Source organism: Anolis sagrei, chromosome 3 (assembly GCF_037176765.1).
Source record: "Anolis sagrei isolate rAnoSag1 chromosome 3, rAnoSag1.mat, whole genome shotgun sequence".
NCBI lineage: Eukaryota > Metazoa > Chordata > Lepidosauria > Squamata > Dactyloidae > Anolis > Anolis sagrei.
Window position 1 is genome coordinate 36740246 of NC_090023.1, and position 144179 is coordinate 36884424.

General features: G+C 39.2%; 1 protein-coding gene and 1 long non-coding RNA gene across 2 annotated transcripts in view; one reads left to right on the forward strand and one right to left on the reverse strand.

Annotated features, from left to right (window-relative positions):
• LOC132770268 (zona pellucida sperm-binding protein 4-like) overlaps positions 1–2255 on the forward strand; it is a 16148-nt gene extending 13893 nt beyond the window's left edge. The window contains 2 exon segments of the mRNA XM_067466221.1: positions 1031–1109; positions 2092–2255. Of these exon segments, the coding sequence (XP_067322322.1) occupies positions 1031–1109; positions 2092–2255 (243 nt within the window).
• A 67511-nt stretch (positions 2256–69766) lies between these two features.
• On the reverse strand, positions 69767–118068 carry LOC137096616 (uncharacterized). The gene is made up of 3 exons (XR_010909546.1): positions 117969–118068; positions 81399–81587; positions 69767–70994 (listed from the first exon to the last, which is right to left on the reverse strand). It is a non-coding gene; the product is annotated as an uncharacterized lncRNA (long non-coding RNA).
• Positions 118069–144179: the final 26111 nt, after the last annotated feature.

Consider the following 144179-nt stretch of genomic DNA (forward strand, 5'->3'; position numbering starts at 1 on the left):
CAATTCTCTTTATGACATGTCCAGGCTGACAGTCTGTTTTGTGCTTGTCTGTTTTAAAAATCTGTTGGGAAAATTCATGTTGCTATTAGAGGCAGATTCATGAAAGAGGCTTTTGGTTTGCAAAGCAGGCTCTAGATTCAATGATGAGAGAGCCTAACCTAGCCATCTTGTTGTTATCCGTCTGTCAATAGGCAAGCATCTCTTCATTTTGGCAGTCTTTTGCACTTTAAGCTGGGTTGCTGCAAAACAGCGTGCATTCCAATTCTTTTTAACAGTAACACCACAGTTGAATTATGTGAATTTAATTATTTGAATGGGATAAATGATCCTAGAATATATTTTGGATATGACGAGCCTCTTCAGTCCTTGGAATATATGTACTGTCTATCATATTAGCTGTTGCATAAATACAACAGTACAGCATTTTTTCAATAGGAAGGCAAAAGATTAAGAAAGCTTTCTGAACTTCTGCATGTGATGAGCTGATACAATTGCAGATCCTGTTTAAGAGAAGGGAATAAAATTTTGGAAATGTTTAAGATGGGTCAGAAATGTAATCCGTGGAGTTTATATGGGACAAGAATAATCCCAGCTCATCCTGCATGTCAGTTGCTACCTTGAAGTCATCAAGAAAACAGGTCCTCTTCAGGTATGCTGATAAGAAAATGTATCTTAGTTTTATACCAAGCACTTACTATTTCATGAAGTAAAGATTGCCTCTGAGTAAACCTGTACTGCTTGCCCTGGAACAATTCTTACAGAAAGTCAGGTAATTATGTTTTCATGGGAATGAAATATTTTATGGTATTGTTCCTACAGACAAAAGACCTCTCAATTCAGAGACTCAAATTCCACAATAGGAAGGGAGGGTAACTTTGAGACTTTTTGGCCTAAATGCTTTGAACCTCTTAAAAATCATGTCCAACTGGAAGGGTTTCTAGCGGGTCAAGTTGATACATGAAGAACCACTGTTTTTGACTTGTAGTCTAACAGATAAAGCAATTACTTTGACTTCACTTTATTTTACCAGGTTTACTTCCACTGTAGTGCTGCTGCCTGTGTTTCAACAGTAATGGAGTCCTGCATGGCTCACTGTCCTAGGGTCGGAGGTAATAGTTTACTACTCACTATACAGGTGCTGTTTCCTTCTTCTTCAAAGCTGTTAATGATGGAATTTCTTGGTTGTGTTACTCTGCAGTAACTTGACTTCCAATAATCTTATTTAGTTTCTACCATAAGGAACTGCTAGTATTAAAACAGGGACAATGAAAGCACAATCAAACAGGCTATTGAAGAAAACAGTTTCTGAAGAACATAGGGACATAATCAACATATGCTAACTGCTTAGATTAACACCCTTTCTCCTTACTGCCTGAACCCAGGTGGTCCTGATAAATACTGTTTCCTTGAAATTCTCCCAGCCCAATATGCCTAACTGCCTAAGTAACTGTCAGGAACACAAAGTGCAAAGGAAACAACTAGCTCAAAGTCGAAAAAGTGTCCATCAGATACATTTCCGATACAATTCTACTTAAAAAGACAGTGTGGAAATGTTTGTGTTTATGTAAAATATTTATTTGCTATTGTTCAGGATAAATAGGCTTGTTCTATTAGTATGTATACATTAACTTGATTGCAGCTAGTGATCATTTGTTCCACCATGGCAATTGCTACTTAATTGAAAAAAAATTCATTTGAGATGATAATAGAATGTGGATAGGCATTCTGGAATGCTTTACTGTCTACCTCAAATTTGTTCTGACCTCAGTTGGCTATAGAACCATAGCATAATTTGAGGGCATTGTAGTCTAAGCCATATAAGATGTCTGAAATCAACTTGGTTTTAAACTCCCCAATCAAGAATCCATAACGCTCTAAGAATAATCTGTTCTGTGCTAACTTTCAAAGTGCCATCTATCAGATACACAATTTGATAAATTTACAATGAGTTGTAAAGTACCCTGTAGATATAAGGTAGTTCATGGACAGTCTCCATTAAACTTCATGAAAACACTCTTAACTTTTAACTCTAGTCAAAATTAACCCCAGAAATAAGTGGAAAAGTATATACTGACTTATCTTGTCCAGTAGCCAGAAGAGAATCTAAGAACCAGGTCTTACAAAACACCCCAAGGAGTTTAGTGACAGTGGAAGAACCTGTAGGCTTCAAGATGAGTAAAGAGAAAGGCAACATTGAACAGAAAAATAAGTGGGGAAGTGCTATAAGTTGGACTTTGAATGTCTATCAAGTCTAAAGGCACTGAGGCACATGGAAACACTGTCCCAGTCTTCCTTTGTGGGTAGGATAGCATGTAGGCTGTTTCACAGAAGATGGCTTTCTGTCCTAATATAGACATAATTTTGCAAGATGCTCAAACTGTTCAGAAACATGTCTGAATTCTGAACTACATATTTTTTTCTACTGCTATCCTTTGTGGTTACTTAGTATTGTAACCCTCTACTGAACATAAGAAAAAAATAAAGGACTAATATGATAGGCTGCTTAATCATCAGCAAAGAACCTATAATAAAGCACATGGGTCTGTGCATTCCCATCTGTAAACCTTCAAGAATAGCATATATTACTAGTTCTGCACAGGTAAGCTTCAAACTTGCTTGCAGCAGTCTTGAATTGTACCTCTGTTGGGCATCAAAGTTTGTATAGCTCCACCAATCTGTCTTCATTCTTTAAATGAAGTAGAGTTACAATGTATGCAACTTCTGATGAAGTAAACTGTATCTCTGAAAGCTATGTTACAAACCTTTTTCTTTAAATCTCAAAGATGAAACTACCATATTTTCTGGCATATAAGATTACTTTTCCAGTTAAAATATAGAGTCTGAGACTACCCCTCTTCCAACGCACACCAAATAAAAATTTAAAAAGCATCAGATTTGATTTCAATATGGTAATTTTCCTATTACTGTACCTCCTTCTCTGCCTCTCAGATCTCGCATCTGCAGGCTTCAGGAGACAGATCTGAGAGGCAGAGGAGGAGCTACGGTAATAGGATACAAGGGCGGGTCAGACAGGTAAAAGAGGTGTGCTTTTTTCTGGGCCCAGAGACACTCTATCTCTTTTTTCCATGGCCCGGATGCCCCAGATGCCTGTACCTTGCTTTGCTCTTCACTTACACCTTCCGGGTGAGGCGCCCCTTCACCTCACCATTGGGACTGCATTAAGTCCACGAATCCTGATGAACGGATTTTCTTCTACCTTCTACTTGTATAGCATCACCCTTAATGCTTTCATACAGTTGGTGCATATGGCAGGGATGCAGCTACTGCTATTTTTGAGCTCCCCCCACCATATGCAGCAACCACAGATTCTCCAATCAGGACTGGAAGTTTCAGCACCTGCTCTATAAGACGACTTCCGCGTATAAAGTTACTCCCGCGTATAAGAAACTCCCACACATAAAACGACCCCTGACTTTTGAGAAGTTTTTCTTGGGTTTAAAATAGTCTTATACACCAGAAAATACAGTACATCAATCCCTCTGTATAAATATGGAGCATTTTAGTAAAGGGCAAATATATATGGAAAGTTATATACAGTCCTTTCTCTGTATCCATGGATTCTGCACCTATGGATCAACCATCAGCTTGAAAATATTACCCTAAAAATAAAAATAAAAACACTTTCAAACAATATATAACGCATTGCTACATCATCGTAAACAACAAGACTTGAGCACCTTGGACTTTGGTATCCACAGGGGTCTTAGAATATGCCCCAGTGGATATTAAGGGCTTACTGTAGTTGGAGAAGGATGCAAGCTACTACATAAGAGTATTTGATATATAGGTGACTAGTTGAAGCAGTTGAATAAAATTTAATAACTTCTTTTGCAAGTTCCTATTAGGTTAGCCCACTCTTGTCAAAAGGAATGATAAAGAGTGCTTGTAGTTACAGCAGGAGTACTTTCTGTTACACTGGCATTAGAACAACAGGGCTAAGAACATACCAGAAAAGACCACAATTACAGCAGGACAGTGATCAGTAATAAAGAACCAGAACTGACAAGGGTAGTAAGTTCTGAAACTAAGTAATATAGTTTCCTAAATAGAAATAGTTGCTATTTCAAAAACAGTCCTGTCCTTTGTCAAAGTATAATCCTATATGTTGTTATGAAATCAGAGAAAACAATAAAGAACAATAATGCATACTAGAATTTGATGTAATGTCCACAAAAGTGACCAAAGTTGGCTCCAACAAAATAAAATTTCAAAAAGCTTGTGTGACAATATTTAATGAATACATATAGATAAAGTCCAAAAAACAATAACAAGCAATTATAGCAACCTGGAGACTATAAGATAAAAAGTATTTAGGAAAACGATTGAGTTGGGGGAAGAGACAGAAAACCAGCTGTCTCCTCTAATGAATGTATGAAGAATTAGCAGAATGACTGTACACATCCTGCCTGTGGAGTAGAAAAATACTGTTATTTGAAAGGAGAAAATTCATTGAATCAGAAACTTCAGTCATTTGCAATAAAGCAAGCAATGCCAATCATGAAATGACTGAACTCTTAAGCAGTTTTTCCCCCTCTACATATTGAAAACTGGAGAGATAGGAAGCAAAAATTAACTTTTTGTTGACTCACAATTTCCTTGTAGTACATTGATTGGAAAGTCTTAATAGAATGTTCCTTCTGATTAGAATATATATTTATCACTTTGTTCAATCTCACATCCTTCTCCACTGGAAACACTTTGAAAGAAAGATTTTTTTTAAAAAAAAAATCTGGCTGGGGGATTGGCTTTTTAGCATCTGAACTGTAATTTGTTCTGGTCTTTCAAAAAGAGGTCCACTTAACTTCAAGCAACACAACTTGATGCAGGATGAGGTTATACATTTCTAACTGACAATAGTACTGTGTTGATGAATGAAAGAATGTATAAGACACCTCAAAAGAAAAATGTTGCACCAGACTTGTGTTTCCTTGCTAAGAAAAAAGCTATTAATTTTAGATCTCATCTAGATGAGCAAAAAGTCTTGGTATTTAGTTGATCTGTATATAATTGAATTTATGAAACATATCCATACAATACACCTCTTCTTCTGGTATATTGTTTGTGACACCTGGATTGAAAACAGTACATGTAAAAGAGATTGAGGAAGAGTCTGAGTACATGAATCAACAGTGTGATGTGGCAGCTAAAAAAGCCAGTGTGATTCCAGAATGCACCAATAGGCGTATAAAATTGAGGGAAGTCATAGTCCCACTCTAGTCTGCTTGGTCAGATTCACCTGGAGTACTTTGTCCAATTTTGTGCATCACAATTCAAGAAGGATTGAATTATGTCCAGAGAATGGCAACCAAAATGATCAAAGGTCTGGAAGCCAAGGCGTATGAGAAACGGCTTCGGGAGCTGGGCATGTTGAGCTTGGAGAAAAGACTGAGAGGGGACATAATAGCCATATAGTTTTACAAGGTCTTTAGCCTTCTCTGACAAAGAGTACTGGTGCCCCACCAAGCTACAATTTCTAGGTTTCTATAGCAGTGAATCATGTGAAGATGTCTATTTCTTGGGAGGAGAGCAATGACCAATCTTGATAAAATAGTGAAAAGACATCACAATGGCAATGAAGATCTGCATAGTTAAAGCAACAGTATTCCCCGTAGTAACCTATGGATGTGAGAGCTGGACCATAAGGAAGGCTGAATGAAGGAAGATAGATGCTTTTGAACTGTGGTGTTGGAGGAAAGTTCTGAGAGTGCCTTGGACCGCAAGAAGATCCAGCCAGTCCATACTTCAGGAAATAAAGCTGGACTGCTCATTGGAGGGAAGGATAGTAGAGACAAAGATGAAATACTTTGGCCACATCATGAGAAGACAGGAAAGCTTAGAGAAGACAACTATGCTGGGGAAAATGGAAAGAAAAAGGAAGAGGGGCACACCAAGGGCAAGATGGATTTATTATTATTATTATTATTATTATTATTATTATTTAATTAAACTTTATTTATACCCCACTAGCATCTCCCGAAGGACTCGATGCGGCTTACAGAGGCCAAGGTCTCTGTAAGCCATATCCTTGAAGTGACTGGCTTGACTTTGACTAGTATCCTTGAAGTGACTGGCTTGACTTTGAAGGAGCTGGGAATGGCCACGGCCATCAGGGAGTTCTGGCGGGGGCTGGTCCATGAGGTTATGAAGAGTCGGAAGTAACTGCGGTGGTTCTTAGAGGGAGGTGTGTTTGGACAGGTAAGTTGGGCCAGGTCCATTCAGCGCTTCATAGGCCAAAGCCAGCACTTTGAATTGTGCTCGGTAGCAAACCAGCAGCCAGTGGAACTGGCGCAAGAGGGGGATTGTGTACTCCCTATATTTTGTGTTTTGTTTGTGCTGTTGCTACTTTGTAAGCCCATCGGGGATATGGGGTGGGATAAGTAAAGATGATGATGATGATGATGATGATGATGATGATGATGACGATGAGAAACATAAGATGAGTCCACAGCAGACAAAATCACTCCTCTGGCTGTTGTATTGGATCACACATCGGACACTTCCCAAGTGTCTAGGATTGTGATGTATTGACGAATAATATGTGCAGATTCCAGTAAGGTGTCCTTCTGCAGCTGGCAGATGGTAATTTTGTAAGTGCCGATTGTGTTTAAGTGCAGGCCAAGGACTTTAGGCACTGCACCCAGTATGCCGATCACCACTGGAACCTCCTTGACTGGCTTGTGCCGGAGTCTTTGCAGTTCGATCTTTAAATCCTCATATTGTGCCAGCTTTTCCAGTTGTTTCTCCTCAATCCTGCTGTCGCCTGGGATTCATTATTATTATTATTATTTGAAACACAACAGGATGAGTCTGCAGCAAACAAGGTCACTGGTATTGGATCACATGTTGGACACTTCCCAAGTGTTGTTGTTGTTGTTGTTATTATTATTACATTTTTAAAGTGTAACTCCAGTCTCTCTCTCTCTCTATATATATATATATATTGTTGCAGGACTTACACTTAATAATATGCCTGTTCCGACTTACAACAAATTCAACTTAAGAACAACCCTACAGATCCTATCCTGTTCCTAACTGCCTGGTGTCAGTGTTGACACCTACTGTGAAGCGAAACTGAATGATATGAGTCTGCACTGACCAAATAACTGAATTATATGGCTGTATAGAGGGGGGCGGAGCCCCCGGTGGCGCAGTGGGTTAAAGCACTGAGCTGCTGAGCTTGTTGATCGAAAGGTTGCAGGTTCGATTCCGGGGAGTGGCGTGAGCTTCCGCTGTCAGCCCTAGCTTCTGCCAACCTAGCAATTCGAAAACATGCAAATGTGAGTAGATCAATAGGTACCGCTCCGACAGGAAGGTAACGGCGCTCCATGCAGTCATGCCGGCCACATGACCTTGGAGGTGTCTACGGGCAACGCTGGCTCTTCGGCTTAGAAATGGAGATGAGCACCACACTCCAGAGTCAGACATGACTTTACCTTTACCTTTACCTTTTTATAGATGGGGCCAGAAGCCAGAGAGTGCAGTGCATTTATTTGGGCGCTTTTGTGAGTTTGTCAGTCTGAATCTGAATGAAATGGTCAGTGTAGTGGAGGAGGAGGAAGGGCTCCCTCTGTGGCCCTGTGAGCATGGAGGGAGACCGGCACCTCGCCCACCCCTGGCCCCCTCTTCCTCGTCCTCCTCCCCTCCTGGGGCTTCGTCCTGCCTTCGCCTTCCTTCCCTGTCGAAGGTCTGATCTTGTATTCACCCCCCCCCCCCCCCCGCTGTGCGCCTCCTCCTCCTCCCACGACAGAAGTTCCCTGGGCCAAGCGGGCCTCCGCCAAAGGGAGCACAGCTGGTCTTTGAAGCGAGAGGGAGAGCCAGGCGGTGGGGAGGAGGAGGAGGAGGAGGAGGAGGGAAGCCGGCGAGCGGGTTGGTTAGGAATAATGAGGCGAAAAAGTGACACAGGTTTTTATTACAAATAAGAGACAGCCGACTTCAAACAACAGCAGCGAGTCATTAAAAAAAAAGAAGAGGCAACAAAGTTAAATAAATGTCTAATTAGCAGGCACCAGGAAGGTGGGATTTACAGCGCCGCGGCTTCTGAAGGGAGAGTCCATAAATTCACAGCTGGGCTTTCCAGCTCGCCTCAGCAGGAGCACGCAAGGAAGGGAACGGGGTTTGGTGGAGGGTATCTCACCCCCCCCCCCCTACTCTAAAAGCAATGCAGTATTATTGGCACCCGTTTTAGCTGCCATGGATCAATGCCCTGGAATCATGGGAATTGTAGTTTGGGGAGGAGCTGGGCAGGTTTAGCCTGAAGAAGAGAAGGATGAGAGGAGATATGATAGCCAGAGGAAGCCACAGGGAGGAGGGAGCAAGTTTGTTTACTGCTTCCTTGGAGACTAGGACAAGGAACAATGGCTTCAAACTACAAGAGAGGAGATTCCATCTGAACATGAGGAAGAACTTCCTGACTGTGAGAGCTGTTCAGCAGTGGAACTCTCTGCCCCAGAGTGTGGTGGAGACTCCTTCTTTGGAAGCTTTTAAACAGAAGTTGGATGGCCATGGTGATTTGAATGCAATATTCCTGCTTCTTGGCAGAATGGGGTTGGACTGGATGGCCCATGAGGTCTCTCCCAACTCTTTGATTCTATGATTCTATGAGGCGTCAGCCCTCTTTGTCAGGGAAGGCTCAGGACCTTGTAAAAGCGAAACTCCCCGAATTCCATAGCATTGAGCCATGACAGTTAAAAGAGGGTGCCCACAAGGTGTTCATTCTAAGGTGATGCCCACTCAAGCCATGGTTCTCAACCTGTGGATCCTCAGATGTTGTGCTTTTCCACTCCCAGAAAATCCTAACAGCTGGTAAACTGGCTGGGATTTCTGGAACACCTGGTGACCCATTTATTATATTATTTCTGATATTTCTATCCCGTCACTTCTCAACCTCCAAATGGGGACTCAGGATGGCTTACATTTGGCAGCAATTCAATGCCACTACATATAACACAGCAATATAAACAATTAAAACAATAAGTAAAACATTCACTAAAATGGTTAAAAAACAGTATTAATAGTTGTAACATCATTCCAGTCACTTCCATATCCAATTCCATGTCCAAAATGCTATCTATGTCTGATGCCCAAAAGCTTGGTCCCAGAACCAAGACTTTCTTAATTTCTTCCTAAATGACCAGAGGGATGGAGCCAATTTTACCTCAGTGGATAGCGAGTTCCACAGGCAGGGGCCACAGCCAAGAAGGCCCCGTCTCTCGTCCCCACCAGATGTATTTGTGACACTGGTAGGAGTGAGAGCAGGGCCTCCCAGATGATCTTAAACTGCAAGGCGGGACATAGAGGGAGATGCGTTCGGACAAGTAAGCTGAGCCAGAACCATATAGGGCTTTATAGGTCAAAACCAGCACTTTGAATTGAGCTTGGAAGTGGACTGGCAGCCAGTGGAGCTGACACAAGGGGGTGGTATGCTCCCTGTATGTCGCTCCAGTTAGCAATTTGACCCACAGGTTGAGAACCAATGCACTAGAGAAAGCCCTTCCCTATTAAATTTAAACCAGAGGCAGGTGCATATAGTGCAGGCATGGGCAAACGTTGGCCCTCCAGGTGTTTTGGACTTCAACTCCCACAATTCCTAATAGCTGATAGCAACAGCTGATTGGAGAGCTTCTGTGAGCCACCCCAAGTCCCTTTGGGGAGATGGTGGCAGGGTACAAATAAAGATTATTAATATTATAGTCTGGTTCATCTTTGAGAGTGAAACAAGACTCTGCCCATCTTTAATTTTGTACTGAAACAGACATGATTTTATGTTAAAAGAAAAATGTCAAGGTGAGAATAAAGTATCTTTTAGGAGCTGTTCAAATATGAGGTAAGCCTTCATTGTCAGAGTCTCATTGCCCTTTAAATAAGTATGAAATCAGATATCAACTTTCATAGTTCCATCAGAATCAGAGAAAGAAGGAGTTGGTTCACACCTGCAGAGACACAGGCTCATACATGAATCCAAGAAGGATCCCAGTGCCTGTTTCATTAACACACACCTAAGTGCATTAATGAAATATTTTCTTTTCAGTTAAAAATAATGTAATTTGGTTAACTATTATTTAATCAGGCAGATGTCTACTTAATAAACTATAATGGTTAGTTGATGGGAGCTAATGGTTGGGAGTGGTATGAGTCCACTTTGACTTAGGTCTAATATTTAGACAATTTAACTCCCTGCCATGCAGGAACACAAAATTAAAGCATTTTCAACAGATGGTGATCAAGTTTCTGTTTCAAAAGCAGGAGATGCTTCTTTATACAATTTGACAGTGGAATACACTGGGAAGTTTTTCTGAATATTCAAGTGGAATCTCTTTCGCTGCAATTTGAATCCAATGCTCCATGTCCTAAGGCACTTCCACACAGCCATATAACCCAGAATATCAAGGCAGAAAATCCTACAGTATCTGCTTTGAACTGGGTCATCTGAGTCCACACTGCCATATATTTCAGTTCAAAGCAGATAATGTGGGATTTTATTCAGCGGCGTGGAAGGGGACCTAGTCTATAGAGCAGGAGAAAACAAACCTGTTCCATCTTCAATGTTCCAATATTTAAACATGACTATCATGTTTAAATCTTAGGCTAGGAGAAGAGAAGGTTGAACTCTTTTAGCCGCTCCTCATGGGACTTGGCTTCCAGACCTTTTATTATTTTGGGACAATTATTTCCTTCTATCTAGACACTATGCACCTATTGATGCAGCCTAGAATTCTGTCGTGGTGCACCACACTGTTGACTCATGTTCGGCTTGTAGTCTACTTAGACTCTTAGGATGGTTCTACACTGACAACTATACCAAGCTTGAATGGCATCTGAGATACCAAGTTGAGCCCACTTGGCATCCTCAAAGGAATTTCCTGAGTCATTTCAGTAGTAGAATACAGTTTGGCATGGCTAAGCAGGGGTACAACTGCCACCCCATTTCCCTTGAGTTGTCTCTGGCTATGGCAGTGAGGCAACCACCTACCTTTCCCTTAGGGGTCTTCTTTCCTTCTACCAGATTACATGACTACTGGAAGAGGCTGGGAAAAAGAGCTTTCAAGTCCCATATTTAATTTATGGCAACCCCATATATTTCATAGGGTGTTTTAAAGCAGTGAATACTCAGAGTTTATTTTTCAAATTCCTTATCTGACCTAATGTTAAAGAAGACCAGACCAGTTCCAAATTTCAAAGGACGCTAAAATCATTTTTCATGGCATTTCAGTCACACACTGCAAGCGTCCTGATTCTTTTACTGGGAAAGCTTGGCGCAGCATAGGGAGCTGGTTTTCCTTCTGTTGTAGCTCCCCTCTCCATATAGGCTGTTGGGAGAGGTGATTCTTTTTTGTTAACATTTAAGACTCACACTGATGATTTTGGGCCAGCTCCATCATCTTACAACAAATTATGGTTATTCCTAGACATCCAGCTTAGTGGTAATTTGCAGCCTTGACTGAACATCCCTTGATTTCTCAGTGCTATGGGATTGACAGTTGGACTTGTTAATGGATTTCAAATGAAAAAACATTGATTCTGAGGTGTAATGAAACTTATTTATGTGAGATCTTGGTTAAAACGCTGATGAATCACCTGACTGGATAAATTGCTGTGTGAGGTTGTAATGAGAAGAGGTGAGTTGAAGAAGCCCTTTTCTGATGCTGAGATAGCATCAATGATATATTTATTTATTATTTATGTATTTACTCTATTTTTACCCTGCACCTTATTAGTCCGAAGGCGACTCAGGTCGGCGAACAAGTTGGCACAATTCGATACCATATATAAAATACATACATTAACAAAAGTAAAAAAATCACAAAGCAATTAAAAGAATAAAAACAGCAAGCAATAACATTTTTAAAACTATGTCTTCATGTTCAGTCCTCATCCGTTCCATCGTCATAGCCATTCCTAGGTCATTTTCTATTCAAGTTTGTCTAAATTATACTTAGGTTCTAAAGGCTTGCTCGAAAAGTCAAGTTTTCAGTTTTTTTCAGAAAGTCAGGAGGGAGGGCACCGATCTAATTTCCCTAAGTGGGGAGTTCCATAGCTGAGGGGTCACCACAGAGAAGCCCCCCTCTCTCCTGACCTTTTGAAGCAGGCGGGATCAAGAGAAGGGCCTCCTCTGACGATCTCAAGTTCCTGGTAGGTTCATTGGGGGTGATGCATTCGAATAGATAAGCTGTATTTGATGTCTGTATATAGTTATACAGTCATCAAATTATTTGAAAACATATGAATACAGGAGAAGACTAACAACTTGAATAGTCCTTTGTTTATTGCAAAATGCCACAATTTCAGATGTTCATACAAAATCGAAAGTGTGAAGCATAATTAAGTTTTGAGAAAGATAATTACACATTTAAACAGAAAGTGAAATGTATAAAATGTCCCAGAAATGAAATGCTTTCTGTTTAAACAACAATGATTTGTGCAAAATCATTGTCACTGTCTTTTGTTTATAATAATGTGATTTGTCTTAGCAGCAACCCCACTGAAAGGGTCAAACATGATATTATGAGACAGAAGAATGTGAGAAGGAAATTATCTGAATCACTTCACAAGAGACAATAGAAATGAACATGAAAAACCCCAATAATCTGAATTAACCCCAATAATCTTTTTTGAGAAATTTGATATATCAAATACAGAAGCATCTAGTTGGCATGCCACATTTGCAGGTTTCACTAGGTCCTTCAGTGTGTTTCTATGCTGTATGTCCATCAGAGGTTGACCATAGATTTAGACAGGAGAATATAGAGATTCAAAGAGAGGTGTTTTCACAGGCTAAAAAGAGCTTTTTATTCATTTTTTTTTCATGGCCCTGCACCTCTAACCTTAGGAAATGTGGAGGGCTGATTTTAATGATTCATAGTGCATAAGGGGGACTAATGAAGGAAGCAAGTCTTTTCATAAATTCCATTTATTATTAGAGCTCAATGAACTAGGCAGGCACAGTTTTAAGATTAAATTGTAAAATTGTAGAAGTGCCAGTTTTCAATGTTGCATGATAAACACATTTTACAAGGCATTATAAAGCATCTTCCAGCATTAATACCTGTGTGTGTACAAAATTATTGATTGCCATTGCTGACTGCTGAAAGCATATTTTAAAAAGCATATTGATTGAGTATGTCCCTTTTAACACAACTCCATGTGGTGTTAAATATGGTTTACTTTTTCATCCTGTGAGCATTTGGGTTGGAAATTTGAGCGGGGAAACCAAACACAATCATTTTTATTTTGACGTATTTTGCTACAAAGTTTTATAAATATCTGATTGCAACAAACCAGACTCCCTCACTCCATTACTAAACTCCAGTCATAACCCATACCACCAAGATCCAGTGATGCTTATTAAATCACATCTTTCCTGTGTTAAGGGCTCAAGCTCATCCTGTTTGTTTCTTATGTTGTACACATTAATGTACATAGCATATATCTAAGGCCAAGGGTCATTTTCTTCAAACATTTCCATGTTATTTTTCTTCAGCCTGCAGTCTGATACTTGTATTATCTCTTAATTTTCCTCAATATAACAGAAGTGATTGTGCCTCCCTCAGAAACCCATTCTTCCTCAGAAACACATTCTACATATCGCATCCAGAGTTTTATCAATTTTATCAATTTTATTCCTAATACATTTGGCCCTCCCACTGTGTTCTATTTCTCTATGATGTTATTATGAAACTGTTTATTTTATTTTGTTATTGCATGTATTTATTTTAATGGTATTTTTGCCTCTTGTATTTTATTTTTCTGTACTGTAATTTTGGGCTTGGCCTCATGTTAGCCTCCCTGAGTTCCCTTTGGGGAGATTTATTTATCGTGTCAGTATCAACCGGACAATTGTATTACATTTTTAACAATTTTTTAACAAACAGACAAAACAGAGTTTGCAAGCTTGATAGCTGATTAAATGTCCTTTGACCAGTAGCTGGCCACTTGGAGTGCTTCTGGTGTTGCTGCAAGAAGGTCCTCCATTGTGCGTGTGGCGGGGCTCAAGTTGCATTGCAGCAGGTGGTCTGTGGTGTGCTCTTCTCCACACTTGCATGTTGTGGATTCCACTTTTTTAGCCCCATTTCTTGAGGTTGGCTCTGCATTTCGTGGTGCCAGAACGGTCTGTTCAGCGCCTTCAAAGTCACCCAATTTTCTGTGTGCCCAGGGGGGAGTCTCTCATTTGGTATCAGCCATTCTTTGAGGTTCTGAGTTTGAGCCTGCCACTTTTGGACTCTCGCTTGCTGAGGTGTTCCAGCGAGTGTCTCTGTAGATCTTAGAAAACTATTTCTTGATTTAAGTTGTTGACATGCTGGCTGATACCCAAACAAGGGATGAGCTGGAGATGTCTCTGCCTTGGTCCTTTCACTATTGGCTGCTACTTCCCGGTGGATGTCAAGTGGTGCAATACCGGCTAAACAGTGGGGAGATTTTGGCAGGGTATAAATAAAGATGTTGTTGTTGTTGTTGTTGATGATGATGATGATGATGATGATGATGATGATTATTTGGTAGAGATCAGTGACAGAGTACATGCTTGTAAAGGGTCCAGATTCTGTTTCTGGCAGGATTTTTTTAAAAAAAGAATAATATTTTCCTGCCAGAAGTATGAGCTGACCCGAATAAAGCCGAAGCACCTAATTTTATCACAAAAAACTGGGAAAACTTATTGAAACGAGTATAAGCCAAAGGTGGGAAAGGCAGAAGCTACTGGTAAATTCCAAAGTAAAAATAGTTACCAATAAAATTACATTAATTGAGGCATCAGTAGTTTTAATGCTTTTGAATATTTACATAAAAGATGACTGTCGAACTCTGATTAAACCATTATTCTAACCTTCCTCAATGTAAATGTATTTACGTGTCTTTCCAATAATAATAGACTAAAATACATAATGTAATAAAAATATTAATAGAGTAAAATAATAGAAATGTAATAATAACAGTAATAATAAAGAGTAAAATAATACATGAAATAATAATAAAGAGTAAAATAATAACTATAATAATAGAGTAAAATAATGTAAATGTAATACCAATAATAATATAGTAAAATAATAAATGTAATTAAAACAATAATAATTGGAATAAAATAATAAATGTAATAAAAGTAATACTAATAACAGAGTAAAATAATAAATAACCTTGACTTGAGTGTAAGCTGAGGGGAGCTTTATCAGCCTTAAAGGGGGGCTGAAAAACTAAGTATATACAGTAAATAGTGGAAAGAACTGCAAATTAGAAGGCTATCTTGTCTGAAAAAGACTAGAGAATAATTTGGATGAATATCTTTGTTTAGGTTCACTATCTTCAAAGACAGATGAGCTGTGAAATTGTCCAACTTCTGGTAGGTGAGAAATGACAAGCAGAAGAAGATTGAAACAGCAATAAAAAAAACCAAAACCAAAACAGAGTGTACTTCTCCAAAGTGTTTACAATTTGAGAAGTGCACACAGTTAAAGGTGAAGATGCAATGAACAGCTTTCCAGAATAGATTATTATATAAACAATTTGAAATGAGATACAAGAAATACATTCCTATTTACAGGAAACAGTATGGTAGAATATGGAGAAATGGAAAATGGGAAGGCAGGGTTGGACCTCCTTTTAGAAAGGGTGGCTGCTACAAGGCATGAGAGGACACAAACTTGTTGGTTGTTTGATTTGTTATTATTGGATTTTCAAAGCCAAAAAAGGGGAATAGATGCTTGTGAATTCTCTGTGTCACATGTAGAAATCTTCTGGTTCCTTTTAGATACAACATATCTTGATGTGAGTGAATAGAGGCTTTGCTTTGGGTAGCAAAATGGGAGATTATGTGGAAGATTACAATATAGACAATCCTAAATATTACTACTAATGTTAGGTTGGCAAAAGGAACAAGAAACTTAATAAAATATGAGAAGTCTGATACATTTGGTTTCTTGGGAAATTGTTAATTGTTGTAATCGTACATCAAATTTGCCAGTAACAAAAACATCAAGGGATTTAAAAGGGATGTCATGGATATGTACCAGTTGGATTCTGAATTTGAGGGCCCAGAGTGAATTTTAGAGGAAAAACTATAGCACTCTACTTCATTCAACTGATTTCTTTTGACTGATTTGTTTAGTACTGCCTATCTCAAAACGGAAATCAACAGACCAATGAACTTAGACCAAACAAGACCTTAATAAACAAACAATCATGTCCCTAAATAAATGATTGAATCAGTATATAATATTGCAAATAATGTTAATACCAATTGCTGCTTCAGATAACCAATACATTAAAATAAATAACAAAAAAATAGAATGGAATTACAGCAGCCCCTAACATGGATTGCACTCATAGAAAACCACTACCTGCAACTGTAACATGTTGAAATGAGATGCCAAAATAAGTCCATGCGTGATAATGATGTGTAGTGTAGTGGTCTGTGCGTTGAACTGAAACACTGGCATACTGAGACACTCCATCAAGAAATAGAATATTTCTATGAGTTTTCTTCACATTTCAGAATTTAATTCTCCATAAAAAATATGGTTCCTTTTAAAGAAAAGCAATATTTTTTAAAACAGTGTGTTTTGCACAAAAATGCATGGTTTTGTGTGCAAAAATTGTGCAAAAAAATCAAAGTGTTTTGCATATATACATACATATACATATGCAAAACACTTTGATCAAAAATGCAAAGAATCACAAAAACCTTTTGGAAAGACTCTTATATTAATACCTGGAAGGGATCAAAAACTTTAGGCTTACCAAGCCTTGAGTTTTGGACTCTGCCATTCAGCATTTTTTTTCTAACAGTTAAAGTGTACAGAGAAGCAGCTGGAACCATAGAAATAGGTTGCATAATAATGCTTTGAATCATAATTTTCTTTTGCCTTGAGGTTCAAAGATGAACTAATTTTAAATGGGATTCCTCCAGTGTGTAGAAGTTTGTTTTAGAGATTGAGATGAGCATACAATATTTCTGGTTGAATAAGAACATAGATTTACATGCACACGTAATTGATTTATGTATTATACACTAGGCTCCTCATATTTAGATGCCTGGTGCTGACTGTACCTTCACAAGGTTAGTTCACAGTTGAGTTGATATTACTTTATTTTTGTTACCTAGTTACTTATCATCTGATGACTCAATTCAGATGTCCTCTAACGAAGATCATTATGTTTGAGGTGACAACATATTATATGATGTATTCTGTCTGTGATGATTTATCTGTGATGACTTGCTTGGCACATGAGAGTCTTTAATGCTACCTTAAATGAATGAAGAATATACTTAAAAAAACCGAAGTATGAAAAATGGCTTTATCAGCGGAGTCTTCAAAATGGAGATCTAATGGGATATTTGCCTAGCAATGACTACTACTCATGATAGCTATGTGAAGCCTCCAAGGACAATGTGTTGCTGCTAAGTACTTGCTATGGATGCTTAAGAAAAGAGAGTTATGGCTTTCATTCATTTCCAGTGGACATATATCCATTGCCCACACTATGAAAGTGGAAACTAAACCAACTCTTTGGTTTGCATTTGTTTAAATAGCTTTTACTGGTCTTAGTCAAGTTCTTCAGATATTTAAACAGGGCTTCAAATTGTATGTCATGCAAAATCTTTAAAAAATCAAGTTTGTCGAAATTCTCTTCATATATACATGCTGATTACTTCAAGCAAATGTATTGATTTCACAAGAACAACTATGGTCACATGCTCCAATTTGTCAGTTGTTTTGGCTAATCAACAACTATGTTAACTTCCAGTTTTTCAGTACATGACATTTTGATAATGAAACCATTTCCTTTTGATTTCCTTCTGTGTTATACTCTAGTACAAAATTCTTAACCAAAAAGTATATAGAAAACTCTGGAGAAAATGATTTCCTATCTTGTTAGGACTTTGTCAGATGTCCTGGTAGCAGTTGGGTTGGGAGTGTGGGGACCTGTCACATCACGCACCACTCCACCGGTCCATTGCAACTTCCCCCTGCACATGAGGGGGGGGGGGGTGCCTTTTTTTCTCTTGGCGGTGACGATAGGTGTTTTCAGCTTCAGCCACAGAGCTGCCCCAGAAATAGTCCTTCGGGATGTGATGAGGGCTATTGGGCTCTGTAGCTGAACTTGTAAACTCCCACTGCCAAAGAAAGTTAAGTGTGAAGAGGTCCCTTAAAAGAGCAACAAAATCAACCACCATATGCACACCCCTGCTATGCTTATTATATGTTGAAACATGCTTTACCAAGGCACTGAATTAGTATATTTTAATGTTTGCAATATCTTGATTTGCAGTTCTCTCACAAAGCATGCAAAAGCCTTTCTTAGTATGTGAACTACTCTTTGCACATGGCACCCCTTTTCCAAGTTGCACTATTCAGATATAGACATCAGGGATTCAGTCGATGAGTTGAGTAAGCAAGGAAATAAATGACAAAAAGATACAGGGTTATCTGTTCTTTCAGAAATTATGAATCATGGACCATGACCCCGACACATGTATCAATGTCCCTTTATTTTCTCCTAATTCCCCAACATTTTTTTCCACTACCCCTGCCAGCTTTAGCTGATGTGCTATGGTTTCAGATCAGTACTTTGGTGCCTTCTGAGTCAAACCCTGGTATCCTCAATATTTGTTCCCAGCATGTAAGTAGTGCCTCATGCTGTTCCCCTCTGTGACCTCAATATCCAATTCCTGTTCCCCTTCGTTGCTTCACTTGCGGGAATAATACCTTCTGTGGTACAGATAATACCCTGCAACATCTCAGCAATACATGAAGTATCCCTGATCTCTTCCATCACAACACATACAGAGAAAGAGAGAGAAAGTTCTGTTGATAGAAGTGCTTTGTATAACTGGCACGTTCAATGAACACAAAAGCCCAAACATACTGTCTTTCCTCTGAATTATTCTGTTCGCTCCTTACCAGTTTTTGCTGAAGGGTTTTTTTTCCTCCTATAGACAGTTGAGATGTGATTGCTGCAGAAGTGTGAAATATATGTAGCAAGAGACATTGTTCTCAATACTTTTTATAGCTGAGTATAAACAAAAATATGCCCATCAACATCATTTCTTCCTTACCCCCTTCCAAACTTGATAGATGTTTACAGTCACTCCCTCATGTTTTGTTCAGTGATATGATGCTGCAGTAGGTTTCCTTATCGGTGGTCATCATTTTCAACATTTCAAAACATGATTAAACAGAGAGAGCAGAGGCAAACAATGCTGACTTAGGGGTTCATTCTGCAGCACTGGCACACACAACAGTTAATGCAAAGTAATTGATTTCTGCATTAATCAGTTTGATGACTATTGTACTAGGGTTTAAGATGAGGTCTCACTGCATTGCAGCCTAGTCCCCCTCCCACAGCCATAGGTTGTCAGGAGAGAAGAGTAGGATTAATGGCAATGAAAGTATATTGCGTACACAGTTCCAGACCCCATGTTTAAAACATGTCTTTCTCAATGTTTGTGGTTGTGGTAGTGATAATGGTGATGGTGATGGTGACTGATGACATAATTATTTACTTTTGTCCATGCTGTTTTCATTCTGTCGATAAGAATAATAGTACAAAACTAGCTGTGTATCTTCAGGTCTGACCTAAACTGCTTAATTCACTATATTTCAAGAAAGCTGGATGAGTCATATAGAAACATTTTAAAAAGAGATAAAGGTCTAGAACACCAGAAAAAACACTGCCACATTAAAGCTAGAAAAATGACTGGGTACAAGATAATGTTAATGGTCTTCAAAATATTCAACAGTAGCTATTACAGACACAGAAAACATATTTTTACCAATGTCTCAGGATTCATTCATCTGTCATCTACTCTGCTGGTTGATGTGATGCAACTTAAAGTCAAATATGTGGCAGATATTCTTAACAAATAACCCGCATAGATGAGGACAAGAGACCATAAGCTGGAAGGAGAGGCACTTTAACACTTTACACTGGCTCCTGATTAGAAGTGGCCTCCCAGAATCTATTTGTCATCTTGAAAAATCTCCCATTAACATTTTGATTTGGGCTATGGCATGGACAAGTGGTTAAAGCTACTTTCCTCTCACACCTTAGTCTCAGATCAGATTTGCCTCCTTCCATTTCTGGATTACAGAAACCTACATCTGTCTACAGTCTGACCTATCCCATACAGTGTTTGAGCAGAAGCTCTACTTTCCAGAGTATAGTCAGATGGACATCAAAAATTATCTGACTCCAGGATTCTGGGAAAAAAATAATAGTTCTGTAACAATTATCACTAAATTCCAATGAAAACAATGTACTGAGAATTAACTGTGACCAATTTTAGGCTTAGAGAAGACAATGATGTTTGGCAAAATGGAAGGAAAAAGGAAGAGGGACTGACCAAGGGCAATATGAATGGATGGTATCCTTGAAGTTACTGACTTGACTCTGAAGGAGCTGGGGGTGGTGACAGCCAATAAGGAGCTCTGGCGTGGGCTAGTCCATGAGGTCACGAAGAGTCAGAAGCAACTGAACGAATAAACAACAACAACAACTTTAGGTGGCTTTAATTTCAATGCTAAACATATTTACTCACTGATCCACTGAGCTCAATGGGAATCAATCCCTACTAATTAAGGAATTAGGACTGCAATTTCATTATCTCTTAGATGCCTGGTGCCCATAGTAGTTCTCCTACATCTTTCTTTCTTTCTTTCTTTCTTTCTTTCTTTCTTTCTTTCTTTCTTTCTTTCTGGTGTAAAATGTGTAAAATGTGTAAAGTGTAAAATGTTTATTTATTTTCTTCATTTATATACTGCTTTCTTCACCCCTTGGGGGACACAAATATTTTCCCTGATCTGGAAAGTTGGCTTCCATGTATTTACTTTGGAATAAAAGATAGTAAGAATAGTATTTTTATGCTACATCATTGATCTAATAAGTGGTCTGACCCAACTGTTTCTCTCTTTCCACATATCTATTGTAAATTTGAGAGTGTTAAAATATGGGGCTTAGGATAACCTGTTCTAAGCCCTGAGTAAAGCTCTGTAGCCAAAAATAATGTGAAGCTGCATTATATCAGTATGAGTATTTTCTTCTCCGTTTGTACAACTCTACCTACTTAGAACAAAAACATTAGGAAAGGAATATGTTGGCCAGTATCTGACATTATGTGAGTTGTGCTTATTTATACTGCAGCCAACTTGTTTAAGTATTGCCAGTTGTGCTGGAATGTGGTATATTGCCCTCAATTCTTTAGTGAAAGAGTACTGTAAAATGTAATAAAATATTTTACCACATAAGTTTTCTTTCGTTGCAGTTCAGAGATAACAGGCGATGGTATGTGTGTGTGAATCCTGCTAACAAGCATTTAAAAAACTTACTAGAGAAAATATTATAATACCTTCTGACAATTATTTGAAAGGCTGAGGTAAGATGAATACTTAAGTTATTCAAGAGTGGGCAACAAAAGGCAAATGGGATGAGTTGTTAGTTCATTTTGTATTACTTTTTGAGTGAGATTGTTCTGATGTGGTTCATTAAATGGAGCAACTAGCAAAAGATATCTGCTGCATCTGTAAAAGTTGGAACACACATCATTTGGTACAAAACGGGAATCAATATGTGGAGGAATTCTGTTATAAGGATCCATTAGAGCGATGTCTCACTTTTTGATCATTTGTAAAACAGATTATTGCTGTGCATGAAACAATGAGCTTTCTGAATCCAATATGGAAAGGGGGAGGGAATACCTTCCAAGGACACATAGCCCAGTTCGCTTAGCTTTTTAAGGCCAACCTGGTCACGTTCTAATTAGCACCGTCACAAGCTGTGACATTCTTCCATGCCGCTGGGTGTCACTTAAATAGGTGCTGTGAAATTTGCTTCCACCTTATCAAACTATCAAAAGAGCATTGCTTCCAGTTTCACTCACAGGACAACTAAGAAAGGTGCATGTGGATATTCTTTTTGAGTTTGTGTGTGTGCGTGTGTGTGATGTGATAATTTTTGAATTTGCGAGCCAACCATGCCTAGAAAAGGATGTACAATGGAAGAGATTTCCAATATACGATATCTCTGCGAGAGACAAGGTATATGAGTCATAGGTCATGAATTGCCAATTTCCTTAAAAGAGACACATACAGACTGTTTTGTAAAAGTATGAGAAGTTCTATTAAATCACTCCCATTCCTTTGGTGATTATGCCATAGATATCTGTGGTCTTTTTCTGAGGACATGACCTCAGGATCATGCTGCATCAGTCAGGTGTCTGTTTAACGTGCTTCCCTTGGACTGTGATGAGATATTAGAACAGAAAATATCATTTTTCTCGTCTCTGTATCTTTTTTAAAAATAACCTCTTGGTCTACATAGTTTCTAGACAATAAGCAATTGAAATAAAGATTAAATGATCACATAGAACAGAAAAAAAACACCTCTGCTCTAAATCATTTAAATGTGGCTGCTAAAGAAGTTTCAGTTCTTCACATTGTCTAATTTTAAACAGAGACATACAACATTGTATAATGGAACTTAAACGGAGACAGAAATTCACTTCGGATTGACCTGGTTGAAATTATTATGGTGAATTCTGAGTTCTTTCCTTCCTTCTGTTCACATCCATATTCTGCTTGATCCAAATTGCCTTCAAGACATGATTCAAATTTCTTGGTTTGGGCTGAACAAGCACCAAAGTAGTTGGGGCTCTCTAAAAATAATGTAAAACTATATCCTTTCAAGCTTTCCATTGTATGATGTGCCAAGAGAACCATTGTATTTTCTTGTAAGGTTGTTTGCTATGAGCTCTACAAATTGTTAGATTAGTAACCTTCATTTCAGCTAGCTTTTAGTAACTGGAATTTAGTGGGAAAATATTCAGTATATTATTATTGCCAACTTTTGAGTATGTTTTATGGAGTCCACCCACATCCAGAGAGCCCTGTGAACCTCATCAATGATGGATCTGGCCCAAATTTGACAAACATACCGATTACAACAATCTTAAAATAATGGGAGAGTGGGTTGAAGTGGAGGTTTGACCAAGGACAATGAAGATTGTAGTCCACCCACATTGGAAGAACCTTGCGAATCTCACAGACAATGGATCTTATTAAAACTTGGCACACATACAGTTTGTGACCAACTTTAAATTTGTTATTTTTTATTTGTTCAGTCACTTCTGCCTCTTTGTCACCTCATGGATCACCCCACTCCAGAGCTCCCTGTTGGCTGTGGCCACCCCCAGCTCCTTCAAAGTCAAGTCAGTTACAGTACTTCAAAGATACCATCCATCCAGCTTGCCCATAGTCTGCCCCTCTTCCCTTTTCCTTCCATTTTCCCCAGCATCATTGTAAACTTTAAAATACTGTCGGGTTTTCAGGGGGCTTGGCCAAGGATGATGGGAGTTGTAGTCAACCCAAATCTGAAAAGCTGTGCCAATACCACCAATGATGGACCAAACTTGGCACACATATGCATCATGACCAACTTAAAATACTGACAAGTTTTCAGGGAGGATTGAGGGAAGATGATGGTAGTTGTAGCCCGCCCACATCCAAAGACACATGTGTATCCTACATGCAGAAAACCATGGATTTAGATATTTTCTGATTCCATGAGAACTTCAGGGGATAAAAATGTCCACATTCATAACAGTTTTTTGCAGGTTTATTCCACAATATCCCAAAATATTCGCATGAGACAGATTTCTGTTCAGTAGCTAACGGGTCTTCTTTTCTGCCAACAAAAGTAAGTTTTTGGTGTTAAAAACATGCTACCATTATGGTTACCAACACAAAGTAACCTCGCCCTTCTTTTTGTGAGCATCACCAAACAGTAAATAGACAAACTACAATAAAAAACATTTTTTAAATAAAAATAATTTGTCTCACAAGATATTGTGAGACAACCTCCTATCTGAATAACACAAATGCTGCCAACATACATTAGATATTTGTTTATCGGACTGGTGAAAAAAAAAAGTCTCCCATCATGTTTTGTCCAATAGAGAAAAAAATAAAATGAAAGTTATCATCCACAATAGTCTAGTCAGATTTCCCAAGGTCATACCAGACTGCATACCAACATAAAACTCTCTATTCATGTGGGTTAAACCCTTGTGCCAGCAGGACTGAAGACAGACAGGTTAAAAATTTGAATTCAGGAAGAGTGTGGTAAGCTCCCTCTGTCAGCTCTAGTTCTCCATATGGGGACATGAGAGAACTCTTCCACAAAGATGGTAAAACATCAAAACATCCGGGCGTCCCTTGGGCAATGTCCTTGCAGACGGCCAATTCTCGCACACCAGAAACGACTTGCGGTTTTTCAAGTTGCTCCTGACAAGAAAAAAAAAACTACTAAAAAGTGGTCATTTACTTCTGAAATGTACTTGCTGTTCATTATTACTGATATGGTTCAGATTTATTTATTTATTTATTTGAAGAGCAATTCAGACTTTCTAGTTGCATTTCTTTGTTTAATCCTTTCTTTGTCCCTGGGCATTATTTAATGATATCTCTGTTTGATCTGCAAATTGAGAAATCAGTTATAATGAATAAAAAAAACAACAACATTGGAAACTTGGCATTATGCTAAATTTCCTTTGACCAGAAGCTTACCTGTGGTGTCACTGTAAGAAGATCCTCCATTGTGCATGTGGCAGGGCTCAGACTACATTGTAGTTGTCTGTGTTTGCTCTTCTCTACACTCACATGTCATGGACTCCACTTTATAGCCCAATTTCTTAAGATTGGCTCTGTATCTCGTGGTCCCAGAGTGCAGTCTATTCAGTGGCTTCCAAGTCGCCCAGTCTTCTGTGTTCCCAGGAGGGAGTTTCTCATCTGGTACCAGCCACTGATTGAGGTTCTGGCTTTTAACCTGCTTCTTTTGGACTCTCACTTGCTGAGGTGTTCTTGCAAGTATGCCTGTAGATCATAGGATGGTGTTTCTTGATTTAAGTCATGGGGATGCTGGCCGATATCTGAACAAAGAATGGGCCAGAGATGTCATTGCCTTGGTCCTTTCATTGCTGGCTGCTACTTCCTGGAGGATATCAGGTAGTGCAATACTGGCTGAACAGTATAATTTCTCCAGCTGTGAGATAATGTGGTATGTCTCATTAAGAGCCAAAACCACTGTTTTAACAAGATGAGATGTATTCCATACTGGGCATGCATACTCAGCCAGCAGAGTAGCAAAGCGCAAGGGCAGATGTCTTCACTGTATCTGGTTATGATCCTCAAGTTGTGCCCATCAGCTTTCATACAATATTATTTCTAGCACCCACTTTTTGCTAGATAGTCAAGCAGTGCTTCTTTTAAGTCAGAGCATGGTCCAGAGTGACCATGCTCTGCAATGCAATGCTCCGGTGGGATTCCTCCCCAGATAATCTTCAGAGCTCAAGATGCTTGTCTGTTCTTAAGATGAAAAGCACACGTCTGCATTTCAGATGAATTAGGAATCAGTTGGTTCTCCCTGTAATAGGCAATAAGAACACCTAAAGCTTCAGAGAGCTTCTGTTGAACCATTTCAAAGCCCCCTGCTAGAGCAGTGATAGTACGATCATCAACACAGACCAAACTCTGTGTCCCTTCTGGCAGTGGCTGATCATTTCTGTAAATCTTAAACATTGATGGAGCAAACATGCTCCCCTGAGGTAGGCTGTTCTTATTTTTTCACCATCTACGTCTCTGACCCTGGGACTCAACAAAAAAAAACCCTCCTGTTTTGTGATATTATATATATTTTTTCAGGAGGAGGTGATGATTTACAGTATCATAAGCTGCTGACAGGTATTTGAAGACAACTCCTGTAATCTGCTGTCTTTCAAAACCATCTTCTATGTGCAGAGTCAGGTCCATCATTTGTGATATGCAGCTTTTCCCTTTCCTGAAACCAGCTTGCTGTGGGATCATAAATGGGTCTATTTTTTTATCTGCAGTGAGCTGGCTGCAAATGTCTGTATACCACGTTATCCATTTCTGATGCTCACGTTATCTTTACTTTCTTTTGGTCCTTCCTGATCAGGATCAAATAAACATGTATTTGCTGTCATTCTCCTGTCCACACACACCAGATCTTTTGGTACCATACCTTGACCATAAAATGGCTTGGGGCACTTTGTATCCCAATACCTTGCACATTGAGGGATAAATAATAATAATACTCAGCAAAACTCAATAGATTTATTGAGGGAATGTTTTCCCCACTTTTTTGTCCATAGGACTAAAATGTATACATATCAGGTAGTTGATATTCTTTAAAACTGTGCTGATGACAATGTTATAAAATGCTACTTTGTTGTCTTTCTTCTCAGATAATTCCAAAACAATATATGCTTTGGGAATACCTCAAAGCCTTATGTTCTAGGATGGTGGTTAATACATTTTATAACTCTTTTCAGACAACACTCACAAGTGGCTTGCATGCTAATCTTAAAATAATAAACATGAATTGTATAATAGTAAATTGCATATTAAAACAGTCCACAAATGTGGGCTTTAAAAAGTTGGATTTGTCTTCATCATGGGTTGTGATGGATTGTGTAGTCCAATATGGAAAACAGTAGTAAGGAGAGGACACCACATTGGGAGTACTGAGAACTGGATGGTAGGTGACTTCTCGGCATCTGCTCCCTCTTTGTTTAACCAGTTTGAAGAAAGTGGAGAAATGTGTCTTTGTCATAAAAGCTAGATTTCATTTCTGAAATGGACATTGCCCAGACCTCAGGCTTGTGTATACTCAGAGACAATGTACATGTTAATCTGAAATGTTATGTTAGAATCAGGCACTAGACCACTTTATCAGGCAAAGGATATGGAAGTCAGTAATTTTGAATACACTCCCACATCAATACTTGACTTACTGTAGCAAACTAGCACAATGGAAAACTGGTTAGAACAATAACTTTCCTGACATGCTAATTTATTATACATGAGCATAAACAAAGCACAACACCCTCTCTTCCATATCATAGAACTATAGAGTTGGGAGGGGCCTTTGGACTATCAAGCTTTTTTAAAATACATACAGAGAAGGAGACCTCATTGCCTCTCTAGGAATCAATTTCATTATCTTCTATAGACAATTGTTACCTGTTTGTAGAAGCTGTGAAAAGATCTTCAAGGCTCTCGATCACTAGAGGCTATTGAACAACCTACCTACCAGGCCTGAATGAAGAATTGCTAAATCAGCTACAGGAATATCTCAGACTATTTCAAGAGAATCCATACAGCAACGAGACTATAGCAGTAGGCCAAAAAATTATCTGCAGCCATTACTAATGCTAAAGAAGACCACTGGATAGATATGCTTGAGAATCTTGATATGTCCAAGAGTAGCCATAGAGCAAGGTAATTGCTGAGACGCCTGGATTGTGACCCTCTGGTCAACTGTGGACATGCAAACATAATACAATACCAGATAGCACAACAGCTAATTCAGAATGGGAAAACTAACTATGGCAGAGTAAATATGAAAATCAACAGAGTGCCAGAACTTGTAATCCATCAGTTGTCATCTCCTCTAAACCCGAAAGAACTCAGATAAGCTATGAAGCGATGTAAAACTGGTAAAGCTCCTAGCCTAGATGACTTAATGATAGAGAAAATCAAACACTTGGGCCCCAAAGCTGAAAACTGGCTTTTGAAATTCTACAATCAATGCTTGACACATAAACAGATCCCAAAACTAAGATCATTGCCATTTTTAAACCTGGTAAAGACGTCTCCAATGCCAGGAACTATCAACCAAACTCTCTCTTATGCAATCAATATGAAGTATATGAGAGGATGCTATTAAATCAATTAGGACCTGTTATTGAACCCCAGCTTACTTCACAACATATAGGTTTCAGATCAAGGAAAAACTGTACAATGCAAATGGTACAGTATCCTGACAGAGTATATCGAGGAAGGGTATGAGAAAGGTTGCATTATGGGAATGGTTCTTGTGGTTCTTACGGCATCCTATGACTATGGTGCAACATAGAAAAATGCTACAGAAAGTCTACCATATTACCTGGGACTGTGATTTTATAAAAACTGTCCAGACCCTCCTACAAAACCACAACTTTTGTGTGGAGTTTCAAGGCAGAAAAAGTAGATGGATGAAGCAAAAGAATGGTTTACCCCAAGGCAATGTTCTTGCAGTGACTTTGTTTAACATCCTTTACTAACGATCAGCCACAGCTACCACTCACAAAGAGCTTTATGTGTGCTGATGACCTTGGCATAACAACACAAGTAAAAGACTTTGAAACAGTCAAAAAACAACTTACTAATGCCTTGAAAGATCTCTCCAGCTACTACAAAAAAGGCTAATCCTGCCAAGACGCAAGTGTATGCTTTCCATCTATGGAATAATGAAGCCAACAGGAAACTGAAAGTTACCTGGGAAGGCCAAGAGCTCAAACATTGTTTCCATCCTAAATATCTCGATGTCACCTTAGATTGAACACTAATATTTAGGAAACACTGTATGAGCACCAAACACAAAGTAGCTTCATGCAATAACATCCTGTGGAAACTTACTGGCAGCGTATGGGGTGCAGACCCAAAATTAACAGAAACATCAGCCCTGGCCTTGTCTTGCTCAACTGCTGAGTATGCCTGCCATGCATGGCACAAGTCTGTCCATGCAATGCAGGTGAACATAGCACTGAATGAAATATGCAGAAAAATCACAGGATGTCTTAAACCTACACCTGTTGATAAACTCTACAGATGTACAATGAGAAGTTGCTGCTGTGAGAGAAATAAGGGTAAACACTGTGAAAGCCATCCTCTGCATGGCTATCAGCCTCCTCCCAGTAGACTAAAATCAAGGGGCAAACCAAGAATGGACAACCTGAAAAGACTCAGAAATGGAGTGGGCAGATCAAAAGACAACCTGGCAAAATGGCACTACCTAAAACAATTATCCACCTTGTGCAACTGTGGAGCAGAACAAACAACTCAGTGTCTGTATGCTTGTCTACAATGCCCTGCCTCATGCATAGAGGAAGAATTGTTTAATGCTATAGACAATGTGGTCACTGTTGCCCATTTTTAGTTAAAAATTATTTAACCACTTATGTTCCCTTTATTTTTATGTTTTATACTTATTTATGCAATGCTTTTGAAATGAAATAAATAAATAAAGTTTCATTACCAAAACACTTCATTGTCAATTTTTTCTACTATTTCATAGAAATCTAATTTTCTGAAACTTTTTGGCAGCCCTTGAGAGTCACTCCTCAGTCTTCCCTTCCCCAAGCTCATGTAACTAACTCATGTAACTAGCTCATGTAACTTCTCCCCATATGTTTTGTTCTCAATGCATCTTATAATCCTCATTGCCCTACTCTAAACCCTGATCAATTTGTCAATATCCTTCTGAAAAGGAGCTGCCCACAATTTAACTCTGTATTTCAGGTGAGGTCTGAACAGCACTGAATAGGGTGATAATATTACTTCCCTCAACTTGGAAACAATGCTTTTTAATGCAGGGGAAAGTATTATTTTCCTTTTTCACTACTGCATAACATTGTGGGGTTATGTTCAATTTATGATCAGCAACATTCCAGAGGTCCTTTTCACATACTTACTTTCTTCTTTTTTGCATTTTTCAAAGAAATGGACATTATTTGCTCATCTCCAGTCCTCTGGCACCATAACTGTTCCCCATGATTTCCCAAAAACGATGGCTGGTGTCTGGGAACATACTGGCACAGTCCTTCTAAACATGAAGTGATACACTCTAGAAGTTGATCTTCTGCATCAAAGATAGCTGTCTTCCTTGGAAGATTTTCACACTGCTAAATTAACAAAGGATTCTCAGAGGTGAGGAGAAAGCACTCACCATATATTTTATTCTGTGTGATTATTATTTTGCAGTTGTGGTCAACTGTTAAGATTTAGTTGGATGAACAACATTTCACCAATATAATAAGAAATCACAGCAGGATGTAGTGACTGCTCTGGCTAATGCTCAGAAATCAGCTAAACTGATCAACCAATGACTTAGCAATGTAACAACAGCCCATTCCCATTTGAACATAAAATGTGCTAGTTTTGAGACAGAAAGGGTAAGAAATTACTTATTTGTGAGAGCTACTGACCTCCAGCAGTTCGAAAGATATTATTTGTTTGTAAGCTTTGTAAACTTTTACTGGGGTGAGATTTGCTGGTTCATTTCTCCACTTATACAGCATTATTTTTGAAACAGTTTGTTGCTTTAGCAACCTTGTCACATGGCTGGTGCCCTCTTAAGGGCAAAGCATGGCGCTCTCTTCTCAGCTTGCTTTTCCTTCTGCCCAGCAGGGCAATTACATAGAGGGAAGCAATGAGCATGTGTAGTGTGCGCGGCTTCCCCCATGAAGTTGGCAATATGGGAGGCTTCCCATGTTGCCAGATCCATACCAGCTTCATGGGGGGAAACCGTGCACACTACACATGCTCATTGCTTTCCTCCATGTGATTCTTCTGCTGGTCGGCGAAGTGAGGCGAGGGCTCCATGCCTCACCCTTTAGGAAGAGCACCACCGCTGGCCACCACTCAACATTTGACAAGGTCTTTAGTGATAAAAAAGTTATGCATTTGCTATGCCCTAGAAGTAATATAATGTCCTTGTAGTTATTTCAACTAAAATTAAATGTTTGGGGCCATTTTATTCTATGGACTTCATGTACTGTATACTCAGTACACATTGCCAGTCTTCTAAGTCCTTTGTAGGAAAGGCCAGGAGAGAGATGGTAGAATGATTGTGAAGATGGAGTTTCCTAAGCACAACATGTTAAACTTTTTGTTAAGTGTGCTGGAGCTCAATGAAAGTCCTCCATCCCACTCTCAAGACCATGTACATAGATGCCAGAACCAGCCATATTGCATTGAGTTATTCATTAAAATTGTCTCTTGAAGCTTGTTCTGAGTATTTCATAGTGCACATATTGTCAAGAAAAAATATTTCCTGTTGAGTTTCTTGACTATACTCTCCAGTTTTCTTCTATGTTTCCATTCATTTTTCCAATTCTAATTTCTTGTTCCATGGATGGCTTCTCCTTGCCACTTTCTTTTTCATTCATCTTCTCACTCTCCACCTAGAAGACTGCTGAGGGACAGGTGTCTCCTTCAGAGATCTAAACTGATTTTTTACTGAGTTCTGCGAAGTTCAAACAAAGGCAGCATGCAATCGTGCTGAAGGCTGTAGGTTATCTATCCTTGACTTATGGTCTTTTGGAAAATATTCAAACTGACTGTTAAGTGAAAGACAAATGCACAACAATAGTGCTGGTACTAATCATATTTTGCAGGAAAGGATATGAAACTGCAATACTAGGAAAACAACGCATGCACACACAAAGCAGGGTGGATTGATTTGAATTAAAAACTTTATTTAAATCGCAAGATAGAACATCTTAAATTAAACCATTGATTTTTAAATCAACTTCTCCATTTGTATTTTGGTTATTTTTTAAAAGTGCATTTTCATTGGCTGGTAGAGAGATTAAAATGTACTGATTTATTACTTAACTTAGCCCATATAATCAACTCTTTAATATATTCTTTCAATAATTTATATTATATCTGTAAACATGTGCTTGGGCCATTATATAGATTACTATAATTCCTTTTAATTCTTCATAATAGGTATTGCAAAATGACAAATGGGGATTAGATGGTAGGCCATGAATTCAGTATTCTTGTTTAATTAATTTTTGTTAGTCATGTCTCTCTCAGGCTTTTCTACTTCTCTTATTGTTAGTTCTGAGTCCATTCAGCATGATTGTAAGGCACAGGGATGCTTGTAAGTAGGGTTACCAGGTTAGGACAATCACAAACCTTGAGAATGCAGCACCAAAACCTAGGGTGTATACACACACACACACACACACACACATACACACACACACACACACACACACACACACATATATATATATACACACACACACACACATATATATATATACACACACACACACACACACTTTTCAGGATTGCACTCTCACCCTGGGGTTTCTCCCTACAGTCATGGGGATTCAAAGGTGATTAGGTCCTGAGACTTCTTGAGGTCAATCCCATTTATTTTGTTCTTTGGGAGCCACCGTCAAATACAGAAATATCACCTAGATTCTTCACTATGAATCTTTATCACAGTTAAGAGATGGTTAGTTACTGTTTATTTTTGCACCCTTTGGGTTGCATTTCAGTGAAAGAGTGCCTTTCATTGTGCGACCCAAGGTGCAAATGGCTTTGGTCCCATATATAAAGAAAGGCAGCAAGTAAATAAAATCAATACATCTAGGAATGGGTTGTTATTGCTTTTGGGTGGAGGGTGCGGGATGTATGTGTTAACAACTATCCTATTATTTTTCATAAATTTGTTGTGCAGAACTTGAAGTTTTAAAAGTGAAGTATAAATAACTATAGAAGATAGAAAACTGGTTGAAAAATGTCTTGAAGGAGTCACCTGGATTTAAAACACTACTGTTGGACAAATCTGTTGTGGTAATTTACAGTAACATTTTCTTAATTACTTTATTAAGAAATTAAGGAGCGGCTTAAAGAGCTGGGTATGTTTAGCCTGAGGAAGAGAAGGCTGAGAGGAGACATGATAGCCATGCATAAATATGTGAGAGGAAGCCACAGGGAGGAGGGAGCAAGCCTGTTTTCTGCTTCCCTGGAGACTAGGATGCGGAACAATGACTTCAAACTACAAGAAAGGAGTTCCTGGCTGTGAGAGCCATTCAGCAGTGGAACTCTCTGCCCCAGAGTGTGGTGGAAGCTCCTTCTTTGGAGGCTTTTAAACAGAGGCTGGATGGTCATCTGTCGGGGGTGCTTTGAATGCATTTTTCCTGCTTCTTGGCAGGGGGTTGGACTAGATAACCCACAAGGTCTCTTCCAACTCTATGATTCTATGATTTAGTATTTTAATAGGCTCTGCATCAACAAATATCTAGCATGAAGGAATAATATACAATTCTTTCTTCTGGGCACAGTTGTAACACTTCAATTTGTTTGGTAGTGGTGCTGAAGAAATTGGTTTGACTTCTTATTGATAAGAACTCTCCAAAATCCATAAATTTATCTGTAAATGGGATAGAAAGCAGTTGAGGTAAGTTTTTTTTTTTAAAAAAAAATCACTGGATGTGACAGATCTTTCCCCTTTTCAGTCCTTGTCAGTTCTAGCTAGATCTTATGTGGAAGACTTTGAAAAGACATATTTCTGCTCAAACCCAAGAGAGATGCTGCCAAGGAGATTATACTGCAGAGCCGGCTGTAGAATGGAGCTGAAAGAGATGATTGCTTCAAGTGGTAGATTGGAGGGACACTGATTTCAATAGACCCCTCCTTCTTACCTTCTGTTTTGACTGCATAGCAACATTTATTTTAATATTTTGATGTTTTTTAATGTTTATGTATTGTATATGAATCTGTGTCCTGGCATTGAATGTTTGCCGTGTATAAGCTGTGCTCCGCCCTGAGTCCCCTTCGGGGTGAGAAGGGCAGAATATAAATGTTTTAAATAAATAAATAAATTTATCTCAAATGTCATCGAACACACGTTGCTGATATCAAAATATTAAAAATTCAAAAAAAGAGTGACCCCTTTCTTGGCCAACCAAAATACAGAAAATGCATCAGGCTTGTGAAGTTTCATTGACTTCTTCTTCTGGTAAGGATGTTTAAAATTATATAAGAAAAGTGACAATTTTAGTCATAGGCCTACATTTTGTCCCAGATGTCCTGTGTTGATAGGGCAGGACCAACAACAACACCACCTTTATTTTTATATCCTGTCACCATCTCCCCAAAGGGATTCAGGGTGGCTTACATGGAAACAAGCCTGGTCAACATAGTTTAAAATGTAACACAGTAAAATTTATAAAGCAACATCATAAAACAACCATCAAACAAACAATCAATCAATAGCCTGACATTGTAATCAAATACTGAGCTTGGGCAGGCAGGGATGGTGCAATTCAGTTGCAAGGACAGGGCTGATGGATAAAGTGCAGGAGCCAAATGATAAGTTAGATCTAGAAGGGCAATGTGAATTAGAACACAATATCTATAATGCAGGGAACAGTGGTAAGTGCATGAGCAAGACATTGACTTATTGCGGGGGGGGGGGGGGGGGAGGCAAAGCGATCTCAAATGAAGTTACTTCTCTTTTGCTAATTGAAATGTTATTACCTGTCTTTGATTGCCCTTTGTTTCCAAATTCTGTATTATCTAGAAGGGGATCGCTCTTTGTTTGCATCCCTTTACATTATCTTAACTGACAACAGAAATTGTATCTGTGGCATAGCTGTGTACTGTGGAACAATGGGAATTGCCATGGCTCAATGCTATAGAAGAATAGCATGTAATCCAAATGGCTATTGAAGATGTAGTATATCTAACTATCTATCCATCTATATAGTTATCATCTGTCTATCATCTATCTACCTACCTATCATTCATAATTTGATGTCCTTTAATGGTACTCCATTTTTTCAAAAAGTCTTAGGCATGCTCTCATTTATTTTCTACCCCTTTATACTTAAAACTCTAATCCTAAACTCAACCCCAATCCTGTACTTCCATGAGTGTGTTTTCTTTCTTGTCTACTTTGCAAGTCTCTAACAGGACTCTTTCCTTTCTGCACATTCGATCAATGCCACCTCAGTGCTCTGATGTGGAGAGAAGCAGCTCCTTGTATTTGATTGTGAAACTTAAGTGCCACCCCGCCCTACATCTAATTGTATTATTTAATGAAGGAATAAAAAGGGTTAGAGACCTCCAAACATAATCTATTTATTATACTTTGGCCTTATTTGCTGACTTTTTATTTCCTCATCTATCATCTGAGAAACCTTTCAGATCCCAGCTACAAAACTAATTCTGATTTGTTCCCTGAAAGGCCATTGAGTGAGAACACTTTTTATTATAGAGGCTACTGGACACAGAAATATTTGGTAGTTATCTCGGATTCTCAAGCTTCCGTGCAGATTAATATGGCCTATGTCACCTACTTTCACCATCACTCCTACACATCTTTTCACCTGTGTATGGCAGAAGTGATGACTATATTACAAAGGCTATGGTGCACAGATCAATATAGAACATGAAGGAGGGAGCAACTTGTTTTCTGCTTCCCTGGAGACTAGGACGCGGAACAATGGCTTCAAACTACAAGAGAGGAGATTCCATCTGAACATGAGGAAGAACTTCCTGACTGTGAGAGCCATTCAGCAGTGGAACTCTCTGCCCCGGAGTGTGGTGGAGGCTCCTTCTTTGGAAGCTTTTAAACAGAGGCTGGATGGCTATCTGTCGGGGGTGATCTGAATGCAATATTCCTGCTTCTTGGCAGGGGGTTGGACTGGATGGCCCATGAGGTCTCTTCCAACTCTATGATTCTATGATTCTATGAACAAAAACAAGTATTCATCAAGAAATCTATAATGACAGAATCACTAGAAGTCACCAGGTTACCACTTTGTTCGTGTTCCATAAGAGTCAAACATAAATATTTTCTTCTATATTCTATATGATGCTGTTGCAATAACTGCACGAGAACCTAACTGCCACTCCCAAACTATTCTGTGGTTTGAATAAGCAGAGATCAGTATTACTTTTTGGGGGAGTAACAAATAACATTCAACTTCCATATTGCATCTCAATGTGTTTCCTCTGGAATTTTCAGTTTCCATAAAATAAACTAAGACTGTGTACTTTTTTTGTTAGTCATTGTAAGTTGGATCAAATTCATTAAATTCATACTTACTTAAATTCTGGCACGTGGGCATGGCCCACACCAAAAACTTAAGAATAGAAACTTACCCAGTACAGTTTTCTTTAAATTTTGTAAACCTCAGAAGGCTCCCAAAGTCAGTTTCATGTTCATTGCAAGCAAGCCAAGCCAAGCCAAAAAGGCTGCCATTCCTTTTTAAATTAATGCTCTCTTGCCATTAGGAGAGTGAAGCAGCAGGAAGATAGCAGAGTTCACTGGGAAAGAGACTGAGAAAGCACAGAATTCTGGGAAATGTAGTTTGGGAAAGCAAGAAACTCTATGCCAGAGAATTCAAAAGATCCTGTCCTAAACTACGATTCCCAGAATTCTGTTCAGCATCAGAAAACCCCAATCAGGATAGGGGGAGCTATTTTTTCTTCATAGCAGCAGCCAGCCAGAGTTCCACTAAATTGTTGAATATGTAAGGAGGGGGACTGACTGATACTTCAATACTAGTAAGTAAATCTGTGTTAGACTAAGAATAAATACCTAAATGGAAGTTCTTTTGGTCAATATGAGGGACATTCAGTGAAACAACTGCGTGGCTTTTTCTTTTTCTTTTTTCTTTTTTTAAAAATCCCTGTAATCAGTAGATGTATGAATATTTCAGAAAGTTGGGGGTAACAATCCTCTGTATTATTGTGCAATTGCATAGAAAATTCAAGAAGATAGCTCTTGTAGTTTCTTTTAAAAATGTTGTTGATAAAAATTTGAAAAAGTGAAATGTTACGAAACTTGATGAGCAAAAAGTGAGAAATGTTTTCTATTAGTGTAGCAAGTTTCACCCCAATGGCTGTAAAAATGAGGGGAAAATGAGCCCCTGAAGTTTCACCACTTGTGCAATTACTGTAGCAAAAGGTATTTAAATTTTGTTATTATCATTATAGTAATGAAATTTTCACTGACTATACTTAGAAACACTTTAGAAATGAAATGCCAATGCCCTCTAATTTGTAATGAGTTTTGAAACATTTTTTTTCATGGATTGCACAGCCCTGTAACAAACCATAGAATCATAAAGTTGGAAGAAACCAGAAGGGCAATCCAATCCAACCCCCTACCATACAGGATAATCCAAACAAAGTAGTCCCAAGAGATGCTCATACATCACCCCACCTCATTTGTCATGGAGGTGTCAGATGATATTGTCTTCTACCACCCACAACACCTTGTTATTTTTCCATTTCTTCAATATTTTCATCTGCTGCAGAAGAACTATTAAAAAGGAAATGCTGCAGCAGCTGCACAATGCCTTTTAATTCCTGATTTGACTGGGAGATATTTACTTGAGTTAGGGGCAGACCAGTCATAATTGGGCCACCAGTTCCTTCTGTCCCAGACATGCCCTGACAGCCCAGCAAGGAAGACATTTGGGTTGTTGTAGGTTTTTCAGGCTGTATGGCCATGTTTTAGAAGCATTCTCTCCTGATGTTTCGCCTGCATCTAAGGCATTTGCATTTGCTTTCAGAACACCTGATTTCAACCTGGTCATACCGTTTCTATTTGCAAAATTGGCTCCAATGTATTCCACAGAGATTACTCTCTAGTTGCTGGCACTTGCTCTATCATACGATAAAATGTACATGGTTACTATGAGGAGGAGGAGGAGACGAAGGTGGTTCTTGAATGGAAAAAGGGATCCAGATATTTTTAATGAGGTACTTCTGAGCTTTTGTATTTAATATTCCTGTGGTTTTGCTACCAGAGTGTGGCAGTAAATGTTTGTAGGGCTTCCTGCTCCATGTGCCAAAATAATGCATGTGCCAAAATAATGTATTATTAAATATAACAACAACAGCAACAACAACATCATCATCATCAACAACAACAACACTATCCACCTTGAACTGACTGGCCTCCATGTCTTGGATAATCCTTACAAGTCTCTGTGCCTAGAATTTCTGTTATGCTGGAGCTAGAGAATGGAATATAAAAGTTGAGAAATAAGTGACTTAAATGGTGGAAAAATAAGTATTATTTTCAAATCTGATGGCAAAATGTGTGATTCTCCTTCACACGTTTCAAAAGTGCTGCACCTTCACCAGCAAAGGCATCCCATTTCTGTCATTGTAGAACTGCCAGTTGGATCCTTGTCAGATTCTCAGTACTGAATAGCCTGCATCCCACACTCCATTATTACTGCTGATGCTAATCTCTGACCATTAAACACGGGTCAGAACCAGCAGATAATTGCTGCTCTGCTCTGCCATGCATGGTCCTTTGTGAGTAGTTAATGAATGTTCAGGAAAATAAAGCCGAATAGAGAAAAGAGGGGGTTGTGGCTTGCATACAACAAGATGGAACACTGATAGGAAATAGGGAAGGGTACAGTTCATAGATGGATAGAAAATAAAAAATGATAAAAGATGGCCCATATCATAATGCATTATTCCTATTAAGAATAATGCACCACAATAACATGTGGTTGTTGCTAACTGCTGTGCAAAATGAAAACTCACCAGGGAGTAATAATTACATTCTGCATTCTCTTAAGAGAGTTATTATAGGGAGAATGGCAACCACTACCATAAATCCAATTTCCATTTTCAACATTAAAAATTCTTTTATGGCAATTGCTGTTAGACTACCTTACAAGGAAACAGTTACATGTAGGTCTGTGCCTATGGATTTGTTGTTCTTTAGTGGACAGGCTCATCAAAAGGTGGAGGTTAACTCCATAGTATGGAATTGAAATGCTAAGTATCTCTCTTAGTTTCTGTGAGGGCACACATCACATTTTCATGCTAACTCATTGGAGTGCTGAAAAGGGCAATCTTCTGTTATTGCATATACTGTTATGTCAGTTAAAGAAGTACATGTGTTCTTTGACTTTATTTCATTACGGAAACTTTGGCATTAGAAGTGCAAATCACGTGAAAGAAAATGGTAGGTTCCTACACCACAAGAAGGAAGGGCAACATGTTTAAACACACTTTATATTCAAATTAACATTATACGCCTGAGAACTGAGACAACCAGGGCAGGGAAGCCTTGCATAAGTAAATAAAAACATTTTGAATCTTATATAAATTACTTGAAAGATTCTTCCAAAATGCATCCTATATTCTTCCCTTTTCAACAGCTTCTGCTTTTATTATGATTTCCATTTTAGTGGCAAAACCTAAATATCTATGATTTTTTTCCAAGGGTAACTAGTGAGGCAAGCTAATCTGCCTCCCTCTTTTCTTTTGTACTCATTACATGTACTTAGTAAGGGATTCTGGAAATTTATTTATTTTATTTCATTCACTTATACCCCGCCCTTCTCACCCCGGGGGGGACTCGGGCTGTTTACCTTGTCCTTTGTATGTAAGCACACACAGCTACAATAGGAACATCTAAAGTAGAATTCTGTTATTTTTCAGGTCAGGTTTTATTGCTTTGTTCATTGCATAAACACTGTTGCAACCCAAAATTGAAAATCTGTATTTCTCGTGCTATCAAAAAAAATAATAATAAATTTTTGCTAGAGAGAAAAGAGGAAAGTGAGAGTGGACTCCCATAAAAATGCTTTGTAAAAGGGAGCTTCTTCATCAGAAATATTCTGTAGTCACAAAATGACAGTTATGGCACAAACAAGGACATATGTTGAGATATATGCATTTTCCTCCCATTATCATCTAGCATTGATCAGAGACAAATATGTCTCTCAGTGTGAGTGGATGCACATTCTTCTGCACCTATAATACAGTATTGCAGTTGCCATCTGCTGAGAATTTTCCTCTTCTTTGTAACCAAAGAAGACAAATGCTGCAATATGTGCTTGGGTAGTGGCCAAGGTCTTCCATATCATCATTGTTGCAGTGAATCCATTATGTCCCTCACTAGACTTTATAGGAGCTATCCAAAGTGCTGAATCCTACTATCAAAATAAGATAACTTGGATAACTTCTTTAAAATCTAGAATAGATTCTGTGCAGCACAGTACACTTAAAAATAGCCACATAAGTGCAATTCTGTGATTGCATCTGATGATAGCATGTCATGATTTTATAGCTCTTCTGCTATTTTTATTGAAATGTTGGGTGGGGGTTGCACTTATAGTCTATGTGTGGGGCTCAAATATTTATTTTCAAGATTTGTTTGAAAAATCATCATTTAAATGTAATTGTGAGTTCCAACAGTAGATCTTTGAAATCAAGTGAATGATAGATATTTCTGCTAATCCCTGATTTATTGGATATACTGCAATTAGAATTAACAATTGGATTTAGGTTCATCCATTCATGTGCAGCACTAAGACCCTATCACTTCAATGGCATTTCATCTACATATATACACATTATGTGTTTTAACTAGGTTATCAGGATGTTTATCATTGCAACATACATGCCAAAATTCAGGGACCTAACTATAGTATATTTTTGTGTGTTTTTAATCACCATCGTCATCATAGGCTATCACTCATGGCTGAGTATGATTGCCTTCCAAGTGTAGGGTTTTGATGGTAGGTCCATAAGAAGCCTATTCTTGAGCTGCATGTTCTTTTGCAGTGAGGACATAGAGTTCCAGATGGAAGGCAGTCCTGATAAGGCTTGACATGGTGCGCCTTCCTCTTGATACATTTTCCCCTTTCACCTCCATTTGTGCATCATTGAATTCCACAGCACTGTTGGTAACAGCTGACCTCCAGTTAGAGCACTCAAGGACCAGGCTCTCAGTGTCTAAGCCACAGTTTTTAAGGTTAGCTTTAAACCTATATTTAAATGTCTTTTCCTTTCCACTAACATTCCGTTTTCCATTCCTGAGTTGAGAGTATTGAAACTGATTTGGGAGATGGTGGCCAGGCATTTGGACAATGTGATCAGTCCAGTGAAGTTAATGACAGAGGATCATCGCTTCAATAGTGGTGGTATTTGCTTCTTCCATTGCTGACATTTGTCTGCCTGTCTTCCCAAGAGATTTGCAGGATTTTTCAGAAGCAACACTGATGGAATCGTTCCAGAAGTTGAGTGTGACCTCTATAGATGGTCCACATTTCACATGCTTATAACAGGGTTGGGAGGACAGTAGCTTTATAAACAAGCATCTTGGTATCCCGACAAATGTCCCAATCCTCAAACACTCTCTGTTTCATTCAGAAAAATGTTGCACTCACAGAGCTCAGATAGTCTAATATTGCTGTGTTGATATTGACTTTTGTAGAGACGTGACTGCCAAGGCAGCAGAAATTGTCAATATTTTCTAATTTTCACCATTAAGCTGTATTTCTGGAATTGCAGAGGGATTGGCTGGTTCCTGCTGAAAGAGCACTTTGGTTCTCGATGTTCAGTGAGAGGCTAAGCTTTTCGTATTCTTCTGCAAATGAGTTTATAGTGGCTTGTAGATTTTCTTCTGAGTGAGCACAGACTACATTATCACCAGCACATTGAAGTTGTGATCTTGACTTTGGCTTTCAGGCTGCTGAGGTTAAATAGCTTGCCATCTGTCTAATAGATTATTTCCATGCCAGTGGGAAGCTTCCCATCAACAAGGTGCAGTATCATAGTGATGATGGTGGAGAATAAGGCTGGGGCAAATCGGTCACAATTGCTGTACAAAACTGTTGTCATCATGGGGGAGCCACAGGAAGTTCACAAATTTGTCATGGCATCCAATTTTTTGGAGGATGGTTCAGGGAGCATTGTGATTCACTGAGTCAGATGCCTTTGCAACATCAATGAATGCCATGTACAGAGGTTGATTTTCTTCCCTCCATTTTTCTTGTAGCTGTTGTGGAGTGAATATCATATCCACTCTTCTTTAGAAGGGGAAGAAACCATTCTGGGAGGATGTCTTCTGAAATAGGTAGGAGGCAGTTTGCAAGGATTCTTGTGAGGATTTTCCCAGGGAAGGGAGATAACTTGATAGTTTCCACAATCTGTTCAAACTGTGTGTTTTTATACCACCCTACCTAACCCTAACCAAGGGGATAACTACTTTTCAGACACAGGTCAAAGTCTCCAGAGAGGAACTCAAAGAGAAGAATAAATTAATATTAAGTGTGTTTGTGTCCATATGAGTCATCTCTTCTTAATGATGATGTTAATGTGCTCATAAAAAGATAATGGCGCAAAAGAGGGACGTGATCACACAAGCTGATTAGTATTTTATGACAGAATTAAGCTGCTTGACAAATGGCTCATTGGTCGAGCTGTTTTACAGCCCAGCAAAATGCAACATTAATATGTTTGAAATGCCTGTTTGGATATTTCTTTTCCCCAGTTGTGACCGACATTAACTCCAAAAATGCTAAAAGGAGATTGTTGAGTGAGGAACAAAACTGAGGTAGGAGGACAGAAATATGTAGTGCTTAGCAACTACTCAATTATTTTTTATGAATATCAAATAACTGAATACTTGAATACTGAGAAGTAAAGTAGATGCTAAGGTAGACAAATATGCAGACTTTGTAATATTGTGGTCATTTTACATGCACAATAAAAATGTGCCACAGTTAAGAAATATGAATACCATATCAAAGAGATGGCCTACGAATCTGGGACTTGTAATTGAATGAAATGACCAAATGGTAGTGCTGTTGAGCTACTTGAAAGACTACAGTAAACCTTGAAGATGCGGAGCATGATTCATTAACAAATAGTGTAATGAATACTTTTTAGACATTGAAAAAATTATTTTATTTCATTTCCAGTGAGACAGAGTTATATCACAGGTACTTTACAGAGAAAGAAGGTAGACACACAGACTCTATATAACTAGATTGGATAGACAAACAAAGGGGTTATTACATTTTACTCAGCATTCACCCATATAAACATTAATTCGTTTATCATGCATACATTACCATCCTTCTTCCTGCTCCTGGAGAAGACACACACACATAGGCCAGATTGCGTTCCCTACAAATCTGTCATTCTGTGAATACACCATCTTCCTCTGTCCCTCGGAGAAAGTGGTGGGTAACCAGACTCCTGCTATCTGCCACACTTTTGGATAGTAAAAAGGTCTCTTATAACATATTTCTTGCTGTTGTTCCAAAAAGTTATAAATGACTGACAGGTTGTTTTGCAGCTAAAACTTTCTGACTCCATCTCTTCCTGGACAGATGTTTTTCTTTCTTAACTGGTTTTCCTTTTAAGTAAGGTGCATTGTGTTTTCTTCCTTAACTTAAAGGATTGTGTTTGACTATGTAAACATGTTGTTTTCCACCACATAGTTTAATAGTTAATCATTGTCTCTGATCATTTCAGCACTTCAGCAGTTTGGTAGTTTTCCTTCATTAGCCTTTTGCAGTTTTCCAGGCTTCATTCTCTGAATGGCATCTTCAGCCTTTGTATTGGCCTCAGTCATACACCTTTCATACAATCCCATTCAAACCACACATATTTATCGCAATAGGATGACCATTCACGTCAAAATAAAGACAATCTATAATGAGAAAAAGAGAATATAAGTCTGAATACAATTTGCATATATATTTTAAATATATATACAGGTGTGATTTAGAAGTTATTCCTCTTTTTTAAACATAAACACATCTTATCATCAATCCTAGGTACCAAAACAATGATGATGAATGATGTGTGATGCATGGAAAGCTGCATGATTTCTACTCTAACTTAATCTTCATTGTTTCAATTATTCCATTGTATGGAGGACTAATACTGGATTTAGCCCACTGTGTCTAGGGGACCTAAGTGCTTCCTCAACTGTAGCCCTGCACAATTTCCTGCTTAATCTGTTATCTGATGGAGTTGTCTTTAACACAGCATAGTATGGGATGCAGCCCAAGAGGGGTATAAATGAAGTAAGTAAATAATTAAGAGAGAATGCTTCAAATATACAGATCTTCAAATAGTTTGTGAAGTTTTCCTTTCCTTCACTTGTTCTCCTGAATAAAATATCCCCCTTGGAAGCCCTGTCTTTGCAGCTGGTCTGTCTCACACAGTAAGCCTCCCAAATAATTCTACTAATTACTTTGATTATTTTATTCTTGTAGAAAATTATTTTTATTTTATTTTCAAAAAAGAGGAAAAAATAACTCAAATGGTTAAAAAGGCAGAAAAGAAGGGAAAGATTAGGAACCTTTCCCCCTTTATCTCACTTTCTCCCTATACTAAATTATATGTACAGTGATACCTACTCCCTTACGTCTTTGATGATACAATAAACTTAGGTGTAGAACTATTTAACTAACATAGCTCCATAAACTCACATACTATATCTCATGTTCCCCATTACTTTGATTCTTGAGCCAATATCTTCCAACTTCCACTTTCTATAGTATAGAGGTTTTTTTCTGGCTTCTCTGTTGGTGGAGTGATGAAACTGCTCTAGAATTTAGACCAACTTTTAAAAACTTATCCACTTGGTCTACATGGGCCTAATAACTTCCACTCGCTGTGCTTTGGATCACAGCATCCTTCCATTTGTACTAAGTATCACTGGGCAAACTATATTAACTAGTTTTGCCCTGTGTTAAGGGAAGTCAAAGAATACTATGGTGTTTGTCTGAAATTGCAAAATATTTCCCATGGCTTCAATGCAATGTGAAGAGCAGGAAATGGCCCACATGGCCTACTGTTTCCATGCCTTTTCCTTTTATTGGACCCATGGCACTGCCATCACAGGTGTGCTGGAAGAAGCAAAGACCACCAGCATTGAAGCGATGGTCCTCTGCCATCAACTCCACTGGACCAGCCACGTTGTCCGGATGCCTGACCACCGTCTCCCAAAGCAGTTGCTCTACTCTGAACTCAAGAATGGAAAACGAAATGGTGGAGGACAGGAAAAGAGATTTAAAGACTGGCTCAAAGCCAACCTTAAAAACTCTGGCATAGACACTGAGAACTGGGAAGCTCGGGCCCTTGAGCGCTCCAGCTGGAGGTCAGCTGTGACCCGCAGTGCTGCAGAACTTGAAGAGGCACGAATGAAGGGTGAAAGAAAGAAATGTGCCAAGAGGAAGGCACGTCAAGCCAACCCCGACCGAGACCACCTTCCACCTGGAAACCAATGCCCTCAAAGCAGGAGAAGATGCAGATCAAGAATAGGGTTCTACAGTCATCTACGGACCCACCAGAACTCTGATCCTGAAAGACTATCCTACTCGGTCAATGAGGGATCACCTAAGTAAGTAGTGTCATCACCACTCCTAGACAGAGGAAGAGGGATTTCATGGAGTGGTGGATTTCTGGAATGGTGAGAGTGACATGGATGGTAAGGTGATAGTCTTGCAGAGTGATGCTATCTCAGCCTGGCTGGACTGACTGAACTTTGATACATTATCACTACAAGTTAGGAATAGTGCATGTGGCCACTTCTGATAACTTTTTTCCTGGATAACCGACAGGTGTAGATGAGGTCTTAGCACCATGCATAATTCCTTTGAAAGTTGAAATAAAATTGATAGAGTTCATCACCCAAGTGACATGGGAGCCACTAGCTGCCACTGATATAATTCCCTCATAGTGTTTTGTGACAGGGGTACCACTTTGATTATTGCTAGTGAACAGAGAGATTACCAGAGCAGGGAGCATCTATTAATGGATACAGAATGAATGATGGAAGAGTTTCATCTGGCAAGGGAGTCATAGCATATCACTGCATTTTAAATAATGTCATTCAGAAGTCAATCTTAGGAAAGAAATATGACAGATATTAAGTAACCAAAGTCAAGAGAATATCCATTTTTATGCCAAGGCTTTTAGAAATATGACAAAAGTAGATTCCAAGGAAAATCCATCCTGCAAATTAATGAGGGGATGTTGGAAAGAGGAGAGGCCAGACCTGATTCCACTGATGCATCTGAGCGTTGCTTCTAAATATGTAATTTTAAAAATCAAAAAGTTCTCAGACACCCAGTTGTCTGAAAATGTTTTGCTGGAACATCATGGTTCTAATCCTCATCCTATGGAAGAACTGAGCAAAGATCTGAAACCCTATACAGAAAGAATCTTTCTTTCTTTCTAATGCAATAGTTAAAAGATGTAGAAAGGGGATATACCAAAAATGAAACATCATCTGTTGCTGTTTCCTTACTATGGGCATGATAAATATACCATTTGCATAATTACAATGAGAATGTTATCAAATACTTAACAGTAAATGAGAAGGTCGTATGTAATGGGAGTCTGATGTATGGTATGTGTGAAAGCTTTAATTATGTTTGGGAATACCCGTTGTGTAAGGTTCCTATTGTGTGGACTTAATTCACATATAGTGGGCCCTTGGTTTCCACTGAGGTTTGGTTCCAAAACCCATAGCTGTTCAAGTCCCATTATACACAACTTGGCCATGGGATGATTTCCCATGTACAGTGTGCCCCTATCATGTGGATGATCAAGGGTGTGGAAGAAAGGACACAGCATCAACGGTGGGGGCAACAGATGGAAGCTGCAATCCAAATATAGAAACAAAGACAGTTCAGGAACTGATTGGTGTGGAATTTTGTTTACTCAATTACTTCTTAGTGCTGACAATAGCTAACAGAAGTGATTCTCAGATCAAATATTCTCTATCAAAAGTTATATTTGGATTCTGAATGCCCATGATGATAGCTGAGAATAGTCATTCGAACAATGGCATGGTGTATTTGGAAGAAAAACACTCAGATGTGCACATATACACAGAAATTTCTGCTTTGCATTCAATAACATCAAAGCCAAAATTCACTGTGTAACATCTATTATGAATTATGTACTTAGCTTCTTTACTTGGGATTCAGGCCAAATGTAAGGAAAGATTGATGAAACACTCAAGCAACTGTTTGAACAATTTATCAAATTTCTATGAATACGTAGTTTTGCGTAGATACGGAACTCAGGCAGAAATAAAGAAATGGAAATACAAGAGCTATTTCTCTAAAAAAAATCCACACTTCTAAAAGACCAATCATTTAGTTCAGCATTCCATCTTCTCATGAGGTGAGTCAGAAAGTTTCACCTGCTTGCACTACAATTACTCCAGAGAATAGCTATGCTAATCTATGTTGCACTTATGACAAGAAAATGTCTTGCAGTAAATGGTATAGCAATGGGATGGTAGTGCTGAAAACATTGTCCCCACATAAAAACATTTGCTCCTTCACACTACATTTTCCTCCGTTCTCCATTTTTTTAGCATTGCAGGGGACAATACAATGAAAGTTATTATCCTATTGTATACTCAGTCCAGAAGTTAAATCCAGACCAAGTGGATTTAAGACTTAAAATGGACAAACAGCCGCACAGCTTCTGAACAATCATTAGAGCTCTTCTGTGACATTCATGATTCTCCCGTGACATTCATGACATACACTTAAGAGAATAATCAGAAGAACTTGATGGGAGCCAAGCAATACAATATTGACTAGTTCAGCAAGAACCTCAGAGTAAGATCCCCCTATTTCCTATCCCCCAGCCCAATCCCAGGCCTTTCCCTCGGCCCAATAGCCTCCAATCCCCCAACCTGTATACAAAAAGCCTCCTGCCCCCTGCCTCCCCAGCCTTTTAGCCCCCTACCCTCCCCCCCAGCCTAATATCCCCTTGTCCCCCTCCCTCCAGTCTAATAGCTCCCTAAGCCTTACTCCCCAACCCTATAGCCCCCTACTTCTCACACCTCAGCCAAATAGCTCCCTCCTCCCTCTCCTTGAGTCCAACAGCCCTCCCCTCCTATTCCCCGGGCCAATACTTTCTTCCCCATACTCTACAGCCCTCTCTCCTTATCCCCCAGACTAATAGCCCCTTACCCTTTACCCCTCAGTCCAAAAGCTCCCCATTTCCTATTCCCAAGCTCAACAGCCTTTGTTCCCCCATACCTCAGTCCAAAAGCAACGCTGGACCATAGCCTAAGGACAGGAAGAGAGATCAGATAGAGGATGAGGGGAGCTCCAGTCATCGGGGGGGGGGGTCTATAGAGACAATAATGGGGAGAGGGAGATGCGGGAAAAGGAAAATAAATGTGTTAATTTGGCCAAGGGAATGTGAGAGAGGCTGTCCAAGTCCTGAATCGGTGCCTGGACACTGTGATGGTTTCGATAAGGGCGAACAAATTGAAGTTGAATTCAGACAAGACAGAGGTCCTCCTGGTCAGTCGCAAGGGCGAACAGGGTATAGGGTCACAACTTGTGCTGGATGGGGTTACACTCCCCTTGAAGGCACAGGTTTGCAGCTTGGGGGTCCTCCTGGACTCATCACTGAGCCTGGAATCCCAGGTTGCAGTGGTGGCCAGGGGAGCTTTCACATAATTAACGTGGTCACAGTGGTCCATGCTCTCATTACTTCTAGGATAGACTACTGCAACACACTCTATGTGGGGTTGCCTTTGAAGACTGATTGGAAGCTTCAAATAGTTCAACAGAGGCAGCCAGGTTAATAACTGGGGCGGCATACAGGGAGCATACAACTCCCATGTTACGCCAGCTCCACTGGCTGCCAGTTTGCTACCGGGCATAATTCAAAGTACTGGCTTTGGCCTATAAAGCCCTAAATGGCCCTGGCCCAAATTACCTGTCTGAACGCATCTCTCCCTATGAACCATCGCAGAGATTAAGATGCTCCAGGGAGGCCCTGCTTTCCGTCCTGCCATTGTCACAGGCACAATTGGTGGGGTCGAGAGACAGGGCCTTCTCGGTGATTGCTCCCTGGCTATGGAATTCCTTTCCTGGTGAGATCAGGTCGGCCCCCTCTCTCCTGTCCTTTAGAAGGATGATAAAGACTTGGCTGTGGGACCAAGCTTTCGGGACAGGGCAATAAAGCAGCAATAGGAAAGATTGCCAGGCCAATTAGATTTGACGTGGATGACTAGGACAGTTTTAAATGGTGTATTTTAATATTCTGATAAATGTTTTTAATGTTTATGTATGTATATAAGAATTTGTGTCCCAGCATTGAATGTTTGCCGTATATATGCTGAGCTCCGCCTTGTGTCCCCTTCAGGGTGAGAAGGGTGGAATATAAATGTTTTAATTAATTAATTAATTAATTATGCCAAGTTTGGCTCAGATCCATTGTTGGCTGGGTTCAATGCTCTCTGGGTGCAAGTTAGCTACAACTCCCAGATTCCAAGGTGAATCACCTCCAAACCCCACCTGCATCATCTCTCCCTCCAAGTTTCAGAAAGATTTTTACATTTACTAATTTTGGAGGGATTGCAAAATAAATGTCAAGCTTTTTTAAAAGCCACAACAGCTATCTCCTTGGATTTTTCTATAATGTATCTTTGGGCAATTTCAGAAATCCCTTTATCCCACAAACATATGCATTAAAAACACACAGTGTTTGTGGGGGGCTGTCCCCACCCATGGAAGAAAGCCTGTGCTTTCTGGTGTTGTCCAGACATGCTCTCGGTACTAGCCCAAAAGAACATCTGGAGACCCTATCCCTGTCCCCCCCAAGCCTCCAGACCCTTAGAAATGTGGTAAAAACGTTCCTATCCTCCATTAGAAGCCTCAATAAGCTTTCCCCGCATGTAGAAATGATGTGACAGGAGAGCGGGGGGGGGGGGGGGGAGCGGGAGCAATTTCCCTCCGTCCCCCTCCCCCCCTCTCCTGGCACATTATTTCTACATGCCGGGAGAGCTTGCCAAGGCTTCTAATGGAGAATAGGTATTTTTCTACTTTTCTAAGGGGTCTTGGGGCTTGGAGGGAGGTGGGTGGGCATTCCCACAGTTTACCAGGCTTATTTAGCTTGGTAAATTGTGAGAATGGTGCCTGGACTGCAGTATTCTGCAGTCCAGACCCAGTAGTACTGGGTCTGGACTGCCAAGAAGGCACAGAATAAATCCACTAACAAATTAATTCAGCCCAAGCAGGGTTTTCCTGGTTTGTGCCGAATTAATACAGGACTGCCCAGAATTTCCACAATAAAGGGGCTGTCTGGACGGGCCCTTTGCTGCTGGAGTGAAATGGGGTGACCACACTTGGTGGACATGTCTAGTGTGTACCTGTCTATAGTCTTATCCCAGTCTGCTCTGTTCTTTTGCTCTCTCGCTCTCCTCTCCCAACTTGCAATGGAGGAAGGCTCATGGTGCCCCTTTATGTAGAGGGGAATGGTTGCAAGTCTGCCTCCTTCCCCCTCCCACAGCTCAGTTAGGCTGATAGCATAGCAAGTTTGGCTTCACCTCCTGTGCAGTTTGCTTGCTCTGGAAATTAAAACTGTGTCATGGAGAGAGTTACGAAGCTTACACAGCTTATGCAAAAGTAGTGGATGAGAGTTTCAATTCTTAAGTTTTTTGCATGCATTTTTTAAATATTGTGTCATATGTACAACTCTAATGGAAAAGATCCATCATACGAGGCTAATCTGATTTTTTTTGCGTAGCCCTAATACATACATGCATGCAAACACTGACTTTTATATATTTTATTCAAGAATGAAATAACTGAATGCTTTGTTTTCTAATACTATTGCTCACAACCCTTAAAAAAAGAGAACAGTGTATGCATCTCAGGTGTACACCTTTAAGAGAAATTGTTCAGCATTTCAAATTAGAATGTAAAACCTGCCTTTCTATTTTTCAGCTCCATTTGAATTGTTCCTGTGATTCAGTTCTATGCTTACATTTCTCTGAGTCCTTGACACTATTGCCCACGAGGGTTGCCAAAAATGTTGTTGTTTCCTATTGTAATGCATGCTATGTACTTGACAGAGCTCAATCTAGCATTCAGTTCCTTGAAAATAGCTAGTGGTACATCATCACTGTTGAAGTTTTCAAGTGAACACATTAACTCAGTATGGAGAGAAGAATATAGCAGATTTCTCTTTTTCTTTGAGCTATTACAATATGTAACACAATTTTTGTTCCTAGGGTATAAATGTCCTTTCCTAATTGGTTCTATCATAAAAAACATGGGAAAAGTTTATTACATTGCAAAATATTTGTTTTTGCAGACCATCCTGCAGCACATTTTGTTGTATTTTTTCAATGAATATGTCATCTCAACTAATTCAGCATAGTTTGTGACAGGAAATAACACTTTCAAACTAGGAACAGCCCCCCCCCCATTTTTTTTGTTACGTAGTTTTATTAGCTAACTTCTTCGTTCTATAGTCATGGAGACATTGGCATCCTGGAATATAAATTACCTCTTAGATCAATCTCATCTGTATTTCTGGCCAGTGTAGGATCTGACACAACTTTGGTCATCTTGGTGGGTGCCTTGTGCCTGAAACCAGACAAGGAAATGTATTTGTTAGTTCTACAGTTCTAAATCTCTTAGTTGTTTCTTCCAGCAGCCTTGATCCTTATGGAACACCTTTCTGTGTTATAGTTGAAAGGTGGTGTTTTGTAGTGCTTCTGGCCTTTCAGGATGGCAGTTTCCAGAAGATGGTGCTAGAGGACTCTTGTGAGATGTCTTGGCTGTTAATATCCTACACTGTGCTTCATTTTGGTTCTTATGATATTTAGTTTTTCCATCATGGAATGCAACTTGATGCCGCCTATATGTCTTGGACTACATCCCCCATAAGCCCCAGCCACAATTTGGTAAAGTTTTAGTATAAAACTAACACACTTATCACTGTTATTGGAATAGAGATTTGAAGTTTGCTGTTATCAGATGATACATGTACTACCACTCTTTTCTGCAGTAGAATCACAGAGTTGGAAGAGAGTCATCCAGTCCAATCCCATTCTGCCATTCAGGAAAATGCAACCAAAGCACCCCCGGCAGATTATTATTCATTGCAGTCTCTTTTTAAAAACCTCAGAAGAAGGAGATTCTACCACATAGGCAACATATTCCAGTGTCATATTCCCCCAACATATTTCCTTTCTTATATGCAGCAATGAAATAAGTGAAAAGCTATATTTCTAGATCACACTTAGTGATGGTTAGTGATAACATATGTACATCAATATATCCTGGGTGGTCCCTTCACTGATCTTGTCTGATCTTGGAAGCTAAGGAGGGCCAGTCTGTGTAGTACTTGGATGAAAGACAACCAGTAAATACCAGGTCCTGCAAGCTGTATTTCAGAGGAAGTGATTGGCAAAACCAACTCATGACCAAGCACCCTACTCATGACCAAAGATATTTGCTTCAATCCATCATTTTTTTGATGTATTATGTGGTCAATTCAAAATAATTTAAGTATGTCTTTAAATCATCATCTTTTGAATTGTTTGTGCCCTATCTCTGTTGCATTTTGATTGCTTTCCAGTTGTGTTAAGTTATTGAGTTTGGATGATTTTAAGGTGTTTTTGAAAATTGGTGTTAAAAATACTGTAAGCTATCTTTCCTCTCCTTTTTTAATTTTATCACAAATAAAATTTGACAGACAGTATTCCTTTTGGGGCATGCCAACAAGACAAGCTGACCATTTAGGGCAAGTTGCTCTCTATATGCTGGTGACATCAACTTCTGTCTCTCTTTTCATCAGATTTAAATGAAAATGCTTTTAATCTGCTGTCTAGAGTGCCCTCTCAAGGCATGCAATATGTTGTCCATAGTCCTGGGAGAATGGCTGAAAGGAAAGAAATCTGAGAGTGATATATACCAAAGCAACTACATGAAATAGACAATGAAGATATACTAAAGGAAATTTTTACATAATCAGAGTGTTGGGCAATAAAATGACTTTGAAAATTGAATGTGGGTAAGTACAAACTAATGCATACTGGAAACAAATTCATGCCTGTACACAATAGGGGGCTCTAAATTAGCTGTTGCTACTCCGGAAAGAGAAGTTTCAGTCATTGTTTCTGAAAACACTGAAAATGGCTTAATGCATTGCAGCTGTCAAACTCAAAAAGGTAAACAGAGCCCTAGGTACAGGAATCATTATGAAAAGGATAGAAAATGACATAGGGATATTAGAATGGCACTATATAATTCTACAACACAAGTATGTACTGTGCACATACAAACTGTTTGTTTAGGTACACTCACTTCACTTCAAAAACATAACTTTTCAAATAAAAAGCATCACAGAAGAAAATAAAAATGAGGATGGGCATGGAATCTAAGGTGGAAATTCTCAGTGGAGGACTTACATCTTGACTCCATGAAGTCATGAGTAAGGGGGCAGAAGTAGCTTACCATTTTATTGTTCTCTTCTCAGCACCTATCAATGCAATATGTGGAAAGACAATGCCCATAAATCCTGTATTACAAGAGTTTGCCTTCTCTAATTCTTCTAATATTTGATAGCTTTAGTATATTCAGGAATGGAAGTTTCATCTCTTTTGTAGCAAGTCTGTACTTTTTTGTGCATTCTCTTGTTTCACTGGTTTTCTGGCATCAGTAGTTCTCACAGTGGCTGCTGGACAGGGGCGGCTCAACCCATTACGCAAGGTAAGCATTTGCAGTATAGTTGATTTTGCCCAGGGACGCTCTTGAGGCCCTCTTGGGGGAAAATAGACCTTGACATATGTGAGTTGTAGTTACTGGGATGTATAGTTCACCTACAATCAAAGAGCATTCTGAACTCCATCAATGATGGAATTGAACCAAATATGGCACACAGAACTCCCACAACGAACAGAAAATATATATCAGTGATTGGTTGGGCGGGGGGGGGGGGGCACCAAAATACTGTTTGCTTACCATTGAAAATTACCTAGGGCCACCTCTGCTGCTGGACATCATAATGTTCATCCCTGGAATGCTCCTGCCAGTGACTGTGTGATGATGCAACATTGCCTGATGAAGTATTCTGGGGAAAATGGTGATTGGTGTCTGCAGCGAGGATCTTTACTGAGCCCCCACTATGACCAGCACATTCCCTTTTTCAGTCTCCTCCACACTGAAAAATTCTACTCTTCTTTTCCACCTATCAATAGGACAAAAACAGAATGAACATCTGTTGTTTTTTTTTTAAAAAAAATATTATTCAGCAATATACCAATGAATTAGGCCCATTATTGCTTTCTACGATGAATCAACTGCTCCAAAAAGGAGAGATGCCTGAGTCCTGGGAGGAAGCTACAATAGTTCTTTTACCTAAACTAGACAGAGATATTGAGCAAGTGAAGAATTATAGACCAATTTCATTGGTCAATAACAATTATAAGTTATTCGCAGAAATTATAGTGAACAGGTTGAAAAAAAAACCTTAACCAAAATAGTACATGGGGATCAAGCAGACTTCCTCCCAGATAGGCATATGTGCCAAAATGTGAGAACAGTGATAGATATACTAGAATACACAGAACAAGATCCAAGTAGAGAGATCGCATTATTGTTTTTAGATGCTGAGAAAGCATTTGACAATGTGCGGTGGGACTATATGTTTAAAGTATTGGACCACTTCGGAGTAGGTCAATACTTCAGAAAGGCAATAGGAGCTATTTATTCAAGGCAAAGAGCCAAATTAAAAATAAATGATCAAATGTCAAACTATATAGAAGTTTAAAAAGGGACAAGATAAGGTTGCCCCTTGTTGCCCTTACTGTTCATTTGGATATTAGAAATTTTGAATAATAGAATTAGAGAAGGTAGTAGAGGGAATATATAAGCTGGGACATCTGACACACAGTTCTGTTCTGCCCTCCATTTGTTTCCACACAATTTGCTGGTAAATATAGCACCCCCGTTCTGGCAAATGGTAGCATGAGCTGGTATGAGCAGTCTGAGTAACACAGTGGACTTTATCGCACAAAGCTTCTAATTATGGCAGCTGCACAATAACAAATATCAGTAACATACTAGTCTGAGCACCCTCGTTAGCACACATCCCTGCATTCATGCAATTGCACCAATTCACCAATCTGTGGTCCTCCACTACTTCTGCATTATCTTGTAACCCCATCCTCCACTACTTCAGATGCTGCATATTTTAAAATTTGATGTTCTCTATTCGTTCAGTCACTTCTGACTCTTTGTGACTTCATGGCCTAGTCCACACCAGAGCCCCCTGTCGGCTTTGGCCACCCCCAGCTCCTTCAAGGTCAAGCTAGTCACTTCAAGGATACCATCCATTCATCTTGCCCTTGGTCGGTCCCTCTTCCTTTTTCCTTCCATTTTCCCCAGCATAATTGTCCTGTCTTCTCATTATGTGGCCAAGGTAGCTCATCTTTGCCTCTAATATCCTTCCCTCCAATGAGCAGTCGGACTTTATTTCCTGAAGTATGGACTGGTTTGATCTTCTCATGGTCCAAGGCACTCTCAGAACTTTTCTCTAACACCACAGTTCAAAAGCATTTATCTTCCTTTGCTCAGCCTTCCTTATGGTCCAAATCTCACATCCGTAGGTTACTACAGAGACTACCATTGCTTTATCTATGTGTATCTTCGTTGCAATTGTGATGTCTCTACTCTTCACTATTTTATCGAGATTGGTCATTGCTCTCCTCCCAAGAAGTAAACGTCTTCTGATTTCCTGGCTGCAGTCTGCGTCTGCAGTAATCATTGCACCTAGAAATACAAAGTCTGTCACTGCCTCCATGTTTTCTCTCTATTTGTCAGTTATCAATCAGTCTTGTTGCCATATTCTTGTTTTTTTATGTTTAACTGCAACCCAGCATTCGCACTTTCTTCTTTCACCTTTATTAGAAAGCTCCTCAGTTCCTCCTCACTTTTGACCATCAAAGTGGTATCATCTGCATATCTAAGGTTGTTAAAGTTTCTTCCAACATTTTTAATCCCAGCCTTGCATTCATCTAGTCCCGCATATCACATGATACAAGTTGAATTGATTGGGTGAGAGTATATAACCCTGCCATTTCCCAATCTTGAACCAGTCTGTTGCTCCATGGTCAGTTCTTACTGTTGCTACTTGGTCATTATACAGATTCCTCAGGAGACAGACAAGGTGGCTTGGTATCCCCATACCAACAAGAACTTCCACAATTTATTATGATCCACACAGTCAAAAGCTTTAGAATAGTCAATAAAACAGAAATAGATGTTTTTCTGAAACTCCCTGCCTTTCTCCATTACCAGCGGATATTGGCAATCTGGTCTCTCGTTCCTCTGCCTTTTCTAAACCCAGCTTGAACATCTGGCAACTCTCTCTCCATGTATTGCTAGAGTCTTCCTTGCAGGATTTTGAGCATCACATTACTGGCATGAGAAATAAGGGCCACTGTACGAATGTTTGAGCAGTCTTTAGCATTTCCCTTTTTAGGTATGGGGATATAAGTTGGTTGTTTCCAGTCTGATGGCCATTCTTGTGTTTTCCATATTTGCTGGCATATGGCATGCATCACCTTGACAGCATCATCTTCCAAGATTTTAAACAGTTCAGCTGGTATCCCGTCGTCTCCTTCTGCCTTGTTGTTAGCTATGTTTCTTAAGGCCCATTCAACCTTACTCCTCAGGATGTCTGGTTCAAATTCACTCACCACACCATCAAAACTATCCTTGATATTATTATCCTTTCAATAAAGATCTTCTGTATAGTCTTGCCACCTTTTCTTGTTCTCTTCAGCTTCTGTTAGGTCCTTGCCAGCTTTGTTTTTTATCATGACGATTTTTGCCTGAAATTTACCTCTGATGTTTCTAATTTTCTGGAAGAGGTCTCTTGTCCTTCCTATTCTGTTGTCTTCTTCTACTTCCATGCATTGCTTGTTTAAAAGTAGTTCCTTATCTCTTCTGGTTAACCTCTGTAATTGTGCATTTAATTGGGCATATCTCCCCCTATCACTGTTTCCTTTTGCTTTACTCCTTTCTTGGGCTACTTCCAGTGTTTCAGCAGACAGCCATCTTGCCTTCTTGGTTTTCTTTTTCTTTGGGATGTTCTTTGTTGCTGCCTCCTGAACAATGTCATGGACTTCTGCTTATAGTTCTTCTGGTACTCTATTTATTAACTTTAGTCCCTTAAATCTGTTCTTCACCTCCACTGCATATTCACTAGGAATGTTAGTGAGATCATATCTAACTGGTCTGTGTTTTCCCTGATCTCTTTAGTCTTATTCTAAATTGAGCAATAAGAAGTTAGTGATCTAAACTACAGTCAGACCCAGGTCTTGTTTTCACCAACTGGGTGGATGTCCACCACCTTTGGCTGCAAAGGATGTAGTCAACCTGATTTCGGTGTTGTCCACCTGGTGAAGTCCATGTATAAAGCCAGCTTTTAGGTTGTTGGAAGAGAGTGTTCATTATTTTAAAATAGTTTTATGCTATTTCACAATTTTAGCTATGTTTAATGACAAATTATTAAAATAAAACATCAAATCAAACAATTACTGTCTCAACAATAGTGAAGGGGAAGCAGGAGAATGGGAGAGGAGAAGAATCCAATCCCTTGATGTCACTTCAGTGCCAATATGTTAGCACAGAAGCAGAATGGCTCCATTGTACCAGATAAGTGACAGGAATGTGGTGAAATCTGCAGGTATTGATGGGCTTTCCCGTCAATAGCATGGGGCAGGTTTATCACTTGGAGGAGGCAGACCAACAATGAGATGCATATGGTGTTGTGTGGTAGGAGCAATGCCAATTAGTCTTTTTGTGCAATTAAGTCCTCAGATGAGATACTATATAAGTTATGCTAGTTACACAATTTGTAGCAGCATTTATAATAAAATCACAAAGAACATTAGTATTTTTCTCACCCTTGACAAGAAACTCGACGGAAAAATTGGTGAATTATCAGAAATCCTTCGCCATATGTGTGAATGAAAACAAAACAAAACAAGATGCTCCCATGCATTAAAGCAGGGCAAGCAATTGCTAGCATTTAGGAAGCAAATTTGCCACTCAACGGAAACTTGGAGAGCCACCCACCCTGCACCCCAAGGCACCTCATCCCACATTTCAAAATAGCATTTAAAAATTACCTCACAATGTCCATCATGTACCAAAGCAGTGTGTTGTTTGGGAAAATGTGCTGATGCTCTCAGCAAAATAAATAAAAAGCACAGTATTCTAGTGGATAAAGCTGTAAGGGTCCAGGTTGTAACAAACTGTACTGTAACATAAATGTACTTTTATAGTGAGAAATGAAAAAAGCCTCACTCCTCCTTCTCCTTAGATTTCTATTTCTTGGTTGTGATCAATCCTGGTTCTTGGCAGGGGGTTGGTCTGGATTGCCCCATGAGGTCTCTTCCAACTGTATGATTCTAATATATAATTGTGTCTCCTTCAGATTATGCTAGCAAAATATGTATTATGAAGAAAATCTACACACAATGGTATTCTACTATAGAATTTGCCTGCTCTAAATAAAGTGTAAAAACCAAATGATAACAACAGTTGTACCTTTCTTCATCCAGCTCTCTTTTTATGTTGAACACTATTCCAGTGCAGCTGAAGATAAAATTATGCTTATTGACATGTTCATTCTTTGGTAACAATTCCAATGGGGAATGTTCTGTTAAGCTAGGCAAACATTCTGCATTCTCTTCTCTGATACAGCAGATTACATGTGCCGGGAACCCAAGACTTTTCCAACCTGTGAAAAACATTATGCAAATAAATGAAAGAAGAAAAACATGATCTGGAACATTTTACTGTCCCTTGATGATGTATTGTAGCATTTATTTGAACACACAATGAAATATATGTCTTTTTACTAGTGCATTTTCCTTTTCATGGGCCAACTTCACTCCAGGCACTCCAAGCTTTCATTTCCATATGCATTGGACATAGGAATGCATTGGAGCAATCCCTGCAGTTTCACAGAAAGGAATGGAAGAAGCTGAGCATATATCTCCAAAACATTTTATTCTATGATCCTTTTTTTCTGCCTTTTTTTCCTGCCTTTTTCTGCCTTTTTTTCTGAATTATCGTAGAGAATGTCATAATGTATTGGCCAAACTCTGGCTATCTCACAAGAAGAAACAGGAGCCCTAATATTTTTCATTGGTACACAAAGAAGGTATTTCCCCAGATCTCTCCATAGCAAAAACAAGCACTTCTAAATGACAAGGGGCTCCCAAAATGATATTCTGAAGCACTTAGATTCCACAACTACTTCAGGACCCATAAGACGTATACAGAAGACTCTGTAAATCTGGAACTCAAACAACCTATGCACACAAAATAGGCACATACAGTAGCCCTAAAAGGTATTGATACCCTCAAAATGAACCAAAACAGAATTGTGCTTTGCAAAAGATGTGCACCTACCCCTCCCCCCCCCCCCCCCAAAAAAAAAAGGAAGCAGTAAAGCTTCGGCTTTAAGATATCATTGACTTTTCTTTCCTAGTGCCTGCCTTCCTGCCTGCAAAGCTAACACTAAAAAGTAAAACCCAAGCGCTGAGCTAGGTCGATTCCCTTTCTCAGTCTGATCGCTAATGGAGGCTAAAAAGAAGCAAGCGGCAGTAAAGCCTCGTCTTTAAGCTATCCTTGACTCCTTCTCTCTCTCTCCTAGTTCCTGCCTTACTGCAAAGCTAACACTAAGAATTAACCCAGTTCTAACCTCTGTCCATTCCCTTCCCCTGCCCAATGGCTTCTGGAGGCTGTCGCGTGGCGCTTGAGAATTTAAAGAGCAATGGCCGTGGCTCAACCTGATCACTCCTCTTCCGTCCTTCAGTCCTGATTGGCTGAGAGGCATGCTAAAATGTTTGACTTTATCTCCTGGTAGTGTTTGGATGCTCTGTGAATTAAAACTGCATCACAGAGAGTTACACAAAATACCAGGTAAAAATTTTGATTTTAAAATTTTGGGTGTGGGCAATGCCCATATGTCAGATATTGTGTCGTATGCACAGATCTTATTAATTAAATCTGTCTTAGGACAGAGAATCGAAATTATGCACAGCCATAGTGCTTATAGCATCTCTTAGGGTGCAGAGGGTAGAGGCCACATTGGGCGGCACCCAAATGACTTTATGTATGTTTTGTGCAGTTTTGTTTCAGCAGTAATGCATTATTTTTTTATTTAAAAATATCCTTGTTGTCAGATATAACTACAAAAACATTTTTCATCAATACAACTTACATTTCCCAAATCTATAGACCTTCAAGGCTAAAATTCTATGCTAATTTACTGTTTTGAACTTTGTAATGTGCATATGCTCTGGTCATTACTGTCATTATTACCTACAAATCATATGGCTTTGCCTGCAGGTGCTACAAGCTTGCATGGTTATTTTAGTTTCTGCTTTTTTATAGTCATTGATTTTGTCATATTTTTTGGCTTTTTAACTACAATATTATGATCAGATCTGATAGGGGAGAAATCCATTGGGGTGACACTAAGAACCTCATTACATGAGGTCTGGGCTTCAGCCTAAGATGCTTCTTGGATGGAATCAGGATGGACCCAACCGGAGCGCATCACATGATACAGCTACTTCTGGCTGGGCTCTATCCTGGCTCTGTCCTGAAAGCATCAGGACAGAGCCCTGAGAACATGGGAGGCCTCCTATGTTCTCATAAGGTAAGCTGGGGAAAGCGTAGTGATAAGCTGGACAGCAACAGTCTCCCCCATGGGAAGGGGGAGATGCAAGGCACGGGTCATGGTTTTTCCCTCCTGCCTGCTGGATTTGCCTTGGTGCCCCAGACCTCCTCTACTTTCTTTAAATGTCCTTAGGGTTATGGGTACACCAACTGTAAAAGCACCACTATATGCTTTCAGTCATTCTATGATGGCCTTGCAACCAGTTTTCATCTGTTCCAATCCTGCTGTGGCTAATCTGGCAGCTTCTCATGCCTCAGAGGTACATTGTCAATATTATCAGAAAGTCTACACATCACACTCCAAACCACTTCACTATGAAACCTTTTTACTTGCCTTGCATCAGTCAAAACATCTGTTTTCCGTGCTCCATTTGTGAGATTTTGTTTCGCATATACATTGTAATGTGTCCTGTACCTGCAAATGCTTGTTGTTCAAATGTTCCAAGTTTACAATTATTTTTGTGGTTTTATATCTGAAGGGAAAAGATAGAAGTAATGTTTGCAGCAGATCTATTCCTTAATCCAGGTCAGGATAGTTAGAATGTCCTGGACTAAGAATATATAGTAAACCTTGGGTTTCTATTGTGTGCCTGGCAATGGTAGAACAATTGACCTGTGGCCTTGGGGAAGGAAGGAACTACAGAGCAATAAATCCTAATTCTTACAGATAACTGTGCAGCTTACATTCTTACTGCTAACAATTTTGGGCCTCTAAACAACATTCCACACTATTTTCTTTCAGACACAAACATAGCACTTGTAAATACTGATAAAAGGTAGGAAAAGAAGAAATAATCCAGTGCCTCTCAAACTGTATGGCATGGGGAACTGGTGGTTTTCCCCCCAATGGGTGAGGGACTGGTGCCAGATTTGTGTTCATCAGCTATAACTGTGTCTGTTGTTCCTGGAAACTCTCCAGGGACCAGCAGCTCAAAGCTTGCGAACCAGCATTGATCCATGGACCAAATGTATGGACAACACTGAGCTAGACAATGTAACTTTCTATTAACTTGAAATTAATGAGTTGAACCCAAAGAGTGTCTACCAGTGATTCCTCTACAGCTTGAAAATAATTGGCAACTGGAGTCACATTGGGTCCAACTATGAACTCAATGCTGTCCAACATCACAATGTGTACCCTTTGGGCACTTTGTGGATCCATTTATGGATCCATTTATGGATTCTGAAATCCTCATACATACCTTTTTTTAAAAAAGTGCATTATTTTCAGGCAATTTTTGCCATATAAGTACACATGACAAAATGTGAAAATATGCCTACCTCACTCTCAGAAGGTCTTCCAGAATCTTGTTCTGTCTCCAAAGGCTTCCATTTTCTCCTGCAATTGATCTAAAAATAATATCTGGGAAATCATGTTTTCACTTCTTCCCATTCTGAGAACACCTGTACAGGAGATACCTCATTTTTCTGTACCCTCTCACAAAATGGCAACTGCTTTCTGCTGCCTTTTTGAAAAAAATCCACAGATAAAAATTAAACTATTTTGGTTTGGTGTGTGATAAGGTGCATCCTGCTTTTGGTTCTTGGGAAGGGGATTCACCCTTGGCTCCATTCAGTTCACACCTTTGACTTGGGTGAAGTATTAGAGGTCCTTCCCATTAGATTTGTAGCTAAAACCTCAGAAACAGACATCCACATTACTTTAACAGAATAGACAAAAGGGACACAAATTTACAAAATGAATTTCAGCTTGAATAAATCTTAGGTAATATATTTAGGCACAAAAAATCAGACACAAAAATGAAGTGCGAATGAAACCGGATTTGACAATATTTCACATGAAAAGCATCTAGAGATTATAGTAAGTTAACAATGATTAGTTAATTGTATGATGTGGTAGGACATGGAACAGTAGGTTCAAAGATTCCACCTAAATATTTGGAAGAACTTCTTGAACACCTTGGAAAGTGACAGCAATCTGTAGCCTTTTGTCTAAGAGTAGTGAAAGGCAGTCCAGGATTTAACACCGTAAGAAATTCAGTAAACAGAAGCCAGCAAGCCAAATTACAATGTTCATTTCAAGAAGTCAAAATACACATAAGTTTACCATAAGTCCAGTTCTGATATCCAAGTCGAAGCCCAGGGTTCAAAGCACAGTTCTAATGTCCAAATGTTTTCCAAGGTTCAAAGCACAAGTCCAATATCCCCAAGTGTAGTCCAAAAGTTCAAAGTACAAAGGCATCAAGAATTCACAGCTGTGGCACCAAACAACATTGCCTCCATCATAGAACTGTTCCAAACACCAGCCTTTTATACAGCTCCTGATAAAACTTTGCAGGAGCTACAAGTATTTTCTTTTTTCAGCCAGTTGATTAGACTGTCACAGCTGGGTAGCATTGACCCTGAGCTGGAGTCGGGCAGGGCGAGCCAAAGCCTGTTCTCCCTTCTCCTCCTGATCCAGCTCAGGTGCCTGGAAAGGCCTGATTCCTGGAAAGGTCTGATCCTGCTCAGCCTCAGTAGCATCAGGCTGTTCCTCTTCCTGGAGCTCAAATTCTGTGGCTGGGAGGAAGCTCTCCTCCTCCTAATCCTTATCTGGCTCCATGGTCCTGACCAAAAGTGACAGACTCTTCTTCCTTTTAGAAAGTAGTTGAGGCAGTCTACCAGGAGTGCTTTAGTTTTTTTTTCTTGGTTGGACTAGATGGCCCTTGTGATCCCTTCAAATTTTGTCGTCTATGCTACTGTGAAAAAGTAAGCTCCTTTTTTCATTAACTAATTATTACATCCTGCTACTTTGTTTGCCAGAATGAAAGGAAAGATTGTTTCTTACAGCAATCGAGCAAATAGAGGAGGGGGCATGGAAAAGGTGATCTGATTAATCTGTAGGATGAGTGGAAATTAGTTATTTTCATCCTTAATCATCCATGGGATAGGCCAATTACGAAGCTGTTGAAGACTGATTAGGTATTAGGGAAGTCACCCTTTCTCTTTACCTCCTTCCTGTAACACAGCAGAATTTTACTGAGATCACTCATTTTCACCCTGATCAAAATCCATGAATGGAGATCTCACCACTGGACATGGGGTGGCTGCGACTGCCTCATTTTCATTGCCAGCAGAGATCCAACTCTTAGAAATTGACTTCATTGATTTTTCAGGGAATGGAGTTGTCAGCCTTGCAAGAATAGCATCCAACTGTCTATTTGGCCAACCATTTATTTCTGTCACTCCTGCTCCTTTGTGTCTGTCAATCAGTGACTACAATACTTATCTGCCTGATGTGTTTTGGGGATGCAGAATCTGTGGTCCACAATATCCCATCAGCTACCATGGGTAGTGATGAATATGATGAGAACTGAATCATTTGCAGGATTACATTTCCCCTATTTCTCAAGCTGTGCTCCTTAAGATGTTTTGGACTTCAACTCCCACTTCAACTCCCACAATTCCCAACAGCTGGAAAGCTGACTGGGATTTCTGGGAGCTGAAGTCCAAAACTTCTGGAGAAATACAGTTTCAGAATCACTGCCCTATACTATAACTTTCTGCTCAGATAATGATATCTATAGCAGATATAATTACGACTACCATATTATGGATATTCTTGGGATGTAGATCTCACTTTTTGTGTTAGAATGCATATAATTAAAAAAAACAATTAGGATTTTGGGCTTTTGATGCTTCCTGGAGAGGATGGAGATGATTTGCAAAGTTCTTTTGAAGTATATGTGTGTTTCTAAAATCAAAAGCTTTTGGATAAATCTCAAGAGGCTTTTTCTGTCCTTGTCCTGGACTTGTGCTTTCTCCTGCACATACTGTTTGTCTGTCTGTCTGTCTGTCTGTCTGTCTATCTATCTATCTATCTATCTATCTATCTATCTTTCTATGAAAGGAATTGTTTCTTATGGAAAGGAATGTTAGTAATGTCTTCAAATAATAGCAGAAACAACTGTAACTATGTTTGGTCTGGCTATCGGGCTCTGGTCCAGAGTGATGTTATATCCTCTTAATAGCTGCAAAGGTCTTCAGTACCAACAGTTAACCTACTGAGCAAACCTAAAGCATTTCCTCATGAGAAGCATAAAAATGCACAAGCATCCAGACCACCTTTCCATATGAACATAATTAAAGCCTCGACAGATCAAAACAAAGGTTAATCTCACACAGCCCCCAGCCTTTAGTTGGGGTCAGCAATATGGTGGTGTTTCAGATATGGACCACATTGGCATTATTCCAGATGTGGGTCATATTGGCAATTTTATTTCAGAGCACTTTTTAAATTATGCCCAGCAAGGAATTTTCCTTTTATTTTTCATAGCTGTCATAACAATGGCTCGACATCTTTATTAATCTGTCTTCCATAATCCCAAGATTCCTTTCTTAGTAATTCACTGCCATATGCGAATCGGGAAATTTTGCACTTCCAAGTAATACCTTAGACCTGCTTACATTGAATCTCATTTGCCCCCTTACTGCCCTTCCCTTTTTTAGTTTGTAAGGATCATGTTGGAGGTATGTTATCACCATCCTAAAAAACTTTGTGTTAATAGCAACCTTGGCTAACTTGCAACTCAACCCCAGTTTAAGAAAATTTATGAACAGTTTCAAAAGTGTCTATCTCAGTACAGATCCCATAAGGCTTTACTTTTAACAATTTCATTGCAAACAAGCTTGACTATTTATTCTGTCTTCTCTTTTTCAACCAGTTTTTGATCTGTAAAAGGACTCTTATCCCACGACTCCTAAGGGGCGAAGTTAGGACTGTTTAGTAAAGGAATTTACAGCAATGTCCATGTACTTATTGACAATCTCAAAGACTTTTTTAAGCGGATAGTGTGATATTTACTAAAACTTTACATGAATACACCTGAGTTCTGAAGCATAAGATATTGAGTTTGAGGACCTCAGCAGACAGCAATATCCAGGGGCCTCTTCTTACACCAACATCTTTCATGGTTATGGATACAGCAGTTCCAGATGCAGTGCAAACTTCAGGTGTCTACTTTTCTGTGGTGTCTCATTTTTCTGATTTTAAGAACTGGCCATGATGCCGAATGCCACAGTTACTGCAGTTTCTGAAAATGTAGAGAGATGACCTGCTTGTCCGGTCTTAATGAATTCATTTCATTAATTTGTGCAACCCGAGGATGTTGACAAGATTCTTGGACAGGCAAGGGCAACTACATGCATCCTAGACCCCTGCCATCCTGGCTGATAAAGGAAGCCGGGGGGGGGGGGGGGGGGGTATTGGCAGAGTGGGTAAAGGTGGTGGTTAATATCTCCCTTCGGGAAGGCAAAATTCCAGCCAGCTTAAAAGAAGCTGTGTTAAAACCCCTGTTGAAAAAGCCATCACTGGATCCCACTGATTTGAACAACTTTCAGCCAGTTTCCAATCTCCTCTTTTTGGGCAAAGTCCTAGAATGTGTGGTTGCTTTGCAGCTCCAGGGGTTCTTGGATGAAACTGACTATCTGGATCCATTGCAGTCTGGTTGCAGACCGGGTCATGGAAGTTTCCCTTCCTTGGTGGCGAGCTGCGATGCAGAGGGATGAAGTGGGCATGGCTAAGCACAGCTCTCCTTGAAGGCCATGCCCCCAGTGGCCTTCAAGAAGAGCTGTGCTTAGCCACGCCCACCTCGTCCCTCTGCAATGCCATACGCAGCCAGGGAAGGGAAACTGGGGATCTAATCACTTTAAAAGCTGGAAACATGCTAGATGTAATGAGGAAGAGATCCAGGATGTAGTTTGATCTTTTAATCAGCACTGTCTGGGTACTATCATAATACATTAACTCCATCATTTATCATGGTACTATCATTAGAAGAAACCGCGAGATTTTAAAACTGTTTGTTTAGGCTTTCTGGTTTTGCCAAAGTTACTTAATGGTTCTGGAGACACCTTCCATTAATGAAGCAATTCGGATTTCTGATCTTTTATCAAGAAAATTTCAGAAATCATTTAAAAATCGAATCGCCAGCACCCCCTACATCCGAAACGAGTATTGAACCTTTTTTTTTTTTTTTTTGGCTCAAACAAGCCTAATATATATGTTATGCTCGGCCCTGTGTTCCCTGCAGGGTGAGAAGGGCGGAATATAAATGTTTGAGTAAATTAAATAAATAAATAAATTGTACAATGGGCCATTGGCATCCTCAGGGGTTTGGTTCCAACATTATTTCCATCTGAGGATACTAGAATCTATGGAAGATCAAGTCCCAGACTTAGTAACATGGTGTTCCTTAAGTAAAAAGCTGAACGACTCAAAGTAGTGCCAGGGAGAGACTGAAGATCTGTGAAATTGCAGTTTATAGCAGAGTATGTCTACACAACAGTGTAATGCTCAATATATGGCAAAATGAAGATTTGATTTTTTGGAAATTTTCCCAATAAAAATTTTCAGCCTTGGTTGATTGAATCCCTGGATGCAGAATCCATGGATATGAAAGGCTGACTGTGTTATGAAAAGCCAAAGGCAACAGTGCCATCCTTTGTGGTCCAATCTGGCACCACAATGCTGTGAACACCTCAAACTTTAGTGAACTCTGTGAAGAGGATAAACTCTGAAAGTGTTGTACTGCATCAGGGAGTTCAGTTGGAGTAATGCTCCCTTTCTTTTCTTACATATTGTAATTCTTTGTCTGTCCTTATCCCTACTACTTATATAAAAACTTTGACATCCTTAAAATGGCCAACAGTGAAATCTCTCTTTAGGACAGGATATTTCTGTAACTTAGAGGCAAATAGGGTGAAGTGTTACACCTGGAATATACTTATTACTTATCTGGTGACAAGAAGGAAGTTCAGCTATCGGTCCTGAATAGTTGCACACGATTCCCTCCTCCTAGTTAAAGTAAAATAGAGTTCCGCTCCATGGCTTCCTGGTCCCAGTGGAGAATCAGCCTTGCCTTTTGCCGCTTGAGCGGCTTCCAATATTTTACCTATCTTGTGCCATTTTATTTTACATACCTCTTTCATTCAGTCATGAAATAAAATAAAGTGCAATGGGAAGAGATAGTGAAGGAAGAGTATATGAGTCCCTCGCTCTCCCCAAATCTCAGGCATGACATTTCAGCAAAGCAATTGATTTCATTGTGGAGTCCAGCTTCCTCTCAGTTAGAAATGTTCCTGATCTGCAGCTTTTCATGATTCTGTCTGATAATGCTTTATTACAGATTCAGCATCTAGCTTTGTGTTCCTAGATGTGTAAAGGGGGCAGGATGGAGGAACCAAAGCACACATCAACTCCCTATGGGCTTTCTGGAATAGAACTGAGCTAAATCAAGATCATACTTCAGATTTGTGGTATGGACTGGGCATAGCTTGGAGACATTCCTTTTTTGGAATATAGCAAAACAGGCAAAGTGCATCTGTTCTGATGGAATAGGCAGAATGCACAGTTCATCTTGAAGAGGTTTATATCCATTGCAAAATGGTGCAAGATGTGTTAAATTAATTTACATTCCTTTACTTCAAAATGTTGCAAAATTCCTGAGAACTCCTGCTTTTTGAAGATCTTTCATAGAAATGGTCCTACCAGTGAGTAGATTTGGGCTGTGAAGAAACAGCAAGGGAACACTATTTACATTATCATGGTTACTATTATTATTAAGCGGTTGTGAAATTTTCCATCTCATATTTGAGTGGGAAAGGAATGCCATTTGCTGTTTTACCTCCAGTGAAAAAATGCCTTGGAATGACCTTAATCTTCTCTACATTTGGCTATCCGGGGACCTTTCCAGACAGGGCCCATACCTCTGGGCCCTGTGGGATTATTACTTAAGGTGTCCAAATGGCACCTCAAGTAAAAGAGGATTAATTCATGAGAAAGCAAACCTTGCCTTGTCACACATAATTTCAATACCATATTAGATCCAGGCTTCCTAAAAGATCCAGTTCTAATGAGGTATGGCCCCTGTAGGTACAGACTACTGGGATGGCGTCTGCAGACCCAACAGTTTGTCCCCACAGCCCAATTCACTCCTTCGGGCTCCATGAGCCCGGGAAAGTGAAGAGGGCAACCACCCCCTCCCCAAACACCCCCAAGGCCCTAAGAATAAGAGAAAGCTTACCAGGCTGCCATGAAACCTCTTCTAAAGACCTCCTAGAGTATACCAATGAGACTGGGATAAAGAAAAAGTCAGATGGGAGGACATGATACTTCAGATATCCTTGATCCAAACTATGTCATCACTATGAATTGTGGCCTGAAATGGACCAACAGCCCAACAGTCATTAGAGCTGTTGTCCCATGAGAGCATGCACAGAGTGTGTGTTTACATGCATGTATATTCAACTCTGAACTATGTGTTGCTATGATGTCTAAAAAAATGACCTAGCAAAAGGAATCAGAACAATTTCAACTCACTGCCTGAAGATGACTACTTCAAAGTTGTAACCTTTACAGGAAGGGATGACTACTATTTAGCTGAGCAGGTGACATTAAGAGGAACCAATTGTCTTTATTCAGCTTGGCTGCGTCTTTCGCACTGTTAAGGAAACGATACTGATTGTGGAGAAGCTGTGCACAATCAGTGTGATTCAATCACTGCCTGAATATCAAGCAAAAGGTGGGTGCTAGAAACAATATCATATGAAAGCTGACTGGCACAACCTGGGGATCACAACCAGACACAGTGAAGACATCTGCTCTTGTGCTATGCTACTCTGCTGCTGAGTATGCATGCCCAGTGTGGAACACATCTCACCACACTAAAACAGTGGATGTGGCTCTTAATGAGACATGCCACATTATCACGGGTTGTCTGAGCCCTACACCACTGGAGAAATTACACTGTCTAGCCGGTATTGCACCACCTGACATCCGCCGGGAAGTAGCAGCCAATAGTGAAAGGACCAAGGCAGTGACATATCCAGCTCATCCCTTCTTTGGGTATCAGCCAGCATGCCAACGACTTAAATCAAGAAATAGTTTTCTAAGATCTACAGAGACACTCGCTGGAACACTCCGGCAAGCGAGACTCCAAAAGTGGCAGGCTCAAACCAGAACCTCAATCAATGGCTGATACCAAATGAGAGACTCCCCGCTGGGCACACAGAAAACTGGGCAACTTGGAAGGCACTGAACAGACTGCATTCTGGCACTACGAGATGCAGAGCTAATCTTAAGAAATGGGGCTACAAAGTGGAATCCACGACATGCGAATGTGGAGAAGAGCAAACTACAGACCACCTGCTGCAATGCAACCTGAGCCCTGCCACATGCACAATGGAGGATCTTCTTGCAGCAACACGAGAGGCACTCCAAGTGGCCAGATACTGGTCAAAGGACATTTAATCAACTACCAAGCTTGCAAACTTTGTGTTTTGTCTGTTTGTTTGTTTGTTTTGTTAAAAATGTAATACAAATGTCTGGTTGCTCCTGACACGATAAATAAATAAAGTGTGGCAAATTGGAGCTTCCTGAGAAGATACACAGCATTGCATGCACCAGGGACAAGAGCATTGCTCCTTCACACAAAAGAAGCCCATTTAATGTATTAAATAATTTAATTAATCAACTAAAGCTTTAATGAGGTTGAGACATAGACAATGACGCCAAAGGGTTTACTTGGGTAGAACAAGCTGCCCTGGGAGATAATATATTGTATTTTTACCGTTCCATTTTTTTCTCCATCTTTTTACTACCAGAAATTTCACTGTCTAGCAAAACTGAGAGTCATAAAGTAGTCTTTAACAATGCACACTGGTTTTATAGAAAATTGATGTTCTAAATTCAAAAATGACCTCAGATTTGCTCCATCATGAGTAGTCCCCCCCCCCCCCCCCCAACACACACACAAATTGTTTTGATATTTTTGAATTTTGCAATATGTGACTATGTAAGATTTCTTTGGGGTGTAAAAAACAAGCAACAAGAAATGGATTAGAGTCTTCTAACAGATTTGCAAAACACTTTATTTGATGATAGAAAAACACAAAAGCACTAAAAGAAAGCACACTGGAACATCAGCATCTGCACGTAATCATAATTGGTTACCAACCAAATTGATAAAAATAACAAATTTGTGAAAGAACTTCATGTGGTACATTTTTATTGAGTTTTTCGAATCCAGAACTCCAAAATACATTGAAAACAGCTACAATGTTGAAAAAAATCTTTTGTCATTGCAGGCCTGTGTTATTGTTTCACTACCCTATTGGGACCACAGGAGGCACAGCAGGGGTGCTATTTAAGTAGCAAATTCTTTATTGTTTTAGAAAGGAAATTGTTTTTAAAAGTTTCTGTACATCATGAAAAGTATGTTCATATCATTCTGTTCAGGCACAGGACCATCTGTGGTTGTTGGTGTTTGGGAGAGTTCTAGAACATGATAGTCATGGTTTGGGTCATGAGTGATTGTTTGAGCCATCCCTGGACAACTTTCAGCCATATTTGCCATCTGATAGGTTCTGATCCTCCATTTATAAATTGACGTATAAGTTGAATTGGTCATATTTTAGCCAAAAGGAATTTTCTCCCACTCTCAATCCCCACCATACCACCCCAGTTTTACATCAATTATTAACTGTGATGACAGGGAAGCTTAGTAATGGAGAAGGGATGCTGTTATACAAATTAAGACTGGTCACAAGTGGAATAGGATGGGCACTCAGGGATGATAAAGAGACCACTTGGGAGTTGGGTCATAATGCAAAGGTGTTGGCTCAGAAAGACATCCTTCAACCCTTACAGAGCAGGGACAGATCTGGTTCTGTCCTTCGGCTCACAGCCAACTGGCACTAGTCCTAACAATTTTACATGACCTGCAAGGCATCCATAAATGCAGCCCTCCTGTCTATTAATCACAAAGCTGTGTCCTTAATTTGAACACATAAGATCATCTCTACCCTTAATTCTTTAATTCTGGGTCAGGGTTACAAATACAGCTCTGAAGTCGAAGTCGCAGTCATACAACAATGTGGTAACTTTAAAAAAGTGTTTCCTGAGGAATCAATCATCTAAAAAAGTTTACTGTTCAATAAAAATGAAAAGTAACTTTCGTTTGAATAAGAATAATTAGTCACAAATAATTAGTTACAGGCAACTGTTTAAATAGCATTGGTGCACCAAGAAGGCAGCAGTTCAGGAAGTTCATCACCCATGTAGATGAATCCTCAGGATGCCCTGGCAGGAGCAATTAAAAATCAAATATATTAGTTAGAACACCTCAGATAAAGACAGGGCCATAATCAGAAAAAAATGGTGTGGGGGGGGGTTTGGGTTAAATTATTCATTTTATAAGCAAGTCATGTAGAGTAGGTCCATAACACGAAATAAATTCTATGACTCATTCTATATTTTTATATAGATTTCATTAAACAAATTTATTAATTGGTAATTTAGTGGTTACAAAAGAATACCACAATGAGTGTTGGAAAAACCTGAAAACTGTGTGAATACATTTTGACAAAAATCAGGCTCCATTGATAAACTTTGGTAGACATTAAGAGTATAAGTCCAGTTAGGATCTCATCAAAACTGCTTCTGTTTTGTTCCGTTTTGCCAGCAATCACTGGTGAAATGGAAGGTGTGTGTGGTGACTCAAAGCAACCTGCACACTCTCAATATGATTTTATTTATTTATTTTGTTTACTTTGATTTATATCCGACCTTCTCCCCCTCATTGAGGGACTCAGAGCAGCTAATAGTCAGCAACAATTCAATGCCATTCAATATATAAAACAACTTTAAATAATAATATGTGACATATAATAAGTACATAGAATTTTTGCTAAAACAATACAGGTTCAACCAGCATTATTACCCACTATATTAAAAACTGCCTCAATCTCATTGCTATAGTTACAAACTATTACCTTTATCAAATCCATTGTCATCATACCCCATTAACCACTGTCTTCCCCAAATGCCTCTCTCCAAAGAAATGTGTTTATTTGTTTTTAAAAGGACAACAGGGAGGGAGCCATTGTAATGTCCTTCTGGAGGGAGTTCCAGAGACAAGGAGCCACTGCCAAGAAGGCCCTCTCTCTTGATCCCACCAATTGCACCTGCGACAGGGGTGGGGCCAAGAGTAGGGCCTCTCCAGCTGATTGCAGGGTAGGCTTATATCAGGAGATGCGGTCAGATAGGTTGGGCCTGAACTATTCAGAGCTTTAAAGGTTACAATACATATAATTTCAGGAGTGTCAATTTCTTTTTTTTTTCATCTATGTCCCAGAACATTTATTATGTTTCTAATTGAGTTCCCAATATACCTACCTTTGACAAAACCATATTGGTCCTCCTTTATAAGTTTAGGTAGCATGTTTTCCTAATCTTTCTGCTAATATTTTGTAATCTTGATTTATTAAGTTAATTGGTCTGTAAGAGTCTGTGTCTGATAAGGTTTTTTCCCCCTGTGGTTTCAGTAACATATAATTTCTGCTTTCCTCTATGTATTAGGGGCTTTCCCTTCCCCTAGTATGCTATTAAATAAGCTTTACATTTCTGGTTCTAATATTTCCATTGTTTCTTTACAAAAATTCAGCTGTAAAAATGTCTAATCCTGGTGCTTTGGCCTTTTTAAGTCTTTTCACCACCTCTTTTATTTCCTGTATTGATATTTCAGTATTTAGTCATTGTTTCTCCTTATTTGTTAAAGTTATATCTAAATTTTCATCCATGTATCCTTGTTGTGGAAACAAGGATTGGTAATAAAGCTTCAGTTGAGACATCTTTTCCCCATGACAACTCTTCCAGGAGTGAATTTCCCTTTTGAGTGGTAGATTTCTCTCACTCCCTGTTGTCTCACCCCCAGTTCTTAATTATGAGTTGTTTGTAAATTGGACGTTTGTAACTCAGGGACTGCTTGCATATATTATTGAACAAGTAGAAGGAAAAAAATGTTTATGCACAGAGTGGTTCACTCATTGCTACTTACTTATTTCATCATGCTACTGTCTGAATGAAGAATGCAAATAAATTATTTTAAAAATATGATGTGTATTTTGAAAAATCTTGATAAGACAGATGCTGGACTTACATCAACTTTCCTAGATTGGGATCTATCCTGTGCAAAATTTTACATAGAATTGATTTCTACATTAAAATAAGGCTGTTTCTTGTTCAAAACAACCACATGAGAATTTTGCACAAAATAACTCCCAAAATGCAGAAAGGTTTTAAAGCCATTTTATATTCTTGTTCCAGATTAACCTGATGCATAACTCAAGGGCAGATTCTGGGACCAAAATTATGAATTTTGATAGGCCCAATGGATAAGTTGAGGACATTTGATGAAGAGTGGAAAAGCACAGGCACTGCCTCAAGTGGCAGCTTTCACCAGCTGCTGTCTCGATTTTCCTAATCGGGCATTCAAAAAAGCCAGATGTGGTGCCATGGCATACAGAGGAAAGGGGGTTTGTGTTTCTTTTAGATTCCCCCAGGATGGACTGATATCTCACCTTTTGCCACACTATAGAGAGATGAGGTCATTCCTTTTTTTGATAAGATGCAAAGTACACACAGATAAGTTCACTCATGTTTTTGACAATCGACCTTATCAGATAGGGGAAGAACTGGTGGCATGCTTCACTTTGCTGCCCCTTTAAGAATGGAGTCTGCCAGCTCCCACTGCACGAAGTACTACTAATTCCGGTTTAGGTTTCCCGTGTTGCCTTGGAGCAATGGAGAGAAGTCGGATGGTCGACGTTCTTGCCTCCATCCCCCTGTGGGATCCATTGGCCAGTGTGAAGAGGTCCTTACTTTTCTAGAGTCGTGTATGAACATATAAAGTATGTGTTTTTTGAAGAGTTTCTTACCCTGGGAAGAAAGTTGCTAAAACCACTTGTCATTTTATTTGAGAAGAAAATCAGTACAGAATTACATCACTAGTCTGAATGGATCAGCTGAGCTTTTCTGCAACTCCTGACAGAAAATAGATACCCCCTTCCCTGGATGGATTTTTGCTGGGGCTATTTATTTAACTCCTTGCCCAAGCTCTCTCCTATTCCTTGAAACAAACTACAGTATTATCAAATAGAGCAGGAGCCCTGAACATGAGTTTGCAAGAGCTCCTTTAAGTCCCTGTCAGCATGTGGCTCAATCTGAAAAATCCAAAGATAACTGGGCTTTTGGAGCAAAGCTCCTGAGCAATTTAACTTTAACCTCTCCTTGCAAGAGGTGCTGTAAGTTGTGTGGAAGACACAATTCTGTTGGGTATGAATATTAGTGGGGGCAGGGTGGGGAGAGAGGGGAAGAGAAGTCTATAATACAATATAATATAGAAGCACTTTGGATAATTACACACACACAATTATACATAGTTCTAGGAGGGACTTGGGATTCAGAAAGCAATAACACAGGGTTAATCAAAACACCTGTTTAAATGAATGCAATAAATAATGGCACATGAAGCAGGCAGTTTGATGTTTTTTTATGATTAGACTGGTAGATTATTGGAAAGAAGAGATAGTGATATATGCTTGGACAAGTCTTGGAGTTCTCTTTTGCTAAGCACATCCTTCACAGGAACCTACAAATCCAAATGTTTCACAGCCTATATTGACAATGACTTATGCCCCTTCTATACTGTCATGTAATCTCGATTATCAAAGCAGATAATGCACATTATTTGCTTTGAACTGGATTATATGAGTCTCCACTGCCATATAATCTAGTTCAAGGCAGATAATCCATGTTTTATATGGCAGTGTAGAAGAGGGGCACTAGAGAAGAGGCTCAATTTGATGATTAAAAATGCCATTTATATGGGCATCTCCTATGGTTATATATTGCAGAACCTATTTGGAACCTTCCTCCTTTTTTACTTGAGAAAGTTCCCAAGTATGGTAAGAGGCCATTTCAGCAACAATAGAATAATGGGGGAAAGCTGGACAGTGATGGTTCCCCCTGTGGGATGAGAGGGGCAAGGTGGGCAATGTGGGGTGCGGGGCAACTGGTTCCCCATGCCTCCTGCCAGGCCCCACCAGATTCGCTATGATTTGTGGCAAATCCCAACCTCAATGTTATGAGGTCCATAAATCAAGGTTCAGCTTTTAGAATTGAATTTTACCTTACTGGAGTCCCCATTTGGGATTTTGGGTTTTCAACAATAGCCACATCCTCTTCAAAACCTTTTATGAGATTGCTGTAATTTAGAGGTATTAGTTTTAAGAGAATTCAGCTTAAATACACAGGATTTTTATTCCACTTTTTGCCTTTGATGCAGTTTCCAAGAACACCTTGCAGTTTCCAAGAACTCTGAAATGGAATTTGGCGCTCAACTTTAAGAGATTCTTTTGCACACACCTGTGTTTTAAATGTTATGCATCTGAGCACCCCTCCTTACTGACTAATGCATATTTTATCAGTGTTTCATAACATTTGAAATATAGACATTTCTCTATGAGTACTTATGGATATTTCTCCCTAATAAACTATTTTTCCTCAACTGTCCAGCTACATGAAGATTCCAGATCACAAATTACCTCTACTCCATGTACCATTTGAGAAATGGACCAAAACATGTCCACTGAATCTTGAACTGAAAACAAGTTCCTCCTGAAATTTCCCCCTCTTCCCTTTGTTGGTTCCTCTGTGCCAATGTTTAGATTTGAAACTCCTTGGGGCAGGGACCTAGGCTCTGCAACTTTGTAATGCATCACACACCTGATGGTGTTATATATATCATAAATCATCAGCTAGATATAACTGAAGCAAACCCATGTGCTGCAGAATTGCTCTTCCACTGAATTCCTGTCACTTCACAGGGCAGGGGTGATTTACAACCTGTACTTCCCTGCATAAAATATCTTGGTTTTTAGAAGTGGTTTGTTTCCCAGAGAGCCTCTGTAAATGGTAATAATCCATGTTGTTGGGGGGAAGGAGGAGAAATAAGCAATTTGTGTGGAAAAGCAGTCTTCTCAGGGCTCCCAAGCACCCATATCCCACATTGGATTTTAAATTAGCCTCCCACTCTACTTTATGGGGAATCAATAAAGCACCGGTTGCACTGAATTTGTAGGACCCATTTTGTTACATTTAGTTGTACCTTTAGTTTCAGATCTAGACCCTGTTAAGATCCAGAATTTAGCAACCCAATATTAAAGACACCTGCTCTTTTGAAAAATTTAATTAGTTAATAGCATACACAGTAAGTGGAATTTTTGGCACGATGCTCTTTTAAGCATGAGGCTTAATTATTACCTATTAAAGTATCATCTATCAGAAATATTCCAAGATTTTAATTATCTGCTGAAAATTTTGTCTGAAAACTGAGGAAGTGGAAAACCATTTACTTTAATTTTGCAGATGTTTCTGCCTCACCACACGTTAGCATCACAGCTTTTGAACATGTTAAATACAAAAGTAGATCTGTTTTCTCAATGTGAAATGAAGTTATTTACGTGTCGCTAAAATGACTTTAACCACACATAGACTTAACTGGGGATGAATCTCAGCTGAAGTCAAAGGAATTTGGTAGACACATATAAGAGTGTACTGTTAATTGTGAATCATATTCTGATATACATCGGTATAACAGAATATTATTTACAATGAAAAGTGCATCCTTATAAGTGTCTTCTAAATTCCTTTAAGTTCAGCTGAGATGTAACAAAATTCTCGTATATCAAGTATTTGAATATGTATTGTCTATTGTAGTCATAATGCTACCATGAGTTCACTTAATTTGTATAATAATATATAACCAACTGTTACTCCAGAATCCAAATACTCCAAAATCTAAAATTGTCCACATGGATGGTTGAGATAGTGGCACTTTTGCTGCTGAAATCTTGTTTGATGCAAAAAAAAAAGTATTGTGTATAAAATCACTTTCAGCCAACATATGACACATAAATAAATGTTATGTTTAAACTTGGGTTCCATCTTCAATACAATATAATAATGTTATTGTCATTGTACATTATACAACAAAATTAAATGCCATCTCCAATCACATTTATACATTATATATGTACAAATTGCACAACAAGGCACCCATGCTTCCACATTCTAATCACTATTTCACAGCCCCTAATGCAAAACCAGTGTGAAAGCACAGAGTTCAATCTAGTCACAGATCTAGAATAAAAACTATCTTTCAGCCTATTTGCCCTTGTTTTTATCATCCTAGATTGTGTCAGATGGTAACAATTCAAAAAAAGAATATCCAGGGTGAGATGGATCCTTAAGAATATTTTGAATTTTCTTAAGGTAGCAGGAATTATACAGTTCATCCAAAGAGGTGAGAGGATAACCAATAATTTTCCGGCTAGTAGTGATAACCCTCTGGAGAGCCTTTCTATCTGCCACTGTGCAATTAGCAAATCATGCGTAGATGCAACAAGTCAAGACACTTAATTTTGTTTATGAAAATATTCCAACCCCCAATCCAACATACTTCTGCTCCCAAAGATTTCAGATAAGGGATACCAAGTTTGTACTTCATTTTCCAGTGACTGTATTATCATGCTTTTTGTTGCATTTATCCACATAGTGAATAATCCACATAGGGTTTCTGCATCAGAGATGGGAGATTATAGATTTAAGTGGCATCCTACTAATAATCACAAAATGTTCAAAATCGATTGGCCATTTGGTTTTAAACACATGACAGACATGTACTTTCTCCCCCAAGTAACAAAAAAGGGCATTTCTTTTTATAAATGGAAAATAGAATTCTAGATGTCAATTTCTTCTGTGGTATTAGTGCTACACGTGCTACCTATTCAAATAAAGATGAACACACAATGCCACTTCTTTGAACAGACACTTGTCCGGATCTCACTTTGTATATTACTCATTACTCTTTAAACTTTCCTGAACTCTGTGGTTTCCATGGAAATCAGTCTCTAATGGGGTTAAATTGGAATTACACTATTCATTCATTTATTTACCCTATTTATACACCACCTTTCTCAACCTTGGAAGGCACTCAAAGTGGCTTATGCTGTTGCCTATTCTCCTTACTTTTAAAAATACCATTTGATTTCTTTAAAAAATTCTAGAGAACTATAGAATAATAGAGTTGGAAGATACCACATGGGTCATCTAGTCCAACCCCCTGCCATGCAGGAAAAGCACAAAGTATCCCTGACAGATGGCCATCCAGCCTCCATTTAAAAGCTTCCAAAGAAGAAGCTTCCACCACACTCACAGGCAGAAAGTTCCACTGTTGAACAGCTCCTGCGATCAAGAAATGATTTCTAATGTTTAGGTAGAATCTCCTTTCCTGTAATTTGAATCCATTTCTCTGAATCCTAGTTTCCAGGGTAGTAAAAAACAAGCCTGCTCCCTCTCCCTTAGGCATCCTTTCACATATTTATACATGGCTTTCACATATTTATACAGGCAGGCCCCAACCTCCCAAGGAGGAGCTTGAAGTGGTTGTTCCAGTGTGCCTTCCCAGAATAATGATCCCATAGCACTTTGTCCCTCCAAAGCACTTTATATTTTTAGGTCTGTTCGTATGTCTTCCACAAACGCCACTATCACCTTTTCGTCCATGCCTCAGCACTATTTCCATTTTTAATTTTTACATTTTGCCTTCCCATAGTTTTTAATTGTATGTTGTCTTATTGATAATGTTATATGTTTATTGTCTATGTTTTATTTTAATTGCTTGTATTGTGATTATTGCCTGTATTGTTGTGTTTGGGCTCGGCCTCATGTAAGCTGCACCGAGTCCCTTGGGGAGATGGTAGCAGGGTACAAATAAAGTGTTGTTGTTGTTGTTATTATTATTATTATTATTATTATTATTATTATTGTGTCTCCTCTCAACCTTCTCTTCTGCAGGCTAAGCGTGCCTAGTTCTTTAAGACGCTCCTCATAGGGTATTGTCTGCAGACCTTTGATCATTTTAGTTGCTCTCCTCTGGACACTTTCCAGCTTGTCAATATTTGTTTTAAATTGTGGTGCACAGAACTGGATACAGTATTTCAGGTGAGGTTTAACTAAAGCTGAATAGAGAGGCTCCATGACTTTCCTAGATCTAGACACTATACTCCTTTGATGCAGCCCAAAATCTCATTGGTCTTTTTAGCTGCTGCATCACATTGTTGGCTCACTTGATAAACTTGATAAGTATTGTCGAAGGCTTTCATGGCCGGAATCACTGGGATGTTGTAGGTTTTTTTCAGGCTATATGGCCATGTTCTAGAGGCATTCTCTCCTGACGTTTTGCCTGCATCTATGGCAAGCACTACCTTTGAGGATGCTTGCCATAGATGCAGGTGAAACATTAGGAGAATATGCCTCTAGAATATGGCCATATAGCCCGAAAAAACCTACAACAACCCAAACTTGATAAGCATGGCCTCTAAACCTTCATCCAAGTAATGAATAAACATATTGAACAGTTCTGGGTCCAGGACCGAACCCTGTGGCACTCCACTAGTCACTTCTTTCCAGATGAAGTGGAACTATTGGTAAGCATCTTCTGGGTTTGGTCACTTTACCAATTACATATCCACCTAATAGTACAATTGCTTAGCCCATAGTGGACTAGTTTGCTTGCAAAAAGGTCATGGGGGGCTTTGCCAAAGGCCCAACTAAATTCAAGATATGCTACATGCACAGCATTCCCTGCATCTACCAAGCTTGTAACCCTATAAAAAAAGAGATAAGCTTGATCTAGCTTGACTTGCTTTTGAGAAATCCATGTTGACTTTAGTAATCACAGCATTCATTTCTATGTGATTGCAGACTGCCTCCCTGATAACATGCTTCAGAATCCTTCATGATATTGATGTCAGGTTGACTATTATTATTATTATTATTATTATTATTATTATTATTATTATAACTTTATTTGTAGCATCTCCCAAGGGACTCGATGCGGCTTACACAGGCCGAGGCCCCAGAACACAATACAACAATACAATACATAAAGCAAATTAAAACAGTTAAGCAAAGTAAACAAAACAGTAACAATACATCGGACAATTATTAAAACGGGGCTGGCCAGAGTAGTGGGTACAGGATTAAAAGTGCTGATATTGCGGGAGGAATATAGGATTATAAAATAAGTGCAGTGTGTGGTGTGCAGTGATCGTGGTTCTACTAAAGTGCATCTGGGACTTGGTGTTGAGGTTCCTAATCTGAAAAGGCACATCGAAACAGCCAGGTTTTCAAGTTCTTCCTGAAGACTGCCAAAGTAGGGGCCTGTCTAAGATCTTTTGGGAGGGCATTCCAAAATCGGGGGCCACCACAGAAAAGGCTCTGTCTCGCGTCCCCAGCAAGCGCGCTTGCAACTAGATGGTAATTGCTCTCCTGTTCTCCAAGACTTCTTAAAATTATTGCTAGTAGCTCTAAAATTACCTCTGCTAGAGAATGGAGAATGAATGTGCAACAAGTTTCTTGGGAACTCTTGAGAATCCCAGTGTTCTTCCAGTCAAGGAAAATAGTCTGGGGTATCACTGCAAGCGATCCCTAGTGAATCTCAAAGTGCCCATGCCCACATTGTTCCCAATATGCATACAATGTCACCAAGTGAAATATGATATTTAGTACACAAAGTGGTTACTAATAGAGGGCTATGTGCTTATTAGTCAATTGTTTCTAGTAGGAAAATAATTAATTTCTAAATAACCCATCAGTGGTACAACACCGTACATCATCGGGAAAGTCGTAACATCATGTAATAAGCTCCAGGCAAAGATGAAACTAAAGGATTTGCAGTATAACAGTGTTTTGTGATGTGCTCCTTAGTTTGAAAGCTGTACATTATGGATAGGGAATGTGTGGTCTTTCAGTCTATAGCTCCAGTCAACCCACAATATTGTTTGGTGCTGAGACGAATTATAGTCCAACCACTATTGCATAGCTGCATGTTCCTCACCTCTGTTATTAAACTTAATGATATCATAACGAGGTAATTGTTCACCCATGCATGGAAAGACTGATGATAGTCCTGAATAACTCACTGTGCATTTTATAACAGCAGCAGTAAGGCTCACTGATAATACTGTACTTGAGCAGACAGAAATAAAGCCGAATCAGATGAATACACTACACTTTAAAGTTAATGACAAGACAGCAATACATTGTAGAAGTATTACGGTTCTACCTCCTTGGTGGCTGTTGAAATGATAGGGAACATTAGACATTTAAGACATAATCTTCTCCATATTCTGATTTTCAGCACAGAGTAGTTATGATAACTAGAATCCTGCAGCACGTAACTGAGTGGTGGCACCTCACAAACCCTTTACAGGGAAGTCAAGTAATTCAGTGGTCAGACACAAATATAATTCTTTTGAATATGGCTTTTAAATTCTTTTCAGCAAAGTCCCTAAATATCTTTATTGATTATGATAGATTTCCTAGTCCCATCAGGACTTATTGGCTATGTACCATTGGGAAACATATCTTGACCATATCCTTGACATACAGCAGGATGGTATCTAACTCCAATAATTTGTGTGTGATAGTCCAGAGAATGGGATGAATAGCAGATGTGGTGTGACATGGAAGATTGGAAAGACTCAAAGCAGGCAAAGTGGCATACACAAGGTTGAAGGCCAGAAAGCAAAGGATAATTAGAATAGAAGAGACAAATGAATGTCAAGTCAAACCTCTTACCTTGGAGAAAGAAAGGGTCAATAGAATTTGTATGGAAGCTCCAGAATCCAGGTGTTCACAACTATTCAAGAGAATATGCCGATAGTAGCTTTTGTTGTGAACCATTGTTATCTAGATGTCCTTGGAAGAAACATGACATGGAGGCTTCTGAGAAAGGAAGGCTACACAGTTCTTAGGCTTTCTGGAAATCTGAGGAAATGGGAAATAGGGGAGATGCCTATCATAAATAAAAAGAGTGAAACTTAACTGAATCCAGTTATATTATTATTATTATTATTATTATTATTATTATTATTATCTATATTTGTATCTTGACTTTCTCACCCCAGAGGGGACTTAAGGCGGCCTTATAACAGGCAGCAATTTGATGCCAAACATACATGTATCAATAAACAGTTACAATGAAAACCAACAATCAAAACATACATTATTTAAACATCAATTAAAATCACATCCTCCAAAACGTAATCCAGGACTATAATAGTTAGGGACTTATTTGGCAATAAATCCAAACCGCTGCAAATAAATATAAAGGTTATGGGGTTTTAATTAGCGATCCCACATGCTGACACCAATAAATGTAAAGGCTAGGGATTATTTAAGTAACAAATCCCAATGCTGTACCACCACTTGAAATGGAATGTGGCTAATTTAATTAAAATAAAAATGAATAAGCTGGAAATGATCTTCTGGCCAGAAAACCTTTTAAAAGAACACTGGCTACTACCACACTTCAAAGAAATGTTTAGCTTTTGGCTTAGCTTGAGGTATCTTTCAGCTAATATAGGCTGGATTTGCACTCAGGCTCCGTACTCTGAGGTAACAATAAAGAGATTGTTATTGTATTAATTGAATGTTTTAAATTATTTATAATTGTTGCTGTTATATATTTTACTATGTTGAATTGTAGGCAAAGAATATGTGCCAGTTGTAAGCTGCCCTGAGTCCCCCCTAGGGGGTTGAGAAGGACAAGGTAGAAATGCTTGAAATAAATAATAAATAAATTTCCTTTTAAAATACACACTGCCACCATTTAACTTTGATTTCTTCTATAAACTGCTTTTAAACTTCTCACACAGAGGCACACTTGAGTCAGTTGTTATGAACAAAGAACAATGTTGTTTATTTGAGAGAACTTGAACAATACAGGCACTAGCTTAGCGGTTGCAATGTTGAATAAAAGCTTATGGGTACTTTCAATAAACAGTTCAGCACTTAGTTTCAATAACTCTTCTCCACTCCCTCAAGAAACTAACAGGTTTTCCCACTGTCTAGTATTCTTGAAACTCCACACAGACAATCCTTTCCTTATGGATCTGTCTCTCCACTCTACCAGCTATTCTATCTAATAGCTATAAATCTTCTCACTAACTATCTCTGCTGTCTAACTGACCAACTTCTGGCTTGTCTAACTATCTTCCTCCAACACACACTCCCTGACTCCTCTCTCCTTCATTCCAAACCCTAAACTGAGCTGTCAGATTTTAAAACGCACCCTTAAAGGCAATTTTTTTCCTTTTTCAAGTTAAGCTCTGCCCACTCTCTCCCAGCCAATCACAAACTTCCCACATTTCCCTCCAGGCTGCTCCTAAGCACCATCCCCTCTTGGAAATGTGTTTCTAAGATGGATGCCCCCAGGCACCCTCCTAAAATGGCTGCTGAACTTCCTGGCCCTACTTTTCTGAGCTTTTCCTAGCTTAACAGGTAGGGAATTCATCACAAGGGCCATTCCATTTATCAACACATTAATTCATAGTCACTTAATTGCACTGCTCCACTTATTTGTCAAAAGCTTAGTCAGTTTTTTTCCTGAAGGTCAAGAGAGTAGGGGTTGATCTAATTTCTAATTTCTTTTGGGAGGGAGTTCCACAGATGAGGGACCACCACGGAGAGGACCCTGTCATTTGTCCCTATAGACATGCCTGGGAAGGAAGTGGGATGGAGAGCAGGGTCTCCTCAGATGATCTTAACCTCAGAGATGGTTCATAGATCCTAACCCTATGCCTAACCCTGTACCCTGCTCTGGTGAGCAATCTGGCTACTGCCCGTTGGACAAATTGAAGCTTCTGAACAGTTTTCAAAGGCAACCCCCATGTAGAGCATGTTGCAGTAGTCTATTCGGGGTGTAACAAGAGTGTGGACTACTGTGGCCATGTCTGACTTCCCAAGGTATGAGTGCAACTGGTGCACAAGTTTTAATTGTGCAAAAGTGCCCCCCCCCTCATTACCTCCCAAAACCTAGGGTTCCAGGCTCAGCGATGAATCCAGGAGAACTTCCAAGCTGTGATCCTATGTCTTCAGGGGAGTGTAATACCATCAAGCACGGGTTTTAACCCTATACCCTGTTCAACCTTGTGACTGACCAGGACTACCTCTGCCTTGTTTGGATTCTGTTTCAATTTGTTCTCCCTCATACAGATCTTCACAGCTGCCAAGCACCAGTTCAGGATCTGATCAGCCTCTTTAGCAGCAGGTGGAAAGGAGTAATAGTGTTTAAAGTACAAATGACATCAAATTCCAAACTCCAGATGATCTCTCCCAGCAGCTTCATGTAGATGTTAAACAATATGGGGGACAATACTGAGCCAACCCCAAGCAGGAGTCCCCGAACACCTTCTGGGAATGATCCCCCTAGGGGTGAAAAAAGCAGTATAGAAATACTGTAAATAAATAAATAAATCCTCCAGGAAGGACCGGAGCTGTTGTAAAACAATATCTCCAAGCCCCATTTCCACAAGGCATCCCAGAAGGATAACTCAAAAGATTTCCAAACAAAGCATTCATGCTTGATATTCCTGAAGTCATAGATGTGGTATGGTCTAGTGTGCTGCTTCAAGAGGACTTTCCCCCATTGATCATTAATGATGGCACCAGGAAATGCTGTATGATCACACAAGGTCTATATTCATTTACAAAAAGAAAGCACCATTACTCATCCCACAAAACCCCTATGCTTTTATTTGTGGGAACTATGAATTAATCTGGATTGTCAGATCCATGTACATGGGTATTTTTTTAAAAAAAACTTCTACTTTGTTGCTATTTGGAAAGATTTCTTCTACATCATAATATGTTTGTGCCCCAATTGATCCACAGAGCCCCATGCCATCCATTATGTGATGCACAATGACTTCTGATGGGGCTCCATCAATGAACTGGGCAACAAGTGTCCTATAACTGCACCCAGAACATGGGAGGCTTCCCATGTTCCATAAGAAGCAATGGGGCCAGTTCAGGGGGAATCTGTGGGGTGACACTTCCCTGTGTGTAATGGAGAAGCATTGCTGCGGGAGAGGCAGGGTGCTGGGATTACCCCGCCAAGTTGCCACGGAGGCTGGTGAATCGCCCTGCGCAACCTCATCAATGTGATAAGGTCCTAAGTCTTTTATTGTAGGAGCCCCATTTGTGGAACCTAGAATGAATGCAGTTTGCTCCACTTAAACTACCATAGCTCCATGCTATGAAATCACTAGAATTGTAGTCTTGACAAGGTCTTTTTCTCTTCTCTGTCAAAAAAGGCTACAATCTCACCAAACTACAATTCCCATGCCATTGAGCCATGGAAGTTCAAGTGGTGCCAAACTACATTCATTCTACAGTGCAGATGCACCCTTGTTCACTGGTTCAGTTGCTGCTGTTTTTTTTCGAGAGCAGAGCCAATTGCACATTATATATATATATATATATATATATATATATATATGATTTTCAAAAAGCTACAAAATTAAGACAGCTATATGGATGTATACATATTACGGCCTAAGTCCACTATGTGCTGTGGTAAAACTGGGGAAACTTTGCCCCTCTAAATACTTTGGTGTAGACCTCCCATAATGCATTAACACGGGCAATATTGGAGTGTTTTGTAGGCCAAACAATTTGAAAGTCCAGTTTCCCCAGCTTTATACTGTGGAAAATATAAGCACAGTACTAGCCTTTTTTGCAGCTGATAAGATTAATGGCAAAATCATAGGTATGGGACTCATCCCTGCCTGAATGGGTCATTCTCAGCCTTCTAAAACCCAAGTTCTGTTTAAGTGTAATGCATAAATATACACCTTAAAGTGATGTCACAAATTTCAAAGAAGTGATGAACAACAAATGTAATTCACTTCAAACAAATAAATCACATGTGCTTTATGAAAATAGTGCCATATAGGTTTAAAATGCAGAATTGAGGCTGAGGGGGATATATATCTCAGATTGAATCGTCACTCAGGCTGTTGTGCTATCTTGCCAAGATAGCTATCTTCTCAGTCCAGAGGTGGAAAATGTTTTTGCAAGATAAATTGTGACCTCAATATTTAACCCATAAAATAAATTCAGTAAGATAAAAATAATCAAGATATAGAAAAAAAAAAACGCATGAAACCATAAAAAGAACATTACTGGACTAGACCAAAAGTCTAGCTAGTCCAGCATCTTGTCCACAATAGTGAATCAGACGAAGGCAATATTGTTCCCACTGCTGTTCCTGAGTGAATTGTATTCAGTGAAATACCAGAAAGTTATTGATGAACTCATCTTTTTGACCCATGTTTAGAACACACTTACGGCAATCTATAGGACAATGCAGTCATGAATAATTTGCTTCAAATATGAATAAGTCCTTGTTTGATCAACAGAGAAAATCAGAGTATAAATATTAGGGCTGTGTGATCAATTTAAAAAGTTTCAAAAGTTATTAGAAAATTAGGGGGAACTGGTATTTTGTTTCTAAATTATTGCTAGTTAAAATTTTGTTACAGTTATAATAGTAGTTTCATTACTGTTTTGATAAAGTAGTTGCACACTGGTGGGGGGGGGGGGCTTCTGGGGCTCCGTTCCTCCTCATTTTTGGAGCTATTGGGATGAAACCTGCTACAAAGGTAGAACACATTTAACACTGTAAACCGCCGCTCCCAAAGTTTCTCTCATCTATTGATTTTATGTTTTTTTTTTGGTTTTTGTTTTTTGTTTTTACCAAAAACCTTTTTTTTAAAAAAAAAAAAAGAAAACAAAATACAAGAGCCATGTCCTGGAATTTCTCTACAATTACACAACATAACCAGGGTATAATTCCACCTACATTTCAGAAATATTAGCACATGCCCTAATTTTGGGGGATTAGGGAGCTGGGCATATTTAGCTTGGAGAAGAGAAAGTTAAGAGGGGAAATTATAGTCATGTTTCAATATTTGAAAGGAAACAGACTTGTTTTCTGCTGCTCTAGAGACTAGGACATGGAGCAGCGGATTCAAACTGCAGGAAATGGTATTCATTTGCAGTCTCACATTCTATATATTAGGAAAAAAATATTGATGGTAAGAACTGTTTGGTGGTGGAATCTTTTGCCTCAGAGTGTAGTGGAGGCTTCTTCTGTAGAGGTTTTTAAATAGAGGCTGGATGGAAATCTGTTGAGAGTGCTATGATACACTCCTTCATAGCAGAATGGGGTTGAACTAGATGACCCCTTTCCACCTCTATGATTCTGTGTGCCAAGCATAGAGGCTTAAAGGTATAAGCAATATAGTATATGTTATCTAGGCATAGAAACTCATATGCCTCTTGAGAGTCACATTCTTTTTGGAAAGTTTTGTTCATTAATATGCTATAAGCAATGGAACACAGTAACACTGCAGTTAAAGCTTGCAGTTAGGTCCCAGTCCATTATTTGCTCTCTGTTACCTACAGTAAGACCACAAGCATGACATAACTTTGATTTTCCCAAACAAATCAGAGATGTGATGGGATCGCTCTATAACTGTTGTTTTCTTACAGTTGGTGTTCTGATGTATGTTTCTTCTGATTCTAGATAAATATATCAGAGTGAACTACAACAAAACTAGAAATGTGTATTGCTTCAAGAAGACCTTAACATGGCTAGATCATAAGCAGGCACTTAATATATTAGCTTTGCAAAATACCTGCTCTAGGTAGAAATGAATAAACACAGCTGTCTGCATTTGACTCTTTTTGGTAGTAGAACTATAAGGACAATTACGACAAGCATTGCTTGTTTATGTTTTTATGTGTATCTTCAAGTCATCTGTCAATTTATAGTGACTCCATGAATTTCATAGGGTTTCCTTAGGAAATGAATCCTTAGATATGGTTTTGCAAGTTCCTTCCTCTGAGTATAGCCTACAGCACATGATATTCATTTGCAGTCTCATATCCAAGTATTAATCAGGGCTGAACCTTTTTAGTTTCCAAGATCAGATGAGATCTGGTACCATTAAGCATTCAAAATTTACCATGTTACTACTGTTCACGACTGAACTTCTAGCTAAAACTGAGCTTCCCCCAATGAGCCATTTTCATCCTTCAGGTAAGATGAATGGCAGGACTGCTGCTCTGGAGCAAGCCTCAAGTGCTGAACAAGTCTTTAAACCAATAAGATTGTATGCACAGTGAAGTGCACTGATTGAACACAATCCAAACTTTCAAATCCTAAATTGAGTTGTATGGATTCAACTGGCTATAAAGGGATTCCAATAATTATCTCCAATCAATAAATAAACACAGAGGCAAAAGTTTCAAGCAGGCAATTGTCTAACAATAGATTGTACATCCCTTTAGAAATCTGATGCCCCATTCCATCTCAATTCTTTCTTTCACAGCAAAATGAGATAGCAGAAACCAAAAGGGGCAGAATAAACAGTACTGGTCTGAAATATAGATCTCTGTTGGTTGCAGGGAGGTTTTATAAACAGGATCTCCAGAAGAACAACCTCTTTGATGCAATTAGTCAGCTCCATTCTATCATTTAAGGCACAGGAAATCTACCTTGATCTCTCTATATTTGTCTCTTTGTGTTTGGCAGCCTACGGCTTTCTTCAGTTACGCCTAGTGGTTTCCATGTCTGCAGCGAAGGAAATATACTCAGTATATTAGTCCAAACTTTAAAACAAGGTAACCAGGGTTCTTAGCATTTCCAGAAAACATGTTAAGTTTATTTATTTATGTTTGTATCAAAAGCATTGCATAAATTAGTATAAAAGTGATAAAAAATAGAAGGAGTGCAGGCAGCTAAATATCTTTTGACCAAAAATGGGCAACAGCAACAACATTGTTTGTAGCCTCCAACAATTCTTCCTCTGTACATGAGGCAGGGTATAGTGGACAAGCATACAGATGCAGAGTTGTCTTCTGCTCCACAGTCACATAAGGTATGGAATTATTTTAGGTAGTGCCATTTTGCCAGGTTGTCTTTTGATCTGCTCACTCCACTTCTGAGTCTGTTCAAGGACTTTCAAGTTGCCCATTCTTGGCTTGCCCCTGGAGGAAGACCCTTGTGTGCAGGCATCCAGTTGGGATTTCCTGGTTTAGCTGCCCAGAGGGATACCCTTGCTGTTGCTGGGGGGATGCCAAGAGGAGTGGTAGTTCTCATAAAGCTTTTTCTTGATTTGAGTCTACTGGGAGGAGGCTGGTAGCCATGTAGTGGATGGCTTTCACAGTGTTCAACCTTATTTCTTTTTTCACAGTGTTCAACCTTATTTCTTTCACATTTAGCTGCAACTTCTCATCGCACAATGGGGGGGGGGGGGCAATGCCAGCTAGCTTGTAGAGTTTATCAACAGGCATAGGTTTAAGAATGTTTCATACAATGCTATGTTCACCTGCTTTTGAGTTGAGTAAGTTGACTAAGACAAGGCTAGGGCTGATGTTCTTACTAATTTTGGGTCTGCACCTCATGTACTGCCAGTAAGTTTCTGCATGATATTATTGTGTGCAGCTACTTTGTGCTTGGTGTTCAAGAAGTGTTTCCTATCCTAGTGTTCAATCTAAGGTGACACAGAGATATTTAGGATGGAAACAATGTTGAAGCTCTTGATGTTACCAGGTATCTTTTAATTTCCTTTTGACTTCATAGTTGCATAGGTGGAAAGCACATTCTTGTGTCTTGGCAGGCTTAGGCTTCAGGTGGTTATCTTTGTAGTAGCTGGAGAGATCTTTCAAGGCATTAGTAAGTTGGATTTCAACTGTTTCAAAGTTTTTTGCTTGTGTTGCTAGGTCAAGGTCATCAGTATATATAAAGCTCTTTGTGAGTGGTGGTTGTGGCTGATCATTAGTAAATATATTAAACAAACTCAGTACAAGAACACTACCTTGGGGTAAACCATTATTTTGCCTCCTCCATCTACTTTTCCTGCCTTGAAACTCCACATAGAAGCTACGGTTTTCTAGGAGAGTCTGAGTAGTTTTTATAAAATTATAGTCTCAGGTAATATGGTAGACTTTCTGCAGCATTTTCCTATGTTGCACCATGTCATAGGCTGCTGTAAAGTCAACAAAAACTGTTCCAGTAATGCAACCTTTCTTATATCCTTTCTTGATGTACTCAGTCAGATTAGGAATTTGGGCTGTACAGTTTTTCCCTGGTCTGAAACCTGCTTGTTGTGCTATACAGGACAGGGAGACTGAGTAAATACAGTCGGGTGTCCCCCAGGCAATGTTTCTTGTAAATGGCTAATCTTTCCAAACCCAAAAGCATTGCTTTTAAACATTTGAAGCATGTTAAGTAAAGTTGACCCTCCGTATACTCTCATTTTGCATCCAAGGATTCAGCCAACTGTGTTCTGAAAATATTTTTCAGTAATTCAAAAAGCATACCCTTGATTTGCCATTTTAAAATGAAGGGCACAATTTTACTATACCATTGTCTTTAATGGGATTTCAGCATCCACATTCATTGGTATTCATGTGGAATCTTGGGACCAAAACTGAATGAATATCTAGAGTCCACTGTACGTTGGACAGGAGCAAGGTTTAGATGAAAACCCAAGTGTGATTCACCAATAACATGGGAGTTACCATTCAGCACTGCCTTCAATGCCACTCTCTCACACACCATCCAAATGTAATATTATGAGACTGTGGAAGTTGCAACTTTAAACTTCTACAGGGCCACCCTGTTTTGCTCCAAGTGGCAATGCTTCAAGAATCTGAGGCAAAAACTTTCCCCATCACCTTCAATTTGATCTTTTTAAAGGGAGATGGTAGAGATTGAACTGGAAACCATTTGCATGCAACACATATTCTATACCACTGAGTTTTGCTTCTTCTGTCTCATGGGTACACTGACAAGGCCATATATTGCCTTAGAGAACTATTCACTCAGAATTTTAAAAAGAACTATGTTGAGCCTTTGATTAAAATGCACCTGCTTAAATCTTTGAAGTTTCTGGGATTAGTTCATGGATTAGGAGGATACAGAGCAAGGATTCATTTTGTCAGTTTTGGGCTATGTACACAATGTGTAAAGGAATTTAGATCTAATGTTTGCTGTTGTAATAATTAGATGCTATCTTTCAGCTTCTAATGATGGGGACAGTCTCAGAAACTCTTATGTTTGATCTGATCTGCATGTTTTTCACACATCTGGAATGCCAAGAAAGATCTTCATGATAGACAATAGTTAATTAATTGGTTGGGTTCTTAGGACAATCTATTGGGCTAGCTTCAGCACCTGTTATTTCATGGACATTTCTTGCATCACTCCAGGGAAAGAGACGGTGAACTGATAGGGCTTCCCACCTCCAGAAGGCATTTCATGAGAATATTCCAACAGTGGGGAATATACTGAAGAATAGTGACGAATTTGTCTGAACAAAGAAGAAGAAGAATGACAAATGGACCAACAGGCTGAGAACAAAGTATGTTCACATCTCTTGAAATGAAAAAGGAATGATCACAGGGAGCATCAGGCTGATTGTAAAATTCCAGTTTTTATTCCCTTTCCCCCATGTGATTTCTTACCACTGAAACTACATTGACCTGCCAAGAAGGTATAAAAACTCTTTAATTGTACTAGGAGTTGAGATAACCAAAACATGTACAGATGTCTAAAATAAAATAGGAAAGATAATCTTGGACTTTCTGTGTTTTTAAAATCAGTGTGGATGCAGCCATAGTAAGAAAAGAAAGGGAAAAGGGAATAAAAAGACATCTAGTTTACATTTTCTATGTGTGCTTGTATAATTAGGATATTTACTAGGGGTGTGCATTTTTTTCAATTACCAAATTAGTACTTACAATAAAATATCTGATGCATGGTAATAGTCCACACCAAAAACCCAAGGAACAAAACTTACTCAATACTTTTTCATTTTCATTTTGTAAATCTCGGAAGCCTCCCAAAGTCAATTTCATTTTTAGAGCAAGGAAGCAAAGCCAAGCAAAAAAGGCTGCCTTTTCTCTTTACATTAATGACTTCTTGCCATTAGGAGAGGCAAGCAACATGGAGAAAGCAGAGTTCACTGTGAAAGAAAGCACAGAATTCTGGGGATTGTAGTTTGGGAAGGAGATGGGCCATATGCCAGAGAATTCAAAGGGCCCTGTCCTAAATTACATTTCCCAGAATTCTGCTCAGCATCAGAAAGCCCCAATCAGGATAGGGGAGAGCTATTTTCCCTCCATCACAGCAACCGGCCAGAATTCCAATACATTGTTGGAACTGCAAAGAGAAGGATGACTGATATTTCTAATATGTAAATTTCTGTGCTGGGCTGGGAAGAAATCCCTAAATGGAAGTTCTATTGGCTAATATGAAAGACATTCAATGAGATAGCTGTTGTGGCTTTTTATTTTTATTTTGTCAAAACTTTTTTAAAAAAATTACCTAAAATCAGTAGATCTATCTATATTTCTAAAACTTGAGGATAATGATCCCTTGTTATCCGGTGTCATTGTAGAGAAAATTCAAGGAGATAGCTCTTGTAGCTTTTTTAAAAAAACATGTTGTTTATAAAAAAAATTGAAAATTCCCCAAAAATCTGTGAATACATGAAACTTTCCAAAACTGGATGGGCTAACAGATGATAATGTGTTCTACCATTGTAGCAAGTTTCACCCCAATAACTGTAAAAATGATAAAGAAGCCTTTGAAATTTCCCCACTTGCGCAATTATTGTAATGAACAAGTAATGAAATTTTGTTACTTGCATTATAGTAACAAAAGTTTTACTACCTATACATTAGAAACACTTTAGAAATAAAATTCCAGCACCCCCTAATTTTGCAATGATTTCTGAAACATTTTTATTGATCGCATATGGCTAATATTTACATGGAAGGATTAATTGTGAAAGTTGTGAGGGAGGACTAGCAGATGCAAGGTGAAACAGGAGATGGAGTAATGCACACATGCTTTGGTGGGGAAAAGCATAGCACATGCTAGTTCTTGACAGGTCCCTAGAGAACCCCCTGCTAGTGCCATTTTCTTGTGGAACAGCCTGGCAAAGTGGTCAGTCTTAGGTGATAATGCCCCCTCAGTTGGAATTTCACCAAGAAGTCAAGGGGAAGGAGTCACCAGCAGACCTACGCCAGAGTGCAACCTGCCTGTATTTTTCTTGGGTAAGTATCATGTGACTGAAGATTTGCAGATTATCTTTCTAGAGAATATAGCTTGTTGTTAGCATGACACGTTAGAACACAAGTTACATATAATCATATAGGAAAAGTGCAAATTTGTTATATCCAGAATGCTCCTCTTTATGCTAAGGATTCAGTCTGGCTCAATTTTCCAATGTTTTTTGTCCTTCTATGGGCTATTTTAAGTTGAGAAGATGTCTTTTTAAAAAGAGAATTATAGTTGCTTCTGGTTTACTTTCTGCTAGGGTGGCCAGCTTGCTAAGATAGAGGGTGTAATGAAACTACCTTTTAGCTGGCTAGGCCGAAGCCTGCTTGGCAGTAGCTGGCCCCCTGGTTGTTGAACAGAGAAAGGAGGAGGAGTCAGGCTGACTGCAACAATCAGGGGTGGAGTCAGCTGGAAGGAGGGAAAGGGAGCTGTCTTATCTGACAGAGGGAGAAGAGTCTGGGAGACAGAGAGAAAGTTGGATTTTTGAGAGCAGGGAACTGAGAGAAGTGAGAGAACTTTTAGGGAATCTCTAAGGTTTTGGAATAAGGGGAGGCAGGAAGCCAGAGCTTTACTAAGTTAGAGAGAACTAGTAAAGGAGGGCTGTGCTTTAGTGGGCCTTGTAAAGGTTTCACAGATACCTTATTGCCATTTTTCTTGGGTCTGTAACCCAGGGAATACTGTGTCTAATAGTAGAACAGTGGTTTAAAGGGATTCTCAGTTATAAAAGTTATTCTGTCAGGAGAATTGTTTGTGTTCAGGCAACCAAGTTACTGCACCTGCATCAAGATTTTGTACCACTCATTCCAACGAGTTGCTGTTCATATTAAGTTAAAATAAACTCTTAATTGTTTCATCGTTAATTAGAGTGGACCTCAATCCTTTTGCCTTTTTTAGAATTAATTCTCTCATCATAGTTATAAGATACTCAAGCCAAATTTACCTCGTATGCATTCACACCCTGTTTGGTTCCTCAGGCAATTCTGAGGTGGTGGCAGCTATTTTTACCAAGCACTTCGGTCACATAGGCTCAGGCTTTTGTTCCACGCTATATTTAAGGGCAGAGGTGTGATCGTGGTGTCCACCCTGCCCGGATATCCCTTTGATTTCCATTATATTGGTGGCAGCGGTGGGATTGGTTGTTTGCCCCCCTGCCCCAGGTATCTCTAATTTTATTATAGAGGGCTATTGCCCCATTGATGATCATGCTGAAGAGTTAATTTCAGCCAATTTTACTTGTGAGACTAGTACACAGTTTAAAACAATGTTTCATAGATATAAAAATCAATTGTTACATATATAGAATATAATAAAATCATTTTACAAATATTTGTTTCAGTATGAAATAGAATAAAAATATATTTGATCAGTTAACTGAATCCAGGGATGCCTAGCTGAAAAACATTTTACTGCTTGCCTGAATTGTACATTTATTAAATTTGAAAAAAGGTGGTTTCATAGACAAATAGTCACTGGAGTGTTTTTTTTATTTCACTAGTTGGATTGAGCAAGGAGAACAGGCACAGTAGGAAGAATCATAATAAAAGCAGGGATAATCATAATAAAACCTGACACAGAAAGGCTACAGTGACATCAAACTGTATAAATGAAATTGGTATAATAAGAATAATCTACTCACTTCTTTAGAGCTACATCTTTTAAACCACAGCATAAAAGCTGGGTGCATGAAATACAAATGCACACCAGACTTACATGCAGATGCTCTTTTTGTATGCTACAGTAATTGTGCAAATCACACCAGTAGCAATGATCATGGTGCTATTTTGTGCACTCCTCAATAACTTGGGTAGGAGCTAATGTAATGTCAGCTGGTTCATCCAAATGAACCATCACTCTTTTGTTCAAGCATGAAAGAAGCTCATCTTGACACAACAGAAAAGAGTACCCACTCTCCCCCCTCCCCTCCCCTTTTCATACTACGGTTTGCAAGAGAGTAAAAGAGAGGATGATATCATCATAGAATTAGAAAAGGCCCAAACTGAGTCCAAACTTCCACTAAGAAATCCTGCTAAAGCTGTAGACCCCAACTGAAATTTGAACTTCAGTTCCAATAATTTCTGCTGATTGGCCAAGCTAATTAGGGCTCCTGAGAGTTGAATTCCCAAATATGTAGAGACCCAAAGGTTAGGAACTGCTGAGATAGAGAATCTCCAGCAGGTAAATGTCCTGCCTCTTTTTGAAGATGTCTAGAGAAAGGGACTCCATATAAGATATAGACAAATTAAAGCCAGCTCAGAGAAGAGCAACAAAGATGATAAGAGGTACGAAGAACAAAACATGTGGAAAGGTTGAAGGAGCTGTGGATGTGCTGAAGAGAAAACTCAGGGGTGACATGATACCATTCTTTAATTATCTTAAGGATTGTCATATAGAGGAGAGATGTTGTCCTGTTCCCTGCTACCACATAGGTTTGGACCAAGTCTCATGGTTTGAAGGTTTAGATTGAACATTAGAATGAACTTCTTGATTGTAAGAGTGGTTTGGCAATGAAACTAATGGCCTAGAGAGGTGGTGGGGATGTCTTCAAAGAGAGGCTTGATAGCTACCTATGGGGAGATGTATTAACTGGAGATTCTGCATTGAGTAGGGAGTTGAGCCAAATGTCCCATAGGGTCCCTTCCAAAGATATTATTTTCTGATTCTATAATTCTAACCAAGCACAAAACAACACTGCATGCATAACTCTTTTTCTGCAAACGTGAAACACACATGGATGCCGTAGCTGCTTCTGTCAGGGTCTTCTATGTAAGACATGTTGTTTTCCTTCAACCACTGCAAAACTTGCTCTCAGAGCTTCATGTTACCTCACCATGCAATTTCTGTAATTTCCCCTCCAATTTCCTTTTTTAGTGCTTTAAACCACTTGAGTATAATATCTCCTGGTGCACACATGGTGACCAGCTGTGTGCATGCTGGCTGAAACAGAAACATGTGTGCACTTGTTTATGTGCTGTGACACGATAAGCTTCACCTTCTGTATGTACAGCACCGAAAGTGTGCCAGTATCGTTATAACAGCTGGCACAGCTGAAAAACTTGCCTGCCTTATTAACACTCAACTTATCTGAAATCTGCTCACTGAGCAGAAACTGCACCATAAATCCTTGTGCAATTTGCATTCTTCTTCACAGCCACTCATTAAGACTGACCTCACTCCTTCTGCTGGAGCTGATGAGCATCCCATGTTTCTGAAGCTGTGATGCCTTTCCACTACCACAGCCTATTAGTTATAGTTGTGCTGGCAGAAGGGCAGTTGTAACTCCTCCAATAGCCTGCAGAAATCTTGAGAAAGTCTCTTTCATCAGGTCTTCTCTATGAATGGGAAAGAGTGACTAACTACAAAAGAGGTCCAGGCAGGGTATCTTTGTGTTGCAAAACCCACAATGATACAATCATGCTGCTTTATGATTCTTGGGTATTACTATTACTATTACTACTACTACTACTACTACTACTACTACTATACAGTCATGTAAGGCTCTTTCTGCAGAATCATTATGAAGACCCCCTCTGAATTTGGTTTTGTTGATCATCTGTAGATGGAAGGAATTTATCCGCACTGCTGAAAGAACTGCAAAATGTGCTATCCCAAAGCTAACTATGGGTCACAGAAATGTATGCGTACATCATAGGAAGCAAAGTTTCTTTCAAACCACATTCAACTACATCTCTTAAAATTTTTGTTTGTATCTAACTAACTCTGTATTTGAGAGACACAAAAGATTAAATTTCAAAGAGAAATGAATAAAAACCTTACTTTGGAAACTGAGCCACAAGAAAGACTATGGATGCATGATAATAAGATTCTGAGCGGTCTTAGAACCTCTGACTGTGAAACAGTTTTATAATCTATAGAAATCTCAGAGCACTTTGACCTGACCACATTTGGCAAGTACGGCTCCATCAATTTTCATTTGCCTATGGAAATAGATATCTATGGAATGTTGAGTACAGTCACATTGTCTGAAGGCTCATTCAGACAGGCTTTAAAAATGAGACCTATCTGGTTTTTTTCCAGGGGCATCCAAATGATGCACCCAGTAAAAATGAATTAATTCAGAATAACCTCTGTTATTCTGAATTAATGAAATACCCTATTAGATCTGGGCCTTCCTAAAAGGCCAGGGTCTAATGGGGTATTAGACTTGTGGGGGTTCACTATAGAATAGTCCTAGGACTATCTTTGGGTGAGTCTCCATTTCCCATCCCAAACCTATTGAGATGCTGGAGCCCAAAGGTCTGGGGTGACACCCAACCCCTTAGCCCTCAAAACAACCCTTAAAAGCTTTTTAAAAAACTCACCTGGCTGCCATTGAGGTCCTCCTTATGTACTCCTGGCATGAGGAAATGATGTGCTAGGTGGTGGTGGTGGAGGAGGAGGGATATTCCTCCTCCCCTGCCCCCAATCTCCTGGCATGTCGTTTACTGGTGCTAGGGCGATGCAAGAAGGACCTTAATGATAACTGGTCAGGTAAGTTTTTAAAAACTTTTAAGGGTTGTTTTGGGGGACTTTCAGGGAAAGGTTGAATGACATCCCAATTGACATCCCACCCTCCTCGAGAAAGCCTGGGGGGTTTTTTGGGGTGGGGGGGTGGGGAAGTAGGGATAAGAATCCACACCAAAGTGGGTTTCTTTAATCCAGTTTGGCATGGATGTTGCCATTATCTGGAAATGCCCTGAGTCTTCTTCACTGAATAGTAAGGTTCAAGGAAGTAATTCCAATTCAGTTCTCCACTCCTTAGATAAGACATGGGAAACTTCCAGAGGGCACAATTATGCTCCATCTGCTATTTTCACTTTAGAACTCCCTATAAATAATGTTTGACCTTAAAAATAATCAGTTATATCCCAGAAGCCTATTAGAGTCCTAGGTGTACATTCTGGTGAATATTCCATTCTCTGGGCCTAATATGGGTTCCTAAATGATCAACTACATTCTCAAAATCCTTGGAGGGTATGTCTCATCATTTTCAGGACAAAATGTTGAATTCAAAAGGGACACTTTCATCTGTGAGGACTTTGTGTAGAAAAATGCAATTAGAAAAACTGTTAAAAGCATGTACCCATATTTTACATTGTTTACTTAGATATCTATGCATAACTAAATATCTCCTGGCCTCACTCCACCCCTCTCCCCATTCCATGGGAGAGCCACCACTCCAAGAGATGGCTTCCTGTTCAACTGGCAGTCAGGACTCAGGATAATGAACTTTCCACTCATACCAGTGAGCAAGGCTGCAATACGGAATTGCAAGGGGGTCCTGCTTCTGATTGTCACAGCCTTGCTTGCTGGAAGCAAATATAAATGTAATCCTACTGCAGCCCAATCACTACCTGAACAGAACTCTGTTTCTCAATGCAGTTGATGAAATAGGTTTGGAAGCATTTTTAGAACTACGGCAATAGTGCCATGATCATGACTCCATAGAATTAGTGAATCTGGAGTGGGTACTGATCCATAACTTTAGATAATGAATCCATAACTGAAATATAGAACACCAGTCAGAGTATTGGTGAATGGAAGCTGAGAGAGAGAAAATAGAGAGAAATGGGTTAATAATTCCTATATTCTCTCACCTGGGTTTCAGCATATTTGTGTAGGATTTAAGAAGAATGTGTGTGTAAGAGAGAGAGCGAGAGAGAGAGAGAGAGAGAGAGAGAGAGAGAATGAGACAAAAATGTATATCTTGTTGATGTCTTATGGATCTTAGGAATGTCTTAACAGTTGTTCATTTCAAAAATCTGTCTTCCAAAATGTAGTGGGTTCTTTTTAATTGCATCCCATGCATCTATCATTCCAGGAACAGTCCAGCTGTGATTTTTCCATTTCCCCAATATCCTTCTTTTAATAAGGTGACCAGCACGGGGTAAGAATAATTTCCTTATTATTAATTATTACTGTTTGAGCTTTAGAGCCATGTATTCAAGCTGTCTCATGCTAGCCTCCCCAAAACATGCCCTGATCAGCATTTTATCTTCTCAACAGCTCTGCTTGATTAAGGTTTTACTTTCTGCTCATATCTGGCTGCTATTTATTCTTTCATGAACTTCTGCCCAGCCACCAATTTACTCCTTAACGTTCTTCAATAATTACAGTCTGGATGTCATGCTTTTTTATTCCATTGTTCCATTATGATTTCCACACTTATATCTCCACATCCTACCCTTAAACGATTACATGTATTGTACAAGAATACTGTCTCATCTAGACTAGTCATAATAAAAAATGTCTTTCTTTGATTAAAAACACACACAAAAAAAAAACCAGTACCAGTTAGGTATTTCCATTGCAACCTGAAAATGTGTAAATTCCCAAAGAGAGGGAAATGTGTAAATTCCCAAAAAAACTATTTTTTTTGTTGTGTCAGGAGAGACTTGAGAATCTGCAAGTCACTTCTGGTGTGAGAGAATTGGCCGTCTGCAAGGATGTTGCCCAGGGAACGCCCGGATGATTTGATGTTTTATCATCCTTGTGGGAGGCTTCTCTCATGTCCTCACATGAGGAGCTGGAGCTTGTAGAGGGAGCTCATCTGCCTCTCCCCGGATTCAAACCTGCAACCTGTCGGTCTTCAGTCCTGCTGGCACAGGGGTTTAACCCACTGCACCACCAGGGGCTCCTAGTTTAACTCATGGGTTGCTGATATTGATTTGGCATCCCTCAAAACACCTATAGCTCAGTGCTGATGTACGGATTATATCACACTAGAGAATGAATCCACTTTAAATCCAGTTTCTGCCTCCTGCAGAATTCTGGGGTTTGTGGTTTAGTGAACTGTTAAAACCTCCTCCCTAAACTACAACTCCCAGAATTCTGCAGGAGGTATCAACTGAATTTAAAGTGGATTCATTCTCTACTGTGATGAGGCCGTCATGGACCTTATCAGACGGCAGTTGGGGTGGGGTGGGGTAATCATTTTGTAAAGTAAACAGAGGAATTGTGAACAGTTAGTCCTTTCAGTCCTTATTGCCCCATTTTGTGAATTTTCCTCTCATCAGACTTATCAAACTTTGGAGTGCTTTGCCTTCAGCACCTGATATTTCCCTCATTATACAGAGTGAAGAAGTCTCTGCCCTCCCCCACCACATGCTTTTTTTAAAAAAAGCATTTCTGCTTTTTTACTTTTTTATAACATCTAGACAGGATTCCTTACATAGGACTGCATATGTATCGTAACAGGAAATAATAACATTTAAACTAATATTTATTAACAAAAAAAAACCCCCAGATTCCATTACTATCAAATTACATTTTGAAATAAAATAATAGGATAGGAGTGAAATAAGAAAGCCAAGTCATTTTTTAAAAAAACAATTAAAGAACTTATGAGTAAACAATAATAAATTTAAACCAACCAGCAAAGGAAAACAGTTTGTTCTCCAATGTCTCTATTTCATAATACCTGCCATTTCTAATTTCTAAAAAAAGGAAATTTGCATTTCTATAAACAAGGATGGCAGCTCGCTGCTCTAAGGACTGCTCATTGAAACACCTCTCTTCACCATGGCAAGCAAAAAATGGGATGGAGACTGTCACTGACCCTATGACATGTCATTTTGAGACAAAATAGCAAGTCCTTCATGCTATTTTTGCTAATTTCACAATTTCTCTCTAATCAGCCCAAATTAATGATATATCTATAGTTCTGTGTTGTTTGATGGCAGCCATGACTCCCCGTTATTTTATCGTGGCTGACAGTGAAATTGGGAGGAGTGGGTGTCCATCTGATGAGGTTGTATGTTTGAGCATTAGGAATTTTCAAGGTGTTCAATTCGACTTTTGTCAAAGGGATTCACTAAATGCATTGTGGGAGGTGTGCTATGGCTATTGATTTCTCAGATGAACAGAAAAAAAGAGAACTGCAACAACAGCAAGCACAGCAACACAACCTTTCCTCATGAAGCATTTATTTGATTCCCCCCCCCCCCTTATTTGCTGTGTGAAGGCTGTAGGAGAAGAATCATTGAAAACTTTCATATCTGCATAGAATTATTGTGCAAGAAAAGCACAAGAACATATATTTTAATGATAAATCTCTCTGCCCCTTCCAGTGAGAGGCAGAACCACCAGCTAAAGTAGGGGTGGGAAATTGTATAGGGGCCTTTTTTTTCAACATGTCTGAAATCACATTATATCACTTCTGTCCATTATTTTGGCTGATTTTTCTCTTTTAGGTGTTTTGGTAGGCTTCTGGAGGCTAGAGGGGTCTCCAGAGCTCCCAAGGACTACACTCAGTGGTCTCAAAAGCCACATGTGTCTTATGGGCCATGCCATGCTCATCTCTGAAGCAAAGAAAGAAATACATTAGCCCACTTCAGATGATCAGGGAGCTGTTGTTTGTTTGTTATAGATGTTATATTTTAAAGCAACCCAGGTTCACTCCATGGTTTCAAGGTCTGAAACAATCCTAATTACATACTGCATATTAATATCCCAATCTGCTATCTAAGCTCTCGAAAGGTGGCCCTTCTAATCTACCATGACTTTGTGATGTTCATTTGGACTTTAGTATGAAGAAAGGCCTACTAAGTTGCAGTACCTACCATGCAGAAAGATCTCCCAAATGAGATCAAGTGGGCTCCCAATGAAATGTTTCCACTATCAGTTGGATGCAATTACTTAGCCAGTCATTTTCCTGATTATAACCAGTCAGTTACCCCTGCTTGTTTCATTGATTTTAGTCCTAATTTTACATTAGAATGCTATTGATGTATTTTTCTAACTTATGAAGTTGCATTAAGAGATCTAGGCCCTATTCTGATTTCTCTCTACATTGCTATTTTGCTGCCATATACCTTACATTCTGCACATTTATAATTTAGAACTAATCTAATGAATGAGTTTCTCCATCTTCAAGGAGATTTACAACCTCAACTTTACCTGCAGCCTTTCAGTCCCATTCTAAATTTGTGAGATTGTAAACATAAGCTACTTACACTGTGACATTTGAAGCATTCCTCAATTAAGTTAGAATTTAAAATAAATGCTCCCCATGAGATGTTAAATAAACAGGCCTACATTCAAAAACAGATCATATTGCAATTTTGTTACTATTCAGCATCAGCAATAGTTAAGGGCTGCATCTCACAATGACACAATTACATAGAAAATCCAATTGTCCTTGGAAGAATTATTGTACTAAATTTAGAAATGTAATTCAGTCATTAAATCACAAAACATGAGAATTTTAATCCTATTGTAGGTGAAAACTCACTGTAGCCTTAAGTGTGAATTTACACACTTTAATATAAGAAAGGAAAGCAAGATAATTTCTATAAAATTTTATGTTAACACTAGGAGCCTGAGACATAGAGATAACAGCAACAACACAGAGATAACAGCACCAGCAATAACAATTCAGCAATGGTGAACCTAGAGTTGTTCAATTGTCATTTCACTAGATGTCTTGTTCAAACCAAGATGAGAGCAATTGGAAAATTGATAATTAGAGCTAGAAGTGGGACAGTGATATAAGCCACCCTAATTACTGAAAATGTGGCCATTTCATCCAGAGAATTTCTGATGGAGCAGAATCATTCAAAAAGATGTGGCTATAATGTGTCTCTTGATCTAACCCTTGAAACCCACTTCAAATTCTAGGCAGCTGAACCAAGGGGCAGAGTTTTGTGGCAATGGTGAGTGGGACACTGAAGAATGATGCATCCATCCCCATCCTGGCAGTGCTCCAACCGGAAGGAAGAATATGTTTGATGTAATTTCTCCTCCCCCAGATTACCCATCAGAGCAATTATATTACATCATGTCATGAAATGTGTGGAATTGGGAGCTAGAAATGCAAGAACAACTTCAAGAGATAAGCAGCAAGTACTCCCCCCCCCATTGCCCCTCATTTCCACTCAGTCCTGGGAGAATAATTCAAATCACCCCGACAAGTGGCCACCCAGTCTCTGTTTAAAAGCCTCTAAAGGAGGAGCCTCCACTACACTCCAGGTCAGAGAGTTCCACTGCTAAACAGCTCTGACAGTCAGGAAGTTCTTCCTAATATTCAGATGGAATCTTCTTTCTTGTAGTTTAAATTGCTCTGCATCCTAGTTTCCAGGGTAGCAGGAAATAACCTTGCTCCCTCCTCCCTATGACTTTCTGTCACATATTTATATATGTCTCCTCTCAGCCTTCTCTTCTTCAGGCTAAACATACCCAGCTCTTTAAACCACTCCTCATAGGGCTTGTTCTTTAGACCCTTGATCAGTTTAGTTGCCCTCCTCTGGTCACATTCCAGCTTGTCAACATCTCCCTTCAATTGTGGTTCCCAGAATTGGACACAGTATTCCAGATGTGGTCTAAACAAGGCAGAATAGAGGGGTAGCATGACTTCTCTGGATCTAGACACTATACTCAGATTGATGCAGGCCAAAATTGTGTTGGCTTTTTTTAGCTGCCACATCACATTGTTGGCTCATGTTTGACCACAAGGCCTCCTTGATATTTCATTGGCTGTGTGGTTTGATTAGACTAGCAACTACTCCTGGGCTCTGACATAAAAGAATGAGGCCAGGGAAGCAGTATACACATGCAAATAGACTAGGGTAGATCAGTTAAAGAGAGCCAGGCCCCTTCCACACAGCTGAATAAAATTCTACATTTTTCTGCTTTGAACTGGAATATATGGCAGTGTGGATTCAGATAACCCAGCTCAAAGCAGATATTATGGGATTTTCTGCCTTGATATTCTGGTTTATATGGTTGTGTGGAAGGGCTCCTAGTGTGGCATAATAGCTTAAAAGTTGAACTAAGCTTTTGCATTCTAATACCTGTTCAGTCATGAAGACACATTTGATGACTTTTGACAAGTCATACTTACCTGATCCTTATAAATGAGTATTACTTGCAAAACCTCCTCTGAATAAATCGTGTCAAGAAAACTCTAAGGGCCCTTACACACAGCCATATAACCCAGAATATCAAGACAGAAAATCCCACAATATCTGCTTCGAACTGGGTTATCTGGGTACATATTGCCATATATTCTAGTTTAAAGCAGAAAATATGGAATTTTATTCAGTTGAGTGGAAGGGGCCTAGGATAGGTTTATCTGAAGTAAGACTCAGTTGGAAGGCTCATAACAATAACAAGAATTCTGTCAATGTTTTCAAAAATAAGTCAAATGTTTCCAAGTACTATTTTGTATGGAAAAACGCAAGATAGCCTTATGGATGACTACCACAAAAGCAACTGATTCAAATTTCACCGATTGTAAATTTACTGAACAATCTGTGTCTGTGTGTCATTCCACCAAATCCTCCTCACTCCCAAATTTAATTCAGGGCTGGGAAGTTGGTGACCCTCCACAAGTTTGTAGCTGTAACCAGCATAACCTATAGTGTGAAATGATGGACTTGTGGTCCAACAATGTCTGGAGGCCTACAAATTGCTCACTCTGATTTAAATAAATAATACAAAAATGGCTTGCTTAGATATTATTGACTACATGTAGAAATTACCTTAGAGCACTTTCACATGACCTTCATTTGGCATCCATAATGAGTAAAACAGTCTTTTGAGATTCCTTTCTTTGTTGTTAAGAGAAAGACTTCAGATGTGATAATCTATAGTATTGATTACTTTATATTCATTAGATGTTAGCATCTCTAGTGACAGATTTGAAAAATATCATTATGTTGATATATTAGAGGCAAAACGAGGATTAAGCTCCTGTCTGCTAGGGAAATGTCTGCCTTTGAGTATCGTACAAGGGGAGGGGAGACATTCGCCATTGGGTATATCTTCAGTAAAATGAATGTGCATTTAATTGCCAGAAGGGACTGCTGGTCAGTCCCATTTGAAGACGGCTATTTAAACAAGTGTATGAATATTGATTATGTCGAGCTGAAGGAAATGTTTATCATTCTTAATTGCAATGCAATCGTTACTCTGGAGTTAAACATTTGAGCAGAATACTCAATGTATAATGCAAATATAGCTATTAATTTTCCATGACAAAATCAACACCAATACGTATATCAATGAAGAATACCCAGATACATAATGTAGCTGAGACTCATTTTTGTGGAGCCAATATTATTATGTTTGAATCGTTCATTGTGTAGCCTGACATAATCAGAAACCTGTCTACATTAACTAGAGGTAAAAATAAAACTGCTTCTCCAATAGGCACTGGCTCTTGATTGATGAAAAGGCTTTCTCTTCGATTGCTCAATTCTCTCTTTTATCATCATTCTACCATTCTGATATGTTTTTATTTAATTTACTAAAACATTTCCTAAAACATTTATCTCCTGCCCTTCATGTAACTAAGAGCAGCTTACACTATTTTAAAATTACAGTCTTGAAAAAGGAAACCTCCATTAAGGAGATGAAGGTTGCTGTTAATTATTTTTCTTAATTGTCAGATACAATAAATATTGCTGGGGGAAATAGTATTTAGCAGCTGTTGAAACAGTACTTGATTGGGCAAGGTGTTCCATTATCCAGAGATAACCACTGACAAGCATTCACTCTTATCACAATCAAAGTAATCAGGACTCAGCTGGAGTCCTATGCTATGGTCCTCCATTTCTCCAGACAGGGAGATAATTTTAAGGAAAAATATATCTAGAGGAGGAGATTTTTTTTTGTATTGAATATGTAAGGAACAATTATGACCTGGATGTCTAAATCATCCCCACTTCCTAGGGTTCAGAAGCTCAAAGCCAAGGCTTATTAGCTCCATGTAAAAATACTTGGTGTGTTGACCTTGTACAACACCAATGGGAAACTATCCAGGATGACAAAAAGGCAGGTTGAAAGGGAGAGAGTCAATGGATGTATTTATTTTTTTTAAAAAAAATGCCAAGATGATTAGCTGACAGCCAGATTCATAGTATTCTGCAGTCCAGACCCGGAAATAGTGCATTTATCTCGCATCTTCCAAGAAGGCGCGAAATAAATGCACGATCAAATTAATTCACTACAAACCAGGGTTTTCCTAGTTTGTAGTGAATTAATACGGGACTGTCTAGAATGTTGTCTGGACAACCTTTCCTTTATTGCAGGAGTTCCCGCAATAAAGGCCCTGTCTGGATGGGCCCTGGTATACTATGGAGTTTGATGTAGAATAAAAGGATCCCATTGAAAACAATAGTTTTAACCTGGATCACTGTCTCTGATGAGAGTTTTGGAAGTTGAAATCCAAAACACCTAGAGGACTAGAGTTTATGAATCACAAAAATCAGGAGAGAAGATTAAGAACCATGGCATAGAATACGTGTGTGGCTTCCATGACTCCTTAATATGTTTTGGGTCATGGTAAGACACAGCTGCTTCTGCCAACCTAGCAGTTCAAAAACCGGCGGGAAGGTAACAGCGCTCCATGCAGTCATGCCGGCCACATGACCTTGGAGGTGTCTATGGACAATGCTGGCTCTTCGGCTTAGAAATGGAGATAAGCACCACATCCCAGAGTCAGACATGACTGGACTTAATGTCAGGGGACTACCTTTACCTTAAGACACAGCTGACAGGTTTGACTACCCTGAAAATACTGAAGATTTTTGCTCTTTTATGCTATTCATACCTTCCATTTGGGTCATGTAAAATAAGATAACATTGGTGGATCATGCCCTCTTTCTTCTTGGATAGATTGCCAGGGAAGACATTGCAACATTACCTATTCTCAACCAGCTTTTGATTGAACACTATGCAATATGATACTGAAGACATTATTATTAAAAAAAACACCCTTGAAAGCTTCAAAGAGGATGAAAAAACTTTAGGTTTTAATACTAATAGAGGCTCCTTTCTCCTAGGTGTGAAGTGTTTATCTCTGAAAAGCAGGAGATAATGTTGCAAAGAAGAAATGTGGGACAACTGAAGATCTGGATATTTAGGTACACACATACACAAATGCATACAAAACAATGGCTAAGTATCACACATAAGATAAATTGAGATTTTGGGCAAATCACTTATGATTCTCCCCTCCTAATTCAGAAATACCTGGAAATAATGTGATTGCTGTAGTAAAAATGAGTATTTCCCTGTTTTATTATGTCATTTTACTCTGCCTTTCTTTCTTACTTTCTTTTTGGCGAGACTATAAACTGGTTAATTGCTTGTCCACATATAATGTTGTACCAACTGGAATAGTTTAGAGCTTGACACTGAACACAGCCTGAATCCGCCATACTGATGACACTTGTGGACTAATACAGGTGTAAATTCCAGATAATCCTCCCTAACCCTGCAACAATGAAAGCCAATCATTATTTCTTCTTGGATTTTGTTTTATAACAGCATCTTTAAATAGCTGTAGAAATGCACTCAATCAGAACATTAAAGGTAATGAGGAGATTACAAGGCTGCATTTTTAAAATAACTTAAAAGGTTTTCAAATACCCTCTTGATACAAGCTAGGTGCTGCATCACCCATGAATGGTTGTGGGGGAGGAAAGCCTTTGAAAGACAATCCCAATAGGAAAGCTAGCCAGCTAATATACACCAAGACAAGAAGATCACAGCTTCTCCAAGATGTAGAAGCAACATCAGGAGCACTAGAATGGCACATTTTGTAAAGGCATGTTTGCATAAGGCACCTGCTTTGTACTGCAGCAGAATATGAAAGCAAAGGAGAGACACAAAGAGGGACAAAAGAGTGATCGGCTATTCTTGTCCATGTGTGTAAGAGGAATAAGGGGTTGGTCTTCTTGCCTAACACTGAGGATGAGAGACAACCCAGGGGTTCAGAACATGGAAATTATTCAAAGGTGAGAATCAACAAGGCAGTTGTCTAGGACATTGGGTTATAAATGAAAACATGTAACAATAGAAGCTTTCTTCTCATCTTCACCTGTCAAAGTGCAAAAGCAAAGGAATGGTTTTCATATTCTGAGGAGCAGAGGCATTCAGCTATTTGGCAGACAGCACCAGTGTCAGACTAAGGAATACCATCAAAATGAAGAAAAAAGATGTGCTTGTATCTTCTTAATTAGGATCCATGTTGATTATCCTGAACTAGAGTGAGTCCACACACAGATGATTCCAATGGCTCTACCCTATTTTGGACTAACAACGGATTTAAGCCTATGTAAATAGGTTATATTGTATACTTGCTGGTCATATATTATTAGGGGGTGAAAAGTTTGTCAAGAGGAAAAAAAGAAGTAGAAACTAGAACGGAGCACTAATATTTTTGAATACTTAGGGATTCAAAACCAGTCTTTGGAGAGCTACATAATCAAAACCTGCATGGATGAATAGATTTTGTTTTCTTCTCCATTCATATCTGTGGGGTTGCTTAAATCTTAAATACTTTTTATCCCAAATGTAGACAAAATCAAATTCTGGTAACCTGTTAAAATAAAAAGAACAGACATGAAAGTGCTATCCATCTTTATTTTCTGTAATTCTGCATGTTATGAATAGAAAACTAATACAGTGAGCACCTCTAACATGCAGAATCCTTGTTTCATTTGCAATCTTGATTGTCTGGGTTTCTAAATTAGGCAGGGGGACAACACAACTAGGTTGGTTCCCTGTACAGAAGCCATTCTACAGAATTGCTGAGATAGGTGATGGATATGTGATGGAAATAGCTAGTTCTAGATATACAGAGCTGAACCTTTGCATAATGCTATTGTTGAGGCTCTTCAACACTAAGCTTTGTATAGTGTTCATTTATTCCTGCAATAGGATTCACTAAACACGAAAAGGCTGTGTAGAAAAACACGAAGAGAAAGATACATATTCATGGACAGTAACCTTTCAGAAGATGTCTTTAAACGTAAAAGGGCATGAGCTTTGATAGGTAATAATCTATCAGATATCAAGTTGGAACTAATATTATTATTGTTGTTGTTATTATTATACTACATTTATACCCCACCCTCTCACCCCAAAGGGGGATTCAGGGTGGCTTACAGACCATGGCATACAATGCCACACCACACATATACAAATAAACATGATATATCAATTTAAACAATTAGCATATCAATTTAAACATACAGTAATAAACATAACATATCAATTAAACAGTTCAAATATAAATACAATAAAAAGCTTAAAAGTAAGCAACTAGGAAAATTAAAGTTTAAAAGTTAGTTGAAAATTGAACAGAAATATTTTAAACCTCCTGAAGACATAGTAATAATATACATTATATAGATTCTTTATGTTATGTAAGAAACCAAAACGTCTTATACTATCAAACATCTGTGCATAGTGTTTTGATTCCATGGAGTCACACAAAATTATATTGACACTGTAGAATTAATATAGTTTGACGCCACTTTAACTGCCATAGCTCAGTGCTATGGAATCTTATGATTTGTAGTTTGATGAGGCACTAGCACACTTTGAACCTTGTAAAACTACACCTCCCATGGTTCCACAGTATCAAGCCATGGCAATTAAAGTGATGTCAAATGGCATCAATGCAATGAAAATTGTAACCACTAAAGTCCTTCTCCCTTTGGGGGGCAGGGGGAACCATCATCCCCTGCATTGCTCAACTTCCTCTCTTACCTCATTTGTTATCCAGCTACCCACCGTTGATCCCTATGAAACATGGGAAGCCTCCTGTGTTGCCGCCATGACAGCATATGGCGATTCCTCTCCATTTGTGCCATGGAGACCCACAGCGGGAAGCTCTATGTTGTGTGATGGGTGCCAGTGGGCTCCGTGGGGCAAAGGGAGAGGAACTGCCATATGCCACCAATTTTAAGCTCATCCGATGAGGTCATATGTCAACAAGTCAACTTGAAGGCAAGCACACACTTGTTCAACTAGCCTCACATCATTTACCCTGACTGAGTCTTGGTCAGAACTATTTCTCATTACCTCCCCAACTCTTTGAACCGGAAATACTGATATCTGGGGATGCCTAGTAGCTGTGCATGCAACACAAATGTTCTACTCATAAACTACTCTTCAAAGGGTAGTCTGTCTCTCACTAACCTGACAAAATAGAATTCATAGCACCAAAGCTGTCAATTCCTGTTTTGAACCTGGGTTTGCTCTGGTCACATGCAGTTCCCCAGGGTACAACCAATCTTTGAACTATCTGGAATAACAAAAAGGAAAGCAAATAAACATGTCTATCTTACCATTGGGAGACCACAGCCCATTGCCAACTGTCTAATAGGCACAGTACTACAACTTAGATAGATACCTGTTTTTCAGGGTCATTCGTTCCACCTATGGAACTAAGCATGGAAAGGAAAAAGTAATGTTCTGAATATTTTTCAGACTGGGGAGTCTGGTCACTTCTGCAGCTCAAGTTAAAAGTCATTATGTAGGGTTAAAAACGTATAAGCTGTAGCAGTCTGTGTGACTCAGGATATAAATCTAAACACTGACTGACTGAAGTTGGATAGAAACTTCCTCTTCAAGCTTATTAGCACATAATTGTCTGTTATGGGTGTTTTATGTCTTCCACTGATGCATCTGGTGGATGCTACTGTCAGAGATGGGTTATTGCTCTAGATAGATTATTGCTTTGATCCAGTATGTAAATTACTATATTCTGTGGCACGCTCCCGCTCTCCCTCCTTTTTCTGGCTCTGCTGTTGACCTTCCTGTCATGATACATAACACCAGGCTGACAACATGGCTATTTCCCACTTCATGCTTGCCCTTAGCACTTCATCTAATCTATCAGGAATTTCTCTGTGACTCTCAGTAGTGATTTTGTCCTTTTTATCTTTGTTGGGGTTTTTTTTTAAGCACACTAGTGTATTTTTGCATGCTGCCTTTGGAGGCTCATTCAAATAAAACCAAGCATGGAGCTCTGTCTGGCCAGATGTTGCAATGTGATGCAATGGCTCTGGTTAACTCAGCATAAGAAGAATAGGGGAAAGCTCTATCTAAAATGTGAGGGTCAAAATAGATTCACGCTGAATACATGGCTAGCAATTATATTTGGGGGGACTTTTGATTTTATACTTGGTATGGAGAGGATCTGTTCAATCCTTGGACAAAATCCATATGAAAATTCTGCCCGCATATCTTTTGGTTAGTCTTAGAACAACCGAGAGTTGGCCAACCTCATTTCAGTAATAACTGCAACACAGAAAGGAAATTTTCATCATGATTGCACATTGAGAAGTCAGGGGTCAATGTCCTGTCTCCAAATGTCCTGGCTCATCCAGCCTTACCTCCTATCTATCTATCTATCTATCTATCTATCTATCTATCTATCTATCTATCCATGGTATAGTTGTCCAGGCCTGTTTTTCTTTTTTAAATAACATCTTATTTAACTCTAATACATAGTGTTTCAAACTGCTATTTAAAAATGTACCACCCCATGCTGGATTTATAGAAGCTCATTGTGGCATGTTTGCAAATCCCAGGATATTAAGTATTTCTTTAATTCGTGATTTTTGGCTATTCAAGGTTCATGCTGTAAAACCAGTCACCACAGTGGCTCAGTATTGAAACTGCTCCCCAAATGACTAAGCCTTTGTTAATTACTTCTGCCAAGCACTAATTTAGTTTCATAATAAATGGTTCTCAGCTATTGGCCTGAAATTTACTTTCCATTAACTTTGTTTGTATTGCAGGTGTTTGAAGTGCTAAAACTTTTTTTCTATTTAGGCCACTATATACTTGAAGTGACTGTAATATTTGCACTACTGTGTAACCTTGTTCTTATTTTACTTGAGACTTTCCTGCTTCTCATTCTTTGTGATGAACGGTTCTATGTGACTCAAAAGCTTGCATATGTTTACATTGATATTTTTTCCAATCTAAAATGCCATCATGATCCCACCCTGCACAGGGACAATGATGATATGAAGAAAATTAAACCTTCTTGACACCTTTCATTTCTTGTTCTGAATTTAAATGGTTGTGGTGGTGGGGTGTTCATTTCTGAAATTTACTCCTTTACAATTATATGATTGGATAATCATGTCATCTACTTTGGCTCTCGCTATCAGTTGCTGCTCAATGCCCCCACTCACACGAACCTCCAAATTTACAGGTATGTTAAATAAACCTAGTGAAAAAGGTATCCTTTGTAGAAGTTTGGCACACATATACTAGATTTGACAATGTTCTGTGACAGAATGTCAAAGTTAGTTTGAGAAATCTGACAAAACTTTCATTTTACCACAAATATTTACAGAATGGAAAAAAGACATATGCCTGGCCCTGAAGTGGCACATTATTATTAATTAGAAAAGGTGGCATCACAGTTTGCCCACTAAAACTTGGGGAAAATGCCTAGGAAATAATGAAGTTGACTTGGGAATAAAACACCAAAAGGAGTTCTTGGAGTTTTGAGAGCAAAGGAAAATGAAATATTTATGAATTCATATTTTTTTTATTTAAACATGTATATCCCACCCAGTATCATAAGATTTCAAGAAAGTGTACAGTGTCAGTTTAACACATTAAAATAATTTTAAAAATCCTGAAATTACGTAAGACAAGTGAAAACATGGCAGTTTAAAAAGAGCACAAAGACTTCAAAATATTTTTTAACCAAGCACATGCATAATTTAGATAATTATCACTTGAGCCATGTTTTTATCTATTACTCGAATGAAAACAACTTTGGTATAACTTGGGCTTCTGAGGGGAAGTTATTCTAAACCTGGAAAAGGTCCTTTCCCTGTTCCGCCACGATGTATTGCCTCCAAAGGAAGGCATACAAAGGTATTAGGATAGGTAAGGATACAGTATCCATGGGGGGTATATTGCCAGTTGGACCATGCCTACTTACAATTGAGGATATTACTGAAAGCCATCACTTGACTTCAGCTCCTAACATACCATAGAGTCATGATGAATGATCTAAAAAGTCACCTAGAAGGATTTAGAGCAGTGGTTCACAACCTGTGAGTCCCCAGATGTTTTGGCTTTCAACTCCCGGAAATCCCAACAGCTGATAAACTGGCTGGGATTTATAAGAGTTGTAGGCCAAAACACCTGGGGACCCACAGGTTGAGAACCACTGACTTAGAGGGAAATGGTTTCTCTAGGATTTTGCTAGTTTCTCCAGGATGACTCTATGGAAACTTCTGGAGAAAGCATATCATAGAATTGTCTGGATAACCTAACAAATTCCCAGAGAGACCATTTTTTTCAAGACACAGATAAGTGAAATGGCAGAAATGGGTTCTGTGGTTAGAGGGGTATTACGGTATAGGAATAGATGGACTTGAGTAGAAATAATTTTTAGTAGATGAAAACAACTTGGTTATCAGGGAAGAATTTCGATTTGCTCCAATCTTAAATTTTGCAGACAGCAGAATCTGCCCTTTCAATTCTGGGTAAATCCACATCTAGAGCACTCTGGCCAGAGACATTCTGGACTGGTTCTAGAGGTGGCCACACATAACCTGTGAAACCCACTGTGGACTGAACTAGGCCAAGATCATAGCAGTCCTGCTGGACTGTCATGTCGCTTTGTGTTGTGCCATCACCATTCCCAGTTAGCCACAGAGTGCTATGTGAGCTCCTGGCACCCAGATGACCTGCCTTCTTCTCAGTGGCATAGGAACCTCTGTTGATGTCAGAATGGGCTTCCCCAATGGTAAGGCGGTTGTATGGAGCTCTGTGGCTGGTTGGGTGTAGTGATGGGGGTGACATGGGTACAATCCCTCTCATTTCCCATGCAATTATGAATTAAAACAAAAAACAAAAAACGATGGAGGTGGTGGTGTTTTCTGGTCACCAGACCAATGCAAATTGAATCCAGTTTAGCTGTTCTCTCTGCCCTGAAGCCATAGGATACTCCAGAGTTTCAAACAAACTTTGGAGCATCCTTCAACTTTGCTTGAAATGGGGCAAAATGAGTTCAATCCAAGATAACCCTTCACACTAATGAAAAGTATATAAACATTGTGGAGGCAGGGTGAGTTTGGATTTTAATTGTGTAGACCTGATATCAATTAAGATCAAGAACATCCACATTGCTAACTTCTATTGCTATAAAGATGGAAAATTAATTTTTTCATATCTAGATTATCAATGGGGCATCAGGATGAAGGGAAAATTTTATGCAGACTTTAGAGATGTAGCTTTTCTGGTCTTGGAGAATACTGATGTTACAATCCAAAAGAATAACTTTCCCGAACTCTATCCTTATGCTTGGGATACATGAATGGATTGATTCCAAAATACAAGAGTGCCATATTAATAGTTATTACAAAATCTCAGGTAGAAAGAGTTGATTAACATATTTTGTTCATTTAAAATCTTAAAGTCCCCCAAAGTCCCAAGTATGCTTTTTCATATCTTTCAACCATCCCGATTCAACAGAGATAGTCATAGTTAACACTCCCAATTTTTAAACTGCTTTTAATATTTTCCAGTTTCTATTACTTCTTCACACTTCGCTTTTTATTATTAGCTTACTGTAGTTGCTACAAACTAAGTCTGACATGGAAAAAGTAACTCATCCAGAGTAGATGGTGTCTCACTATTTCCAGCTGGTCTTTGTTGTTGTTGCAGTTGTTGTCTTCCGTAAACTCAGTATATAAATGTGACTCTGCTTGAAACAGTATTTTTTGTTATTAACTTTTGCCTTCTTATTTATTTACCAAATATTTAGCCATACATATCTGAGTCTATGAGATATTGAGATATCTATGAGATATTTGAGAGTATTTTTTCTCCCTTCAGAAAAAAAGCAATGAAACCTTTGATCTTCCCACATTCAATGCTGTGATTTTATATAAGAAAGGTCTTAAGAGGGCAAGAAATAACAAAACTGCTACCTTGGGGCCTGTCTGACCTGGGATCAAGTCTATCAGGTCTACCAACATCCAACAGATTGTGTTTCTGGGGAGCGGGGAGATCTTGGAGATTTTGCCCTTTATTACACTCATTCCTGATGGTTTATTTAGGAAAACACATAGACAGGAGAGTGAGAAATTATAAGAATTTATGGCCACAAATTAGTCGGTGTAGAGATGAGCATTGTTCTTGTGGATCCACTAAGCAGCTAGCCTGATGTATGGAGTGGCAAACCCTTTCTCTTGCTTTAGGGACAGCCCCTAGCCTGAGCTGCAGAGATGAATGCTCAGCTTCCTGACTTTATCCTCTGATCTACAGTATGTTCATGAGCTAGTTAAAATTAAACTTAGCTATCAAAATGCTAAACCTGATAGCTCATTTATCTTTCTGTCTCCCAACTCTACATTACAATACAGCTGTGATTGATCTTGCGTCTTCAAGGTACTATATGGTATAAAAACTAAGAGAAGATTAATTAAAAGCCGTCGCATCCAGACAGGTTTTTAAATAAGTTTTAGATTTAAACAATATATCAGCTGAAGCAGAAAGATTCCAAGCCCTAAAGCCTATGACTCCTAAGTGTATTTCTTACTGCTTTGGGACATTTGAATATTCCTGTTCATGGCTGGACTAACTTCAAAGACATACAGTGTCAAACATACTGGACTAATGCTCCGAAATGTCACATATTGACATATAAAACTAATCTCTCATTAATGGGAAAGCCACTGCAAAGAACCCATGGACTCATAAAGACTTTCCAAGGGCTTATTTACATTGCAGTTTATCATATGTCAAGCCAGCCTAGTGTTGGTTCATAGGGCACATGAAATGATCTCAAGAATTATCCTCAGCTTTGTTTTCTGTGAATATTGCTGACAGAAAGACTCTGAATATGTAAATATTATTTTTGAATATTGTTATGAGAAAAGAAGTTGCAATATGATGGCAGTAAATTTAAGGAGGCCTGGTTTATTTGGTTTTTTCTTCAAATCAGGAGTGGGAAATGTATTTGCTCTCCTCTGATTTTGTTGCTACTGCTGAAATTAGCACCTTCATGACTTAACTGTGCCATTGGTTCTGGTGATGCAAAAATAAATGGTCTTCTTCCCCTTTCCAAGACATAATGTTCTGTCTTGTTGAGTGACCGTGCTCCATGGCCTTACAGGGCATTCTGGTACCTCCTGCACCATAGAGAGTCAGTGTAGGCACCACTGAATTTAGATGGTAGCTGAACGTGTGGCACTTGTGCAAATGATGACTGATTTCAGAGCCCAGTGGAACCTCCTGCCACTAAGAAGTGTCTTGCTCTTATGTTTTATGATTACTGATATCACAATCCAACTTGCATGCTTAACACTGGGCCTTCATCCAATGTACAATAGACTCATCAAATCAATAGCTTTTATTAGTGTTGACTAAGTGTGAGCTTCAATGGGTCTATATTAGTTGGGAATAATAAATGGGTTTATGTTTAGAGCTCCTTCACCAAGGACTTGCTAGAAACTTGGAGTATCCCACAGCTGTGAGGCAGTCTGGACAGCTATGTTGGGCCTGATTAGGCCTGATTCACTAACCAGACTGGACACTAGAACCAACACTGTTTTCTTGTGCTCATTAGTGCAGGGAGAGTGTAAACATCATAGCTATGCCGCTGCCACTGTTACTCCAATCTGGCCACAAAGCTCCATGTCAGCTTCTGGTTGTTGTGAGTACTTCTGCTGTCATTGGAATCGGCACCTGCACAAGGATCATGAAGGATAGGTGATCTACTTTCCTTTTTAATTATCACATGGATGCCCAATTCTGATATTACAGGGTTGACCAGGAAATTGCTCCTCTTCCTTGAATGCGTGGGTGCCTCTCCCCATGTTAGAATGGGATGCCTGTGCAACCAGGAAACTAGAGGGAAGAGCATCCGAGGCCTACTTGCTTTTCAGAAAGCCTGTAAAAATTTTCTTTTCCAGCAAGCTTTTGATGGGTGAACAACCCGGACTATGCCTGTTCTCGCCACCTATTGTTTTGTTATTGTTATTTTTAAAGCTAATTGTATTTTTTAATCTGCTTCTGTAAACCGCTCGGAGCCAAATTGGGTAGTATACGGTATACAAGTTAAATAAATAAATAAACAAAATGTCTGTCTTCATACTGCTTATATGGGCGCCTCACTCTCATGTCAGCAGAGGCATCTGCAATGGCTAGGAATTGGTACAAAGCTCTGTGGTTAGTTAGGAGTGGGGGCAGTGGTGCAAACAACCCCACTGTGTCCTTGCTGTATGGGCAGTTGTTTGAATCTACTATACAGTAATGACTCCTTTTAGGGCTGGGCGGTTTTGTTTCGTAATTTCGTAATTCGTTAAAAATTCGTTATTTTTTTTTATAACGAAGCGATATTGAACCATTCAGGAGCAACTAAAAAACGAAATGAATTTTTCCAATTCGTTTCGTAATTGTTTCGTTATTGATTCGTTATTGATTCGTTATTGATTCGTAAATGTTTTGTTATTATTTCTGCATGTCTGGTGCAAGTTTTAGGGTTGCTGTTTGTTTTCTCAGTGAAAAAAAAATATAATTATCACACCAACAGTCAACAACAGAGGGAGAGGGAAGCTTCAGAAGTTTTTTTTAGCATATTGCGCGATCGCGGCCGCCATTAACGAATCGATTAGTAATCGATTCGTAATTGTTTCGTAATTGTTTTATGATTTCTGAAATTTCGTAAATATCGAACTTTTTTAAAGGAAAATTTTGGAATTCTTTTAAATAACGAAACGCAAAAAAACCCTAAAAATGAATCGAATTTAGAAACAATTTTTTCCGTGTTTGGACAGCCCTAAATATAATTCTGGTATCTATAGTTAAGTGAGGTGTTTTCTCAGGGAGTGCTTCCACACAGCCCACACCGGAGTAGGTTAAAATAAGCTGCTTTGGTGTTCGTTCCTGTCTCCATCCACCCAAACCACAGGATTTCCTAGGGAAGGGGGGTGGCTACATGGTCAAAAAACCGAACAAATTCTTATGCATACTGCATACAGAGCTTCTTACTATGCTTAGCAGAGCCCTAAGGGCTCTGTGGAGCACAGTTTGAGAACCACTGGTGTAGTGTGTATACATTCTGTGAGCCAGTGTGGTGTAATGGTTTCAACATTGTACCAAGTCTCTTATGAATCCCCACTTAGCTATGGAAATCCACAGGGTGACCTTGCGCAGGACACACTCTCTCAGCCTCAGATGAAAACAAAAACCCTTTCTGAACAACTCTTGCCTATAAAACCTTGTGATAGATTCACCCGAGGGTCTCCATAAGTCAGAAATTATTTGAAGCACAGAACAATGAAAAAATGCACCCTGCATCTTCATTTTGCATGATTATATAAACTTGAAAGTTTTCCTAGGGGAAGAAAAAATGCTCAATTTTATTCTTCAATCATTTTTCAGCCAATTAGACACTTCTCATGTTGTGTGATCTATTTCCTGACACAAGTAATTAACTCTTTAGAATTACTCACCAAGTTGCATTTCTTCCCCATTTATCCAGACTGGCCCATCTTGCCTCTAAAGCGAAAGGTTATCTGCCCAGGATAGGTCAGACGCTGGATACTGGTGGTATTTTACTGTATTAGAAACAGGACAAATGACACTTGTAGAATTCAAGGCTAATTTGAATTTCAGTCAGATGACAAAAGGATGCCTCCTGCCTGCCCTATCACCACTTGTCACTGCACAGGTGAATTAATGCTAGACTCATTTAATTTTCTTTGGCTGAGCTCCGATAGTTCAGGGCCACTGTTGAGCAATCTCCCATAGCAGAAAAAAAAGGCAAGCATTGATGAAGTCTTTTGAAATGTTTTCTTGTGCCCTTCAGTAAACTGATGAGAGAGGAGAGACTAGCCATGTCATATCAAAGTAAGTTGTTATAGGGCTACTGCAACAGGACCAGAGAGTTGGAAAATTGACAATACCATAGATGCAGAGCCTTGAAATGTTTTTGGACTGTACCTTCCAGATTCTTCCATTCTGCATGTCCCATGTTAAGAGGGGGCAAAATGGTTACATTTCAAGAGGGCACAAAGTGGGAACAACACTACTTTACAGATGCAAAATTCTTAGGCCCCTTCTACACTGTCCTTATATCCCAGATTATCTTCTTATCCCAGATTATCTGGCAGTGGAGACTCATATAATCCCGTTTAAATCAGATAACTTGGGCTATCAGATCCTGGGTTATAAGGACAGTGTAGAAGGGGCCTTAGTCTTTTGTGGAAGTTATCCTTTAAGAACATTTTCAGGCATTTTTCTGGCACAGGGACAATGTGATCTAAAGGGAGTAGGAAGGCAACAAACCAATGCATAACATGGATTAAAAGTAGTGACAACTTTACTGAATGTTGTTTTGGCCAACTTTAACACTGCACAGGAAGCCATACTAGTTTGCCTGTTAGGTTCCATTTTAAGGAATACTCACTACAGGGATCAGATAGGAAGAACCATTCATCCAGAAATAGAATCTTCCCATTATAGATAAAACATGTTCTGCACATGGTTTTTCCAATTAGAAAAATTAAAGCACCCCCCCCCCCAAATTATTTTTATTATTGAACTTAGTGTAGAATCCTGGGTAACCCAAATCTTTGGTTGGTATTTAGTAATAAAAGTATTGGCCAACCATATACCCACTCTCTTACAACAAACATGGCTTCCTTTTCCTTCATCTATGCCTGTGGCTGGATTTTCATTGCCATATAATCCAGATTATCAAAGTAAATAACTCAGTCTGCTTCTACACTGCCATATAATCTATATTATCAAAGCAGATGATCCACATTATCGGCTTTGAACTGGATTATATGAGTCTACGCTGCCATAGAATCCAGTTCAAATCACATAATCTGAATTTTATATGGCAGTGTAGATGGGGCTGTGAGTCCCTTTGAACAGATTATGACCTTCACTTTATTTCTTAATTAGTCGCTCTCCACCAAGGTGCTCCAAGCGACTTACAGTCTAAAATAGCATTTACACAATATAAAAACATTCAACAGTGACTATTTGGAAAATTAGTTAGGATTACTTAAATGCACAACCAAACAGCCAAGTCTTGAGTGCCTTTACAAAAGGTCGCAACTCCGACATTGCTCTAATGTATGGAGGCAATGAGTTCCACAGAATTGGAGCATAGGTCGAAAAAGCTCTACGCCTTGTAGCTTCCAGGTGTACCTCCCTAGGGCCTGGTATGTATAGGAGATTTTCTTGGGTGGATCGAGGTAACTACTGATGGGAAAAAGAAATGAGGCAGTCCCTGAATAGCTTCCTAATATAAAGGTCCTTGGCCATTTTGAGCTCTAAATGTCAGGATCAGTATCTTGTAAGAGATCCGATGTTCTATTGGTAGCCAATGCAGTTGTTGCAGAATCTGTGTAATATGGGATCTTATAGATGATCCCGCTAGCAGCCTGGCCGCTGCATTTTGGACCATCTGAATCTTCTGGGTTGTTGACTTCAGAAGGCCAGCATATAAGGCGTTGCAATAGTCCAACCTTGTGGTGACTGTTGCGTGGATTACTGTTGCCAATGCTTCTACTGAAAGGTAGGATGCCAATTTCCTTGCCTGTTGAAGATGAAAAAACCTAATGCATACAATGCAATATTTTATAGATGGAAACTGGGACATGTGTGGTCAAAAGAATATAATGAGAATGTGATCATAAAAGTGTGATCAGGTAACAAGAGGAGAAATATTATCATTGAGAAATAATAAATGGAATCATTATTTCAAGGCAAGAAACCCTGGAATTTTATAAATTGTGAAAAAAAGCCCGAGACCCCCCCAATGAGTCTATGGAAAACAGCAAGTCTTCAAACCTTCTTCTCTTCTTCCTCTTGCTGCGAAACCTGAGTGCACATTATTTTTGAATTGCAGTAAATTAAGGGGAAGGGGAAAGTGGGAAAAAGTGGAAGAAATTGGGATGCTTCAAAAGCAGGAGATGCATCAGCAGCAGATTAGCTGGGGTTATGCTTGCTAATAAGACTGGATATGAAAGACCAAATGTATTCACTCTAATACTGTTACTTCTCAATTGCCATGACTAGCATTATTCTGTTAATCCTCCTGCTTCTTCCTTCTCCCACTCCTCCTCCTCTTCTATCTTGAAAGATATGGTTCAAATATGTTATTCAGATTCGTAGCTATTTTATAGATTTTTTTTTTACATAATTGGGATATAATGTTTCAGGTTCTTGATATGTACTATTTTCTGACAATCCATCAGATGCCTGGAAGTGCTTCCTGTCAACTGGTAATCAGGAAGAATAAGTGGTTTGTGTCCTTGCAGCCAACATACAGTTTTGGGTGGGAAAGATGACTAGTCCTCCTGATTATAACTTTCAAGCCCACAAACCTCTGAAGTCACCACTCCATCAAAACTACAGTAGACATTCACTGAAATGTCTGCTTCAAACAGTTGCTGCAATATGGACAACATGAGGATGAAATGCTTTAATCCTATTATTTTCTGTGCGGATCACTCTGGTACCCATCATCATACTGATAGATACTTTGGTGAGGCAACGGGATAGCTCCAGGTTTTTCATTGGTTTACCTTTCCTCCTGTTCCTTCCTTATGCACATGACATTTCACTGTGATTTGATTGATCTTTCCCACTGCCATTTTTGGTCTCCACATCTGAACAAAGAGTCAGACTGCAATATAAAATATTGATAATTTCTAATTTTTAATTAGGTCTATCAATTTCCGACTCCCATAACTTAAAGATATGCATTAGGAGATTTTCTGGTTAGGTTTCAATTAGAATAAGTTTTTTTCCTAGGAATTAGACATGAATACATTTGAATAAACATTTGAATAAACTGCTACACAAAATAGCAATATTCTGTGCTTTGGATGTAACAGAGAAACCCATAGGGATATTGAATGCCTCAACCTCATGAGAGAACATGTTGCTCAATTAATTCAGTTCTTCTAAACTCACAGGAGATGGAGAGCCCCGCAAGGGACAGCGAATCATAAACAAAGGGTAAATAGCAGTCATAGCAGTCATATGCATGCAAACATATTAATGTATTGTACTGTTCATTTATAAACCTCTGAGGCAATGTTTGAAGATGGATAGCTCTCATTCTCTCTCTACTCCTTGCCCCCTAGCCAAGTCTGAGAGAAATTTCAATTTGTATATGTCAATGAGTAACTCAACAGAGTAAATAGTCCATCTTTTCTGGTGATGCTTTTTACTAAAGCCAGATCGATGCAGAACTTTTTCTGAATGGCACACAGGTCTACACAGCTCGGTCTTTTCCTCTGGATTGGATAGAAATGATCACTTAATCTAGAGTAGAGTCTCGCTTATCCAATCCAAACAGGCCGGCAGAATGTTGGATAATAAGGAGGGATTAAGGAAAAGCTTATTAAACATCAAATTACATTATGATTTTACAAATTAAGCACCAAAACATCATGTTTTGCAACAAATAGACAGAAAAAGCAGTTTAATACATGGTAATTAAACTGCTGTAGTAATTACTGTATTTACGAATTTAGCACCAATACATCACATTGTATTGAAATATCTGTGGATCTGGGTGGGAGGCAGACTGCTTTGGATAATACAGAATGCTGGATGAAAGAAGGTTGGATAGGCAAGACTCTACTGGATTTCCATTGCCACTTCATGTTCCTTTCATGACTAATTTTTCTCTTATGCATTTGGTGCCATGCCTCTATACAAGTACCACATATTGCATGATAGGCTATGCTCAAAATGGATCCCTTCATATGTACATGAAGGTCACCTGAGGACATATTTTGGAACTGTAAGTGTAACTCATTCTCTTTCAAAAGTAATTCCCAAACTCAATGCAGGGAGCAGTTCAGGGTGCCTCTTCCTCCAGATAATTGTTTTGTATAAACAGTGTCAAGATCATCATAGCACATTCAACCTATCTCTTCAATACATTTAAGAGAAAAACAAAACGCATTTCCTATTTTCTTCATCCCTTCTGATAGGTTTCAGTTATGCTCAGAAATCAGCATATAATTCTCAATTGCTATGCAGAAAAAGAAACATATCAAACTTTGCTCTTTTCTCTCTCGCTCCAAGTGTAAATTTAAGATATAGATATATTTTAAAACCTTGTATGAAAAAGACATAGAACGCAGCATGTGAGAATGGCTGCAGCAAAAGCCTCAGTCACAGGAAATTACCTTAATAGAGTGAAAATTAAGAAAGGACTGACAACACAGTCTGTCTCCAGGATACGGCTGGGATTTTCACGCCTTGCCAATTATTTTGTTTGCATCAATTTAGGGTTATTTTTTAAGGTTCTTTTTAGGAGATAGGAAGCTAAAGACAAAAATGGCTTAAAAAGCACAGAAAAAAACATTAGCTTTTTGTTTCAGTAAAAGAATAATTATTCACTCCATTCAGCAAGCACGAAAGCGGCCGCAGAATGCTTTTATGACTTGAAAAGTGATGCTGCTACTTAACTAGGTTGCTTTCATGCTGCAAGAAAAAAGAGAAATGAATGGGAGGTGGGGGTTAATTGTTCTCTCTTGCACATACACTGCCTTTCTCTCTCACTATTGCATGAGCTTTGCTCTAATTTAGAAGAAACCCAATGTAGGAAGCACAGTCTGGAATAAGGAAAATAATAGAACATACTGTTTTACAGGCCCAGTTTGCATAGTCACTTGCATGCATAGTAAATGTTATTTTAGGTATGCAGAATTATCTTTACTACATGATTATTTCATCATGTTCATGAGCATGGCATCTCACTTGATTTTTCTTCTTTTTCTTTTCTTGGCCACCTAGCTACATTGTTGACATGACTTAGCCAAAGTCAGAAGAAGAGTTCTTTTATTTTCTCCAGAGGGTGGGGGAGTAATAACATTATGTTTGCCTTCCTTGGGAAAATACCATTTTTTTGCAATCCAAAACTGGCACGAAGCATGCCTTGCTTCTGACCTCTGTTTCTGCAGTTTAACAGATATTTCAGCAATGGAAAAAGTGCACAAAACAATTCTGAAAAATATGTGTGAAAAAAGTAACCCTGGAACATGCACAGAAATTCATTTGACAAAAATTCAGATATATCTGATGCCAGGAGTTAGATCGGGCATGGAATAGGTGCTATTCATTTTCATGGGGGTGGGGGAAAAGGGGGGGGGGAAGAGATCTTGGAGCACAACACCAAACAGGAATAAGACAAAAATGGATTGTGTGTGAACATATGTCTCCGTATGCTTACTTATTTGGACTACAATTCCTAGAATCCCTCATCCACTGAGCCACTGTTCTCTCTCATAGGATCTACTCTCCCTTGACATTTCTCATTTTGAAAGGGAAAGGTTCTTAAGAAATCCAACTCTTCCTCATCAGAGCCAAACCAGACAGCATAGAAGGAACAATTGGGGAATAACTCTAGCTTTTGGCTTTGTTGCACATCTAGAACCTGAAAAGAATTCCACTACATTCTTAGAAAATACTCTCATACAAGCAGCAACATCATTCACCATGGATCATTTGTGCAAATCACTATTATAGTACCTATAATGGTGCCTCCCTCTAGTGGTGTTCCTAAACAATGATAGAGTCTGTCACAAGTTTCCACATAAGGGTTTTCAATGTTCGAACCCAAGTGGTAGCAGGTGGTGCTGTCAATGCAATTACAGCTTCAATATCCACTGGTTAAAGGATAAGCAGATGCCATTTCTTACCCTTGTATATTCCCAGTTCAGAATGTGGAGTTTCATGCCCTATTGAAAAGTGTGAATGATTAAAAGCAATAGGGAATTAAACTCATCATCTTTGGGGTGTTCTACAGGCCGGAGAGATATTATGTGTGAAAATCACAGCGATAGCCTCTTTTTCTCCCCATCTCTTTTTCCCCACAATAGCTTAAGTGGTTTGTGCCTGCTGCTCCTTGCTGGGGTCCTTCTTTTCAATTACCGTTTAGTAGCATGAGATTAGAAGCCTCTGGATTCCTCTTTCCAGCCCCCCTAGCATCCCCCCCTTTCCCCAAGCCATTTTCGCTTCCTATGGCATAGAGCTGGGAGACCCACCAGGAGGCCTTCTCAGTCTTTTTGCAGTTTGCCTTCGTGCAGCGTAACTGCTCATTCTCTTTTGTGCCCTGAAGGCTGTGCTCAGGGGACCAGTGCTCTAGCGTGTCTTGCATCCTTTTCAAATTGCCAGCAAGCTGGGAAACCTATTGGGTGTCAATCAACCTTTAGGGTTCCTTTCTTGCCCAAACCAAATGTTTCTAATTGTACATTTCTCAAGGAAAGCACCTCACTCAGCAGGCTTTCCTGGCAATGTGAAATGGCTTCTGGAGGGGAGTGGAGTCCATTTTTCTTCACAGAGCTTTTGCTACAAGTAGAGTGGCCAGCAGGGTGGGGAGTGCTCCTTTTTCAACTTCACAACTAGTCAATTAAAGCATATTCATTTGTTGAAAGTACCTAACACTATGGAAGGCCAGCCATTAGGAGAATAACCTGGTTAATTCTGGGAGCTCCAAAAGGGCAGCAAATTCAAGTTATTTGATGCATTGTTATTACTGTATTTTACTAAAGTGTGGGGGAGGAGGCTCTGCAATTTTCATCCTGAGGCCAAAATTAGAGAATGTTTTTTTTTACTAGTGCAGAGAAAAGTGGAGAGCTCCTGATTGTTGCAAGAAAGCTCCTAGTAGTTATGGATAACTTTTATGATGTCAGCTAAGGTGCCCACAATTGCCAGCAACAATCCCAGAGCTCTGTCACCATCAGGCAGAAACAATGGTAACAGCAAAGGTAAGGTGACAATGTGCCTGGTCCAAATCAGATTTGCCCCAGCTGGACTTGGTAGGCTCCACCCTGCCTCTGGGATCAGTACAGAACACAGTTCATAGTCCCAATAAGAGTAAACCAGCTGAATCAAGGATATTTAGCTAGGTTTTAAGTCAGCTACAACAACTGTGTTAATGTGTTGTTGATGGCTTTCATGGCTGGAATCACTAGGTTGTTGTGTGTTCTACAGGCTGTTTGGCCATGTTCCAGAAGCATTCTCTCCTGGTGTTCTACCTGCATCTATGGCAGGTATTCTCAGAGGTTGTGAAGTCTGTTGGAAACTAGGAAAACGGGGTTTATATATCTGTGGAATGCTCAGGGTGGGAGAAAGAACACTTTTCTATTTGAGGTAGGTGTGAATGTAGCAATTGGCCACCTTGATGAGCATTTAATGGCCTAGCAGTTTTCAAGGTCTGGCTGTTTCTTGTCTGGGGAATCCTTTGTTGGGAGGTGATTAGCTGGCCCTGGTGGTTTCTTGTCAGGAGTCCCCCTGTGTTTGAGTGTTGTTATTTATTTACTGTTATGATTTGAGAGTTTTAAATACTGGCAGCCAGATTTAGTTCATTGTCATGGTTCCTTTCTGTGGAAATTGTCCATATGTTTGTGGATTTCAATGGCTTTTCTGTGTAGTCTGATATGGTAGTTTTTCGAGTGGTCAAGCATTTCTGTGTTTCTCAAATAATATATTGTGTCCAGGCTGGTTCATCAAGTGCTCTGATATGGCTAACTTCTCTGGTTGTGGTAGTTGCCTTTCATTCTCCTTGATTCATGTTTGGGCTTTTGTTGAGGAGTCTAGAATTCCAAATTCAAAAGCTTCCCCATGCTGTTTGTACTATTTCACTTTGTATTTTCTTCACTTTCCCCATGGATATAGTGTGCATAAACAAAGGGCTGGGTTTGGTTCTCCCAAAGGACCCTGAGGAAGATGCTAAGGCAGGAGTGGAGGAAGTAGCCCAGCTTTCCACGCCAAGGAGGAGGCGGTGCCGGTGGCTGCGGGGTGGTGGTGGTGGCTGATTGGGCAGGCAAGAAAGAAGCCCTTCTGGCATATGGTGGGCCCAGAGCGAGGGAGGCGGAGACCACACTCACATTGAGGCTTTAATGCGGGAAGCAAGCAGAATTCCGGGAAATGTAGTTTAGGGCAGGGTCTTTTAAATTCTCTGGCACTGCTGACCTGCAGAAAATTCATCACCTCCATTTAAAAAGTAACTTCTCCAACCTGGAGAGGCAAAAACCAAAGTGTTTTAATGCAGGAAGCAATCAGAATTCTGGGAAATGGAGTTTAGCGCAGGCCTTTTTGAATTCTCTGCCACAGCTGTCCTCGTCTTCCCAAACTTCATTTCACAGAATTCTGCTTACCTCCTTGTGCCCCTGCTGCCTCCAACTTCTCAGTGTTCTTTCTCACAACTCCAAAGTTTACCTAGTAGGTTTCCTATTGTTATTGTTGTTATTTCAAAGGCTAGACAGGCAGCTGTTGGGGGTGGTCTGACTGTGCTTTTCCTGCCTGGCAGAATAAAGGGGGTGGACTCCCCCCTTTGTTATCGTTATGATGCAGACCCCTAATAATATTTTAGAAACAGATTAGAAACTATTCTCTGTGCTTCTCTCCCCCCCCCCCCCATCTTAATTGAGTAATGGGTATTAAAACATTTTTTTCACTGATCACACAGGCCCACTGTTTATGTCAGGGGTCCTCAAACTAAGGCCCGGGGGCCAGATACGGCCCTCCAAGGTCATTTACCCAGTCCTCGCTCAGTGTCAACCTAAGTCTGAAATGACTTGAAAGCACACAACAACAACAACAACAACAACAACAACAACAACAATCCTATTTCATCAGCCAAAAGCAGGCCCACACTCACCACTGAAATACTAATAAGTTTATATTTGTTAAACTAGTTTTTCATTTTAATTTTTGTATTGGGTTTTTGTAGGTTTTTTCAGGCTATATGGCCATGCTCTAGAGGCATTCTTTCCTCACGTTTTACCTGCATCTATGGCAAGCAGCCTCATAGGAAGTGAGGTCTGTTGGAACTAGGAAAATTGGGTTTATATATCTGAGGAATGACCAGGGTGGGACAAAGAACTCTGGTCTTTTGGAGCTAGGTGTGAATGTTTCAACTGACCACTTTGATTAGCATTTGATGGCCTGGCAGTTTTTTGGTGTGGCTTGTTAGTGCCTGGGGGAATCTTTTGTTGAGAGGTGATTAGCTGTCCCTGATTTTTGTATCATTTTTAAGTGTTTTTTGCACTACAAATAAGGTATGTGCAGTGTGCATAGGAATTAATTCATTTTTTCCCTAATTATAATCCGGCCCTCCATCAGTTTGAGGGACTGTGACCTGGCCCTCTGTTTAAAAAGTTTGAAGACCCCTGGTTTATGTTGTGCCAGAAACAAAAGAAAAAAAAACTACCCCCAAAATTGTGGGAACCTTTGACATGCTGTTTTCTGTTCCTACTTAAGTTTCCGGAGGGGTCCAGAACTTTAAATTCAGTTTCAGATTGATAAATTTCGGAATGATAAATTTCCATTCTATCTCTATTTCAGAAAAAAGTACACTCGAGGCTCAATCTAGCCAATGATGGGGAATATGATCACCAGCTAAGGGTTATCTGGGTCGAATTAGTAGTTTAGAGACCCAGTTCTACTACTGGATGTGAATAGATGGTGTGTGTGTTTGTACTATGAGCTGGAACTAATTAATGCCTTTCTTGTGAAGCCTTAGCATCTATTATGATATCTATACTCAGGTTCTTACTGAATATATGTAGTTATGATTTGGAGCTCGATCATATGCTGCCAAGGGGGTTTGTGGGCATTGTAGTACAAAAATTACTTTTCCCACATGCTGCTTAAGAACTGTTCCTACACCCGCACCAAAGAATAGCAATGCGTAAAGAATTCAGACTCTTTGGAATGGCTGTGCCTTTCAGATTTTTCAAAAAACAATTTATCTATCTTAGAAGAGAATAAATGCCAAATTATTTTTGAAATTATCAATGACCTGAGAAGTGTGTTTTGTTTTGTTTTGTTTTGTTTTGTTTTGTTTTGTTTTGTTTTTTTGCTGCTGTTTTTCCATGCAGCAGGACTGGGTTGGCAGTGAGGAACTACTGTTTCAGAATAACAAACACTATTGAGTAGATGGCACAAAAGGACTGACTTGGTATCTTCAAAATGAGTATTTTGAATTGTTTTAAACAGTTTCAAAGTGTTCAGCTTTCCAAAGCTGCTGCAGACCTGCAAACCACACAGACCTTGACATGGCAACACACATTTTCTTTTCATACATTACTGTGGAAGACAGTGAAAAGAAATCCTCCCCTTTAATTTTATCCTTGCTATATTGATACTTTCACTTTGGTTCTTCTCTGTATCTAGGCTTTATAATTGTTTAGAGTATGTGTGTTGGGGAGAGGAGGTGAAGATCCTTAGCAATTACTGGCTAGCTACTAGCTTAGCTTTCTTGGAACTCAGCAGTGTGAAGGATCATAAAGGATTTCCACAATGCTCCATGCTCAATTGCCTGGCAATAGCTCCATTATTAAGGTGGTATTGGGCCAGACATGGGAGGTGTGTCAGGCAACTTATTAAATTTGGGCCAGTCATGGCTGTATCACAATGATAGAGTAGGTTCAGAGCTCCTCTAACCTATACCTGACTTTTTTGGCCTTTGCCACTGCTGGTAAAACTTTCTACAGAGGAATATAAAAGTATAATACAATGATCTTATAACAAAAGCCCTAAGCCCAGTGCCTTGGTTTACCCTAGGGGTTATATTCTCTTAGGCCTTTATTACATGAATCTAGTATTCTATGACAATTAGTAGTAGTAGTAGTAGTAGTAATAATAATAATAATAATAATAATAATAATAAACAACTATTTATACCCCGCCACCATCTCCCCCAATGAGGACCTCGGGGCGGCTTACATGAGGCCAAGCCCAAACAACAAATTACAATAAAATAAAAACTAAAGACACAAATGACAACACAGTGAAATACATAAAACATATGAATACAATAAACAATATAAAAATACAATATCCACAACCACAATGATAATGAGTGAGCTGCATGTGCAATATAAAATGCTAAAACTCAGGGTTAGATAAAAGAGGAGCAGATTATTTGTGAGGGAGAGCTCATAAAGAAATGGGGTTTTAAAAAACAGGATCCTTAATTGCATGATCACTGATAGCAGCAACATACCAACATTTCTTTGCATTTGCACAACTGTGCCAAATTCTTGTTCTGGGGCCCTGGACTCTAATTTTGCATACCCTTAATCTTTAAAGAAAAAAAAACATTTTAAAGGAATTGTTCAAGTTTAGCTTTGGAAATCAAATAACTTAATAAAAAACTTGATAAAGTCTTTAATGAGTGGTGACTGCCAATGACTTCAGTGAACTAAGCATGAATTTTAGAATTATAAAATTAGAATTAGAACTCTTCATGGGTTCTGAGGCTAGCTAATGTTCAAGGGTTTCCAACAGAGATGTGAAAGAGAATAATAATAATAGTTTAACACAGGAATTCTCAAAATGTGCTCCACGGAGCCCTTGGGGCTCCATGGGTGATAGTGAAGGTCTCCATGGTTCCATGCTACTTCATGCCTCCTCCTCTTTCTTCCTCCTGGGAAATTAAAATTTTGTGTTTTTGGAAACAATAACAGTAACAACAACAGAAGCATCCTGCCAGGGCACAGACCCTTTCTCTGCCACATCCTTCATGCCCAGACACTTTTCCTTGCCCAGACCCTCCTCCCAGAATTCTTTGCTTTGATCGTGTTTTTCCTACATGGCAGAAGGGGGTTGGACTGGATGGCCCCCGGGGTCTTTCACTGAAATACTGTTAGGTTTTTGTTAGTTGAAATTTTAAATACTATGTTGTTGTTTCTTTCCTTTTTTGCACAGTGTGAATTAGTTCACACAAACATTCTCCATAAATTTGCCATTTATCCACCCCACAACATTTTGGAGAACCTTTCGTTGAACTGCTTGTGGGATTTCTTTTGCCATAACTGATTGAACAGATCACAGGGAACTGCGCTTCTCCATGGGATCAAAAATATTTTTTTTTACTTTTTTTCTATTTGGCCGGAGGTTACAAACTTGTGTGGTTGTGCAAATTTTGATAAAACAAATATTGTTTTGGATTGTTGTAGGTTTTTCGGGCTTTATGTTCCTACCTGATGTTTTGCCTGCATCTATGGCAGGCATCTTTGGAGGTTGTAAGGTCTCTTGTAAACTAGGAAAATTGGGTTTATTTATCTGTGGAAAGTCCAACAAATGTTACGTTCAGCAAAGGACAAGAGGGATCCTCTCACCTCTGCAGGAGTCTGCTGTATACCATGCAGCCGTGGAGAAGTCTACATAGGGACCACCAAATGCAGCATTGCCCAAACATGAATCAAGGAACTTGAAAGGCACTGCAGACTACTTCAACCAGAGAAGTCAGCTATAGCAGAGCATCTGATGAACTAACCTGGACATAACATATTATTTGAGAACACAGAAATGCTGGACCACTCTAACACCTACCATGTCAGACTACACAGAGAAGCCATTGAAATCTACAAGCATGTGGACAATTTCAACAGAAAGGAGGAAACCATGACAATGAACAAAATCTGGCTACCAGTATTAAAAAAACCCTCTAAAATTATAATTCTAAATAATGAACAACACTCAAACACAGGGGGACTCCAGACAGGAAACAATCAGGGACAGCTAATCTCCTCTCAACAAAGGATCTCCCCAGGCAGTAGCAAGTCACACCAAAAAAACTGTCAGGCCATCAAATGCAAATCAAGATGGCCAATTGAAACATTCACACCTAGCTCCAACAGACAAGAGTTCTTTCACCCTGGACTTTCAACAGGTATATTAACCCAATTTTCCTAGTTTCGAATAGACCTCACAACCTCTGATGATGCCTGACATAGATGCAGCCGAAATGTCAGGAAATAATGCTTCTAGAACATGGCCATACAGTCCAAAAAACCTACAACAACCCAGTGATTCTGGCCATAAAATCCTTCGAAACAAGAGAAGACAATGACGTAGGTGAACATCAGACAGATGTTCGTCTGATGAGTCAAGCACATTCTTTTATTAGATAAATAAGGGAAGGAGATAACCATGGAGATTGTATGCATCCCATCTGAACTGAGTCTTCATTGAGCCTTCTTAAACAATGGGTTGCCTACCTCACTGGCATTTCCTGTGGTGTGTGAGATAAGGTTTAAAACGAGAACTGATTTATGGAGGCTGTATCCCCTTGGAGGGGATACCTGTCTCTCTTGATACACTGCCACTCGTAGCCCCAGCTTCCATAAATTTGTTGAGCCTCTTTTTAAAGCCTACCATCTCTTCAAGTAGTGAAAGCTACAGTTTAAATATGAAGACAATTTATTTATATTTTTTATGAATCTTGTTAACATCCTTCAAAATCAGTGAAAATATATATTGCACCTAATGTCTCCATACAAATTTGTTTTGATAAACAGATGATCCTTGTCCCCATTCTTTCTAAAGTTTTGTTAGGTCTGTAACCACTCTTCATCCTGAAGCTATCTTGATGAGGATGGGATGGAGCCCATCTGGCTTCCCTTGTTTGATTTCAAATGTATGAAACAGCTTAAATGTCAGCTTGAGTGAAAAAAAAACTCAACACCCTCCTAGTTTCTCATATCAATGCTCATAGCTACCTCCAGTTTCTTTTAAAAAGGCAGCTTGCCATCCCTCCCCCACATTGCTTTCCTCAAAGGCTGAAAGGTAAGATGAATCGGACTGATAAATGAGGCTGTGAGTTCTGATAAACTGGTCTGTTAGCTGAAAGAGTGTATGGGCCGCTGTTTTACCTCCAGGGAAGAGAGGATAAGAAAAGGTGAATAACTGCAGAGGTGGAAGCTGGTGGGAGGAGAGTGAACCCTATCATGGATGGGAAAGGATGGCTGGATTTTGAAAGGTTCTAACTAAATTGAAGGCCCCTGATCTAGATCTCCTGTCCCTTTTAATATTGTGAGGTACAATAACTATTTTGTTCTAACCAATGGGTGTTGTTAGAAAAAGTGGCTTCACAGTGCCATGCCCCACAAATGTTTTGATTTATTGCTATTAACTTTTTCAACTGCTTTTAAAAACAACCATTTTCACTCCCCCACCTACTTTGCTCTCAGAACACCTTATTCAGCAGTTATGTGATGCATTGGTATTTGGTTGCTTTACAAACCAACTAAAGCAACACCAACCAATGCTAAGGTCAGCCTCATGGGCAGCACTTGTAGCAATTATGCTTGTTACATATCATGGATAATCAACAATATACTCTAGTGGTAAGCTAAACCACCATCAGAGGGTTTTTTTTCCTTCATTCTATCCTCTTAATCCAATAGTAACAGGCTAACTTAGAAATAGAGGACACGGTAAACTGTGCATATATGGTTGCGTCCTATAAAATTGTAGTATTTGCAGTTGGAGGTTTGTTTAGAACTTTTTGCCATAGAGAGCCAGTGCTTCACCAAACTACAAATGCCAAGATTCCACAGGATAAAACAGATAGCATTAAAAGTAAAATGTGGATGAGCTTTGGCATCTAAGACCAGTTCCTCACAGGGCTTTAACCCATGCCCAATCAAGTTTAAGAAGCCTGATGGGGTGCGTGTTAAAGTCCACACACTTCCCCACTGAAACCCCTTCATTTTTGGGCAGTGTCTTGATGCCCTGCCGGACCTTCTTGCAGGGCACCCAGACACCAAAGAAAATCCCCCAGGAAAGGTTTAAAATTAAAAATTATTCACTTAGAAGTCATGAAACTGCTGCCACAATCCTCCTGACACATAGAGAAAAAATGTGCCAGGAGAGGTGGGGGCTAGGAGGATTGTGGCAGTGAGGAGAATGGATGCTGTCTTGGGTTTTCTGGGCTACAGCAGCCTAGAAATCCCAAGACAGCTGTGTAGATACAATCCCCAGGCCCAATCCACACAGGAGTCACGGCTGGAAAGACCCGGACCTTATGAAAGATCTGGGTCTTTCTAGGTGTCGAATTCATTCAAAATAAAGCAGGGTTTCCCTGCTTTGTCCCCAATTAATTCAGTTATACCTGAGATGTCATTTGACCACCTCCAGTAAAACCACAGGATCTCCTGCATTATGGGCCCTGTCTGGATGGGCCCTAAGACTGAGCAGCAACTGTAACAGTGCTCTTTTTCATATGGAAGGGCAAGATGTTTTGGAAGAGAATGCCAATCATTATTAGAAGACTCACACTGCATCCAAATGGGAAAGTGGGGTGATGATTAATCAGTTCCCTTAAATATTTCCCTAAAGTTCGGTTTTGTAGCTGTGATGTCAGTTTTGCCATAAGAAAATAACTGTATATTTTTGCCTCCTCTTGCCAGAGATAGAGGAAGGAAGCCAAATGTGAAGTTGGTTGTCTCCAGATGGAGCTTTATCTTCAGGGTGAGGCACATTAACTCCCCTGTTTACCACGAGGGTAAAAAGACGTGGCGATGAATCCCTATACATTCAGTAACAATTAGAAAATGAATCACCCCCCACCCCCCCCCCAATTGTTATTAAGTCTACTCAGACAGGGCATGGCCAGTATTTTTCTAATGGGACCCTTGGGTTGTATAGCCCCTTTACTCTGGCTTCAGTTTCACCAGATTTAATTAAAATGACCCAGTTTATAGCCTGTAGGGCAGAGACAAAAAACCATATCTCAACTATTGCCATAAAATCTTGATAACCTTGTAAATGTTGCTCTTTCCTTTCCAAAGAACCTGGCAGATTATTCATGTATAAAACATGCTAGTGAACACATTTTGCTATTTAAAGACATCCCTGTCACTATACTGAGGATATCAAAAAGTTCACTATTCATGGATAAACATGTAGATAGAATTCTTCTGTTAAAACCCATAAGGCGAGAAATAGTGGAGACTCATCTTTCAATCCCTGTTATTCCTTGTAGGGCTAGGAAAATGTTTATGCTAAAAACTTGGGTAGTTATAGTCAGTGAGTATAAACAATGTTAACCTAGATGGACACATTTTAAGACAGCTTTCTACATTTCAAAATTAATTTTGATTTATGTTCCTTTGTTGACACTGGAAAATATTCAAGTTTAACTCTCATAGAATTCTAGATCTGGTTGGACATCCAAATATACATTTTTTTTGCACTTTCAGATACAAACCCTAGGGACAGCTGAAGTAAAACAGAAACATTGCTCCTTATCATTATATATATATATATATATATATATATATATATATATATATTCATCCATCTTCCTCCACCCTCCAAAAAGGGAGATGTATATTCACAAAACAAAGTGTGGCATTCATGATTCTTCTCCATTTCCTCCACAAAAACATGTGAAGCAGGCAAGACTGATAGTGATTGATCCAAGGTCAATTGGACAGGCATATGGTGGTGAGTATAAAGAACAGAAACTTGGCTTCTCCACTTCTTGTCTGTTCTCTAATTATTACACCATGATAGCCTTCTGAAATTCTGAGAAAGACCTGATTTTTTGTGAAGGCACAGTTTATGTATTCACAAAAGTTCAAGCCACTTATTTTTTGCGATATACTCTGATGCGCATACAGCAACCATTCCATCCCCCATTTTCTCAGACTACACAATCCATTAATGGGCAAGGATAATTTGTAGTAGAGAAAGCTTAAAGCTCTGTCAAATCCTTGGCAGACTGGGTTTGATTATCATGGATGGGGCAAGTTCAACCAGTATGATTATATACAAGGAGAAAAATAAAGCTATTTCTGTTATTTAGGTTGGCAGAGGTGTAGCTACAGGAAGGGGCAAAATTGGGTTGTTGCCCTTTAATGGGAACTTTGGACTTTACATCACTTCTGGCACCTCTCAGTTTTATGGCATTGTAATAACTTATTATTTAATTTGCTCATTTCAATATATAGTTCAAACATTCAAAGAAAACAGACAAAGAAATGCAAAACTAGCAAACATTATGTGTGTGAATGATTTTCACTTTCTGCAATGCTAGAGAGAGAGAAAATTTCATTTGGGGACAAACTTTTCATTTAGTGGGGGCAATGACCTCCACATTCCCAATATTAATGCATATGTACAGGGAATGCTACCAGAAAGATTAAACATGCCATCATAAAACCTCTCAACCTTCTGTCCAAAACGTATATATGTATTGGAGTTTATGTACTTTACAAGCATCTTGACTCCACTTAGATATTAATATTTCCATATCTAGCAGTCAATGGAGTGAGAGTAAAAGTATTTTTGTAATTTTAAACGGTTAATATTCATCAAATGTTTATGAAAATACTTAACCCGTAATGATGACAAACATTCCACCTAATAAAGCTGGAAGTTAAGACTCTCTTTTGGAATATGTAATCAGAAGAGTAAAGAAAATTACATTAAAAAGACTTCATTATGTCATTAAAGATATGAAATGACTTTTTTTCTACTCCATTTTAATTTTAGCATATTTCTCTTTTAAATATCCCCGACATTTTTATGAGATGGATGCTTAAAGGGGGCTTTGGCTGCTGTAGCAAGAAGATTTCTGACTTTCCACATTCATCATCTCAATTTAAAATCTTGCAATTCATTTATCATTAAGGAAAATCAACATTTTATCTCACTGTACCTTATTGCAATTTTGTATGTTCAGTCGCAAGTGGAGAAACAAAGAGAGTGATAGAGTGAGAACAATTCTGAGCTAGAATCCGAACTTGTAATTATTTGGTTTTCAACTCACATGACACCCTTCTTTTAGATTCTCCTGGGATGGACTACGCTCTTGTCTTTTGCAACTCTTCAGGGAAAGGGGGTGATTCCTGTTTTGGATAAGAGTTTATATTGTGTCTTAACTTTTATTTATTAAAAAGACCCCTTCTTTGAGTAGAAAGAAGAAAGCCTGGGCAATAAAATTGGTGGCAGCAGCCAGGGGCAGTGTTGCTGTTTCCCCCTCTCTGTAGAATGACCCTTCACTTATACTTGGGTCATATCAAAATCATTCATTTTAACCCCCCTTACCTGCAATCAAGTTGTATTTAAGTTTGGCTTATATATAAATATAAACAGTATTTTTGGAGTATTTAGGATAAGAAAATTAGATGGTCTTATGCCATCATATACAATCTGATACCATAATTTACATTTCATCCCAATCTAAATTTCAACTCTGGGATCTCATTCTCCATTTCTCAGATCTCTTAGAGAATAGCTGTTTCAAGGATCCCTGGTAGTGTGGCCATGCTGGGTGGAGTTTAAAGGAATTGAAGTCAACACATCTGAGGCTTCTCCACAGAGCTGCTACCCATCAAATCAGACACTGATGAACTTGGCAGGCCAGTGTACTGTCTCAATCTGAGGTGAGATCTGATTCTTTCAGAATGCCATCCTATGCAGGGAGTTCAATGGATGTCCACTATTATCCATAAGAGGGAGTTTGCATGAAGCCATCAGTCTCCTTTGGAGAGCCTGATGAACTAAAAATCTAACCCATGAATATATTGACACAGCAAAAGTTTCTTAAGCAGAACTAATGGGAGCAGCCTACGTTATTAGTTGCTTTGGGGCATTCACTTGAAAATGAAAGGGCTTAATGGGCTAAGACCTGTTTTTTTATTCGGGGTGGGATGATGGTGACAGTACTGTCCAGAATTCCTTTATCATGAACCTATCAATACTAGGTCAGGTTTAGACTCACTGGGGCTCTCAACCTCTGCAAGGGTGGAGGACTGACTAGGAAGGTCCGCCCCAGAAGGCTTAGGGATACAGATGGATTCCTGATGTCTCTTGGGGATTTTACAGCTTCTTCGGTAGGAGATTTCGTTGAAGCTCTGGCAGACCACTGGAACATGGCAGTCACCAGAGTAGTTGACACAATCGTATCTGAATGTCTCCTTTCACAAAGCAGAGCCAAAACAGTGCCCTGGTACTCTAGGTGATGAAGCAAGTGAAATGGAAAATAGAGTAAATCTCACAGCAAATCCAACTGGGCACGGTCTATAGCTCATTTAAAAGCCTGTTCCATGGCAATGAAGATGGCAAAGAAATATTTTATTGCCACCAACATTGCATCTGCAAGGAACCACCCAAGAGGGCTGTTTCGAGTGGTCAGGGAACCCTACTCAGCCAGGGATCTCTGACAATCAGCAGCTCATTGCAAGGAATTTTTAAGGTCCTTTGGAGATAAAGTTTATCGGATCCACTCCAACATTGATGCCAGTGTTAATGCAGTCCCGTTGACGTAACTGAAACATCTGTTTGTCTTTATTTATTTATTTATTTATTTATTTACTTCATTTTTACCCCACCTTTCTCACCCTGCCAGGAACTCAAGGAAGCTTACAAACTCTGGGAAAATTAAATGTTGCATGGACATAACAATAAAACTCACCCCATCAAATTGTAAAGAAAACAACAAAACAAAACAGTTATAACACAGGAGCAATTAAAACACATAGAGAATCAAAAAATTAGAACCATATAAAGTGCCAAGTCTTGATCTCATAATTATCCATAGTCTCAGAATTTTATATGGTTTTAATCTGTTTGATTGATTGATACATATTTTAATTGCTATATGTTTAGATTGTTTTATATTTAGATGAGATTTGTGTTATTGTTTACCTCTGTGGCATTGAATTTTTGCCTGATTTGTAAGCCACCTTGAGTCCCCTCAAGGGTCAAAAAAGGTGGAGTAGAAGTGAAGTAAATAAATCAATAAATAGTCATTTCTTAAAATCCAAAGACATTATTCAGGCTGTTGAAGTCTAATTCCGTAATATCCTTTTCAACAAATGCCTGTGTACAAAGCCACGTCTTAATATTTTTTTCTAAAGAACAGGAGGGATGGGGCCTGTGTGGTATCACTACAGAGTTCCACAGCTGGGGGGGGGGGGGTGTCTCTTGTCACCAGCAATTGTGCTTGCGAAGAGGGTGGGACTGAGAGCAGGTCCCCCCTAGCTGATCTTAAAGCCATGGTTTCTCGTGGTTCTATGAATTCCTTTCAACTTATTTTAATATATGCATTCATTATTTATTTATTTCATTTCTACCCTCACCTTTCTTGACCTCAAAGAGGACTCAAGGTGGCTTATAAATTTGGCAAAAATTAAATGCAACACAGGTAAACAATAAAACACATCTCATCAAAATATAAAGCAATCTAAACACATATTATCCAGCCCAAGGCCATGGACAAGATCTTAGGAGGAATAAGAGCAACCACCTGCTCTCTGGACCCTTGCCCATCCTGGCTTATTAAATCAACCAGGAGGGGACTGGCAGAGTAGGTGAAGGTGCTGGTAAATGCCTCCCTGACCCAGGGCATAATGCCAACTAGTTTCAAGGAGGCAGTAGTAGGACCCCTATTAAAGAAACCAGTACTGGATCCCACTCAACTGAGTTATTATTGGCCAGTATCCAATCTCCCCTTTCTGGGAAAGGTTCTAGAGAAGATGGTGGCCTCACAACTCCAAAGGTTCTTGGATGAAACTGATTATCTGGATCCAATTCAATCTGGTTTCAGGCCTGGTCATGGTTGCCTTGGTGGATGATCTATGAAGATAACTAATCAGGGAGAATGTGTTCTTTCTGGTTTTCCTGGACCTTACAGCAGCTTACAATAACATCGGCCATAGTATCCTTCTGGGTCGTCTCTTCTGGATGGGGCTAGGGGGCACTGTTTTACCGTGGTTCCAGTCCTTCCTAGAGGGTCGGACCCACATGGTGGTGCTGGGGGACTCCTGTTCAACTTCCTGGCTGGTGTCCTGTGGGGCCCCTTAGGGTTCAATTTTGTCCCCCATGCTGTTTAACATGAAACCACTGGGAGAGATCAACTGGAGCTTGGGAGTTCAGTGTCAAATTTATGTGGATGACACCCAACTCTATTACTCCTTTCCACTGAATGTCAAGGATGCTGTCCTGCCCCTAAAACAGTTTTTGTCATCACTAATGCACTGGATAAGGGGTAACAAGTTGAAAGGAAATCCAGGCAGAACAGAGGTACTCCTGATCAGTTGGGAGGCAGACCAGAGGTGTGTGGCTTCAGCCTGTGTTGGATGGGGTCACCCTCCCCCTGAAGACACAGTGTGACAGTCTGGGGGTAATCCTGGACTCATTGCTGACCCTGGAAGCCCAGGTGTCAGCGGTGGCCAGGAACATCTTCACACAATTAAAACTTATGCATCAGCTTGGCCCATACCTTGAGACACCAGATCTGACCATGGTATTTGTAAATGTATCTACATCCACCCTATGGAAATGTTTTTCACCAAAATATGCAACTATGTCATATGCAAAACTGCTTGCTAGAAGCAGAGTGTACTCATGTGAACAGCTGAATCTTGAAATGTTCATTTGCTATGGAAGGACAGTGGTTAGAAATGAGCCTATAGAAAATGTTACTTGACACTTATACTAACATTTTATATTTCATGCTGGAGAGCAGCGTAAATTTATACAATTCTTAATTGCTTTTGACACAAAAATGCAGCATTAACATTCACCTTTACTCTAACTATACTTAATTAAAAAAAATAAAGTAATACATGTTTGTTTTTTATCACTCATCACCAAGGTAACCAAGCACCAAATCTTTTTCTGCCTCAATTAATGCACATTACATTACCAGATAGTAAGATTCCTGGAGTAAAACTGTCCATTGTCCTTTTGAATTTCATAGTTTGCCAAGCAATGTTAGCTAGGTAGAGGTGTGCATTTTTCATTAGTCCTCATAATTTGGATCAAATTAGTTAAATTTGTACTTACAATATTCAATACATATGATATCCAATACATGGGCATGGCCTGCACCAAATATTTAAGAATCAAAACTTCCCCATACCTTAATTATTTTAGTTTTGTAAATCTTTTGTAAATCTCAGAAAGACCCCTCTATAGCCAGCCAGAGTTCCAATAAATTTTTGTTCCTAGGTTAAAAATGTCATTTCCTAATTAGATCTATCATAAAAACATGGCAGAAAATTATTGAACTGCAGAAACATTGTTTTTGTATAAGGGACATGGTGTTATAGCGCATTTTGCTGTAGTCTCCAGTCCACCAATTTAACATCATCGTCCACTCATTTAACAAGGTTTTTTGCAAAAACAAAGTTCCCGGAGTAGAACTACTACTTTCTAAGTAAGGACTCCGCAATTAAAGAAGGAATAACACTTTAAAACTAGGAACATATTTTCTTTATGATTAAACAAATGTTGTTTATAAAAACTTTGAAAATTCCCCAAATATCTGTGGATAAGTCAAACATTCTGAACTTTGGTGGACTAAGAGTGGTAGATGTGTTCAACCATTGTAGTGAGTTTTACCCCAATAGCTGTAAAAATGAGGGAGAAATGAGCCTCTGAAGTTTCCCCAGTTATAGTAATTATGCACAATTACTATAATGAAACAGTGGCTAGTAGCTAGTTGCGACACTATCAGTAGAATAGTGCATTCATTTTGCATTTCAGTCTGAACTTTGAAGATGTAAAGTTCTCTCTAACTAAAATAGTTTAATCAGATAACTCCTTTAATCCTGAAATGGATTCTCCACACTGTTGACATTGGAGCTACTAGCTGCTTTTCCTTAATCTTGGTAGTTGAAGGCATATCAGAACCTATTGTAGCAGGTAGGTGGGAAATTCTGTATCTCAGAGGTAAAGAATATGCGCGATATGCAGAAGGCTATGAAGTCTCTTCTATGATATCTTTAAATGTGTTTCCACACACAAAAACTGACTTCCAGTTTGTTTCCACAATTCAAAGTGCTAGTTATGACTCAGGTCCAGGCTATCTGGCAGACAACCAGTATTTTTGCAGAAGCATTAGTATATTTTGTACAAAATACATTTTTTTCTGCCCTAACCACATTTCTGTACAGGATGTATTTTTTATGTTTGCAATTTCCCTATATACTATAAATGTTCACATCAAAACAATAACTAGAAAGAATTAAAAAGATAAACATGAAAAGTATGTTTGTGTGTGATGTAAATATATTTTCCCCAACAATCTAACTGCAAGAAGAGCCTTCTGTCTCATTTCCTTTTCCTTGCTGAGGTTTCTTGAGTGTCAAGGACCATTTTTTTCTCAATGATGCAGGGAGTAATGAGTATTTTCACATCACTGCTCAGATGCTCCGAGTACCTCAGAGAACTGTCCAGTTTTCCTTGGCAGGAAAGTCAGAGGTGGAGGCAGAAGTCCAGGCAAGTGTCTAGTATAATATTAAAGTTTGCATATATAAGGCTCATGCAATTTTATTTACTTCTAATTATATCTCTTTTCGTTACAAGTCAGGCATGCCTATCCTAAATTATCAAACCATTTATAATTAATAGGACAGATTTCAAGCTGACATCCTCCTTTTGTGCCTGTATGGTCAGTATTCTTCTGAACAGGCCAGTGGGGTAAAAAACTTCTCTCCAGTGAAAAAGGCTCATTTTAATTCTTGACTTGATTTTGATCAAATATTGTATTTCCTTCCTAAAAAACAAACAAACACCCTCTTATCACCACTGTTACATCACTTTTGCTTTGTACTAGTGTTTCTCTCAGAATCCATGCCTATCGCTGCTATCCCATTTATTGCCACTTTATCATTTCCTTTTAGGGCATGATCTTACAGCACAGGGCTATTTTTGTTTGTCTCTTTTAGGCACATTCCATTGTCTCTAGCTTAAGCTATGAAATTCAGAACAACATAAACCCCTGACCAAAGTGACCCTTGAAATATACTTTGTGTTTGGAGATGATTTTTTCTGTGGATTGCCATTTTTGCAAAGACATACATGTGTTGATAGATTAACAGGTAGGGTACATAATTCTTTAATGTATTTTACAAATTTCAACGACTTTAAGTAGAGTGAAGAGCAGATTTTTGTGCCATGCTGCAGCAAATCTCTGTGACGGTCACAGCAAACACAGTTATTTGCTGAAGCAATGTCCAATGTGCCTGTGAAATGCATAGTTTTGCCTTTACTATGAGTTCCCTAAGCCATCAGAGGTAACCTCATAAATCAGTTCTCCTTCAGAAGTAGACATTCAAAGGTGGTATGACATCTGAAATCAAAACACAATGACTATATGGAGTGGGAATGCAGGCTTGTAGTTGCCAATATTGACTGCCATGTTTTCATTTTATTATAATATGCCCCGTGAGGAACATCTTAAAGAGCTGGGTATGTTTAGCATGCAGAAGAGAAGGTTGAGAGGAGACACGATAACCATGTATAAATAATATATGAAAGGATGTCATAAGTAACAAGGAGCAGGTTTGTTTTCTTTTCCTCTGGAGACTAGGTCTTGGAGCAGTGGGTCCAAAGTACAGGAAAGGAAATTCCTGCTGAACATTAGGAAGAACTTCCTGACTGTAAGAACTGTTCAGCAGTGGAACTCTCTGCCTCAGAGTGTGGTGAAAGCTCCTTCCTTGAAGGCTTTTAAGCAAGGGGTGGATGGCCATCTGTCAGAAGTACTCTGATTGTGCTTTTCCTGCATGACAAGGGGTTGGACTAGATGGCCCATGTGGTCTATTCCAGCTCTATTATTTTATGATTCTTTATACACACCCACACCTTTCTGTATCTCTCATTCTGTCTCTCAAATACACACAAATATATGAACACACACACCTCTCAGACAGTGTATATACTAGTCTGGCATAGGCTGTGTGTGTACATCTTCAGGGTAGCAGCAATGCAGTGGAAAAGGATAGAAGCCTCCTTTCCAGCCCCATATTTCTGGTTACTGCTGTATCATTGCCACCACTTCCCCAGCCATTGAAGGAAAGATATAAATAAAAAAATCTTGTATCCTCATTAGCTGATAGTTGTTTTAGTATCACTATTATTGTGCTATAGTTAGCAAACATACTTTTTGGCTTTAACAATACCACCCCCAGCAGCAGCAGTGCCAACACCTTCTCCTACTACCAACAGTGGGAGGGAATTAATGTAGAAAACAGCATGATATAGTGGTCCAAGCTTTGTACTACAATTCTGGAGATAAGGGTTTGATTCTCCACTCAGCTATGGAAACCCACTGGGTGATCTTGAATGAATTGCACCCTCTCTGCCCCATAAAACCCTATTATAGGTTCACCTTAGACACCCCATAAAAATATTTGAGGGTGCACAGCAAGATCAACAACTATAACTACCATAATCTTTTCAAGCATTTATATTCCACTTTTCTTCCAGAAATTTCAAAAGTGACACCCACAGACTTTCAGGTTAGGCTACGTGTATTCACTGTGAGCTATCTGCAACCACTTTGTGTGCTGTGACAACATGAAGTCTCTAGTGAAGTCCTGACCCATAAAAGTGTATTTTAAAATGATGACTTCATTATAGCAATCCCATATTTTCAATAAAGATACATAATATAAATTTTGACAAAACAGCAGTAGTGCATTGAGATAAAATCTTGCATTTGCAAGAAATTACCAAAAGCACCTTTGAATGAGATGCTGCCCTTACATCTGTAGAGGTATTTCAAAACTGAAGAGATGGCCAACAGAGATCCAACAATGGTATTTCTTTGAGGAAATGTTCAAATAATATCTTATGTTAAGTGATGAATTTAGCACAGTTTTCAACATGAACTATAGAATACTTAATGGAAAATAGCGGGAATTGATTGATTCATTACTTATAGAAAAGGCAAGTGAAAGTTCTGGCATTTCCTTAGCATTGTAATGAACATAGGAATACGGAACAACGGATGATGAGATTGGATCGTGATTTTACTTGAGGCGCTAATGAGATGTTATATTGATGTTTAACTGTTTATTATGTTATTATTTTATTCATTTTAAACTGTTTTTATGATATTAAACATTGAATTTTTGCTATTGGTAATTGCTTTG